General features: G+C 49.0%; 1 protein-coding gene across 2 annotated transcripts; it reads left to right on the top strand.

Annotated features, from left to right (window-relative positions):
* Positions 1–49,771: 49,771 nt before the first annotated feature.
* On the top strand, positions 49,772–114,169 carry LOC144819184 (avidin-related protein 1-like). 2 transcript variants are annotated; one of them, XM_078677158.1, is made up of 4 exons: positions 49,772–49,923; positions 69,039–69,222; positions 101,390–101,510; positions 113,901–114,169. In XM_078677158.1, the coding sequence occupies exons 1-4, from the start codon at positions 49,849–49,851 to the stop codon at positions 113,953–113,955; spliced, it is 435 nt and encodes a 144-aa protein (XP_078533284.1). In that variant the 5' UTR covers positions 49,772–49,848; the 3' UTR covers positions 113,956–114,169. The 2 variants fall into 2 exon arrangements, with proteins under 2 accessions (XP_078533284.1, XP_078533283.1); XM_078677157.1 differs by having other exon boundaries at positions 49,834–49,923; positions 69,009–69,222.
* The last annotated feature ends 30,010 nt before the right edge of the window (positions 114,170–144,179 follow it).

Genomic DNA, 144,179 nt, shown 5'->3' with positions numbered 1-144,179 from the left:
CTTCGGATTTTATGAATTTTCTACGTTTCTTCTAAATTGCCGAGATCTGCCAATACCGTTACCATAGCCACCATTTCGTCAACGACGTCACGCGCTTCTGGTTGCCATGACCGTTTTTCTTTCTTTTTCGGTACCGGAGCGGAGACACGAGCTGTGAGACGTTCCACGTCCGGACCCCCTCGATAACAATCCTCATCACTGGAACAGCCAAGCTGGAGCAAGCTACTCATCATTTGGACCCCGCAGCTCATGACAAGGAACGAGCAGTACCCTTGATCAAAAAGACTTATATTCCAATAAAACCTTCACTAACCCCGTTACTCAAGCCTCCCGTGTTTCTCTTTACCCCTCAACTACCAGTCAGTCCGAATCCAGTAGCTGGAACCCCGAGTACCCCGATCCCCTTAGGACAACTGGTGTCAGAAGTGGGATCCCCTCCACCATCCGTCTGCAACAAAAAGATGGAGGCCCTGATCGAGCACATAATCAAAGGCCAAGAGAAATTGGAATGGGCCGTGGAAAGTCAACTAACCTCCGCTCTGGCAGACCGAGAACTGTTCACTACGACCATTACGGCCCAGCTCGAGAGCCTTAGGAGTGTGCCGCCTCCCACCCAGGTCATCCCCGGAGAAGTGCGTCTGCATAATCCCCATCCCTTCGGTGCGGCCCTCCAAAAATATGTGCATGGTGAGGACCCGGACGCTTTCCTCCCAAACTTTGAAAGGGCCGCACGTGCAATGAGCTGGCCCGAAGTGGCCGTTCTTTCTGGCTCCGCTCCTCACAGGAGAAGCTCAATCAGCCTATCAGGTCGCTAACCCCCTAGGGACCACACCCTATGCGACCATTAAGGGGGTCATCCTAGATCATTTGGGTCTAGATCAGGAGGCCTACCGCGTGTGCTTTCGAAAGAAAAAAGGGGTGCAAGGGGAGAACCCGAAGAGTCTCTTCTTTAGACTAAAAATGGCCGCTGATAAATGGCTGTGACCGGACCTGTGTAGCTAAGAGGAGATACTAGCCTTGCCATATGCCACACAACGCTGGCTGCGTCAACACGCAGGGCTTACAGTAGAACAAGCCATAGAAATGGCGTCTCATTATGCTCGAGCCCAGCCAAAGACGAACCCGTGGGAACATGAGAAGGCCCTCAAGACTATACCTCCCCCGAAACTAGACAAGAGACCCAAAGCCGGGACCAAGGTTCCCAGACTACTTTGACCAACGGGAATGATGTTCCCTATGAATAAAGGACCTCAGTGCTTCGAATGCCGGGAATGGGTTCACATAGCGAGAATGTGCTCCAAACGAAAATCTCAAGAGGAGCCCATGGAGGTGGGATACCTCCCGAGGACGGTGATGTACTCGGCGGAAATGGGCAGCACGTTCTATGTGAGTATGAGGATGAATGGTTTTAGGGTAAAGGCCTTGTTAGATTCTGGGTGCAGACAGTCTGTGATCCAGACGCGCTTTGTCACTCCCGAACAGATGAACCCCCAGAGTCCAGTATATATCCGTTGTGTACACGGGGATGTGAAGCCGTACCCTGTGGCCTCCATTACCACAGCCCTACCAGATAGAAAACCCTGTATGGTCCGGGTAGGGGTGGTGGATTCCCTGCCAGAGGACATGATCCTGGGGACAGATAACCCCGAATTCCGTTCCCTCTTTAGGGAGTCCCTCTCCAGACCTGAACAGAGAGGAACCCTACCCACATACCTGTCCCCCGAACCCTGGGTAATTGATAGGAGTTTTCGCTTTGCTCAGGGAGAGGATAGGACCCTATTCCACGCCTGGGAAAACGCACACGCCTCGAATGGGCTCAACCCACAGACGTACCCCCGGTTCGTGATCAAGAATGAACTGCTATACCGTCCAGCCAGACAAGATGGAGAACTACAATTGTTGGTACCCCTCTCCTTTCGGGAACAGGTACTCTTCTTTGCTCACGCCCATTTGACGGCCGGCCATGCAGGCAAAGAAAAAACCACAGAAAGCATAGTCCGGCATTGTTTTTGGCCTGGTATATATCGGGATGTACAAGACTTCTGTGCCAAATGTGAAGTATGTCAAAGAAGAAACACTCATCGACCGACCGCGGCGCCTCTACAAAGGATGCCCATCATAGGAATCCATTTGAACGGGTCGGCATGGATATAATTGGTCCCCTGCCGAAGACGGGCCGCGGACATCTGTATGCCCTCGTGATCGTCGACTACGCGACAAGGTTTGTGGAAGCCTTTCCCTTACGAACCACCACAACCGCTGCAATCACCGAGAAGTTTGTAGAGCTGTTCTCTCACGTGGGGTTCCCCAAAGAGGTGCTTAAAGATCAGGGGACCCCCTTCACATCCAAGCTGATGAAAGAAGTGTGTACCTCTCTAGACATCAAGCATCTGAAGCGCTCGGTATACCACCCCCAAACAGATGGACTTGTTGAGAGGTACAACCAGACGCTCAAGGCAACCCTAAAAAAGATGCTGACCGCTGAAAGACCCACCTGGGACAGACTACTGCCTATCGCCCTGTATGTTATAAGGGCTCAGAAACAAAGCAGCCTGGAATGTTCATCCTTCGAGCTCTTATACGGACGAATGCCCCGGTCCCTCCTAGAAATGACAAGGGATATGTGGGAAAATGAAGAATCCCAAGAACAAAAGAGCATGTTGGAATATACCACACAGCTGAGAACCAAATTGGGAAAGTTACGAGAACTAGCCTACTCCAACCTGGAACACCAACGTGAGAGGTATAAAAAGACTTATGATAAGGGAAAGAAGCTGAGAAAAATCGACATCGGGAAGTGGGCTTTAGTGTTATTACCAACCATAAATAACAAAACCAAGAACAAGTGGCAAGGCCCGTTCCAGGTTATTGCAGCCATCGGTCAAACTACCTACAGGTTACGCCTGTCGTCTACCAAAACACAAACGTACCACATAAATATGTTAAAAGAATGGTTGGGACCCTTACCAAGAGCGGGTCATTTTGGCATTCCGACAATATTCCCCAACACCACAACATTGGATCAGCTGGTAGTCAACCCGGGGTTGACATCCCAGGAGACGACAGAGTTGGCACACGTCCTGGAGCCCTTCTCCGACGTATTCTCTGACATACCAGGAAGGACTAGCCTGGTCGAACACCGCATCAACACCCTTCCGGGGACAGTAGTAAAACAACGACCCTACAGGATACCCGCAACCAGAAGAGAAGCGGTCAGAAGGGAAGTCCAAGACATGCTGCAGTTAGGGGTAATTCGTCCCTCCCAAAGCCATTGGTCGTCCCCAATCGTGATGATATCCAAACCCGACGGCTCCAAACGCTTCTGTATGGACTTCCGGGCCTTGAACGCGGAGTCACACTTTGATACCTACCCTATCCCTCGGTTGGACGAATTGATAGAGAAAATAGGCGACGCCCGTTACATCACGACCATAGACCTCACGAAGGGGTATTGGCAGGTGCCTCTTCGTGAGGAGGACAGGAAGCAAACCGCCTTCGTGACGGACGATGGTGCCTATGAGTTCACGGTCCTCCCCTTTGGACTCCATGGGGCCCCGGCGACTTTTCAACGCCTCATGAACCGGGTGTTACAACCATACGTCTCGTTCAGCTCAGCATACCTGGGCGATATAGTCATTTACAGCCATGATTGGGATGAACATCTGAGACATCTGCAGATTATCCTCACAGCACTACGTAGAGCGGGACTACACATCAACGCCAAAAAGTCCAGAGGAGCATTTCACCGTGTGAACTACCTAGGATATGTACTGGGGGAGGGCACCATAGCTCCACAAAGCGAGAAAGTACGAGCGATAGCTAAAGTTCCTTTTCCCGCTACCAAAAGAGACCTACGGGCCTTCCTAGGTCTGGTAGGGTACTACCGCCAGTTTATACCATGCTTTGCCGAGGTGGCTGCACCCTTAACTAACCTTTTCAAAAAAGACACAAAACCTCGCGACTATTCTCACCCCTCCCACGACTCCCTGAGGGCTTTTCAACTCCTGAAAGATACAATGACCACAGCCCCAGTCCTGGTGTCACCTGACTATACCAAACCCTTTGTGTTAGCCACTGACGCCTCCAATGTGGGAATAGGATCAGTACTGTCCCAAGTCGACGAGGGAGGTGTTGAACACCCAGTGTTGTATGTGAGCAGGAAGCTTTTCCCCAGGGAGTCAAGATATTCCACCATTGAGAGAGAGGCCTTGGCCATAAAGTGAGCGATAGAGAAATTGAGATACTACCTGGAGGGTAAACCATTCATCCTTCATACTGACCATGCTCCACTGAAGTGGATACACCAGAACAGCAGCCATAACCCCCGAGTGTTACGGTGGTTTCTGTCTTTACAGCCGTACTCCTTTACAGTGCACCATCGGAAGGGGAAAGATAATGGTAATGCGGACTTCCTTTCCCGCGTGTTTCCTCTCCCCGATCGGGAGAAGCCAGGGGGGAGGAATGTGACGGGGCTTGCGGACAGCACGCGACTACCCCAACAGACTGGTGGTCCGCCACCCCCCTCTCACCTTGCCCCTTTTCTCCACAGCTACCAACATGGAACGAAGACTGGAACAGTAAATCCATATTGGAATCCATGAAATGTAAGTCACTTGGGCAGAAAAACATGGCACGTGCTGAGAAGTTACATTTTTGAATAGGCTGGGACAAAAAGAAAGACAGATGAAGTGGAGTACTAGTACGTGACTATGTGGGCACTTCAAACACATCTTGTTATCGGTTTGTATGCATTGCGGACTTCGTCATGCTGCGCTGTTAACTGAAGCAGACACAAATTTCACCGCCTACACTGCAGCGCTGAAGTAAACTGTGCTGCAGTTTTAGATCGCGAAAAGCCTTGGGCAGAGTGGTGATTATTGTCAATAAGAAAGCAAGATAACTTGCCACTTGTCCCTGCCACCGCTGGGACCGCACCCCCTGCCTCGACCATCGGGGCCTCCTCCGACGTCCCTGGCTGGCTATTACTTATGGTGGCACCTGTAATCCGTGCGCCCAGAGAAAAACACAAGGTACCCATTTTACATACCAGATTTCCCACCTAAGTCATTATTTATTTTGCACAAGGTACAACAGCAATACCATACTACAGTTTGGAAAGCCATCTTTCAGTATCTTCTAGCGAAAGTATCATTTTGGAAGGTTTGTTGGTTGACAACATTTTAAAAACCAGGAAGTCAAGTCAAGCAAAATCTTTTTTTTCCTAATGAAGAGATGAGGCTATGAAACTAAAAGAGTGAATCACAATGAAGGGGTGGGAGGGAATGAAGGATTTATGGCATTTGTTGGTAATTGTTGGAAAGTGGGTGATTAGTAGTGGTAATTATACATCTACCACTGAAAATAAGGCATATAACACAGTCTGAGGCTCAGAATAGGTCTCAGACAATTATTCCCATGTTCAACCCTTAATAGCTTGTCTGTGAGCAGGCAGGCTTAACTTCGGAGAAAGGTATGTAAAGCATTTAAAAACACCAATTCAGTGAATACTTAAGACAAAACACACAATAAAAATCCAGTATCAATTTATAAAAATAGAAATATTGTTATCTTTAAGAAAACACCAAAATGAAATAAATCCATTGTAGGGAATTGGAGATATGAATTTTCAACAATAAATAACAATATAGCACATAGAAACCTATAGCGCCTATTGGGACATCTGGTCATGCTACACCGGGACAAAGTCAAGTTTAAGGTCAAATACGATGAAGGCCTGTGTGGCTACACCACACCGTAGGCCTCGGTCAAAGTTGTTACCTTCTGACTAACTTTCCTGGAGCTTTTCTTACTGGGATACCTCGATGTTCCCCACCAGTACCAGTTCGGTGAGGGTTCGCAGCTTACCTTTCGACGAGCTCCCAGTTAAACTATGGAAGCTGGACCTCTGGAGCTTTCCAGTGGGATCCAGGCCAACTCACGGTTGAAGGTGTGTGGCTTTACTCAAGCGGTTGTGGCCGGTTAAGTCATTTTCCTTCTGACTTAGAAACTTTAATATAACTTTTTCCCCAGAGGTCCCTCGATGCTCTACATCAGGCCAGTTTTGGTGAGGGTTCCCCAGCTTGACTTTCGACGAGCTCCCAGTCAGACTCTGAAAATCCGACCTCTGTAGCTTTGCAGCAGGACAAACCTGGAGGGCAGGCCGGCTCGTGGTTGAGGGATGCCGGCTCGGCTGGCTTGGTCAAGGCAGTCCACTTATGGAGCTTTATCCCAAAGTTGCTCCAAACTTCGTCAAACTTTAGGAACTTCTTCCTGGAGGTCCTTTTGGGATCCCAAAGTGTCCAAAACACAATATAAAGGTCTGGAATCTCCAAGATGTCCTGGAAAGGTTGAGACTTCAGTTCCCACAATCCACTTGGAATAAACCCTCACAAACCCACTGGACTCACTCCAGGCTGGGGAGTCTTGGTGGTGATGTTCCAGGTGAGACTTGTTAACCTGTAGCTTGCAGAGAGTCCAATATTTATTTGTCTTGAAGCAAGTTCGGTCCACAGGGTGGTAATTCCAGATTGTGCAGCAGGTGCATTCAGTCAGAGTGCAGGGCCTGGCTGGTGCAAATCAAACTTCCAGCATGGACCCGTCTTCTTCTCTTGTTTTAAGCAGTAGAGATGAGAGGCTCTGCCCCTCTCAGATACTTATTCAGTGTTCTCTGGAGTCAAGCAGCAGGGAACTCCTGTCCAATGAGGTGCAGGACAACACCGGAGAGCATGACCATTTCCTCCAAAGTGTGGCATAATGGTCTAATAGAAAGCCCCATTCTTCCAAAATTCAATATAGCTGAAGTTTCATCAGAGGAGCAAACACTAGCTAAACCAACCCCCAGGATGGCTCATTTCCATAGCTCTCCTCCCTCTGACATCTACAAATTCCTTCCTTAAGTCTGCCATCTGGCTGGGTTCAGGTGAAAGAGAGGTAGATGGACCTGGCTGACTCTGTCTCTCCCCTTCTACCTTTATAGCTGATATTTTATGACCCCTCCCCCCTGCTCTGGCATTGCTGTGGAACAGGGTCCTCTTACAAGAGATAGCCTTTCTCCCGTGGTGCCACTTATCACTTCATCAAAGCAGACGAGCTAATCCACTTGACCCCTTCCACGCAGGGCTAATTCCCCCGCGGTGTGGGGCGGAGGGGCCGCGCACGGCGCCGCGGTGCTCGTGACCAGCCCAGCTCGTCATGATGCACAGTGGAGCTGTGCTCATGATGAGCTGGACTCGTCATGACTCCGCCCACTCCTTTAGAACGCACGCACAGGCGGGGAATTAGCCGCGTGTGGGAGGGCCGCGGCAGTTATGACGAGCTCAGCTCGTCATGAGCACAGCTCCCCTGTGCCTCATGACGAGTTGAGCTCGTCATAAGCAAGGAAGGGGTTAACTTTGACCAATCAGGGCAGACCACTGGAAGGCTGAGTTTTGGCTTACAGACAAGAAAGTCTTATAACTTATTTTCTGTACATTTTAAGATAAATTCAACAACAGCAAAGTGTTAGATGTATCAATACAATTCTCCTCAGTCCTGAATTCTATTTTGGGTTGTCCCTTGCTGTATTTATGAATTTGTAAACTAGTGCAATGTTAAACTATGTGGCTGGGGATCTACACGTGGGGAAAATGTAATGTGCAATTTCCCCAACACCAGGGTATATAAAACTGCTTTTATAAGGACCCAGCTTATATCTTTATATTACCCCCAACCAGGGACACTTAGTGTGGGATTTTAGGGGTCCTGAATATGCAAACATAATGTAGATCCTCACTCCTCAGTGCTTGTAGCACAAAATTCGATATTTGGGTGCACTTTACTACAATGTGGGGAAGTGAAATGTGCAATTTATTTATCCCCAGAGCATTTAACACATCTTTTATAAGGATCCTCCGTATCAGTACCTGAATTCTGGGATACCTAGGGGAAATTCTGGGGGTACCTAATATGCAAAACAAAATATTGTAGTTTATCAGTTTTTAAGTGCTCCTAACACCAAAGTCATGTTTGGGCACAATTTAAATATAAAAGCAGCTCTGCAACACATGGATGCTTTTAAACTGACCTAATGCTCTCAGCAGTGCACACATGCAAGTGCAGAAAGGGCGCTGGCCTCTAAACTGCCATGCCATATTATATACTAGGGACTTAAAGGTAGTTGTAGTCCCCCTGCCCTCTTATGTACCAGGGCCTTATAGGGTAGGTCATGCAAATGATACGGGTTCCCTAACCCATAGGGTACCCTAGTGTATGTAGGTGTTTTCACTGTATTATATGTCTGTCTTCAGCATAGCACTGGCCCTGGGCCTGGATAGGCAGAGCCCAGGGTCAGTCAGAGTCAGTTACCATCAGTACCAGTCAGCAAAAAAGGTGGGTGCCCAGGGAACAGGATGACTTTTCAACAGTAATGGTATCTCATCCTTGCCATACTGCTAGTATAAGAAAACATTGGGGGTCCATGACAATAACCGCTCTATCTCCTTCGCTGTACTTATTAACTGACCAGGACAGCCTTCTCAATAAACATGTTTTCTGAAAACTTAGGCCTGTAATGCTCTTTAAGATACAACAATTCTGTTCTCTTAAGAGTACTATAAAAGATATGTAAAACAGGGGCAAAGGACATTTTATTATAAAAAAGGAGCAAAACAGGAAACATAGAAAACACATAAAAAATATTCAATACGGTAGTTGTAAAATAAGTAAATAGTATAAATACACGAGGCATTAATTTTACTAGTGGGAATAGTAAGAAATAATATTGAACATGACTTACCAGGACCAGCAGAATGATCTGGGGTGGCGCTGATGGTGGTGGTGTTCGTCCCACCTGCAGCTGCGCTGGTGGTGGTGGTGTTCGTCCCACCTGCAGCGGCGCTGGTGGTGGTGGTGTTCGTCCCACCTGCAGCGGCGCTGGTGGTGGTGGTGTTCGTCCCACCTGCAGCAGTGCTGGTGGTGGTGGTGTTCGTCCCACCTGCAGCAGCGCTGGTGGTGGTGGTGTTTGTCCCACCTGCAGCGGTGCTGGTGGTGGTGGTGTTCATCCCACCTGCAGCGGTGCTGGTGGTGGTGGTGTTCATCCCACCTGCAGCGGCGCTGGTGGTGGTGGTGTTTGTGCCACCTGCAGCGGCACTGGTGGTGGTGGTGTTTGCCCCACCTGCAGCTGCGCTGGTGGTGTTAGTGTTCGTTCCACCTGCAGTGGTGCTGGTGGTGTTTGTCCCACCTGCAGCAGCGCTGGTGGTGGTGGTGTTTGTCCCACCTGCAGCAGCGCTGGTGGTGGTGGTATCCATCCTACCTGCAGCGGCACTGGTGGTGGTGGTGTTTGTCCCACATGCAGCGGCGCTGGTGGTGGTGTTTGTCCCACCTGCACCCGCACTGGTGGTGTCCGTCCCACCTGCAGCGGCGCTGGTGGTAGTGTTCGTCCCACCTGCAGTGGTGCTGGTGATGGTGTTCGTCCCACCTGCAGCGGCGCTGGTGATGGTGGTGTTTGTCTGACCTGCAACAGCACTGGTGGTGTTCGTCCTACCTGCAGCGGCGCTGGTGGTGGTGGTGTTTGTCCAACCTGCAGTGGCGCAGCTGGTGTTGGCCAATGCTGGCCTGGATGCCCTTCTGCCCTTAGGTGCTTGTGAAAGTAATAAAGAAGACAAAAAGAACAATGATTGGTAGTACCCTCTACAAAAACATTTTGACAGAAACAGCATTGTACTTTTTAAATCAAAATGCCTATTTCTAGTTTCATAACCTAAAATTACAATTTGAACTACCAACGAATGATCTTTGCTTCTCTCCCCTCTTTTGATGGTTCAAGCTTGTCTCCAGTTCCGTACCGCACATCGGGGAGATTGGGACAGTAATGAGCTACATAGACCCACACTGAAGAACTCCAACACCCCTGATATACTACTATTGTAATTTTGACATGAGTTGGCATCTCCTAAATTAGCCCAAGCGAGCACCTGACTAGCTCACACTAGACCAGAAGACTGGCAGTATCATTTACTTGACGTCCACGTCACTCCTACAGTACTACACTCTCCTTGCCAGGCTGGCACCGTGCACCACTACTCTGTATACCAGGACCCACATTTATGGAGGGCTTGTGGTGCCCTTGCCTCCAAGGATTGTTTCCTTTGCAGCTAGGTGTCTCTCCCAGCACAAAAACAATCTGGAGTGCTGTGTAACATGGCACTCTTGTGCCATGGTGCAAGGGTGCCTGCATTGGTGCAAGGCAGCAATCCTTGCACAAGCACATGGAGTGAGCAGGAATGTGATAGATCTGGATAAATAAATATGTTGCATTCCTGTCCTTTATCTTTGACACAGCTCAGTAAAGCAACTTGTCCTGCTGCCCTGCGATACAAGAAATGTTGATAATCCTGGGCCCGATGCACTCAGCAAAGTGTATAGATAAACCCAGGTGTATTACATCGTGTGCCCACTCCCTTTGGAACAAAGACGGTGGGTGCAACAGCAAGCACTCTCTGACACACAAAATGCATTTATTTAAATGAGTGACACACTTTAACATTAAAAAACATCTTGCCTGAACATGGCCCCACCCTCATATATATAATGCCATTTTTTGCACCAGAGGGCACATGTGACCACAATCCTTGTCGCAAAAATAGAAATCCATATATCTACAACACCACATGTTGTTGTTTGTGCGGATTTGTCAGTACACAACGCGCTACCGGCACTAAATTGCAGCATGAGCAGCATGATGTACATTTTCCACCCATTCGTGGGACACCTCAGAGCAGTGCTTAATTTGAGCCGGTAGTTTTCAGTGCTAGGCATCAGCACTTAGGGCCTCATTATGATGTCAGGCAGAGTTTCCTCCTCCCGACTCCAACTCTGAATCGGGACCGACCGACTCGCGGTCAGCGGATCCTCCCGACCAATTAAGATGCGACCGAACACTGTTCGGTCAGATTCCCAGTGACCCCTAAAGGAGCCCGTTTTCAGCCAAACAACACAGGCTCCAATGAGGAAATGGGGGGTATGCAGAAAACTCTTCACCCTGTTGCAGGCACCCCCCGGTGCCTGCCACACAGTGCAGGATTTTACAGGTGGATACCTTGGGTACCTCCTGGACACCCAACAGGACCCGCAGGATGAAGGTGACCCTGCTAGGGGCTCCATAAGTCACTTTCATGCAGCCTTTTCGTGTCTGACTGGCCAACTCAGAAAGGCTGTTGGAAACTGACATCGTAATTGCTCATACCAGAAGCTCAGTCTGTAGAGCTGTATTTTGTGGTTCCGACTGACACAAATTCTAAGAGAGTTGGTCAGAACTGATTCGGAAAGACCTTGCGGTTTACAAACCAATCGCAAATATCGTAGTCGGTTGGTTGGATTGTAAACTGACTGAGTCGGTCAGAAGGGTTCTGACACAGTCTAGGAGATTCCGACTGTCGGGAGGAGGCCTTTCCGCCCGACAGTCGGAATGAGGACCCTAATTGTCAACACCGGCGCTTGTGACAGTCTGCCTCAAGGTGGCGTTCCCTGGCTAATTTAGAGATGAGCACAACCACAGCTAAAAATTACTATTACCTGCCGCCCAAGCGATTTTTACTATATCTTTGAAGCCTGAAATGGTCATAATTGTCACACTTGTAGAAGTATGGTGGTTAGTAATTGTGTTGCTGCTATCATTCACAGGATGTCAGGGGCAACGTGTGGTGCAACCTGTAATGGGCTCCTAACGAGAGCCCTGACACTTATTTATTTTTCAAATTAAGCACTGCCGTAGAATTTCGCAGAGTTCTTATGCAACGCTGCAGAATTCCACGGAGTGAAAGTCTGAGAGTTCCACTCAGGCCTGCTTAGAAGTGACCCAGATGAGCTGCTCCAGAAAACCTGAATCGTGGGTTCCTAGGACATGATTGGACTTCCAAGATCTCCGGAGCAGTCAGGCAGGAGTACCTCATGGCAAATGTGACTGATTTTGATGTATGTTCATTGGATAAAGCTTCAGGCTTGCTCTTTTGGGTGATTTTGAGCTACATAAAACAAGTGGAAGTCAGAAGGTATAATCTTTGGGATTGGCCAGGTGTGTCTGACCAGCACTCCATCACAGTCAGACAGAAAAGGAACTTAGAGTCCAGCGGGCCGCTTCAATAGAGTCTCATTGGTACATTTTGCAATATTTGTACTAAAACGTTTAAAGTTCATATCTGCAGTTTCCCTTTTTGGATTGTTGTCTTTTTTTCTAATTTGGTTTGGGATTTTCTATTGTTTGGCGCTTTGACATTTTACTGTTTTGGTACTGCATAAATACTTTACACATTGCCCTAAGTTAAGCGTGCATGCTCTGTGTCTACTGTAGGGCCCGGATGTACTCTGTCTACCAAAGACAGGTGAGGGTTCTCTGTCGAGGGTCATAAACTTTGGAATTCATTACCTTTGGACATTACATGATTTTCTGCTAGAGCTCAAATCTTTTTGTTTGGTAGGGCAGGTGTTTGGCAGGCGCTTCATACACGCAGTCAATCAATCATTCAAAAGTTGCAGGTCTGGATGTGCTTCAACAACCACAACCAGTTTTAATACTCCCCACTGCTCTTCTCCAGGCTTTCACTGTGGTTAGAAAGAAGACAGAATCTGGCAACAAAAACAAAAAAACTGGAAGAAAAATCACGATTTTAACGTCTGGAGAGATAATCTTGTCCACCCTGCTTCTATAAAACAAGTTTGCCTTGTGCAAGGGTTTCACAGTGAGCGAGCGTTTATCTGCCATGCAGGCTGGCATCAGGTGGCATCCACGTGGGCCACGCCGAAAAAGAATGAGTCCAGGTTTCATTGCCCTTGTGTGAGGATACAGTGATGGGGCGGGTGGGGCGGCGATGATTCACTTATCTGTAGGTTTCCGGGTTCATGAAGCTTACATGTGTAAAAGTGGGAGAGTCCCGTTTTATCCCCTTTGGGATGTCATTAACACTCAAGATCTCTCAGGCCAGCCACCTGCCATACTGCAGGGGCTATTGCTACTCCACTGGTACCAATAGGGCTGTTATAAGTAACCCTGGATGGTGGAGTTAATAGTTGGGCTTAGTTTGCTGGCAGTCTATTTAGGTGGTGGTCTATCCACTACAGGGTCCCTGCCATCAGTACGCTTGGGAAGTTTGCCCTATTTTAGGTGGGTTTCCTGATGCAGACTCCTGTCATGATATGCAACATCGGGCCCACTCATCGTTTAGTTTTGCCAAAAAGTGCATCCACTGCTCCTTCTCTTTCACACCTCCTTTCTCCCTCTTGCTTTCTGTCTCTTCCTTTATACCTGTTGCATGCACTGCCCTGATCTCCGTGTGAGACCACGCTCGCATGGAAGTTTGCCCTCCACCCTCCCCATCCTGATGAAGACCCGTCTGTAGGGGATAACTTACCCTATGCACTTCTGAGTCGAAATGTAGGCAACCGTCTCTCGTGCCAACTTCTATCCCAAGCACGAATTATACTGCTTTTTCTCGAAGTCTGGTTATCAGAACTACATGATCATTTAATGGACCTGTGTTTGCCTCTCGCTCGAAGCCATTTCAGAAGAGTTATATTATTTTTCAATAAGTATGCTTGACTTGCTTCACGTTCCTTTCCTTGCACTACCTCCTACCACTTTCACTTCACTCCCCATTACACGTTGGGCACTACTATTTGTGAACTCATGCATTGTACTTTAATATGTGTGTTAGTACTTTGTGATTAAATAACAATGTACTCCTAAGTTGAATATGAGTATTTCAGTTTATTTTTAATAATTAGTCATTCCTGCTGCGCTTTCCCTCTGTGCTGGGACCCCTTCTTCTGTACTGCTGCATACCCAGGTCCCAGTGGCTTTCTTATGGGTTTACCCTTCTTTTTCTAACAATCATTTCCCTATAGCACCTTGTGATTTCTTTTCTTCATACTTTCTCGCTGGGTCCCTTGATTAGCGCTTCCAGTGCATTCTTATGCTCTTTATCAATCCTGTACAGACCTTATTGCCCTTCTTCCTCATACTCTCCCAGAACCCCTAGTGTAGGAAGGTGGAATCGACTATATGGTTACACCCATTTTTTTTCCTGGTGTTTTGCTGGTTTTCGACTTAGTTGGCCTGGACCGTGCTAATCAGCGCCCCAGACTATCTGCTTTCTCTATAAAATGGACTCCATGTACATTAGGTACATACCAGATTGGTTACTGGGACACCCATGTGAGCCCCTGTATAGTGTACCATAGGTACCCAGGGCATAGGTGCACCCTAGGCCTACCAGGGGCTTCAGCATGTATTGTGCCACCCCTGGTTTGCCTTCCAAACTGACACCACAGGCTGATCACACAGCCTGGGTAAGGTGGTGTAATCAGCCCTTACTTAGATATAGTACACCTATATCTACCTTTACATATAGACACATATACACCTATAAGCCACTCCTATGGTAGGCCTCGACAATCCTGGAGGCGGAGTGCTTGGTTTTATGTGAGATGAGGCTCTGGCATGAGCTGAGCCCCTCTGCAGCTTTCTGATATAGCCATACCATATACTCTTAAGTGCATTATAATCCTTGTGGTTAATGCTAACTTTGGTTTGGCTTCAGCAAAACATGTCGTGTAAGGTGCCAAACACTTTGGAATACTACCTCCCCACCAATTCTGGCAGAGGGGGTAGCATTCCACCATTCTAGAGGGAAAAGACATGTAGGTTACTGCTTTACCCAGTTAAAGTTAAACAGAGCCTCAGCATCACAAATTGGATGCTGCTGCCACAGACACAAGTCTGACCTCCTGTTGCTGGACGAAACTCTGGCAGGGGAGGCCTGGACAATTGGTTTCCTGTCCAGGGAGGTGCTGGCGCCTCCCCAGACAGGAGTTTTGTGTATTGGGGCAGGGAGGGCTGCATTCAGTGAATGCATCTAGACACTGCCTGGGGCACTCAAGGTGCTCCATGCATTTCTCAGTTCAAACCGGTTGCTGGGGCACTACAACCCCAGCTCTGGTGCGAAACTGGACAAAGGGAAAGGGATGTAACCACCCCCTTCTCAGGTCCACCCATAGGAGGGACCTAGTCAAATAATCCAGCCCCCTTTCCTATTATAAGTATAGGAGCTATGGCCCCAGGACTTTATATTATCCTGGACGAATGTTTGAAAGACATATCTTATACCTTTGACATTCCGTTCTGACTGAAAGATGGAAGACATCTCCCTTGTGGTCAAGTAGTGACCAACCTGTGCAAACAGGCACAACAGCAACTTTGCCAGTCTGCAGTTTCAAGGCTCCCGTCAGAATCCGAAGACTCTGCAACACAAGAACTGGACTTCCAGACTTCGCTGACCCTACCCACATCCACAGCAAAACTGAGACATGTGGCGGACACGAGAGACGTGAGACCGGACTTCTTGGACATCCTCAATTTTGCTACCTGCACTCCTTTCCTGAAGCCTCAGTAAGTTGTGCAGTGGGGTTTGAGAAGCCCCAGCCCCGTGCACCATTTGCTCTGAATCCAAGACCCCCACACTCTGCGAGTGTCCCGTAGGCCCCGCCTTTGCATTTCAACTTTACGCATCTTCCCGGTTTCTTGCCTGTTGGCTAGTGAGCCCTCTGAAGACTCTATTTTAAAACGTACTTGCTTTCCTGGTTGCTCCAGGCTTGTTCCAGGTTCCCTGAAAAGGATAAGCACCACAAACCTTGCTGTTTTGCAACAGAGCCAATCTTGAAATCTTGTGTGGGTTGCGATTGCCAAGGCTTGTTGGGATTGATCCGGATATTGACACTGTAGTCATCTAGATCCACCATGCTACATCTCAAATCCATATCCTGTTCATCGTTGATGCCTCCTGGACCCCGTGGCTTAAGAGACAAACTCACCTTCTTCACCTTTAAGCACCCGACATCGCCTGGTTCCTTCCTGGTACCTACCTGGTCACTGGCTGGTGACCCAGACTCTGTCCCCTCTGCTTTCAGGTTCTTCACATCTTCGATCCACCCTTGGATCCACCCAGACACTTTTCCTCTGGTCGCCTGCAGCACTTCTTTGCAGCTCTCCATTGAAAACGACGTTGAAACCCGACACGAAAAGACACCTATGCACCCGGCTTCTCTGAGTGAGGTAACACGAGTACTCCGGTGCTCCTGTGGGTCTTGACTCTCGAAGTGTCCTAGTTTAAAAGGGTTCCATCTTAGTCCATCCGAAAGTGTCCTTAAATTGTAACTTTGTAACTTTTACGATCTCCATAGAAAGTCAATGGGAACCCGCGCCTGTGTTTAGACACTGCACGCGTCTTCCGTAGGCTTCCTACTTCCTAACCTTTGGTTGTTTAGTGTAGCCCCTGCGATCATACAGGTGCTAGGCCTGCTTTCTAATTATATCATGGTACTTATATCACTTTCTTAGTATATGGTTTGTGAGGCCCCTTGGTCATAATGTATACTGTTCAACTTATCGTATATTAACTGTGTCACTTGTATTGTATTTTTACCTCTGATCCCATAAAGAGTGCAGAGAGGTTGTGTTTAGATTAAATACATATATATTTGATATATACCTTGTGTGGTGTCCTTTCATTTGGTATTCAAGGGATTATATATGGTAAAACAACTTGCTTAACTCGCCTACTGAAGTCTTAGCCTGAAGACTGCTGGTTCATGCTACCACTAGGATAGCTTTCTATAAGTTTGACTTTACAACCACCATCAATAAGGGTCGATTAGACTGTTGCAAGGTGCCCACTAGAACTAGTGGACATCATTTGCCAGGCTAACTTCTCACACCTAGAATCAAAGGCTGTATTTGTTTACTCCAGCGTCTTTACTGGTGTCACCGTAGAGGCCATATGGTGCCTATTCCCCAGTGCTATTTGTCCTGGCTCCCGTAGTGCCCTCCACCACAGCTGATAAATGTATTTGGTGACGACACAGAAAACACAGACACTGCACCTTGCCACACACATTAAATTGTCCAACTACCTTTTGTAGTAAATCAGTGCTGTTTGATTACATTGTTTCAATCTCTCTTTCTCTCTCGCTCTCTTTCTCTCTCTCTCCATCTATGTACACACACACAAACACACACCCACATACATACAAAAAGGCGACTGATAGAGGAGAGGATTTTGCTGGAGTGGGGAACACATTCCTACCTCTGACCCACCGCAAGCACTTTTTGTTTTGGACCATGTATAATAGCCTTGTTCAAACCCCTTCACTTCCCTTATCACTCATACAGCATTCTCGTTGTATTCTGTACAGTGACATACCAATGTTGTTGTGGACTCTTATGCAAACAAGAAAAGATCCCCCACCAGGTCAATACCTTATACCCAGAGACATCTACATTGTGAAGTACCAGGTTATTTAGAACCCAGCGGTGCCAGGGGACACACCCGAAGACTTCGGATTCTCCTGTCTCAGACTACAGAAACACAGAAACTTCTTGGTGACGTCAAAGATCAGATTTATTGGCTGCAGCCAGTAACAGGTATCCTAGAAGTACAACATGGTGTATGTTCTCAGGAGACTGCTCAACTTTACAAAACTAGTCATCCCTTTTTATACCAAATATTATGCTTCAGGCGAACATTCCTTATTTTACAGTTGGCCATTCACATGTTTTCACGACAGAACCGCAGAATCATGATCACAAGCCCATTTTTCAGTTTGTCCAGCCCACAATCAATTCTTAGTCAAACCCAACATTCTTCATCAGACAGGTCGATCGAACCCACCATAAAAACGGGCACATCCCCATCGTAAATGGACCATAAAGAAAGGAGCAGAGACAGGTGTGAGCAAGATAAGACATAGCTGTGCGTAATAAAAGGTTTGATGGTGTCTTGTGTCTTGATCAGCAATCTTGATCAGCTACTGGGAAAGGAACTGGCTTAACAAGTTTGGCTTCAGGCAAGAGGGTCGCTCGCTCAGGTCATTCTGAAGTCAGCTAAAGTGTACGTGTGCTTGGAGACTCGTTCGGCCACTGTCATCGGTCTATGTGAGGGCAACCACAAAATGGCTGCTGTACGCAAGATGGAACCCGAGGGTTCAAAACGGGAACTCTGATTTCACGGTGATCTCGTCACTAGAATATGACGAAAATACTTATACACCTTACACTCGCCATTTTCGGTCTGATACTACCAAAATCGTCATGGTACGATGACTTTTATGAAACGGATTCAGAATTTCAGTACCTCAGGCCCTCCTTTTGCCCTTACGTAGGCAATAACCTAAACCCATGTTAGTCTGAGTCTAGGTCTATACTCATCAGGTCATCAAGTTGTTGCTGTAGCATCATCCTATTACTTAGCACGTCTTTTGATACAGGTTTCCTCACACACGATGTAGCACAGAGGCCACATATAGCAGGAGCACACTGTACGCACAGAGAGAACAGGAAAAGAATGGCTAAGATCATCCCAATGACCATCAGAATCTTCCATCCCCACGTGGGCAACAGTCCCCAGAACCATCCCATCAACGACCAATCTCCTTTATCCACATGTATAGATTCGGAGATCTTATGCAGTCTTGAAATGGCATGGTATACTGTCGGAGCATTATCTGGAATGAAGACACAGCAACTTGATTGGATCACTTTACATACCCCACCTCGATCTGCAAGTATGACGTCTAACGCAACTCTGTTCTGGAGTGTCATAAGACGATCCGACTGGAGCTCAGCAGTCAAGTTACTAAGGGCACCGGCAGTTTCAACTACGGTGGACTCGACCACCCTCGTCAATTGTCGTATGTTCCTGCTGTTAACCATAGGTCCCCAAAATGGCAGAAAACCTTTCAAGAAGTCACTCGATTCTTGTCCTGCAGTATCTTCCTTACTGAAGACACCTCTAACTTATTATTATTATTATTATTATTATTATTATTGTTATTTCTAAAGCGCACTGTCACCTTGCAGGCATCCTGGCGCTAAACTAGCTCATGGGCAGAGGACAAGTGTCAGGCCGAGCAAAGACCACATGTCAAGTTACTCAGGGAACAACCAGGTTTTAATCTTTCTCCTGAATGGGAGAAGCTGCGCGGTTTGTCTGATATCGAGTGGGAGCAGATTCCATAATTTGGCAGCTGTCACCTCAAAGGATCTGCCTCCTGCTCTAACCTTTTTAAATCTGGGTACTTTCACCAGCCTGGCCGATGACGACCGCAGGTGCCTGGCTGGAGTGTACCAATTAAATTTAGATTGCATGGAGACGGGGCCATTCCGTCTTGTGGTAATCTGCCGCAGCTGTGTAGGTGGGAGGCAACAGGAACGAGACAAAGCATGTACCCGAGAAATCAGGGGGCAACCATGTGTATGCTCTGTCATAACAGATGAAAAAGGTACCCTTAGCTGCTAGGAACGATGGGGAGGTCTGAGACGCAAAAACATACGTCTCAGTGCAGATACTCTTCCCTAACTGAGCTCTTGGAATCTTGCCATTACCTTGCAGACATAGATGACCCTGATGGGGTACAATCCAAATCGGGGAGGATCTTTTTGCTTGCTGATTCTCACTCAGACTCGCTCCATATCCAGTCACGTTCCATCCAATATACGCCAGTGTCTCATCTTTCGGGGTAGCCTCATAGGAACTAGCTCCCTTTATCATGTCGACTATTCCTTTGACTAGAGCACTATTCTTTGGGTTGTCTTTCGCAGAACGTAGGGGGCGAGCATAGATGAACATCGTTCGGTATGCCCACAAAGAACCATTATAGCTGAATGGCAGGACTAGGTAAGGAATACCTTTTATCAGTAGTATGAGGCATAAGACCACACACCCAACAGTTAGTTGTGTTCACTACTAATTGGTGTTGGTGCAGAAGCTGAACGAAGGAGTTATTAATAAACTCTAATCTTCTAACGGACTCATGTTCAGGTAGAGGGTGAAAAGAATGTGAGGAAATAGTAGACGGAGGTATGGGCTGTGTAGTGGGTGCAAACGTCACTCGAAAAGAGAATAAAACATATCCCATTAAAAACATCATCACGCTAAGCAACATGAAAATGCATAATATCAGAAAACGTTTTCTAGTCATCACTGTACACAGTTTGGCTCTAAAATTAATTTCTTTGGCAGGTCTCTCCATCTCGAAAAACTCCATCCTCTAACCTTGCTGCTCGCTGAGGTAGGGTGTTCTGTGCTAAGGAATGCGTCTGTCAGTCCAGGGAACGCCCTAGGACCAACCAGAACCGTCGACCTTGTGCCTTCGGCTTGCACTCCAGAGACTTGACGCCGCGACCCTACAGCTGAACCCGGATGGCGGTTCGAAAAACAAAAATCGGTCAAAACTGTTTCTCGGATGGGAGAGCTGAACCTTTTTCTCTAAAAAATAAAAAGAATTTTATTTGTCCATGGCTCTTGGTCTCAAATTATAAAGTTTTTTTTCCAGATAACGTCTGGTCTTGGAATAGGAGTTCAGGCCTGGTAGTGTCCAATCGAACTGACGGTGGCACGGCTTCTTGCAAAAGATTGTTGCTTTCACGCTCAGAACTTGTCCCAATTAAACTGAATGGCAGAAAACGAGGCACAGTCTCAGTTTCAGAATCAGTAAAACCCTCCTGGACCCACCGGTCGTGCGGCAGAGGCAAAGGGACCCTCTTGCATTGTATGCCGTGGATCCAGTTCTTTTTTCCTTGCACTCGTACTGCAGTTCTTGTGGACAAAAGCACCAAGTAGGGGCCGATCCAGCGGGGCTGATCGTTCTTTGTCCGCTGGAAGTTCTTGATTAATATCCACGATCCAGGATCGACTGCATGCCCTGGATCTCCAGAAGCCTGAGGCAGTGTATCATGAACCTGTTGGTGTAAGACACGCAATTTAGCCGTCAGATCATACAAGTAATTAAGCAGTACAGGTTGTTCAATCTCGCTGAATTTCATCGGCCTCGGCATTCCCCTTATGTTGGCTGGGCGACCAAACACAATCTCATAAGGACTAAGTCCTACTCGGGAATGTACAGTCATCCTAGTTGACAAAAGTGCTAATGGCAAAACATCAGGCCATTTAAGGCCAGAGCTTGCTTGTATCTTGACCAGTTTTAGTTTAAGAGTGCCATTATAGCACTCTACAAGTCCAGCTGATTGGGGGTGATTTGCAGCATGGAACTTCTGGTGGATTCCTAGCCCTTCACACACTCTCTTCATCACTTGACCCACAAATTCACTCCCATTGTCACTCCAAACCATTCTCGGCAAACCAAACCTAGGGAAGTACTCTTTTAGAAGGGCTTTCGCTGTGCACAAGGCAGTATTATCTTTTAGGGGATATGCTTCTACCCATCTCGAAAAGGCACAAACAACAACGAGTACGTATTTCAAGTTGTTGTACCTCTCCATGTGGATAAAATCTAGCTGCAAAACCTCGAACGGATACGTTGGAGGCGCAAAATGACCAGCTGGAGTTGGAGTTCCCTTACCAGGATTGTATCTCAGACAAACCATACAATTTTTAACCACATGCTCTGCACACTTGGGAATTCCAGCATTTTGCCATACTGGAGCCAACAAGTTACAGATCCCTTTCACACTGATGTGAGCCATTCCATGCGCCATTGTAACCACTGCAAGCATGTACGCATCGGGTAACAACCATCGCTGATGCTCTGACAACTCAACCCAACAACCATTCGCATCCAATTTACCCGTACTCTCTCTCCACACACTCAATTCTTTCTCTGTAGCTTCATGTTGGATAGACTTCACACTCTCTATCGTATCTTCACACATTCCAACGTCACCAATCCTTCATGCAGGGCCCGCAACATACATTCGACTCATCACATCTCTTGCCGTTTCTTTCGCAACTTCATCAGCAAACGCATTACCGCGACCAACGTCGTTAGTAACTTTCTTATGTGCACTGCATTTCACAATCGCAACTTGCAACGGCAAAGTAAGTGACTCGAGGAGCTCATTTACCAACTGACCATGCTGAATCTTAGTTCCATGAGACGTGAGGAACCCACGTTCCTTCCACAATCGTCCAAAACTGTGAGCCACACCAAACGCATACTGGCTGTCAGTATATATGGTTACTTTCATTCCTTTTGATAATACACACGCTCTCGTAAGTGCAATCAACTCTGCTGCTTGAGCGAAGTTATGTGGGATACGTGCAGCTTCAACAATCGTATGCAAGGTCGTAACAGCATATGCCGCAGTCGTATCACCATTTGGAAGCTTGAAGCCCGAACCATCCACCCATAAGGTACCATCACATTTCACAAGAGGAGTGTCCCTAAGATCTACTCTCCCTTTCGTTTCTTCTTCTGCCCTAAGAAAACAATTGTGTTGCTCAGAAACCTCTGACTTTGCTACAATCGGTAACAACGTGGCTGGATTCAGCGTGTTGCATCTCTTTATGTGCACATGGCCCGCTAAAAGTGTCAGCTCATAACCTGACAAGCGAGCACTAGTTAAGTGCTGTGTCTTGGTTCTGTTTAGCAAAGTATCCACAGCATGTGGAACCATTACAATCAACGTATTATTCATCACCAAACCAGCAGATTGTCGAATAGAAACAGCTGCTGCCGCTGTAGCTCTCAGACAACTCGGCAATGCTCTAGCTACCGGATCCAAAGTCGACGAGAAAAACGCACATGGACGCTGCTTGTCCCCAAAAGATTGCATCAACACTGACAATGCACATCCTTCTCTCTCATGGACATACAGTGTAAAGGGCTTACTGTAGTCGGGGGTACCCAACACAGGAGCCGAACATAATGCATCGCGCAATTTCGAAAAACTTTTCTGACACTATTCGGACCACGGAAGGGGATTTGGTGTATCTTTACAAATCAATGCCACCAAAGGTTTGGCCAATAGGGAAAAATTCGGTATCCATTGCCTGCAATATGACGTGATACCCAAGAAGGCACGCACCTCTCTTTGCGTAACTGGCACACTCATTTTTGCAATTGCCTGAATTTGTTCTGGGGTCAATCTTCTTCCCTCCTTCGACAAGAAATGACCTAAGTAGGTCACTTCTTGTCGACAGTACTGTAATTTCGAAAGAGACACTTTATGATGCAAATTAGACAAATGACGTAACAACGACAAGGTGGCTTCTTTACAAATCTACTCAGTATCTGCAGCGATTAACAAATCGTTGACATACTGAATAAGAGCAGCACCATCAGGTAGAACAATCGTATCAAGTTGTGTTTTCAAAGCCTGACTATAGATTGACGGACTCTCACAATAGCCTTGAGGAGCGCGCTTGAACCGGAAGCTTTGACCTCCTAGAGAGAAACCAAAAATATCCCTACTCTCCTCGGCAATTGGGATGCTAAAGAAGGCATTCTTTAAATCAATCACTGAAAACCAAGTGGCGGAAGCTGGAATCATAGTTAATAAGGCAGTGATATCAGGAACAACAGGAAATTGTGGCACCACGATTTTATTCACCTCTCTAAGATCGATCACAAACCTATAAACGGGTGGCTGAGAAGAGTCAGTACGTTTCAGGACAGGTAAAACAGGGCTATTGCAAACATTACCTCTCGTTTCTTCAATTACATCTTTCTCAATCAAATCATAAATGATCGCTAGCAACGCCTTTTCACCTTCATTGGAGATCTTGTATTGGGGAATGCGTGGCATTTTAACATTCGCTTTCAACGTCACAACATATGGCGGTATTTCCAAAAGACCCACGTCATTAGGACCAGTAGCCCACAGAATATCAAGAAGAGATAACAATTCTGCCGGAAGTTTATCCTTTGACAAATACATCGGGGAGACCACTTTCTTACCAAATGTGAGTTGTACTCCCAAAGGAGAACAATACAATGTCGCATACAATCTTTTCAACAGATCCAATCCTAACAAGTTCTCACCACAACCTGTTGTCAGAATAAGGGGTGCTTCGAATTCACAAGGGCCAACAGAAAGATTCATAGGACTAGAAATCGGGTTCCTAACCGGGGCGCCAGAAAAACCTACTGAAACATTCGTCTCACCAGACAAAGGTGCGCCAGGGAGTTTAGAGTGCATAATAGAACTCTTCGTGGCACCAGTATCTACAGAAAAGGCTCTGACACACCTGATGTAATCACCTCAACATAAGGTCCACTCTGATCTACTAGAACTGAAACAACTCCCTCTCTTTGTCTATGGCTGTCCTAGCAATCATCACCTTCCATATTCTCACCTTCTGCATAGTAGTCATCGGCATAGTACTGAGTCGTCTTACCAGACGCGTTATGCTGCTGATCAAAACTATTGATTGAATTTTGAGGAGGAAATGGACGTGCGTTCTGGGAGAATCCTCCACGCCCTCTACCTCTAAGAGCTTGTGGAACACCCCGACCTCTTGCGCTAGAAATACCATTCATGCGTTGTAACAACACAGGGCAGCTACTTTTAAAATGACCCTCTTCTTTGCAATATGCACACTCACGCAGTATCGTCTCCTAGGAGACGATATTATGATTATCGTTACTCAAGACAAGTAGATATATACAGATCGTAAATTACTTATAATGCGTGAGGTGGGTTTTGAAAACAGAAAGCATCAATTGGCTTTCGCAAACTATATATTTATTTGTCAAAGACGGGACATAATGTTGAGTTATGTGTTTAAAACCAACTCTGAAGCCATTACAAGATGGCGCGGAGGTAGAACGGTGGATACAGTGTTAAAATACGTGGCTTGAAGTTATCTATAAAAAACCATTACAAGATGGCGCGGGTGCAGAACGCCACTCTACGCCAGCAGACAGATTCAGATCGGTAAGTGTGGGAACAAAATTAGCGTATTCTAGGTACTGGAAAGTAGTCATATAACTTATGAGTGTATACTTTTATTTTAGACACGTACTCGTGTGGAGGATATTTCTGATATAGACACTCACTCGCGACACTTCCAAAGACTATTTCTTCGTTATACAACGTTCGAGGTGAGGAAAGTGATAACGTGTATAATATGATTAACCTGAGAACGGTACAAATATCTGTAATATCTTCTCCTAGGAGACGATATTATGATTATCGTTACTCAAGACAAGTAGATATATACAGATCGTAAATTACTTATAATGCGTGAGGTGGGTTTTGAAAACAGAAAGCATCAATTGGCTTTCGCAAACTATATATTTATTTGTCAAAGACGGGACATAATGTTGAGTTACGTGTTTAAAACCAACTCTGAAGCCATTACAAGATGGCGCGGAGGTAGAACGGTGGATACAGTGTTAAAATACGTGGCTTGAAGTTATCTATAAAAAACCATTACAAGATGGCGCGGGTGCAGAACGCCACTCTACGCCAGCGGACAGATTCAGATCGGTAAGTGTGGGAACAAATTAGCGTATTCTAGGTACTGGAAAGTAGTCATATAACTTATGAGTGTATACTTTTATTTTAGACACGTACTCGTGTGGAGGATACTTCTGATATAGACACTCACTCGCGACACTTCCAAAGACTATTTCTTCGTTATACAACGTTCGAGGTGAGGAAAGTGATAACGTGTATAATATGATTAACCTGAGAACGGTACAAATATCTGTAACAAGTGACTTCTATGCTGCCATGCATTTTACATATGTTACTGACAGCAACATTGACTTATTTGTAGGAATATGTATGTACTATGCCCGCCTTTGGATATTAAGATACCCTGATCTGAGGATCAAATTGGAGTATAATTGCTGAATTTGGTCTTTTTACGTGGAGACATCAACTTTACCGTTGGTGAGTCACTAAATCTGTTGTGACCTGTCAAATCTTATGATTCGTGAATACAACGCACGAGGAGAGGAAAGTGACAATTTGTATAATAAGATTAACCTGAGAACGTTAGGAATATCTGTAATAAGTGATATTTTTTGTTGGTATGCAATTAATATATGTCACTGACAGCAACATTGACTTATTTGTAGGAATAGGTACGTACAATGCCCACCTTTGGTCATTGAGATACCTTGATCTGAGGATCATATTGGAATATAATTGCAGAATTTGGTCTTTATACTTGGAAAATCAACTTTACCGTTTGGTGAGTTATTATTTCTGTTATGACTTGTTAAATCTCATGATGCGTGAACCTGGCACTTTTGGAGTTATCGGTATCCACAACCATGAATTTTGACTTATATAGAACAACAGTTCTTTAACTTTTATTTATAAATGTTTACGTGTTACATGCAGATATGAGCACGAACTTGGTGTACATGTACCTTCTTTCGACATTCACTACGTGAGATATTTATACTAATGTACAGATTATGGTTTGAGGGTGTATTCCTCTTTCTTTGCTCCTTTACAAGTAGAATTTGTAGAGCATGCACTGGTTTTGAGAATATTATTCATTTGAACTATGACTTACTGTAAATATTTTGGGTTGCAGCCCTGAAGAAGTCATTTGTCTTACTGACTTGACGAAACACGTGTAGGCTGCGCATTATTATTTATGGGATCTCTATTTGAACTCGATTGAAGAATTGGACAATAAATGGAACAGTGAAAACTGCATAAAGACTTTGTTATATTGAATGAGTGCTCGGAGGAACATCTAATTGTTTGGACCATTGGTTTGCTTTGGAGGTTGTGGTAACCAACCCCCCATCTCTTCCTGAGCACCACATTTAGTTGTGTTGGATTACATGTACCTTGACTGTGCTGTGCGCTCCGATTAGCCGTTACCATTATTTGTTTTATTATTTGGTCAAGTGAGCTGCCGCTGAGGTTATAAAATGAACAGAGATAAGGAGGCTGAATTATTGTTTGGAAATTTAGCTGCAGGAGGCACCATAGGTAAAGCTGTTGGCCCTCCTGGGGGTACTAAGAAAGAAGGCCTTAGAGCTAAATTTGTGAAACTAAAATTATTAAAAAGTACTGAATTGAACAAATGGTGGGATGCTGCCACCCTTAAACAATACTTAGCTTTGAATAGGATACCACGTGGATTAAGATCTCAAATAATACCGACATATGAAGATTTGGAACCAGACTTGTATAATATATGGGAAAGTGAACTAAACAATAGTTCGCTTAATCTTATACAGATTCTAATTGATAATGCAGAAAGGAAAATAGCGAAATTACTCATTGAGATTAACAAAATAGAAGATGAGATTAAAGAAATGAACCTACCAGAACTTACGATCAAGAATTATAATATTCTTGATGATAAATTGAATGACTTACAAATGGAAATTAAGAGAAGAAAGGCTCACAAACTCAGACGAGATGAGAAAGATTACAGTACAGGACGAGTATATACATTTGCCAAAAGATTTGACTACCTTATAAAGAAAGGTTCCTCTAATGTAACCAGTGGCAGCACCCCGCAGGTGAGTGATACTGATGCATCTTCGGTGATTTTTAGCAGTGAAAATGAAGATGCACCTGAGTTGGTCCCGATTACTGAGAATAATTTTTGTAGAGGAGGTACAGAGATTGAGGAGGGGGGATCGGGACTCAGAGATGAGAAATCGGGATTTAAGTGCAAAAAGACAAGGAGAGGTAGCAGGGGCGGCAGGAGATCCAGGCGCAAGAATAAGGAGCCTCAGGTCATGGAAACAGTAATAACAAGTCGTGATTCCATTGCATGTGACATAGAGGTGATCAACTTATCTTCATGTGAATTGTCTAATAACATGATATCTGTACTGAAGAAAGGTTTAGGTTTTTGCCCTGCAACAAAACTAGATTGGTGTATGACTAAAATAGACCTTTTTAAATTTGTTAGAAACCTGAAGCTAAAAAAAAAATTCTTTGCTAATGTAACAGAGAAAGATAAACAATCCTCTAATAAAATACTAAGTGATTTGACAATACAAGAATTGAAAGATACTCAGCTTCTTTTATCATTAACGGAGAGAGAGGATGATCCTGTAACTATGTTGAAACTTATGGAGGATTTGGAAATCGCTAGATTTCAGAGGGAAGGAAGTGGACTCAAAGTTAAATCAAAGTGGACCCCACAACTTATACCTGGCAATACTATTGATGTGTTCTTTAAGATGGTTAGTACTGATATTGATAAAGAAATGGATATGTCTCATCTGAAGGGTACTAAGGGACTTCATGATAATCTTACCTTTGGTGAAAGAGAGGCCTTACATGAACTCATCAATATTAAATCATTCACGATACGCAGTGCGGATAACGGTGGGAATATTGTTGTACTAGATTCAATGGCTTCAATCCTTCCTATCAGAGAGGACGCAGCAAATTCAGTTGGGAGACTGTCTATCGGAGGTGGATAACCTGACGTGCGGAGTCCCGCAGGGTTCCGCACTATCCCCTGTATTATTCAACCTCTATATACAACCTCTGATCAACTCCCTGGTAAACATGGGTTGCCATGTCTTTAACTACGCTGACGACACCCAGCTGCTACTTAGCATAGACAATACTGTCTCTGCACAGAAGTATGCTCAGGATATTCTTAGATTTGTAGTCAGCTGGATGACGGCAAATCTATTGAAAATCAATCCCGAAAAGACCGAGGTGTTAGTAGTCTCGACCACAATTTCGCCATGGAGTGACCTATATTGGCCTCAAGAACTGGGTCCCACTCCAATACCTTGTGACAAGGTGAAAAGCCTGGGAATTAAAATTGATAGCGAACTGTCAATGACCAGCCAGATTTCTTCGGTGGTTGGAATCTGTACTGGCCTAATTAGACAATTGCGCAAACTAGTCCCTTTACTTTCTACATCCATGCTCCGCACCGTAGTCTCGGCCACTATCATCTCGAGGCTCGACTACGGGAATGCTCTCTATCTGGGTCTACCTAAAAATCTGACCAATAGATTGCAGACTGTTCTGAATGATGCTGCACGACTCATCTTCAGACTTCCAAGGAGATCCCATGCCTCTCCTCTGCTTAGGCATTTACATAGGCTCCCTATTAGACAAAGGGTTGAGTTTAAAAGCCTTTGTACGGCTCACAAGGCAATATATGGGCAAGCACCGGCCTATATTAAGGAACGCCTGCAGATCTATAAACCAGAACGAACTTTGAGGTCATCTGATGCTCAGCTGTTAGTCTGTCCAAGGTTTAGACTGACAACGAAGGGTGGGAGATCCTTCTCAGCCTTGGTTCCCCAAATCTGGAACAGATTGCCCGAGGCCCTTCGGAAAGAAGGTAATCTGTTGTGTTTCAGGAAATCATTAAAAACATTTTTATTTAGGGAAACTCTGGACTTATATTAAATTGCACACGGTGCTGCTTTTGAGATCTATATAAATGTTGTTTTGTTCTTTGGTCATGAGCGCCCTGAGACCTGCCGGTGAGTTGGCGCTATAGAAACCGAAAATAACAATAACAGCAATACAAGGGATTACAACAATGAGGTCTACTCCCAACTCAATGATACTTTGTACTATGAGAAACTTACCTACAATCCAATGACTGATTTAATTGTCAAAATTAACGGTGAAATTAAAGTATGGTATGAGCAAACACTTCTTGATCATGATGAATACCTCTACCTGACGTTAAGTACACCTAGATCACCATGCCTGTATACTCTCCCTAAGGTCCACAAATGCCGGGCCAAACCGCCAGGGCGGCCTATTGTCTCCGGCATAGGTGGACCTACGGAACGTTTATCAGAGTTTATTGACTGTTTTCTTAGACAATATGTATTTAATCTACCGTCTTTCATTGAAGATACTAAACATGTTTTAAATTTACTTGAAGACATAGTATGGGAAGACGGTATGATGTTAGTTACATTAGACGTAGTATCCTTATATACTATTATTGATCACAATCTGGGTATACGTGCTTTGGATCACTTTCTCAGCCGTAGACCGGCTGAAATGTATGATCACACTCAAATGATATTACGGATGACTCAGTTGGTACTAGAGAATAATGTTTTCCTATTTGATGGACAATGGTTCAGGCAGCGCCTTGGGACAGCTATGGGCTCACGATTTGCTCCGTCTTTCGCCAACCTGTTCATGGGTTGGTTCGAGGCGGAGCGAATCTGGGGTCCAGAAGGAAGAGAATGGACCCAATATATACATTATTGGGGTCGATTTATCGACGACTGCCTTTCAATATGGACTGGAACAGTAGAGAGACTGAAAGGCTTCTTTGACTATCTTAATGAAAATACATATAATTTGAGGTTTACCACTTCATATGATGTTGTTTGTTGAGGGAGACAAGATAAGGAGCAGGATGTATAGGAAACCTACGAGTTGCAATGCGATTCAGCATGCAGGGAGTTGTCACCCTGGCTGTCAGAAAAGGGCCATACCCTCTGGTGAGTTAATTAGGGCCCGACGTAACTGGCCAATAGACAATGATTTTGAGAGCAACCTTGTTGACATGTCAACTAGGTTTTTGAACCAAGGTTATAAAGAGGATGTAGTTACAGCAGCTGTATCAAGAGCCAAGAAAGTGAAAAGGGAATCTGCATTAATAAGACAGAGCAAAGTAGACAAAGTAACTGATCAGAAGGTCAGACTAATAACAAACTATGGCCTGGATAGTTCTAAACTATTTACGATTCTGAATAAACATTGGCATCTCCTCCTCATGGATCATGATTTGAGACCGTATCTCTATGACAGACCAAGCTTGACATTTAAGAGAGGAACAACTCTGAGGAATCTGTTGAGTCCCAGTTACCCTAGCAAATCAAATAAAACTGACTGGTTGAATAGCTTCAAAGGTTTTTACAAATGCGGAAGATGCATTTCGTGTAGATGAGCAAAAAAGAAGGTACTGTGTTTTGAGTATAATAATTCTGGAGAATATACTATTGGAATGTTCATCAATTGTGATACTACATTTGTAGTATATGTGATTGTTTGCTCCTGTGGAAAAATGTATGTGGGGAGCACGATCAGGAGGCTTAAGGACAGAATTGTGGAGCACTTCAGAGCATTGAAAAATGGTGACACACGTTATCCAATTGCATCTCATCTGGTACAAAACTTTGAGAATAAGGAGCAACACGTTTTCTCTTACCATGGAATTGACCATATAAAACCTGATCCCCGTGGGGGAAATAGACTCTTGACATTAAGAAGAAGTGAAGTACTTTGGCTGATTAAATTGAAAGCCGTAGAATGTGGTCTCAATGTTGATCATGAGTATGAGTTTTACTTGGGACATTGAAGAAAAAATGTACAGGTTACGAGTGTGATATTGACAATGAGAAAGGTTGGAATGCATTGTATCATATTGTAACCTTGTCCCCTCTTTAGTGAGTTAATGCATAATATAGTTTCTGTTATCTTTACAAAATAGACAGCTCTACTGGAAGGAAACTGCCTTGATATCCGATGTTTGTAAATATTTATTACTATTTGTGTGTATATATAACAATTTAGTTAACTTGTTGTAGAAATTATGTTTATCGTCCGACCCACTACCCCTCTCAATTGGACTTGGAATTGATAATATGACATTATGAATATTGGTGGTGGAATACTTGGGGGTTCCGCAGGTTTCCAGTTTCACGCATTGATGAATTTGAATAGATGTGTGGCCTATGAACTAACTTTATTTAAGAGGATACCATAGAATATTGTAGAAATAACGTTTAGATTACAACTAAGGTTAGTACAAAATGATGACACTTAGAGCATGTGTTTATTTACCGGACACGTCATTTGAGATGGATAACACGTTTTACTCCTTTACGAGAGAGAGTGATATAGTACTGACACTTTACAATACTCTTGAACCTCGCAAAGTCGTTATAGATATATATCAAGAGTCTAGGAGACGATATTATGATTATCGTTACTCAAGACAAGTAGATATATACAGATCGTAAATTACTTATAATGCGTGAGGTGGGTTTTGAAAACAGAAAGCATCAATTGGCTTTCGCAAACTATATATTTATTTGTCAAAGACGGGACATAATGTTGAGTTACGTGTTTAAAACCAACTCTGAAGCCATTACAAGATGGCGCGGAGGTAGAACGGTGGATACAGTGTTAAAATACGTGGCTTGAAGTTATCTATAAAAAACCATTACAAGATGGCGCGGGTGCAGAACGCCACTCTACGCCAGCGGACAGATTCAGATCGGTAAGTGTGGGAACAAAATTAGCGTATTCTAGGTACTGGAAAGTAGTCATATAACTTATGAGTGTATACTTTTATTTTAGACACGTACTCGTGTGGAGGATACTTCTGATATAGACACTCACTCGCGACACTTCCAAAGACTATTTCTTCGTTATACAGCGTTCGAGGTGAGGAAAGTGATAACGTGAATAATATGATTGACCTGAGAACGGTACAAATATCTGTAACAAGTGACTTCTCTGCTGCCATGCATTTTACATATGTTACTGACAGCAACATTGACTTATTTGTAGGAATATGTACGTACTATGCCCGCCTTTGGATATTAAGATACCCTGATCTGAGGATCAAATTGGAGTATAATTCCTGAACTTGGTCTTTTTACGTGGAGACATCAACTTTACCGTTGGTGAGTCACTAAATCTGTTATGACCTGTCAAATCTTATGATTCGTGAATACAACGCACGAGGAGAGGAAAGTGACAATTTGTATAATAAGATTAACCTGAGAACGTTAGGAATATCTGTAATAAGTGATATTTTTTGTTGGTATGCAATTAATATATGTCACTGACAGCAACATTGACTTATTTGTAGGAATAGATACGTACAATGCCCACCTTTGGTCATTGAGATACCTTGATCTGAGGATCATATTGGAATATAATTGCAGAATTTGGTCTTTATACTTGGAAAATCAACTTTACCGTTTGGTGAGTTATTATTTCTGTTATGACGTGAGATATATATACTAATGTACAGATTATGGTTTGAGGGTGTATTCCTCTTTCTTTGCTCCTTTATTATTATTATTATTATTATTTTATTTTGTAGAGCGCATAGTCACCCAGAGGTATCCCAGCGCTAGGAACCCTAACTCTGCATTTCAGCGGGCCATGGAAGAGACAGAAAGTGAAAAGGGGGGGAGGGGTGGGGGGGGTGGGGAAAGAAACTCGGAAAAGTGGGGGGGCAAGAGTGCTAGGGAAAGAGATGCGTCTTTAGCTGCTTCCTGAAGCGCAGATTTTGTGATTCACGTCGTAGGTCGCGGGGAAGCGAGTTCCACAGGCGTGCAGCTTGGACCGAGAAACGTCTTCCTCCTGATCCTTTACAAGTAGAATTTGTAGAGCATGCACTGGTTTTGCGAATATTATTCATTTGAACTATGACTTACTGTAAATATTTTGGGTTGCAGCCCTGAAGAAGTCATTTGTCTTACTGACTTGACGAAACACGTGTTGGCTGCGCATTATTATTTATGGGATCTCTATTTGAACTCGATTGAAGAATTGGACAATAAATGGAACAGTGAAAACTGCATAAAGACTTTGTTATATTGAATGAGTGCTCGAAGGAACATCTAATTGTTTGGACCACTTATGACAGATGCTCTTCCGCGCAGGGTTCACGCGCAGTGGACGCGCCCCATGCGTGCCGAAGTTGCGCCAAAGGTAATCCCGTCTACGCCCGTCCGCGCCTGGACCACGCCCAGCGCCAAACCCCCTGGCCCCCGCAAAAACCACTCCACCCGCATAACATACGACACCGCTACCCTCTCTGCCCTTAACCCTGGCCGACCACCAAACTGCTACCAAGCCGCCCCAGGACACATCCATGGACCCTTCACCTGCCACTCCTGCAAGTTCAACTGCATCAGGACCCGCACCAAATCCACAAACTACAAACAGAGCTCCGACACCAACCACCTGAAATGCATCCTGCTCAACACCCGCTCGGTCCACAGACACGCCATTGAACTCTGGAACCTACTCGACACTACATCGCCGGACGTCGCCTTCCTTACAGAAACCTGGATGAATGCCTCATCAGCTCCCGACATCACCATAGCCATCCCGGACGGCTACAAGATCATCCGAAAGGACCGCACCAACCAAACAGGAGGAGGCATCGCCATCGTCCATAAGAACACCATCCGCATCACGACCAGCTCCGACGATAACCTCGCTACCGCCGAACACCTTCACTTCCAGATCCACACCGACCCCAAGACCACACTCAGAGGCACCCTCATCTACAGACCACCAGGACCCCGCACACAATTCAGCGAAGACATCACTGACTTCATCAGCCCACACGCCCTCCCCTCCGAGGACTACATTCTACTGGGAGACCTCAACTTCCACCTGGAAAAGAAAAACGACAGCAACACCACCACCCTTCTGGACAACCTGGCCAACCTCGGACTCGAACAACTTGTCAATACCCCCACCCACTATGCCGGACACACGCTCGACCCAATCTTCACCTCCAGCAAACACATTTCCTTCAATCACACCACAGCTCTCCACTGGACGGACCACAGCTGCGTTCACTTCAACTACAAAAAGACCACGACCCACAACCCCCCACAACCTATTCCCCGAAGAAACTGGAACAAAATTACTAGCGACCAGCTCTTCACATCTCTTCACCAAAACCCTCCTGCCAAATCATCGGACCCAAACCAAGCAGCCACCAACCTCACACAATGGATCACCTACAGCGCTGACGAACTAGCACCCTTGAAAAACCATCAAATCGAGCAAGGTAGCAAAAAAGCCCCCTGGTTCAAAGATGACCTTAAGAAATCCAAGAAGCTCTGTCGTACCCTCGAGAAAGCCTGGAGAAAAAACCCAACCACTGACAACCTGGCCACCTTCAAGAACGCCACCCGCAAACACCACCAACTGATCCGATCCACCAAGAAATCAGCATTCAAGAATCGCCTTGACAACAACGCCCAAAATAGCAAGGAACTATTTAACATCGTCAAAGAATTTACCAACCCCACCGCCGACACCAACGACATCACTCCCTCACAAGACCTCTGCGACTCCCTAGCCTCATTCTTCCACAACAAAATCCCCGACATACATAACAGCTTTGGAATCCAGTCCGAAGACCAGTCCACTCCACCCACCTCCGAACCAAAACCGCCCTCTAACAACCTTTGCGCCTGGAACCCAATCACCACTGAAGACACCATCCGACTGATGAACTCCATCCCCTCGGGATCGCCAACCGACCCATGTCCCCACCACATTTTCAACAAAGCAGACTCCATTATCGCACCGCATCTCCGTGACTTCATCAACTGCTCCCTCAACTCCGCTACCTTCCCGGAAAGATGGAAACATGCCGAACTCAGCGCCCTTCTGAAGAAACCCACAGCAGACCCCACTGAACTTAAGAACTACCGCCCCATCTCGCTCCTCCCATTCCCTGCCAAAGTCATTGAGAAAGCCGTCAACAGTCAGCTCACCGCCTTCCTCGAATCCAACAAATCCCTCGACCCCTCACAGTCCGGCTTCCGAGCCAAACACAGCACCGAAACCGCCCTCATCGCAGCAACAGACGACATTCGAACACTACTGGACAACGGAGAAACAGTTGCCCTCATCCTACTTGACCTCTCCGCAGCCTTCGACACAGTCTGTCATAGCACCCTCATACAACGCCTCAGCAACGTCGGAATCCAAGGAAAAGCATTGGACTGGATCACCTCATTCCTCGTCGGAAGAACCCAGAGAGTCCGCCTCCCCCCTTTTAGATCAGAGGCCACCGAATTCATCTGCGGCGTCCCGCAAGGATCATCACTCAGTCCCACCCTCTTCAATGTGTACATGAGTGCCCTCGCATCCATCGCACGCCAACACAACCTCAACATCATCTCCTACACAGACGACACTCAGCTGATCCTCTCCCTCACCAAAGACCCAAACTCCGCCAAAACCAACTTACACGAAGGAATGAAAGAAGTAGCCGAGTGGATGAAGAACAGTCATTTAAAACTGAACTCGGACAAAACGGAAGTCCTCATCTTAGGTTCATCCCCCGCTGCCTGGGATGACTCATGGTGGCCACTGGCCCTGGGAACCGCACCCATACCTACGGACCACGCACGTAACCTGGGCTTCATCCTGGACTCCTCCCTCTCGATGACCAGACAAGTCAACTCCGTCTCATCATCATGCTTCAACATCCTACGCATGCTCAAAAAAATCTTCCGCTGGATCCCCACCGAAACAAGAAAGACGGTCACCCACACACTGGTCACAAGCCGACTGGATTACGGAAACACCCTTTACGCCGGAACCACAGCCAAACTACAGAAAAAACTCCAACGCATCCAAAACGCCTCAGCCAGACTCATACTTGATATCCCCCGTCAAGCTCACATTTCCGGTCACCTGAAAGATCTCTACTGGCTCCCCGTTAACAAGAGAATAACGTTCCGTCTCCTCACCCACGCACACAAAGCCCTCTACGACCTAGGACCCGAATGCCTCAACACACGACTGTTCTTTTACACCCCCACCCGCCAACTGCGATCGTCCAATCAAGCCCTCGCCGCAATTCCGCCCATCCATAGATCCACCATGGGGGGAAGATCTTTCTCCTACTTAGCGGCCAAAACCTGGAATTCTCTCCCCACCCACCTCCGCCTTACACAGAACCACCTCTCCTTCAGAAAGCAACTAAAAACTTGGATATTCGATAAGTAAAGTACCCCCCCTCCCCAAGCGCCTTGAGACCCTCTGGGTGAGTAGTGTGCTATACAAATTTTTTGAACTTGAACTTGAACTTGATTAGGGCCTACAGGAAAACGTGGTTGAGAAGACTCGAACCTTTGCGAGTTTCTCTGAAATTGCTGAGGTTGCTGATAGTCACGCTGATTACTACGGGGCGGATACGCTTGCTGTAAAAGAACCTTCGTTTTTAACTCTTTAGTTTTCTTGTCTGCTCTGTCCTTCTCATCCTTATCTCTATTTTCGTAGTATAGTGCAGTACCCAATATCTGTGCTGAAGAGGAAACGGCCCAAGAACTTTCTGAGTCTTTCAATTTCTTACACAACTCGGGAAGCAAATTGTGCACAAACTTGTCAACGAACAACCGTTGACCGCCTTCTGTACTTATGTCTTGACCACTGTGGTCGATAAACGTTTCTTCAAACCTAGTGAAGAAATCAGACACAGTTTCCTCTTTCTTCTGCTTGCATGCAGACAATTTATCCCAACTTACACGCATCGCAGGCATTAAAGTCTTCATGTAAGTAACGATCTTACCAGGGAGTTCTGCTACTAAAGGCTCTGGTTTAGCACCGCCTACTTGTCTGTCATTTGCCGTACTAATATTAGCCCATGTGGCCCCTAACTCCTGCGCATGATCCGTGTGACGAATCAAACACCACAAAGGCTGTGGGACCACATTTCCAAACAACATGTCTATATCAGCTAAATTCATAATACAGGAGTCTGCAGTCTGTGATAATTCCTTATAATAGCATGCAGGAATTTTACGGGGGTCAGGTAAGGTCTGTTTAAGGGCCAAGACTTCAGCTCGCTTCCATCGAACATGTACCCAAAAACGCGCTGAAAATGAGGCTGAACAGGTGGATTAGCGGTTAGGTCCCCTTCTTTCCAAACTGGGAGCACTTCTCTCATGGGATACTGTGTCACTTTCCTCCTAACAGAGGGATCAGGCTCAAACAACGATCGAGAAATAGTCTCATTCCTGAATGACAACAATGTCGCAACTGCTCTCTCAACGTCGGAACCCACAATCGTGCCTTTCGCAAACTCGAACCGTACACGACACAAGTCAGGTGGATTGGGTTCCAAATCACGATCCTTCAATTCTTCGAGAAGAAAAACACACATTTTATCAAAAACATATCTCTGCTTCGGTGCTTCCCATTGGCGGAAGACATCCATAACAGACTCTAGCTCATATCTTGTAGGGTCGGTAACCCATCTATGCGCCAAGTGGTCCAATACTCCCTTCTCTCTAGAATCAGGCAGTTGGCTACGCAACTGTGTATGCTCTGAAGCGGGGGTCGTGTTTAATGACCCAAAGAAAGGAGACAAAAGACTAGTAACAGTGTCCGTCATTCTCTGTCGGACGGAAGGAGAAGATGACAGAACAGGAGATAAAGCGGACTGAGAAGAAGCTAATGTAGGAGCAGTAGCAGAAGAAACAGCAAGAACAGGTGAAAAAGTCATAGGTATTATTAAAGACGGAGCAGGTAGCAAAGTCGGCAGCCCTTGAGAAGACTGCATCAGAGGAGTAGGAGCCAGCTGAAGAGGAGCTGGCGGCTGTGCAACAGTAAGAGGCAAAGCAACCAGAGGTTGCGCAACTAAAGGTTGCGGAGGTGCTGTAGCACTCTGCGCATAAGGGGGTGGCGAATTCAACAAATGTGACAATAAAGGATCTTTCTCAAGTTCCTTTGTTGCATCTTGCTGAAGAGGTGGCAAAACTGGGTAGCATTTATCAATCACCAGTTTATGTTGCCTGTGCAACTGCTCACTCGCTTGTTCCTCCTCATCATCTTTATACTGCATAGCAGCTTGCATTATCGAGATACCCCTTTCTATTTTATTTCTCTTAGCTAATTTAATTTCTTTCTGTTTGGCTTCCTTTCGCCATAGGCAGAAAGAATCAAACATCCTCGGCCGGGCTTTCTTCTTAAAAAGTCTAACCTCTAGGTTATCTAAAACTTCAGTGTCGAAACTACCATATCGGGGCCATTGTAGGACACCGTCCTTTTTTGTGTAACAAATCCATACTTCATTATATGTGATGGGGCCCACGCCATGCTTCACATAGAGCTCATAGGTTGGAGTTCTAATTGGAGGAACCGGACAAGAGTCCTCCAATCGGAATCCCTATTATAACCACAACAAAACAAATTTCCAAGTCTGCTAAGACCAGGCATCTTCGCTCACTAGCCTAGCTTCAAACTTCAAGGGAATATCGAAAACGATAGTCTCGTGAATACACGAGTCCCTCGGCTTTGGTACTTGCAAGTTCCAAATCAAAGATCCCAAGGGGATACCCAAAAACTAAGGACTGGGAGACGCGCCACTCATACTTAACTGAGGTATCGATGACGTCACCAGAAGACTCGTCTATCGTCTCGCTCTACAAATCATCAAAGGGTCCAAGACAGGGCGATAGTCAGGGCAGCAGTCCTTCGTAGCCGTCGGAAAGCGGGGAACCTCGCAGCAAAGACTTTCGGACCAAGACGACATACAGGGGTTGATGAAGTGGTTGGCCTTCCTCCAGAATTTCCACACGAAGCTCCTCACAAAACCTCTGGCTTGGACCGGTACCGCTGAAATCGCCCCACGCTGGGCGCCAAATGAAGTACCATTTTATTTAGTACCAAGCAGTACCAGGGGACACACCCGAAGACTTCAGATTCTCCTGTCTCAGACTACAGAAACACAGAAACTTCTTGGTGACGTCAAAGATCAGATTTATTGGCTGCAGCCAGTAACAGGTATCCTAGAAGTACAACACGGTGTATGTTCTCAGGAGACTGCTCAACTTTACAAAACTAGTCATCCCTTTTTATACCAAATATTATGCTTCAGGCGAACATTCCTTATTTTACAGTTGGCCATTCAGATGTTTTCAAGACAGAACCGCAGAATCATGATGACAAGCCCATTTTTCAGTTTGTCCAGCCCACAATCAATTCTTAGTCAAACCCAACATTCTTCATCAGACAGGTCATCGAACCCACCATAAAAACGGTACACATCCCCATCGTAAATGGACCATAAAGAAAGGAGCAGAGACTGGTGTGAGCAAGATAAGACATAGCTGTACGTAATAAAAGGTTTGATGGTGTCTTGTGTCTTGATCAGCAATCTTGATCAGCTACTGGGAAAGGAACTGGCCTAACAAGTTTGGCTTCAGGCAAGAGGGTCGCTCGCTCAGGTCATTCTGAAGTCAGCTAAAGTGTACGTGTGCTTGGAGACTCGTTCGGCCACTGTCATCGGCCTATGTGAGGGCAACCACAAAATGGCTGCCGTATGCAAGATGGAACCCGAGGGTTCAAAACGGGAACTCTGATTTCACGGTGATCTCGTCACTTGAATATGACGAAAATACTTGTACACCGTACACTCGCCATTTTCGGTCTTATGCTACCAAAATCTTCATGGTACGATGACTTTTATTAAACAGGTTCAGAATTTCAGTACCTCAATTGATACAGCTCCCAAAACCCCCCAGGCATATTCCAACATAGGAAAAAGTAAAAAACGGATATATTGCATGAAGTGCATCTATTAGGTCAGCACATTGGCTTAAATGGAATGTACACTTTTCTTCTGGTCAGAGTTCGTTCATCAACATTTTCCATCACCTTTGACATTAGTAAACCTGATATTGGAATCTCTCCCTGCTGCCTTTTAATTTTGCTAATTCATTGGTGTTTACACTCTGATAATAAATTGTAAAGACCAGGCAGGGCTAAGGTTTTTAACACATGCAACTGTCTGTTACCATTCTTGGACAGACGTATTTAAACAGTACATTGTTGTATTTCCTGAATGCTAACTACTCGCTCTTCCCGCTTTTTCAACCTCCACGCCACTACCTCACAAAGCCATTTACTGATATGCACCACTATCGATCAAGGACAAAATCCCCCCACAAAATAATCTATATTCCAACCCCACACCACCTTTCCAATAACTCACTTTAAAATACTCCGCAGAGGTCCGATCCATTTAATGTTTGACAACAGCCCTTGAAACAGACTTCCTGTAGAACATCACAACCAATCCAACCTGCCGCTGCTCAGAGAACAACTCAAGGATCTCCTACCAACACCCAACCTACCAACTCAAGACTCATAGGTTTCCCCAGCTCCTGCCTTGTCGATCATCGGCCCAAAAGTAAGACCTCTTTCTTAAACCTACTGTCCTGCAGAAACAATCCAAGGCGTCTTCACGAAATTTCTCTAAATCGATAAAGACAAAGACAACCAGTCACAAACATTACCTTTCACACTGTGCAGCTTTCTCTTCCAGGGTGTCAGAGAGACTGACAGACAGACAGACGTTCACTGTAAAGTTCGTCCCAGCACTTTTCTTGTTAATTGACCAAGACCATGCATTTGATCGAGCGCACTGGCCTTTTTCTGTGGAAAATGCTGGATAAGGCAGGTCTGGGTTTACAATTCAAAACATGGGAATTGTGCAACTATTCTTACCCTGCAGCTCGGAAGCTGAGCTGGACTTTCACTTCATCATAAAGAAGTGGACTGACATCCTCCACAAAGTGCACACCTCCTCATTCTGTGCCTCAGGAAAAGAAGCAATGCTTAAGGTGTCACACTATTGGTACTATCAATCAATCAATCAAACATATTTGTAGAGCGCGCTACTCACCCGCTAGGGTCCCAAGGCGCTGAGAGGGGGGGAGCCGCTACTGCTTGTACAGCCAGTTCTTGAGTTGTTTCCTGAAGGAGAGGGTCCTGGGTCAGCCGTAGGTGGGTGGGGAGGGAGTTCCATGTCTTGTCTGCCAGGTAGGAGAATGATCTTCCTCCGGCGGTTGCTCTGCGAATTCGTGGGACGGTGGCGAGGGCGAGGCTGGTGGAACAGAGCTGGTGGGTGGGTGTGTAGAATGTGAGGTGGTTGTTGAGGTATTTGGGCCCATTTCATAGAGAGCCTTGTATGCGTGGGTGAGGAGTCTGAACGGGATCCTCTTGCTGACGGGGAGCCAGTGCAGGTCTCTCAGATGGGTGGAGATGTGGCCGTAACGGGGAATGTCCAGGATGAGTCGTGCAGAAGCATTCTGTATGCGCTGGAGTCTTTTCTGTAGTTTGGCTGTGGTTCCAGCGTAGAGGGTGTTCCCATAGTCAAGTCGGCTGGTCACGAGGGCCTGGGTGACCGTCTTTCTGGTTTTGGGGGGGATCCACCGGAAGATCTTTCGGAGCATGCGCAGGGTGTTGAAACAAGACGACGAGACGGCGTTGACTTGTTTGGTCATCGTGAGGGAGTAGTCCAGGATGAAGCCCAAGTTGCGTGCATGGTCCGTGGGCTTGGGGGCGGTGGCAAGTGCAGGGGGCCACCAGAAGGGGGATGGTCCCCGGATGAGGACTTCTGTCTTGTCTGAGTTCAGTTTCAGACGGCTGAGCTTCATCCATTCCGCGACGTCTTTCATTCCTTCCTGGAGGCTGGCTCTGGCGGTGGCGGGGTCGTTGGTGAGGGAGAGGATCAGCTGGGTGTCGTCAGCATAGTAAATAATGTTTAGGTTGTGTTGGCGTGCAATGGCTGCGAGGGGGCTCATGTAGACATTGAAAACGGTGGGGCTGAGCGAGGATCCTTGAGGAACGCCGCAGATGACTTCGGTGGCTGCGGATCGGAATGGGGGTAGGCGGACTCTCTGGGTTCTGCCGGAGAGGAACGAGATGATCCACTCCAGGGATTCCAGTGTTGCTGAGGCACTGTATTAGTGTGCGGTGGCATAAAGGTGTCGAAAGCTGCTGAGAGGTCCAGGAGGATAAGGGCAGCTGTTTCCCCGTTGTCGAGCAAGGACCTGATGCCGTCGGTAGCTGCAATGAGGGCGGTTTTGGTGCTGTGGTTTGCTCAGGAACCAGACTGCGAGGGGTCAAGGGATCCGTTTGTATCAAGGAAGGCGGAGAGTTGTTTGTTGACGGTCTTCTCGATGACTTTGGCAGGAAAAGGGAGGAGCGAGATGGGGCGGAAGTTCTTGAGGTCCGTGGGGACTGCGATGGGTTTCTTCAGGAGGGCTCTGAGCTCGGCATGTTTCCAGCTCTCTGGGAAGGTGGTGGATGTGAAGGAGCTGTTGATGATGTCCCGGAGTTGGGGTGCGATGATGGAGTCGGCTTTGTTGAAGATATGGTGTGTATAGGAGTCAGTTGGGGAGCCGGAGTGGATGTTGATTATCATGCGGGTGGTGTCTTCGGTGCTGACCGGGGTCCAGGTGCAGAGGGTGGTGGTGGGGAGCGCTGGTTCGGTGGTTGGGTGCGTGGTCTGTACATCGAAGCTGTTGTGTATGTCGGCAATCTTGCGGTGGAAGAACGAGGCGAGTGAGTCGCAGAGGTCTTGCGAGGGTTTGATGTCGTTGTTGCAGGCGCTGGGGTTGGAAAGCTCTTTAACGATGCTGAAGAGTTCCTTGCTGTTGTGGGTGTTGTTGTCTAGTCATTAACTGAATGTTGTCCTTTTGGTGGTTCGGATCAGCCGGTGGTGTTTGCGGATGGTGTTCTTGAGGGCTGTCATGTTTTCTGTTGACTGGTCGTGGCGCCAGGCTTTCTCGAGGGTACGGCAGGATTGCTTGGAGTTTTTGAGGTCGTTGGTGAACCATGAGGCTTTCTTGCTGCCGGGTCTGCTAGGAGGATTCTTCAGCGGTGCAAGGTCATTGGCGCAGTTGGTGAGCCACTGTGTGAGGTTGCAGGCTGCTTCGTTGGGGTCCGTCGTGTTGGTGGGAGGGTTCTGGCTAAGGGAGGTGATGAGCTGGTCACCGGTTATCTTGCTCCAGCTTCTTCGGGGAGCCTGTTGCGGGTGGTGGTGGGTCGTGGTTCTCCTGAAGTTGAAATAGACGCAGCTGTGATCCGTCCAGTGTAGTCCGGTGGAGTGGCTGAAGGAGATGTGCTTGCTGGAGGAGAAGACAGGCTCAAGGTGTGGCCGAGGTAGTGGGTAGGGGTGTTCACCAGTTGCTTGAGTCCGAGATTGGCGAGGTTGTCAAGCAGGGTGGTGGTATTGGTGTCGTTGTTGTTTTCCAGGTGGAAGTTGAGGTCCCCTAGGAGGATGTAGTCTGAGGAGGTGAGAGCGTGCGGGCTGATGAAGTCTGCGATGGCTTCGCTGAATTGTGTGCATGGTCCCAGGGGTCTGTAGATGAGAGTGCCTCTGAGGGTGGTCTTGGGGTCGGTGTGTATCTGGAAGTGAAGGTGTTCGGTGGCGGTAAGGGTGTCTTCGGAGTTGGTTGTGATGCAGATGGTGTTTCTGTGGACGATGACGATGCCTCCTCCGGTTTGGTTGATGCGGTCCCTCCGGGTGATCTTGTAGCCATCCAGGATGGCTATGGCGATGTCGGGGGCTGAGGAGGCATTCATCCATGTTTCTGTGAGGAAGGCGACGTCTGGTGATGTTGTGTCGAGGAAGTTCCAGAGTTCGACGGGGTGCCTGTGGACGGAGCGGGTGTTGAGCAGGATGCACTTGAGGTGATTGTTGCTGGTGCCTGGCCTGGCGGGTGCGGGGCAGGTTCGGAGGCAGGTGAATTTGCAGGCTTGGCAGGTGAAGGGTCCGTGGGTGCGTTTTGGGGTGGCTCGGTGGCAGGCGGGATTCCGGCAGGTGTTCAGTGCGTGGAGGGTGGTGGCGTTGTAAGTCAGTCGGGTGGGCTGGTATCGTTGAGGGCCAGGGGTCCTGGCACTGGGCGCAGCCCAGGCATGGACGGACGTAGACGGGCTTGCCTTTGGCACACCTTCAGCGCGCAATCGGCACACTCGCTGCACGCGGATGCTGCGCGTACGCGTGGACTCCGCCATAAATGGCGAAGTGGGGAGGAGGAACAGCTGGGAGGCGGGAGCGGGCGGCAAATGGGAATGGGGTACAGAAGAAAAAGTGGTGAGGCCACAGGGGAGCAGCGGCGGGGAGCGGAGAGCGGGGGGAGAACAGAGTGGGAAACAGAGGTGATTGGGCAAGTCATGAATACAGAATATCCAGCGACAAATACAGGCACAGAGAAACCAAAAACACGAGGGGGCAAGTCACGAATACAGTAAATGCAGCAACAAATACAGGCACAGAGAAACCAAAAACAAAGCCCAGACTACTCAGCTGCAGGGCAGCGGCAAACTCGCGGCAGTAGGGGGAAGCCTGGGCACACTCACAGGGAGTCGCGCAGTGCGAGGAGCGACCGGCCCTGAAGCAGGGTCAAGGGTCACAGCTCAGCACTGCGTGGACTCCACCATCAATGGCCAAGTGGGAGGGAGGAGCAGCTGGGAGGCGGGAGCGGGGCGGCGAATGGGAAGGGGGTACAGAAGAAAAAGGGGCGGGCCGCAGGGGAGCAGCGGCAGGGAGGAGAACAGAGCGGGAAACAGAGGCAAGGGGGCAAGTCACGAATACAGAATATACAGCGACAAATACAGGCACGAAGAAACCAAAAACAAAGCCCAGAATACTCAGCTGCAGGGCAGCGGCGAACTCGCGGCAGAAGGGGGAAGCCTGGGCACACTCACGGGCAGTCGCGCAGTGCAAGGAGCGACCGGCCCTGAAGCAGCGTCAAGGGTCACCCCAGCCAGAAGGCGAAATGGAAACTCAACAGTCCTAATGGCTGTTGACACACTTCGGCCACCCAGACACACCGACTCGTGTTCTCTGGTTCTGTCCCAAACTCAAACGCTACTGGTAGGCTATCTGAAATATATCAATGAAATGTTTTCAACAGATATACCCTGTCTTTCTACCTACATCCTACTGAGCCTCACAATGCCCAAATACACCCTCAACACTCTAACAAAGTGAAAGCAATAATAATGGGTTTTGGATTTGTGTGGGCTAAACATGTCATCAAAACCAAATGGGGCACAGATACATTGTCGCCTGACTTTGACTGGCTGCATAAACTGTGGGACCTCACAGGGATGGACTACCTTACTGCTTCCCTGCAGAACAAGTTGCTACACTTTGACAAAATGAGGGGCCCATGCATCCAATATCTGGGACAGGACTTTTGGGAACTTACTAGTTCTCTTTACTTATGAGTACACCAGCTTACAGGGGGCACGCCTGATCAGCAAGACAAAGACTGACCGCAGTGGGTATGACGCAATAAAAGACCCAGCCTGCTGACACTGAATACGTTGCAAAAGAGCTAATTCTGGCGAGAGCGACTATGCTCCGTGGGTGAAAGCCCCTGATATTTTATTGCTTCCCTCTCGCCTTTCCCTATCCCGCCTGGCATCCTTCCTTCCTCGCCTTATATCTCCTAATTCTGTTCTCCCACTGTTGTACCTCATCGGGCTTTGGACTTAGGTAAGAGTATCTGTTCCTGGATAAATTAATAAAAAGATCTGAACCATAAAAGATCAATGGGTCGGCAAAATATTTACATTTTAACATTATTAATATAACATTCCATCAACACAAGTAAAATTCAAAGTGTTGCACTAACTTGCAGCTGCTGTTACCTCCGTCTTTCACAACTTTGGGCCTGCTGTTTTTGAGAACTACACCACAAGCTTTGAGATTAGGTAGCAGTGGATAGAGCTGAACATGTGGGACACCTCAGTTAAGAGAGCGTTAGCATCCTGTCAAGTCGGCAGCCCCACAATGTCATGGATAGCTTGTGCTTCAGCCAAGGCGACAATAACTTCTGGCGTCTGCGAGTTCCCAGAGGGACCCGAAGGGGATGCCTGTCTGAACCAGTACTCCAGTTTTTATTCCATTATGACTGCCTGGGAGACACCCCCTTTTAAAAAAAACTATTTTGTTTCCTTCCATTCCTCTCCAACCGTACACCACTAGGATAGAAGGGGTTAAACAGAGTCTCTGATGTCAACATATCAATGCATTGAATATAACAGGAGGCTCCTGGTTTCACACAGAGTAGAAAGAAGCCTTCAAGCTGCCTATGTGCACATGGATGTGACTGGGAGCCAGGAGGATGAACACGGACACTGGAATGTAGGAAAACATCTGCCGTCATCCCTAGTTTACACAGGTTCATCTGTGGCCCTGGGAGTTGTACCCAAAAGACATGTGTACACGTGTACACAGGCTCTGAGACTTGTACACATAGAACTCTTGCCTGCATGTTTAACACAAAGCCGGTAAGGGGAAAGGGGCAACTATCCCTCGTGTGTACACATGCTTGTGGATGTACAGAGGTCAGCAGGAAAAGGACCTTTGGGGCCTATCTCAGCCTTCTCCCACTCTCCTCCTCACATTTACTTGCATTAACAGGGCGTGTTTTTGAGTGTGACATAAGGTGTTGTATCTCTTGTTCCCTGAAGAGATAGTAGGAAGCTATGGCCATAGCAGCTATAAAGTGACCCCATTACAAAAGACCCCTTCAGGCATCCCTTTGGGTGTTGGGACTTTAGGTTGCACTCAGCTGAAAGCCTGTCCTGGGGTCTGTGTCAAGCTTTACTGGTCCATCTTGGCATCTCCAACACCTCATGTTTGACACCCAGCATCCACTGTGTACTCTGGGGGGCAGAGGTTGTGCCCTCTCACCCCCCTCCTCCCTAGGCCCTGCTATACTAGGTGCTCAGCTGGCAGCATGTCACTGACTTTCAGCCTGCCCTGATTTTTCCAACAGGGCCATGCATGCTGGACGAAAAGTCTGATTCTGAAATTTTAACCTGGGTTCCTAGACCCAATGTAGCAGCATAGCTCTGCTTTTTAGGTCAAGCTTAGAGTCAGAGCGCTTTCCACTCGCTCTCTGCTGTGCCAGTCAGAAATGCTGGCCCCCCTTTGGTGGACTGCTTTTCAAAGTCCCCACCCCCAGGCAGCTTGGTTGATGCCCAGGCAATTTCACTAAGAGAATAATATTGTTGGCCATGAAAGTACTTTCATGGTTCCTCCTGTTACAGCGTGTAATAGTCCCTCCTCTTATCTGCATTGTGTCTTGCTAAAGCCCCGCTCCCCTGCTCCTACCGCTGCTCGTGCAATGGAATTCCAGACCATAGTTTTGGAAAGGTTAATACGTTGCGCTATGTTTATGGCAGATTAATCACAGATAAATACCAAAACTATCTCTTTAAAAACAAAAAGTGCTAGATACCATGAGGACCAGGGCCAGCGCTAGGCATGGGCAGTGTGGGCAGCTGCCCAGGGCCTCACACTCTGCCTACCAGGATGGGGCCCCGCACAATGGCAACACGAAACACGAATCCTTCTGGTACCCCTGCCAATCAAAGTGAAATAAATGTGTCTCTTTACAATATGGCTCATGGGAGGAGGCCCCCCTCCTGGGGCCTATAAGGAATGGTGTGTGAAGGCCTAGGGGAGGGGGGACACCTCTCCGGCTGTCCATTCAGAGACTCCGCAGGACGCCCATTGTCAGCACTTTAGCTCACACAGGTTTAACTCTCAGCCCCCCAAACAAATCTCACACCTTCAGTTCGAAATGGGCTGTAAAAGAGGTGCTTGAGGGGGGCTGAGAGGAGGAGCTGCGGCCCAGGTGGAGTGTGTACAAAGCAGCCCCCCGTCCCCCAGCCCAGAAGGTGTCATCTATGTAACTTTCAGGGGCCTAGCACATTCCCTGTTGCCCAGGGCCCCGAAAATCCTAGAACTGGCCCTGATGAGGACCGTTTAAGTTTTTGTATTTAGCTTCATACAATCCCAACCTAATTAATTCAAGGACATTAAATACAACATATTTACTATCCACATAATTCCACAGCACCCCTGCCACATAATTCCAATACACAAAATCCCTCCACACCACACATTTCCAAGCCACACAATTACACAACTAACTAATTCCATCCAACCCACATGATTACACAACAAACCACATGCATACACTCTGTAACAAATACGTAAAAAACATTGCCATTTACAATGCCAATAGCTCCAATACAAACAAATGCGAGGACTATTGCATTTCCAATGCTTGCTTACCATCCAATGCGTCCCAGCAGAGTCCTATTCCTGGAGCTGCAAACCTTCCTGGCCCTGTCAGCTCTGTGCTGCCTCTTCTCAGAGGAGCAGTGCTCTATGGGGAAGGCTTTCTCTAGGTCACCACTTCCATCCTTTCCCCTGTCAGCTCTCCTTTGTGCTGCCTCCGGCTCTCTCTAGGGCCCCCACCCCATCCCTTTTCCGTCCTGGCCGGTGTCTCTGACTGAAGAGAAACAATGTAAGTTATTTCTTTGTTTCTCTTCAGTCAGCACGAGGAGCTCAGAGCAGGCTGCAGACTGCACCTGCTTTAGAGGGAGAGAGGCTTGCTTTAGTGCAAGCCTCTCTCTCACAGCGCTCACCAAAGAGCTGAGGGGGCCCCCTTAATTTACTGAAGAATGGCCCCCCCTGCACCGCGGAGCTGTGGGGGTGTTTGTTACGCCCCTGTTTTGGCAACATTTGTACTTAAAACATTTAAAGTTCCTATCTGTAGTTTCCCTTTTTGGATTGTTGTCTTTTTTTCTAATTTAATTTGGGATTTTCTATTGTTCGGCGCTTTGACATTATTACTGTTTTGGTACTGCATAAATACTTTACACATTGCCCTAAGTTAAGCGTGCGTGCTCTGTGTCTGCTGTAGGGCCCGGGTGTACTCTGTCTACCAAAGACAGGTGTTGGTTCTCTGTCGAGGGTCATAAACCTTGGAATTCATTACCTTTGGACATTACATGATTTTCTGCTCGAGCTCAAATCTTTTTGTTTGGTAGGGCAGGTTTTTGGCAGGCGCTTCATACACGCAGTCAATCAATCATTCAAAAGTTGCAGGTCTGGATGCGCTTCAACAACCACAACCAGTTTTAATACTCCCCACTGCTCTTCTCCAGGACAGAATCTGGCAACAAGACAAAAAAACAAAAAAACTGGAAGAAAAATCACAATTTTAGGGTCTGGAGAGATAATCTTGTCCACCCTGCTTCTAAAAAACAAGTTTGCCTTGTGCAAGGGTTTCACAGGGAGTGAGTGATTATCTGCCATGCAGGCTGGCATCAGGTGGCATCCACGTGGGCAACGCCGGAAAAGAATGAGTCCAGGTTTCATTGCCCTTGTGTGAGGATAGAGTGATGGGGCGGGTGGGGCGGCGATGATTCACTTATCTGTGTTCATGGAGCTTGCTTGTGTAAGAGTGGGAGAGTCCCGTTTTATCACCTTTGGGATGTCATTAACAAGATAAGAGCGCATTATTTGGAATACATTTCACGGTGCATTGAATGATGATTCCAAAGACAAACATCATGTTGAGGACGCCTCCTCCGCCCTGGTATGTTGAAATACTCCTTCGTCTGGATCATCTGCTTTTAAGAGCCTTTCATAACAGAGTATGGCTCATCTTTTTATTGGGAGACGACATGTTTCGGCAGCACATGTCGCATGGAGAGGTATATAAGGAGGTGGCTCGGTGGATGGGAGTATTCCTCATTCCAGCACAATGGCTCTCCACCGCCTCTCCGGGGTCATCGCACTGGTACTCCTAGGAGTCCTCACCGACTCTGTCCATGGAAAGGTAAGATGCAGTCTTTGACGTGATAGGACCTTTTTACTCCTTCCTAGCAGCCTGTTGGGGGAGACAGCTCAGTGTAAATGCTCATCTCTGATTATTGTGGGGAATCTCTTGCAAGCTGTGCAGAGTCTAGCTAGGGAAGGGACTGTGGTCATGAGAGGAGGGTTGTGAAATGCAGCCATGGATAGAGGCTCAGCCCTGGAACACACACAGACTCTTGGCCATCGTTACCAAAGGCTCCAGGATACCTCCTCCCAATGCACCTTGGAGCACTCGCTGCGCATGCGCCGTACAGGCTCTCTGCTTGCTCCTGATGCTGTGGCTCAATATCTCCAGCCTTCCTCTGGTTCTCCTTCTACTCTCCAACTGCAGACACTGTACAGGCAAGTAGAGCACCTGCCACTCCCTGCAGGCTCCTGGCTGACTGCTCCTCTATGAAAGAAATGCTGCCTCAAACAAAGGTGTGTCCAGAGGAGACAGAGCGTAACAAAGGTGTTTCCAGCTGAGACCGAGCATAACAAATGTGTTTCCAGCTGAGACAGACCATTACAAAGGTGTGTCGAGCTGAGACAGACCATAACAAAGGTGATTCCAGCTGAGACACACCATAACAAAGGTGAGTCCAGCTAAGGCAGACCATAACAAAGTTGAGTCCAGCTGAGACAGACCATAACAAAGGTGAGTCCAGCTAAGGCAGACCATAACAAAGTTGAGTCCAGCTGAGACAGACCATAACAAAGGTGAGTCCAGCTGAGACAGACCATAACAAAGGTGATTCCAGCTGAGACAGACCGTAACAAAGGTGAGTCCAGCTGAGGCAGACCATAACAAAGTTGAGACCAGCTGAGACAGACCATAACAAAGGTGAGTCCAGCTGAGACAGACCGTAACAAAGGTGATTCCAGCTGAGACAGACCGTAACAAAGGTGATTCCAGCTGAGACAGACCGTAACAAAGGTGATTCCAGCTGAGACAGACCGTAACAAAGGTGATTCCAGCTGAGGCAGACCATAACAAAGGTGAGTCCAGCTGAGACAGACCATAACAAAGGTGAGTCCAGCTGAGGCAGACCATAACAAAGGTGAGTCCAGCTGAGGCAGACCGTAACAAAGGTGAGTCCAGCTGAGGCAGACCGTAACAAAGGTGAGTCCAGCTGAGACAGACCATAACAAAGGTGAGTCCAGCTGAGACAGACCATAACAAAGGTGATTCCAGCTGAGACAGACCGTAACAAAGGTGATTCCAGCTGAGACAGACCGTAACAAAGGTGATTCCAGCTGAGACAGACTGTAACAAAGGTGATTCCAGCTGAGACAGACCGTAACAAAGGTGATTCCAGCTGAGACAGACCGTAACAAAGGAGATTCCAGCTGAGGAAGACCATAACAAAGGTGATTCCAGCTGAGACAGACCATAACAAAGGTGAGTCCAGCTGGGACAGACCATAACAAAGGTGAGTCCAGCTGAGACAGACCATAACAAAGGTGCATCCAGCTGAGACAGACCATAACAAAGGTGAGTCCAGCTGAGACAGACCATAACAAAGGTGATTCCAGCTGAGACAGACCGTAACAAAGGTGATTCCAGCTGAGACAGACCGTAACAAAGGTGATTCCAGCTGAGACAGACCGTAACAAAGGTGATTCCAGCTGAGGCAGACCATAACAAAGGTGAGTCCAGCTGAGGCAGACCATAACAAAGGTGAGTCCAGCTGAGGCAGACCGTAACAAAGGTGAGTCCAGCTGAGACAGACCATAACAAAGGTGAGTCCAGCTGAGACAGACCATAACAAAGGTGATTCCAGCTGAGACAGACCGTAACAAAGGTGATTCCAGCTGAGACAGACCGTAACAAAGGTGATTCCAGCTGAGACAGACTGTAACAAAGGTGATTCCAGCTGAGACAGACCATAACAAAGGTGTGTCATGCTGAGACAGACCATAACAACGGTGCATCCAGCTGAGACAGACCATAACAAAGGTGTGTCATGCTGAGACAGACCATAACAAAGGTGTGTCATGCTGAGACAGACCATAACAAAGGTGAGTCCAGCTGAGACAGACCATAACAAAGGTGCATCCAGCTGAGACAGACCATTCGGCTAGTCCTGCTGTTTGAGGGAAGTGTCTGCTGATATGATCATAACGTCATGCATGTCCTAGAGTTTCACAAGTTATGATGGTAACAGTTATTACGAAGCGCACAGCATGTATAAGCAAGTAAATACAAAATGAAAGTCCAATTGGTGCTCAAAGTGGAGCGAGTAGGTTACCACTACTCGGTAATCGTCAAAAATGACTGAACGTAAGCAAATATCCACCAAGCACTCGTTCTCAAATATAGTCTTTTTTAGTGTTCAAAGTTCATTTATTCCAAAAGGTCTTCATCAAATTTCTTCATCCAATAAACGACAAATACCAGCCAACACGTGTTTCGTCTAATCAGTATATGATTTACAGACTTCTTCAGGGCTGTAATTAATACAGTAACCAAAAATTACACAAAATACTAAATACTGAACTCAGTATTTACAATACAATTCTTCAAAAATTCACCGAATCCGTGCAAAAGAAAAAGTCAATCTAGGAAGTACCCGTCACCAAAAGTAAAGCTTGAAAACCCAAAGTGTGTCTATCTTACTCTAGTACCCAAGTATGAGTACATTTACTTAAAATCTTATATTTATCAATCACCTACAATACCAATTAGGACCCAGTCACCAACCACACCAGCAGATTGGTCATCGTGTAAATGATAATAGTAAAACATCTGCGACTCACCATTATACTTAATAGTAATGGTTGTGATTCGTAATCCTCGCAGCAAAAAAACTCAATCCTCAATCCAAACCAATCGTTATAATAATCTGAAAACAATACTAATATCTCTTAGTATACATTCTATTCGTATTGTCACACACATGTATCAAACTAAGGTTTAAATACACTTCACTTTCTTCCTGCTCAGTCATTCTATCCTCCAAATTGGCCAGTATAAAGTATACCTACTGGCTAGAGATGTATCAATCACCACTAAGTACATCATCTGATTCGTCTCACAGTTAAATATTCAGCATGGTCTAAATCCGACCTTCATAAATACTAAGAATTTGCATCAATCAACACTAAGTACCTCGATATTTCAGTTGTATCGTCTTCCAATAATTTGATTCGTCTCGCAGTTATATATTCGTCATGGTCTAAATCCGACCCTCGTAAATATTCCACACTCTCTCGTTGTCCACGTATCTGTAGACCGAGATCAATATATTACGTATATTCGTATACACTCATGTATCAACAGCATCGTACATGCTAAATCTACCAACCTTAAATATCTATATTAATCTCAGTAAACAATAGATACCTCAGTAGTTAAGCTGCTTCTCAGTCCAATGATTCCTAATATACTCCGTTCCTAGTCAGCGGTGCGATACTCTCTAAGTAATCCAAAGTTATCGCTGTCCTCATAGCGGTGGGCTGCAGACAGAAAATGTGGTACATTAGTAAGCGCCCTTTTGGCAGCTAAACATCTAGCGCCCAATATCCTAATTATTATCTCACTCACCGCATATCTGCTCCACACTCCTCTGTCGATGGTCGCGTTTGACTTGCGCGCCATCTTGGAGAGGCAGTAAATAGACTAATTCGCGGGCGCCATCTTAGAGTGGTGTGTCTATGAGTATGCACACAATCTTGCACAGTATTCCCAGTCCTGACTACAATAGAATTCATTACCTTAATATTAAATCTAAAAATATATCCGCCGCGTAATTAATTATGAGGCAACCTGAGGCCAACGTGTTATGTTCACGTACCAACTTTGTGTAATAGTTTCGAACTGCTTACGCAGGCGCCATCTTGAAATTATTACTTACTAGTATATCATCATAGTACTTAGAAGTGTTACCAATTCTAGGATTGGGTAACTGCTAGTTCACCTTTCCAGATAGTCCCATAGACTCAAAACTAATAATAATCAATTATTACAACGTTTCGTAAAGAGAAAGAAAAAATACAAAAATAAATAGAAAGTAAGTACTAATATTTTTTTGCGCAACACCGTGCGCTATTTACATTCATTACTGCCGACAGCCCGTCGCTATGACTATCCCAAGTCATATGTTCAAATCGGGTCCATCGACCCACATCTGGCAGCGTGTATCGGTTAAAAGGGTCCCAATGGTATTGGCATTCTGCTCTCATTTAGCAGATTACATGTAAACCCAGGAGTCAGGAAGAGTATGAAAGGAAGACAGGGTAAGGGTAATAGTAACATACATAATACAATCTATTCTTCTATACATCCTTTAGACTCTACATAGCACAAGGTACAGTCAATTCATATGTACATCTGCAAAGCTCTATCAGAGCAAAGTCATAGATTCTGCTCAAACTCAGTGGTTCATCTTTGCCCCAGATAGTATTCAAATTCATGGTCAATGTTCAAACCGCGTTCAACTGCTTTAAGCTTCAATAGCCACATAACTTCTCTACGTCTCAGCTGTAACTGCCTATTCCCACCTCTAGCATCTGATTTAATGTGATCTATTCCATGATATTTAAAAACATGTTTCTCTTTTTCGTGAAAATTCCTAACAATATGAGATGCTATTGGATAACGGGTGTCCCCTGTTTTTAGTGCTCGAAAATGTTCAACCATCCTATCTTTTAATCTCCTGATGGTGCTACCAACATAAATCTGATTACAAGAACAAACTATAACATAAACAACATAAGTAGTATCACAGTTGATAAACATGTTAATCTGATGATCACCCGTATTGTTATAGTTAAAAGTTCTGATTTTATTTACCGCCCATCTACAGGAACTACATCTTCCACATTTGTGGAAGCCTGTAGATCTCTCCGTATTCAGAACTTTTCAGATTTATGTTGGTAGCACCATCAGGAGATTAAAAGATAGGATGGTTGAACATTTTCGAGCACTAAAAACAGGGGACACCCGTTATCCAATAGCATCTCATATTGTTAGGAATTTTCACGAAAAAGAGAAACATGTTTTTAAATATCATGGAATAGATCACATTAAATCAGATGCTAGAGGTGGGAATAGGCAGTTACAGCTGAGACGTAGAGAAGTTATGTGGCTATTGAAGCTTAAAGCAGTTGAACGCGGTTTGAACATTGACCATGAATTTGAATACTATCTGGGGCAAAGATGAACCACTGAGTTTGAGCAGAATCTATGACTTTGCTCTGATAGAGCTTTGCAGATGTACATATGAATTGACTGTACCTTGTGCTATGTAGAGTCTAAAGGATGTATAGAAGAATAGATTGTATTATGTATGTTACTATTACCCTTACCCTGTCTTCCTTTCATACTCTTCCTGACTCCTGGGTTTACATGTAATCTGCTAAATGAGAGCAGAATGCCAATACCATTGGGACCCTTTTAACCGATACACGCTGCCAGATGTGGGTCGATGGACCCGATTTGAACATATGACTTGGGATAGTCATAGCGACGGGCTGTCGGCAGTAATGAATGTAAATAGCGCACGGTGTTGCGCAAAAAAATATTAGTACTTACTTTCTATTTATTTTTGTATTTTTTCTTTCTCTTTACGAAACGTTGTAATAATTGATTATTATTAGTTTTGAGTCTATGGGACTATCTGGAAAGGTGAACTAGCAGTTACCCAATCCTAGAATTGGTAACACTTCTAAGTACTATGATGATATACTAGTAAGTAATAATTTCAAGATGGCGCCTGCGTAAGCAGTTCGAAACTATTACACAAAGTTGGTACGTGAACATAACACGTTGGCCTCAGGTTGCCTCATAATTAATTACGCGGCGGATATATTTTTAGATTTAATATTAAGGTAATGAATTCTATTGTAGTCAGGACTGGGAATACTGTGCAAGATTGTGTGCATACTCATAGACACACCACTCTAAGATGGCGCCCGCGAATTAGTCTATTTACTGCCTCTCCAAGATGGCGCGCAAGTCAAACGCGACCATCGACAGAGGAGTGTGGAGCAGATATGCGGTGAGTGAGATAATAATTAGGATATTGGGCGCTAGATGTTTAGCTGCCAAAAGGGCGCTTACTAATGTACCACATTTTCTGTCTGCAGCCCACCGCTATGAGGACAGCGATAACTTTGGATTACTTAGAGAGTATCGCACCGCTGACTAGGAACGGAGTATATTAGGAATCATTGGACTGAGAAGCAGCTTAACTACTGAGGTATCTATTGTTTACTGAGATTAATATAGATATTTAAGGTTGGTAGATTTAGCATGTACGATGCTGTTGATACATGAGTGTATACGAATATACGTAATATATTGATCTCGGTCTACAGATACGTGGACAACGAGAGAGTGTGGAATATTTACGAGGGTCGGATTTAGACCATGACGAATATATAACTGCGAGACGAATCAAATTATTGGAAGACGATACAACTGAAATATCGAGGTACTTAGTGTTGATTGATGCAAATTCTTAGTATTTATGAAGGTCGGATTTAGACCATGCTGAATATTTAACTGTGAGACGAATCAGATGATGTACTTAGTGGTGATTGATACATCTCTAGCCAGTAGGTATACTTTATACTGGCCAATTTGGAGGATAGAATGACTGAGCAGGAAGAAAGTGAAGTGTATTTAAACCTTAGTTTGATACATGTGTGTGACAATACGAATAGAATGTATACTAAGAGATATTAGTATTGTTTTCAGATTATTATAACGATTGGTTTGGATTGAGGATTGAGTTTTTTTGCTGCGAGGATTACGAATCACAACCATTACTATTAAGTATAATGGTGAGTCGCAGATGTTTTACTATTATCATTTACACGATGACCAATCTGCTGGTGTGGTTGGTGACTGGGTCCTAATTGGTATTGTAGGTGATTGATAAATATAAGATTTTAAGTAAATGTACTCATACTTGGGTACTAGAGTAAGATAGACACACTTTGGGTTTTCAAGCTTTACTTTTGGTGACGGGTACTTCCTAGATTGACTTTTTCTTTTGCACGGATTCGGTGAATTTTTGAAGAATTGTATTGTAAATACTGAGTTCAGTATTTAGTATTTTGTGTAATTTTTGGTTACTGTATTAATTACAGCCCTGAAGAAGTCTGTAAATCATATACTGATTAGACGAAACACGTGTTGGCTGGTATTTGTCGTTTATTGGATGAAGAAATTTGATGAAGACCTTTTGGAATAAATGAACTTTGAACACTAAAAAAGACTATATTTGAGAACGAGTGCTTGGTGGATATTTGCTTATGTCCTAGAGTTTGCTGCATATGCCTGTTGGTATGACTACAATGTCACACATGTCCTGCAGTTTGCACCACGTGGCTGTTGCTATGATCATAACGTTACGCATGTCCTCCTGTTTGGAGGGCATGCCTGATGATAGAGTCTACCTCATTTGTAGAGATATGACATAAAGGTAGGACTATAGCATCCTCAGGTTCTCTTGTGTCCACTCCTCTCCCTGATATGGCCACTGATGGAGTAATCGAAGTGGGCGGGATCTGTAGGGTATTGCGTGCCCCAATAATCACAAACAGATGGGTGGAGGGTCCTAGGGAATATTTTACGAGCACACAGTTACTATCCCCTGCATGAAATACGAAATACAAAAAGAGTAACTAAAGGCCTACAAAAGAGTCTATGTGTAATACGGATGACTAAATGTCTACTAAAGAATGTGTTAGTAGAGCACACAGCAGGATATCACACTGTTTGGGAAGATATCCATCAGTTACTCCTCCTTTACCGCCCTGTTCATCATCTGAACCGCTTCCCAAAGTGGAGGATCTGTGTTGTCGCCACCTCAGTTGTTATTAGTGGAAGAGGGTTTATGCTATGAATTATGGGACAATAAGGAATGATGTTAATAACTGGAAGCAGTGCAAGAAAGATCTGAAAAAAGAAAAAGTGCTCTTTTAAAATTTGGAGAGTGGACGCAAAAAGCTTTATTCTGGTGCCGCACACTTCCAATGTTAAAAACAATCAGTGCAAAAAAGTCAGTAGGTTTAGCAAATAGCTACTGACCAGATGTTACGGTTATGCGTGCCCCAACCTTTTCAATATAATAGACTCTGGCCTAGATGTATCAAGCCTTTTGCGATTCGTTAAGGCCAAAATTCGCAGAATTTCGGCCTTAACGAATCGCAAACGGACATTTTGCATCTTTTGGGATGTATTAGAAATTAGCAAAATAAGGAATCGCAAAAAATTGCGATTCCTTATTTTGCTTAAGCATTTAAGGAATCGCAATTTTGCGATTCCTTAAATGCCATGTATGAAATTTTTTTACATTGCGAATTCAGGTTAAGGAATCGCAAATTAACACCAATTTGAGGTTTGTGTTAATTTGCGATATCCTTTCAAAAACTAAAATATGACAATTTTGAAGGTGGCATATGACACACATACATGCCCATAGGGCATGTATGTGTGTCATATGCACACACATGTAGGTTTCAGGGGTGCAGCAGGGTGTCCATGAGACACCCCTGCACCCTTGAAATAATTCTCAAATTGCGATTAGCAAATTGCGAATTCGCAATTTGAGAATTACTTCACAATCATTCCTAAGGGCCTCCTGGCCCATAGGAATGCATGGGAAATTATTCCTTATTTACGAATTCGCAAAATGCGAATTCGCAAATAAAGATTAATAAGGAATCGCTAAAAAAAAGCGATTTTTTTACATACATTCCGTTTTACGAATCTTATATAGCGATTCGCTAAAAATCGCTATTTAAGATTCGCAAAATGGAATCTTGATACATCTAGGCCTCTGTTTCCCTACTTTTTTATTGAAAAAATGCCTCCAAGGATGGCAGAAATAGCCCGGGCCTGTAAATAAGACTCGGCCGTTTAAATCTAAAGTTGGCCGTGCCGCGTTTCGACATTGTACGTACAAAAATACGGCACACCTCTGTGTTTCCCCTAGTGCTGGTGAAAAAAAAGCTCCCTACTGCCACGCAGGCTCCCTGCCTCCGCGTTGCAAGGAGGCCTGCGCTGCAGCTTCGATTGTTTATGTGCAGGAACAGGCCCCTTCCTGCACATAAACAATCATTAATGGTGATTTGCTCCTTCTACGTGTGAAGCATCGCACATGGAAAGGACAAAAAATTAAGAGAAATGAATAATTTTACCTTGCATCGCCATTCTAAGACCACGTATTCCCTGGCTTTCGTTTTTGGCGCTGCCTCAGCCTTGTAAATCCGGGACGGCATCAAAAAGCAATGGGAGATGAAGTGGAATCCCCACAGCAGCACCCACTGCACACCCCTTTGCCGCAGAGGACTGCTGCGGAAAGGGTCATATTTACAAGGTGGCGTTAAGCCACGTTAAGTGGCTGAGCGCCACTATGAAAATATGTGAATGGCATAATGACACCAGAGCGTCCAAAAAAGTGCCGCTCTGGTGGCAAAAGGGTCTTGTAAATATGCCCCTGCGTCTCTACCTTCTTGCCCAGAGAAGACAAGGACAGTGTCCACTTCACCTGCCCTGCTCACAGGTGGACCCAGCAGTGGCCGTGTGGGTTAACCTTGAAGCCTGTCCACCACAAACCATACAGAAGCTGGCCTCCAGCCTTGCAGTCAGGCCTATGGAGCAGCACACTCTAGAGTGACAGTGACTCTGTCACTGAGGTCACAGGACTCTTGAGGTCGGCCCGCCTCACCCATTGGTGCCTCCATTGGCCTTCTTTCAGCAGTAGTAGCTGCAACTCGCCAGGGATCAGCAATGCAGTAGTATCTGCATGTACACTGACCTAAGTTTGCAAACTCCACGGTCTCTCTGGTTTATTCACAAGCCCTTTTAACATGTGCTGCCTGCTTTCGGGCCATTGGAATTACGCAGCAATGGAGCGAAATTATGTGGAGGTGTTAGCTAAATTATGCAGCAGAAAAGGCTGCAGCGTATTGCGGTATATTTTCTGATACATTATCATTTTGACATTTTTACACATACCTACAGTCTATGCAAAGATGTTGCTTTATTAGTGTCAGTGTGACATAGAAATGCAGCAGTGGGAAAGGTGACCAGTCAACCTTTGCAAAAGAGCTGTCCACTTCGCAGCAACACAAGGCACATTTTTTGTAACTTTTCATCTGTTTGAGCTACAAAATGTTTTATATTAAAATCGTCTGATTATGCAGCAGATGATGTATGGTGTCGCAAATATGGCAGAGCCATAATTATGTGGAAAACATTGGCAAACTGGGATATTTAATATTTTGCCATTAATGTTTGAACTGCTCATGCGGAAAAAGGGAGGAGAAGAGCTGATGACTCCACGGCTCAGACACAAATGTCTTGTGCTTGCACTTTTAAGAGTATTTGGGGCCTTCTGTGATTTGAACCATATCCCACTTTGTGAGTGTATTTTAGTGTCAATAACTCAAATTAAACCTTAAATAAACCTGTGTGTCCATTGGTTGAAATAAATAATGTTATAAGCTGTAGCTGGTCAGTGAAATGCCAAACAAATAGTAAAGATTAGGATGTTTTGCTTCTTCGGGCCACACCTCTGACTCCGCCCCCTGACCCCATCCTCGGGTATCCCCCCTTTGATTCTCCGCCCCCTGACCCCTTCCTCGGGTATCCCCCCTCTGATTCTCCACCCACTGACCCCATCCTCGGGTATCCCCCCTCTGATTCTCCGCCCCCCTGACCCCATCCTCGGGTATCCCCCCTCTGATTCTCCACCCACTGACCCCATCCTCGGGTATCCTCCCTCTGATTCTCCGCCCACTGACCCCATCCTCGGGTATCCTCCCTCTGATTCTCCGCCCACTGACCCCATCCTCGGGTATCCTCCCTCTGATTCTCCGCCCCCCTGACCCCATCCTCGGGTATCCTCCCTCTGATTCTCCACCCACTGACCCCATCCTCGGGTATCCTCCCTCTGATTCTCCGCCCACTGACCCCATCCTCGGGTATCCTCCCTCTGATTCTCCGCCCACTGACCCCATCCTCGGGTATCCCCCCTCTGATTCTCCACCCACTGACCCCATCCTCGGGTATCCTCCCTCTGATTCTCCACCCACTGACCCCATCCTCGGGTATCCTCCCTCTGATTCTCCGCCCCCCTGACCCCATCCTCGGGTATCCCCCCTCTGATTCTCCGCCCCCTGACCCCATCCTCGGGTATCCTCCCTCTGATTCTCCACCCACTGACCCCATCCTCTGGTATCCTCCCTCTGATTCTCCGCCCCCCTGACCCCATCCTCGGGTATCCCCCCTCTGATTCTCCACCCACTGACCCCATCCTCGGGTATCCCCCCTCTGATTCTCCGCCCCCCTGACCCCATCCTCGGGTATCCCCCCTCTGATTCTCCACCCACTGACCCCATCCTCGGGTATCCTCCCTCTGATTCTCCACCCACTGACCCCATCCTCGGGTATCCTCCCTCTGATTCTCCGCCCCCCTGACCCCATCCTCGGGTATCCCCCCTCTGATTCTCCACCCACTGACCCCATCCTTGGGTATCCCCCCTCTGATTCTCCGCCCACTGACCCCATCCTCGGGTATCCTCCCTCTGATTCTCCGCCCCCCTGACCCCATCCTCGGGTATCCCCCCTCTGATTCTCCGCCCCTGACCCCATCCTCGGGTATCCCCCCTCTGATTCTCCGCCCCCTGACCCCATCCTCGGGTATCCCCTCTCTGATTCTCCACCCACTGACCCCATCCTCGGGTATCCTCCCTCTGATTCTCCGCCCCCCTGACCCCATCCTCGGGTATCCCCCCTCTGATTCTCCACCCACTGACTCCATCCTCGGGTATCCTCCCTCTGATTCTCCACCCACTGACTCCATCCTCGGGTATCCCCTCTCTGATTCTCCACCCACTGACCCCATCCTCGGGTATCCTCCCTCTGATTCTCCGCCCCCCTGACCCCATCCTCGGGTATCCCCCCTCTGATTCTCCACCCACTGACCCCATCCTCGGGTATCCTCCCTCTGATTCTCCGCCCCCCTGACCCCATCCTCGGGTATCCTCCCTCTGATTCTCCACCCACTGACCCCATCCTCGGGTATCCTCCCTCTGATTCTCCACCCCCTGACCCCATCCTCGGGTATCCTCCCTCTGATTCTCCGCCCCCCTGACCCCATCCTCGGGTATCCCCCCTCTGATTCTCCACCCACTGACCCCATCCTCGGGTATCCTCCCTCTGATTCTCCGCCCACTGACCCCATCCTCGGGTATCCTCCCTCTGATTCTCCACCCACTGACCCCATCCTCGGGTATCCTCCCTCTGATTCTCCGCCCACTGACCCCATCCTCGGGTATCCCCCCTCTGATTCTCCGCCCACTGACCCCATCCTCGGGTATCCTCCCTCTGATTCTCCGCCCACTGACCCCATCCTCGGGTATCCTCCCTCTGATTCTCCGCCCACTGACCCCATCCTCAGGTATCCCCCCTCTGATTCTCCGCCCACTGACCCCATCCTCGGGTATCCTCCCTCTGATTCTCCATCCACTGACCCCATCCTCGGGTATCCTCCCTCTGATTCTCCACCCACTGACCCCATCCTCGGGTATCCTCCCTCTGATTCTCCGCCCCCCTGACCCCATCCTCGGGTATCCCCCCTCTGATTCTCCACCCACTGACCCCATCCTCAGGTATCCCCCCTCTGATTCTCCGCCCCCCTGACCCCATCCTCGGGTATCCTCCCTCTGATTCTCCACCCACTGACCCCATCCTCGGGTATCCTCCCTCTGATTCTCCGCCCCCTGACCCCTTCCTCGGGTATCCCCCCTCTGATTCGCCGCCCCCTGACCCCATCCTCCCCCCCTCTGATTCCCTGCCCACAGTCCCCACTTTTCTCCCTCCTTTCCCCGCTGCACTGACTATCTCATCTCTAAGGGGACTGCACTGCTTCTGCTCACTAGTGAACTCACCCGGCCCAACTCTTCCAGTGTGAACTCACCAGCACCCCTCTCTTCCAGTGTGAACTCACCTGGCCCCTCTCTTCCAGTGTGAACTCACCAGCACCCCTCTCTTCCAGTGTGAACTCACCCGGCCCCTCTCTTCCAGTGTGAACTCACCCGGCCCCTCTCTTCCAGTGTGAACTCACCAGCACCCCTCTCTTCCAGTGTGAACTCACCAGCACCCCTCTCTTCCAGTGTGAACTCACCAGCACCCCTCTCTTCCAGTGTGAACTCACCCGGCCCCTCTCTTCCAGTGTGAACTCACCCGGCCCCTCTCTTCCAGTGTGAACTCACCAGCACCCCTCTCTTCCAGTGTGAACTCACCAGCACCCCTCTCTTCCAGTGTGAACTCACCAGCACCCCTCTCTTCCAGTGTGAACTCACCAGCACCCCTCTCTTTCAGTGTCAACTCACCTGCGCCCCTTTCTTCCAGTGTGAACTCACCCACGCCCCTCTCTTCAAGTGTGAACTCACCTGTGCCCCTCTCTTTCAGTGTGAACTTACTCGCCCCCTCTCTTTCCATGTGAACTCACCCACACCCCTCTCTTCCAGTGTGAATTCAGCTGGCCCCTCTCATTCTGTGTGATCTTGTGGAAAAGTAAATTTTGCCATGTTCTGTGTCCCTACGTGTCCTCCATCTTATGTTATGTGTGCATGATTAATATGCATATGTATCCCCCATGTTTGATTAAAGACGCAATTACAGTTGTGTCCACTGTTCCCTCCAAGCTGCGCGGATGAGCGGGCGCGCACATCTATCACCTGGAGCGCGCATTATAAATTACAACGCGCGCACTGGCAACTGAGGACCTTCGCGCCGCCGCTTTTAAAATGCGTGCGGCGCGAAAACGGTAAGATGATGTCCCTTTTTGTAAGTAATCATGTTAATCGCGCGCCCGTTAAGCGCAGCGATTAACATGATTAGTTTAACAACGGCTCCCAATCAGCCCCCCAGTTGTGCTTTATTAACAAATGAAAGGCAGCATGTCTACAACTACGTCGTGATTGTAGACTTGCTGCCTTTCATTTGTGAAAGGCAGACAAAGCAAGCAGGGGACAGAGAACCGGAACGGGTGTATCGAAGCCGAGGGTTGTTAGGGTGAAAGCGTGAACAAGTGCAGAGGGTTGTTAGGGTGATAGCAAGAAAAAGTGAAAGAGGACATGCTCTATCCCCACAGCATTAACAAGTGAAAATGAATGGCTGGCTGATTAGGTGAGTGGAGAGATGAAGAAGGTTTGGAATGGAAGTGGCCGAGAAAGGGAAGAGGCAGCGTTTAGGTGGGAGTGAGCAGAGGACAGAGATCATGAAAAGGAAGAGAAGAGAGTCTGGGAGAAGTAATGGCAGAACAGATGCTGAGAATGGAGCATATAATATAGTACAACGTATTATTTTTTCGTATACGTGGATGTAGCATATTCAGCTCATCTATCACTGTGAATATTTGGTTACTTATTTTGCTCATGCTATAATTCTAGATCCGGACACAAATGAGATGCGTGTGGTGTTTGGTAAAAATCCAGGCATACCTTTAATGCATACTGCTTCTGACTTATATATTGTAAGCTCTTACCGTGTATGTGGTCTGACATAATGACAACAGATACTGTGCATGTAGATGTACATAGCTGTGCCGCACACTGTGCAAGCTGACTCATACAACGGACAGCCACTGTACCTTATGACTGGTAAAACAGTGCCACACGCTTACTGTTTAAGGTCCTCCAGTCTAAAGTCACTGTGATGCACTGTACATGTGGTTGACCTATCACATACCGTTCATGCTACCAAATGCCGCTGTAAAAGATGTTCGTGAGGACCAGGGCTATGACAGTGTTGCCTTCTCTGCCTAACGCAAGAAATACACGAGCTCCGAGGTCTTGTGGTGTTGCATTTTTTCACCCCATTGATTGTGCGATAGTGCTTTTCATCAGAGATGTGTGATTATCTCGTTCCTCTCTCGGTTGGGGATGGGGATTTTGATGGACCCTTGCCAGAGGCGCAACTAGAGTGAAATAATCGGGGGGTGGGGGGGGCTAAGAACAAATTTCGGGGGGGGCTGAATCTTTAGGCAATCGGCAGAGTCGAGCTGCAGGGGCTCTTAGAAGCGGTGAAACAACAACAAAGCCCCATTAATATGCACACGGTCATTAAAGACCTGTGAACTGCTCGGGTGCGGCTGTGAGCGGCCTGGGAAGTGTCTCTTCCCGGGCTGCCACACACAAGATGGGGGGTGGTGCTGAAGCCCTTTGAGGCCAATGGGTGTTGCGCGCCTGTCCCTTGCTCACTTTGCCACTGGATTCAAGATAGCCTGGCTGATGAAGGTTTTGAACCCGAAACCGGTTCCAGGATGCTTGTTTCAGGTCCAAGGAAGACATGGCTTGGCAGTTGGGCTGGACTGTTCCCATAAGGCACAGGGTCAGACTGATTTGCATATGGCCATGTCTGAACTGGGGTAGTGGAGAGAGCTAAAACTTTGGCATATGTATTTGCCATCTTTCAGACATGGGAACATCTGTTGCCTTTGTGAAAGGACTATGTTATAGAAGTGTGCAGTGATGTGGGTAGATCCATCCTCGGGCATAAAACTACAATTTCCAAGGAGAAAGTATAGCCAAGTTAATATTGGCGTATTCAAACCCCACATATTGTCCCAGTGGAAGAGAAACCATGGACAGGAACAGAGAGAGGGATCAGATTCCCAGAGAGCTCTTCACTTTACGTTACGACATTTGTTTCCTAGTCGTCTCGCTGTTCACAGGCAGTTCTCCTCAGGAGTTTCTCACTCTGGCTCCCAGCAGTTCTTGCTTCTTACAGGGCCCCTTGCATAAGTGTAGCTCAGTTCCTACTGTGGATTACGTTATTCAGTAATTCTGTCAAAGGCGGATGTATTCGGCGAAACATTAACATTTGGTGCTAGAATACACACCAGGTAATTCACCAACTCGTGTTCCAAAGTTTACATCGCCGATAATAAGTTGGGCGTGCTACCATACCCTGTGTATGGCTTACGGCTTTGCTTAAGATGTTCCTCAATAGGTGGTTGGGAACTTCCAAAGAAAGAATATCACGCTCTTTCCCAAAATTAACTCAATTTGATTGTGACTGTTAATACAGTGGCTGACAGTGGCTGGTGGTTATACTTACTGTGTTCGCTCTGTAGTTCTTTTTTTTCCCCTCGGCACCTTGACTCTCTACTGGTGATGACTGGCCCTCTCACTGCTGTCTCCTGACTGCATGATGCAGCAGTGCACTCTCCCATGCCCAGTGGACTGGAGTCGGCCGCCCTGGGCTGCTTGGAAATAATTCTCCAGCATGGCCAATAATTTAGCTCCTGTGCCCCCTGAACAGAGGCGGATGCCTGGACAGGTCTGAGCACCATCATGCTTTACAGGTCGTGCTTTTGGACTTGCTGGCTTTACTTTTAGGTAACACATAAGTTTGAAATCTTTGCTTAGCTTGTGTGCCGCCCAGCTGGTGTTTTGCTGCTTCTTTCTGTCTCTGCATCCAGATATATAATACAACAAGTAACATTATACCTACAGCAGTAAAATCTTATGATGGTACCACTATTGGAGTCTTGTGCTTTTCTAAACACGAAGTGTACTTGCCTGTGTAACCAATTCATGTCATGGTGTGTGTATCCAACTTGCAAACCTGCCTTAAGACCCTTAACATGGCGCTGTATGTGTGGAAATGCAGTTTTTTCCCTTTTTTAAGCAAAGGTTTAGAGTGATATTTGGCGCCGCTCCCCCACGCGCGGTCTGGTTCCTGGCGCACATAGTCTTCCTTGCAGCGCACATAGACCCTACACTGCCGCCCACAGAGGGAAAAAATTAGAGGGAACATTGGTTGTGTCCATCACTAGTATGCCAGTTTCCAGTTCTCGTGAAAGCTACGAGTATCAGGCCTATGTAAAGTTACGTTGCCACGTTTCTCAGTGTGCACGTTATTTCATTATAAAGTCCCTTTTTCTAGGCCTCAAAAGGGCCCGGACACCAGATTCAGCTCCTGTCTCCTGAGCTCTCGCTGAGGAGCGACACAGCCCCCACCTGTATCCTCGACCCTTCACTTACTTCCTGCCTCGCAGTGCCCGGCTCAGCCTGGCTCTGCCTACGAGTCTGCCAAGAGTATGTTATGATTCTAGTTATCAGTCCAGCCCTCCTTCTCTGCATTCCTAAGCTACTGAATCGCATCAATAGTTTCCGTCATTGTCTAGTCTTTACGTCTCCATGTAGGAGAAATACTGTATTAATGGTCATTTAATATTCTCCAACACGCACTACATGTAGAATAATGCATGCTCCAGTCTTAGAGTCTGTTAGCCTTTCCCCTCCTGACTTCTAGTTTATATCAACATGTCCTCTAAACATTAGATACTAGATAGGGTTTAGGTACATGTCGCCCTGACTCTCCAGACTTCAGTCTCTACTCCTAGCGCAGAGTTCATAGCCCCCAGCTTCTCCTAGTAATACGTCATTGCCAGTTTGCGCGCACCACTAGGTTAGAGGTCCCGGCTCCTTAGGTAGCCCCCTCCATGTTTCCGCCCCATTTATGACATATTCTGTTACGTTTACATCACATGTCTATGTATACGCCCTGTTACACCCACTTTCACCCTTATCTTTCGCGACTGCTATTGACCACACCCACTGCTCCGCCTATCATATGTATTGTAATGCAACTGTTTTAGTATATATATGTTGTACATTGTTATTAAAGTTACGCCTGCCTGCTCATTCCAGATCCTGCCCCCGGCAGCGCTGCCATCCTATTCCTGTGCAGCTTGTCCTGTTCCTGTCCTTTATGCTGTATTAAACCTGCAAACTCCTACTACCTCGAATCTTGACTCTTATTTATTGAGCTATCTGTTATTGCTATGTCCAGTCAAACCTAGATCCGGTATTATTTATTTATATACCACAATCTCACCCGGCCCCTGTCTTCAAGTGTAAACTCACCCGGTCCCTCTCATTCTGTCGGAACTCACCCACGCCCCTCTCTTTCAGAGTGAACTCACCTGTGATCACTCATCCAATGTGAGCTCACCTGTGCCCCTCTCATTTAGTGTGAACTCACCCACGCCCCTCTCTTCCAGTGTGAACTCACCCATGCCCCTGTCTTCCAGTGTGAACTCACCCGGCTCCTTCCCTCCCATGTGAACTCATCCAGCCCCTTCCCTCCCGTGTGAACTCACATGTGCCTCTCTCATTTAGTGTGAACTCACCCGCCCCTCTCTTTCAGTGTGAACTCACCACGCCCTCTCTTTCAGTGTGAACTCACCCGCCCCTCTCTTCCAGTGTGAACTCACCCGCCCCTCTCTTTCAGAGTGAACTCACCTGTGATCACTCATCCAATGTGAGCTCACCTGTGCCCCTCTCATTTAGTGTGAACTCACCCACGCCCCTCTCTTTCAGTGTGAACTCATCCAGCCCCTTCCCTCCCGTGTGAACTCACCCGCCCCTCTCTTTCAGTGTGAACTCACCCGCCCCTGTCTCCCTGCCTTTCAGTGTGAACTCACCCGCCCCTCTCTTTCAGTGTGAACTCACCCGCCCCTCTCTTTCAGTGTGAACTCACCCGCCCCTCTCTTTCAGTGTGAACTCACCCGCCCCTCTCTTTCAGTGTGAACTCACCCGCCCCTCTCTTTCAGTGTGAACTCACCCGTACCCTCTCTTTCAGTGTGAACTCACCCGCCCCTGTCTTTCAGTGTGAACTCACCCGCCCCTGTCTTTCAGTGTGAACTCACCCGCCCCTCTCTTTCAGTGTGAACTCACCCGCCCCTCTCTTTCAGTGTGAACTCACCCGCCCCTCTCTTTCAGTGTGAACTCACCCGTACCCTCTCTTTCAGTGTGAACTCACCCGCCCCTCTCTTTCAGTGTGAACTCACCCGTACCCTCTCTTTCAGTGTGAACTCACCCGTACCCTCTCTTTCAGTGTGAACTCACCCGCCCCTGTCTTTCAGTGTGAACTCACCCGCCCCTGTCTTTTAGTGTGAACTCACCCGCCCCTCTCTTTCAGTGTGAACTCACCCGCCCCTCTCTTTCAGTGTGAACTCACCCGCCCCTCTCTTTCAGTGTGAACTCACCCGCCCCTCTCTTTCAGTGTGAACTCACCCGTACCCTTTCTTTCAGTATGAACTCACCCGCACCCCTCTCTTCCAGTGTGACGTGGGCGGGATCTGGCAGAGTGAGCATGGCACCCTGCTGACCATGGAGCTGGGTGTCAACAGATCGATCGATGGCACCTATCAATCATCCGAGGGCGCTCCGAAGTCTCACCTGCTTGGATACCAGCAGGCTGGCGACAGCCCCACCTTCGGAGTGGCGGTGAAGAACGTGGCTGACCGTGAGTACTGCGCAATGCGATAGCTTCTGGCCGTTGTATGATTGACACCTCCAGGGGGCCACGCCCCTTCCCTCTCCCACTTACCACCACTGGCACTTGTCTGCTCCCCCACCTGCTGCTCCTACTTTCCTTCCCACCTTCCTTTCTCCACCCTTTTCACCTTCTTGGCATTTGAGCTGTGCACTGACCCAGGGTCACTCCTGCCTGCAGCTCGTGGATCAAGGGCGGAATGGGGCCAGTGAGCTGTGCACTGAGAGCTGTGTACTGACCCAGGGTCACTCCTGCCCGCAGCTCAGAGAACAAGGGTGGGATGGGGGTGAGTGAGCTGTGCACTGAGAGCTGTGCACTGACCCAGGGTCACTCCTGCCTGCAGCTCGGGGATCACGGGCGGGATGGGGCCAGTGAGCTGTGCACAGTGAGCTGTGCACAGACCCAGGGTCACTCCTGCCTGCAGCTCGGGGATCAAGGGTGGGATGGGGGGAGTGAGCTGTGCACAGACCCAGGGTCACTCCTGCCTGCAGCTCGTGGATCAAGGGCGGAATGGGGCCAGTGAGCTGTGCACTGAGAGCTGTGTACTGACCCAGGGTCACTCCTGCCTGCAGCTCAGAGAACAAGGGTGGGATGGGGTGAGTGAGCTGTGCATAGTGAGCTGTGCACAGACCCAGGGTCACTCCTGCCTGCAGCTCAGGGATCACGGGCGGGATGGTGCCAGTGAGCTGTGCACAGTGAGCTGTGCACAGATCCAGAATCACTCCTGCCTGCAGCTCGGGCAGCAAGGGTGGGATGGGGCCAGTGAGCTGTGCACAGTGAGCTGTGCACAGACCCAGGGTCACTCCTGCCTGCAGCTCGGGGATCACGGGCGGGATGGTGCCAGTGAGCTGTGCACAGAGAGCTGTGCACTGACCCAGAGTCCCTCCTGCCTGCAGCTCGGGCATCAAGGGTGGGATGGGGGTGAGTGAGCTGTGCATAGTGAGCTGTGCACAGACCCAGGGTCACTCCTGCCTGCAGCTCGGGCAGCAAGGGTGGGATAGGGGTGAGTGAGCTGTGCATAGTAAGCTGTGCACAGACCCAGGGTCACTCCTGCCTGCAGCTCGGGGATCAAGGGTGGGATGGGGGTGAGTGAGCTGTGCATAGTGAGCTGTGCACTGACCCAGGGTCACTCCTGCCTGCAGCTCGGGCAACAAGGGTGGGATGGGGGGAGTGAGCTGTGTACAGTGAACTGTGCACAGACCCAGAGTCCCTCCTGCCTGCAGCTCGGGCATCAAGGGTGGGATGGGGGTGAGTGAGCTGTGCATAGTGAGCTGTGCTCAGACACAGGGTCACTCCTACCTGCAGCTCGGGGATCAAGGGCGGGATGGGGCCAGTGAGCTGTGCATAGTGAGCTGTGCTCAGACCCAGGGTCACTTCTGCCTGCAGCTCGGGCATCAAGGGTGGGATGGGGGTGAGTGAGCTGTGCATAGTGACCTGTGCTCAGACACAGGGTCACTCCTACCTGCAGCTCGGGCATCAAGGGTGGGATGGGGGTGAGTGAGCTGTGCATAGTGAGCTGTGCACAGACCCAGGGTCACTCCTGCCTGCAGCTCGGGCATCAAGGGTGGGATGGGGGTGAGTGAGCTGTGCATAGTGAGCTGTGCACAGATCCAGAGTCCCTCCTGCCTGTAGCTCGGGGATCAAGGGTGGGATGGGGGTGAGTGAGCTGTGCACTGAGAGCTGTGCACAGACCCAGGGTCACTCCTGCCTGCAGCTCGGGGATCAAGGGCGGGATGGGGGCCAGTGAGCTGTGCACAGTGAGCTGTGCACAGACCCAGAGTCACTCCTGCCTGCAGCTCGGGGATCAAGGGCGGGATGGCGCCAGTGAGCTGTGCATAGTGAGCTGTGCTCAGACCCAGGGTCACTCCTGCCTGCAGCTCGAGGATCAAGGGAGGGATGGCGCCAGTGAGCTGTGCATAGTGAGCTGTGCTCAGACCCAGGGTCACTCCTGCCTGCAGCTCGGGCATCAAGGGTGGGATGGGGGTGAGTGAGCTGTGCACAGTGAGCTGTGCACAGATCCAGAGTCCCTCCTGCCTGCAGCTCGGGCAACAAGGGTGGGATGGGGGTGAGTGAGCTGTGCACAGTGAGCTGTGCACAGACCCAGAGTCACTCCTGCCTGCAGCTCGGGGATCACGGACGGGATGTGGTGAGTGAGCTGTGCATAGTGAGCTGTGCACAGACCCAGGGTCACTCCTGCCTGCAGCTCGGGGATCAAGGGCGGGATGGGGCCAGTGAGCTGTGCACAGTGAGCTGTGCACAGACCCAGAGTCACTCCTGCCTGCAGCTCGGGGAACAAGGGCGTGATGGGGGTGAGTGAGCTGTGCACTGAGAGCTGTGCACAGACCCAGGGTCACTCCTGCCTGCAGCTCGGGGATCAAGGGAGGGATGGTGCCAGTGAGCTGTGCATAGTGACCTGTGCTCAGACACAGGGTCACTCCTACCTGCAGCTCGGGGATCAAGGGCGGGATGGGGCCAGTGAGCTGTGCACAGTGAGCTGTGCACAGACCCAGAGTCACTCCTGCCTGCAGCTCGGGGATCAAGGGCGGGATGGGGGTGAGTGAGCTGTGCATAGTGAGCTGTGCAGAGACCCAGGGTCACTCCTACCTGCAGCTCGGGGATCAAGGGCGGGATGGGGGTGAGTGAGCTGTGCATAGTGAGCTGTGCACAGACCCAGGGTCACTCCTGCCTGCAGCTCGGGCAACAAGCGTGGGATGGGGGTGAGTGAGCTGTGCACTGAGAGCTGTGCACTGACCCAGGGTCACTCCTGCCTGCAGCTCGGGGATCACGGGCGGGATGGTGCCAGTGAGCTGTGCACAGAGAGCTGTGCACTGACCCAGAGTCCCTCCTGCCTGCAGCTCGGGCATCAAGGGTGGGATGGGGGTGAGTGAGCTGTGCATAGTGAGCTGTGCACAGACCCAGGGTCACTCCTGCCTGCAGCTCGGGCATCAAGGGTGGGATGGGGGTGAGTGAGCTGTGCATAGTGAGCTGTGCACAGACCCAGGGTCACTCCTGCCTGCAGCTCGGGCAGCAAGGGTGGGATAGGGGTGAGTGAGCTGTGCATAGTGAGCTGTGCACAGACCCAGGGTCACTCCTGCCTGCAGCTCGGGCATCAAGGGTGGGATGGGGGCCAGTGAGCTGTGCATAGTGAGCTGTGCACAGACCCAGGGTCACTCCTGCCTGCAGCTCGGGCATCAAGGGTGGGATGGGGGTGAGTGAGCTGTGCATAGTGAGCTGTGCACAGATCCAGAATCACTCCTGCCTGCAGCTCGGGCAACAAGGGTGGGATGGGGGTGAGTGAGCTGTGCATAGTGAGCTGTGCACAGACCCAGGGTCACTCCTGCCTGCAGCTCGGGGATCAAGGGTGGGATGGGGGGAGTGAGCTGTGTACAGTGAACTGTGCACAGATCCAGAGTCACTCCTGCCTGCAGCTCGGGGATCAAGGGTGGGATGGGGGTGAGTGAGCTGTGCTCAGACCCAGGGTCACTCCTGCCTGCAGCTCGGGCATCAAGGGTGGGATGGGGGTGAGTGAGCTGTGCACAGTGAGCTGTGCACAGACCCAGGGTCACTCCTGCCTGCAGCTCGGGGATCAAGGGCGGGATGGGGCCAGTGAGCTGTGCATAGTGAGCTGTGCACAGATCCAGAATCACTCCTGCCTGCAGCTCGAGGATCAAGGGAGGGATGGCGCCAGTGAGCTGTGCATAGTGAGCTGTGCTCAGACCCAGGGTCACTCCTGCCTGCAGCTCGGGCATCAAGGGTGGGATGGGGGTGAGTGAGCTGTGCACAGTGAGCTGTGCAGAGACCCAGGGTCACTCCTACCTGCAGCTCGGGGATCAAGGGCGGGATGGGGGTGAGTGAGCTGTGCATAGTGAGCTGTGCACAGACCCAGGGTCACTCCTGCCTGCAGCTCGGGCAACAAGCGTGGGATGGGGGTGAGTGAGCTGTGCATAGTGAGCTGTGCACAGATCCAGAGTCCCTCCTGCCTGCAGCTCGGGCAACAAGGGTGGGATGGGGGTGAGTGAGCTGTGCACAGACCCAGAGTCACTCCTGCCTGCAGCTCGGGGATCAAGGGAGGGATGGTGCCAGTGAGCTGTGCACAGTGAGCTGTGCACTGACCCAGAGTCCCTCCTGCCTGCAGCTCGGGCATCAAGGGTGGGATGGGGGTGAGTGAGCTGTGCACTGACCCAGGGTCACTCTTGCCTGCAGCTCAGGGATCACGGGCGGGATGGGGCCAGTGAGCTGTGCATAGTGAGCTGTGCTCAGACACAGGGTCACTCCTGCCTGCAGCTCGGGGATCACGGACGGGATGTGGTGAGTGAGCTGTGCATAGTGAGCTGTGCACAGACCCAGGGTCACTCCTGCCTGCAGCTCGGGGATCAAGGGCGTGATGGGGGCCAGTGAGCTGTGCACAGTGAGCTGTGCACAGACCCAGGGTCACTCCTGCCTGCAGCTCAGGGATCACGGGCGGGATGGGGCCAGTGAGCTGTGCACAGTGAGCTGTGCACTGACCCAGGGTCACTCCTGCCTGCAGCTCGTGGATCAAGGGCGGGATGGGGCCAGTGAGCTGTGCACAGTGAGCTGTGCACAGACCCAGGGTCACTCCTGCCTGCAGCTCGGGCAACAAGGGTTGGATGGGGGTGAGTGAGCTGTGCATAGTGAGCTGTGCACAGACCCAGGGTCACTCCTGCCTGAAGCTCGGGGATCACGGACGGGATGTGGTGAGTGAGCTGTGCATAGTGAGCTGTGCACAGACCCAGGGTCACTCCTGCCTGCAGCTCGGGGATCAAGGGCGTGATGGGGGCCAGTGAGCTGTGCACAGTGAGCTGTGCACAGACCCAGGGTCACTCCTGCCTGCAGCTCGGGGATCAAGGGCGTGATGGGGGCCAGTGAGCTGTGCACAGTGAGCTGTGCACAGACCCAGGTTCACTCCTTCCTGCAGCTCGGGCAACAAGGGTGGGATGGGGGTGAGTGAGCTGTGCATAGTGAGCTGTGCACAGACCCAAGGTCACTCCTGCCTGCAGCTCAGGGATCACGGGCGGGATGGGGCCAGTGAGCTGTGTACAGTGAGCTGTGCACAGACCCAGGGTCACTCCTGCCTGCAGCTCAGGGATCACGGGCGGGATGGGGCCAGTGAGCTGTGCACAGTGAGCTGTGCACAGACCCAGAGTCACTCCTGCCTGCAGCTCGGGGATCAAGGGCGTGATGGGGGTGAGTGAGCTGTGCACTGAGAGCTGTGCACAGACCCAGAATCACTCCTGCCTGCAGCTCGGGGATCAAGGGAGGGATGGTGCCAGTGAGCTGTGCACAGTGAGCTGTGCACAGATCCAGAATCACTCCTGCCTGCAGCTCGGGCAACAAGGGTGGGATGGGGGTGAGTGAGCTGTGCATAGTGAGCTGTGCACAGACCCAAGGTCACTCCTGCCTGCAGCTCGGGCAACAAGGGTTGGATGGGGGTGAGTGAGCTGTGCATAGTGAGCTGTGCACAGACCCAGGGTCACTCCTGCCTGCAGCTCGGGGATCAAGGGCGGGATGGGGGTGAGTGAGCTGTGCACAGATCCAGAATCACTCCTGCCTGCAGCTCGGGCAACAAGGGTGGGATGGGGGTGAGTGAGCTGTGCATAGTGAGCTGTGCACAGACCCAAGGTCACTCCTGCCTGCAGCTCGGGCAACAAGGGTTGGATGGGGGTGAGTGAGCTGTGCATAGTGAGCTGTGCTCAGACACAGGGTCACTCCTGCCTGCAGCTCGGGGATCAAGGGCGGGATGGGGGTGAGTGAGCTGTGCATAGTGAGCTGTGCACAGACCCAGGGTCACTCCTGCCTGCAGCTCGGGGATCAAGGGCGGGATGGGGGTGAGTGAGCTGTGCTCAGACCCAGGGTCACTCCTGCCTGCAGCTCGGGCAACAAGGGTGGGATGGGGGTGAGTGAGCTGTGCATAGTGAGCTGTGCACAGACCCAGGGTCACTCCTGCCTGCAGCTCGGGGATCAAGGGCGGGATGGGAGTGAGTGAGCTGTGCATAGTGAGCTGTGCACAGACCCAGGGTCACTCCTGCCTGCAGCTCGGGGATCAAGGGCGGGATGGGAGTGAGTGAGCTGTGCATAGTGAGCTGTGCACAGACCCAGGGTCACTCCTGCCTGTAGCTCGGGGATCAAGGGAGGGATGGTGCCAGTGAGCTGTGCACAGTGAGCTGTGCACAGATCCAGAATCACTCCTGCCTGCAGCTCGGGCAACAAGGGTTGGATGGGGGTGAGTGAGCTGTGCACAGTGAGCTGTGCACAGACCCAGGGTCACTCCTGCCTGCAGCTCGGGCAACAAGCGTGGGATGGGGGTGAGTGAGCTGTGCATAGTGAGCTGTGCACAGACCCAGGGTCACTCCTGCCTGCAGCTCGGGGATTGGAGTTCTGGACTTTTTGGTTCTGTCCAGAGGTGTCAGGGATAACACCCGAAGACCCCGGAGTTCAACCTGTCTCGGTGCACAAACAAACAGAAACACGGGCTTCTCGATGGTGGCGTCAAAGACCAAAGGTTTATTACTGCAGGGACACAGAAGTCACAGAAACTACACATGGGCAGTATCTAGGAGCCTGTTCAATTTGTACAAAGAGGGTTGTTCCTTATATACTAAATATTCTGCTCGGGGCAAATTCTTTACATGTTACCACAGTTCTAAACATTCGTGTCTTAAACAATAAATATTTGGCGTTGCACAGGAATCGTCAACAGTATCTGATGTCAAAACATTACGAATGAGGGGTTCCCACTATTCCATCATAATCCCATGTCAATTTCTCATTCAAGACCCGAACCGCCTCATCGTAAATTTCGTTACCTCCCCCTAATAAAGGCCCAGAAGGAAAGGAGCAGAGCCAGGTGCAGAAGATAGAAAGACAGGATAAGAGATGTTTGTGGGTCGTAAATGGGCACGGTTACCAGCTTCGGCCGCCTAATCATGATCAGGCCAACGAACACAAGAACCAGTATAGCAGGACTGGCCTCAGGCTGGGGAGGCAGTTCTTGCCGAGTCATGCTGCCACAGCGTTGCTGGCCTAAGGTGCACGTGTCCCTCGCAAGGTGAATCGCCGGTTAAAGCCTACGTGTCCTTAGATGAAAAGAGGTCATTGCGTGTCCATTGACTATGTGAGGGCAAGGAATACAAAATGGCTTCCGTGTTCTAAGATGGATGCCACGGGTAGATCAGAAATGTGTTCATAACAGGAGTGCTCTTGCTCGTAGCATAGCGAAAACACCAGGATATACTAAATGGATCATTTGCGGTTCACTGATACCAAAATTATGTATTTACGACAATGTTACAAACACGAGTAAAATCGTCACGGAACCTCAGACCCTCCTTTTGCCCTTACATAGGCAATTACTCAGTCTATGTCAGAGTCAGAGTCTAATTCTATGCTCATTAGGTCAGTGACATGTTGTTGCACCATCATCTTGTCTCGTACCTTTTCTCCAAATGCAGGTGGTTTTCTGAAACAGGTTGCAGCACAGAGACTACACAAAGCGGGACCACATTGGATAATAAGGCAGCACGAGAACAGAAATACTAGGATGGCACCAATGACCATCAGAACCTTCCATCCCCACGCTGATACCAGAGTCCAAAACCACTCCATGAAGGACCAGTTTCCCTTATCTACGTGTATAGAGTCGGAAATCTTGTGTAGCTTAGAGATCGCTTCATAGACTGTTGGAGCATTATTTGGAATAAAGACACAGCAGCTCGATTGGATCATTCTGCATACCCCACCTCGATCTGCAAGTATTACGTCTAGAACCATTCGGTTCTGCAACGTCATGAGACGATCCGCCTGAAGCTCAGCTGTTAAGTTACTAAGGGCACCAGCCGTTTCTGTGATAGTAGATTCAACTACCCGTGTTAGTTGACGTAGATTTCTACTATTGGCCATAGGCCCCCAAAACGGAAGGAAACCTTTGAAGAAGTCTCCAGCTTCCTGACCAGCGGTATCTTCCTTGCTGAAGACACCTCTTGCTACTCTGGTCTTGTGATAATCTGAAGAAGCAGTGTATGTCGGAGGTAACAATCGAGCAATATAACATGAACCTGAAAAGTCAGCAGGCAGCCATGTATATGCTCTGTCCTGACAGATGAAGTAGGTACCCCTAGCAGTCAGGAAGGCAGGGGAGGAGTTAGACGGAAATACGTAAGTCTCAACGCACTCACTCCTCCCTAGCTGAGCTCTCAGATTTCTCCCATTTCCTTGTAAACAGACCTGACCTCGGTGAGGCACGACCCAAACTGAAGTGGAGCTTTTACGCTTGCTTTCTCCCAAACTAAGGCGATACTCGGTAGAGTTCCAACTCAAATACACCCGTAATTCATCTCTAGGGTAAGATGGAGTATTATTGACGTCTTTAATCATGTCAATAATTCCCTGGACTAAAGCTTTGTTGGCTGAGTTGTATTTAGTGGACCGTGGTGGACGCGGAGGATAGGTCTCAAGGGCATATGAAAAAATGGTCTGAAAGGCCTGAAATGATCCATTGTAGCTAAAAGGCAAGACTAGATAGGGAATGCCTTTATCCATAGTGTGAGGTATCAAGCCGCACACCCAGCAGTCTGTAGTATTAACTACCAGTTGGTGTTGATGCAAGAGCTGTACAAATGTATTGTTAATAAATTCTGAGCGTCGAGCTTGTTCGTGTTCAGGAAATGAGTGAAAAGAATGCATAGAAGAAACCGTAGAAGTAGTAGGATCAAGGGGAGGTACTGTAGTTACCGGCATGAAAATCAAATGCACACCAAAGATGATTCCACCCACCAACGTTATCAAAACGATTAAAAACGTAACTGCACATTGCATTAGAAAACATTTGCTGTGAAGTATTCTGTTCAGTCTATTTCTGCGCCCATAAATTACATTTTCTCGTTGCAGCTCAGGAAGCTCCATCTTCTACAATCCGCTCGTGACCACTGATGATGTGTACGTAGATGAAAATGCCTCTATCAGCCCTGGGAGTTCCCAGAACTAACAGAAAGATCGACCTTGTGTCTGACCCCCGCAGATTCAACTAGGCACACAGCCACGACCCTACGGCTACCCAGACGGCAAGGCAATTTTAAAACAAAAAGAAACAATACAAAGTATTAGCAAACTTCCTGGCTGGAGGCAATGTATAGAAAATTCAAATCTGAAAATAGGCAGTTTCCTGCTTTATTTGTCCATATTGCGAGGTCGCAAGTTGTATCTCAGTTTTGCAGGAGCTGTCTGATCTGGAAACAGTGTATTTTCAGCCGACGTTGTAATGTTTACATTTGCAGATGGCAAATGTTCAGGGTTCAAAAGAGCAGTTTCAGGAGGAGAGTCAGAATTTGGTGAATCCGTGATCAGTTCTGCATCGCTGAAAGGTATGAACCTGGGGACTTGTTCCGTTTCAGAGGCACCGATTCCTTTCTTTACCCAGTTGTCGTAAGGAAGTGGCAGAGGCACACGTTTGACATGTGTCGTATAGATCCAGTTCTTCCTTCCGGCCACACGAATAGCAGTTCTCGTTGCTAGTAAGACTTGAAAAGGGCCAATGAATCTGGGCTGAAGATTTTTCGTTCTTGCAAAATTTCTAATGACCACCTGGTCACCTGGTTTCAGCTGATGGCCTGGACTCTCCGGTGGCTTTGGCAATGCATCGAAAACCTGTTGGTGAATAAGACTCAATTTAGCAGTCAAGTCGAAAAGGTAATCAATTAACATTGGGTATTCCAGCTGCTTGAATTCTTTTGGTCTAGGTACCCCCCAAACATTTGCAGGACGACCAAAAACTATTTCATATGGACTAAGCCCTACTCTAGAATGTACAGTTGCTCTTGTTGATAGCAAAGCCAAAGGCAATGCGTCTGGCCAGGACAAACCCGTGGATGCTTGTATCTTAGCAAGTTTCAGTTTAAGGGTGCCATTGTAACCCTCGACTAAACCCGCGGACTGGGGATGATTCGCACTATGAAACTTCTGTCTAATCCCTAGGCCGGCACACACACTCTGCATAACTTTCCCTACGAACTCACTTCCGTTATCTGACCATACAATCCGTGGCATTCCGAATCTGGGGAAGTACTCTTTAAGAAGGATTTTGGCAGTGGACAAAGCAGTATTGTCCTTCAGTGGGTATGCTTCGATCCATCTGGAGAACGCACAAACTACCACTAGGACGTATTTCAGATTATTACAACGATCCATGTGAATGAAGTCTAGCTGGATCACTTCAAAGGGGCAGGAAGGAGGAGCGAAGTGACCTGCAGGTGTGGGGATTCCCTTGCCAGGATTATGCATCAAGCATACCATACAATTTCTCACCACTCTCTCTGCACACTTACTAATCCCATCATTCTTCCAGACCGGAGCCAACATCTTACAAATCCCTTTTGAACTGATGTGCGCTGTTCCATGTGCCATCGTCACTACTGCAAGCACATACGCATCAGGCAACATCCAACGCTGTTGTTCCGACAAGTCAATCCAACACCCACTCGAGTCCAATTTACCCGTGCTCTCTCTCCATGCAAGTTTTTCCTCCTCAGTCGCCTCTTTCTGAATTTCTTTTACGCTTTCCACTGTGTCTTCACACATTCCAGACTCAGAAATCCATCTTGCAGACGTTGCAACATACATTCTACTCATCATGTTTCTAGCTGTCTGTTTTGCAGTCTCATCGGCAAAAGCATTCCCACGACCAACATCATCCGTGATTGCTTTATGAGCACTGCATTTCACAATCGCAACTTCAGTCGGCAAGGTTAGAGATTCCAACAAGTCATTAACTAGCTGGCCATGTTGAATCTTAGTCCCATGGGACGTAATGAAACCTCTCTCTTTCCACAAGCGGCCAAAACTATGGGCCACGCCGAACGCGTACTGACTATCTGTGAACACATTCACTCTCTTTCCCTTAGCTAAAACGCACGCTCTTGTTAGCGCGATCAATTCTGCAGCCTGGGCAGAATTCTGACTCACTCTTGCAGTCTCCACAATCGTACTCAAAGTCGTTACTGCATAAGCAGCAGTCACATCACCATTCTCTAATTTGAAGCAAGACCCATCAACATACAACGTTCCATCTGGATCTGATAACGGAGTGTCTTTTAGATCAATTCGTCCTTTTGTTTCTTCCTCAGTTTTGAAACAACAGTCGTGTGGTTCGGAATCACTCGACTCTTGGCTAGTCGGCAACAATGTTGCTGGATTCAATACATTGCATCTTTTGATCTGAATATGACTCGCTAACAGTGTCAGTTCGTAACCTGATAATCTAGCACTGGTAAGGTGTTGCGTCTTGGTTCGATTCATGAGTGTATCCACAGCATGAGGAACCATAACTACTAGCATGTTGTTCATTACTAAACCAGCAGATTGTCGAATGGAGGCTGCAGCTGCGGCTGTAGCTCTCAAGCAACTAGGCAACGCTCTAGCTACTGGATCTAATGTTGATGAAAAATACGCACAAGGGCGTTGTTTATCACCAAATTTCTGTGTCAACACACTCAACGCGCAACCTTCTCTCTCATGGACATAGAGCGTGAAAGGCTTACTGTAATCGGGTGTACCCAATACAGGTGCTGAACACAGTGCATTTCGCAATTCAGAAAAACTCTGCTGACATTCAGCAGACCATGGTACCGGACTCGGAACACCTTTCCCAGTCAAGGCTACCAATGGTTTTGCCAAAAGAGAAAAATTTGGGATCCATTGCCTACAATATGAGGTAATACCTAAAAAGGCACGTACTTCTCTCTGCGTGCTAGGAACATTCATCTGTGTAATTGCCTTTATTCTCTCTGGGGTCAACTTCCTTCCCTCCTTTGACAAGAGATGACCTAGGTAGGTCACTTCTTGGCAGCAGTATTGCATTTTTGAAGGTGACACCTTGTGATTCAAATTTGACAAATGATGCAATAAAGAAATCGTAGCTGTTTTGCAAGTTTCCTTGTCATCAGCAGCCACTAGAAGATCATCAACATATTGTATTAAAGCAGAACCAGGAGGAAGTACGAAGGAATCTAACTGGCTTTTTAATGCTTGACTGTAAATGGATGGGCTTTCACAATAGCCTTGTGGAGCGCGTTTAAACCTGAAGCTTCGTCCTCCTAGAGAGAAACCGAAGATATCTCTGCTTTCTTCGGCTATCGGAATGCTGAAAAAGGCATTTTTCAAGTCGACAACCGAAAACCATGCTGCTGTAGCAGGAATCAACGTTAACAATGCAGTAATGTCTGGAACCACAGGAAACTGTGGAATCACAATTTTATTAACCTCTCTAAGATCAATTACAAACCTATATACTGGAGGTTTTGTAGGGTCAGTTCGTTTCAAAATAGGCAGTACAGGACTATTACAGACATTACCTCTAGTTTCTTCTATAACGTCTTTCTCAATCAGATCATGCACTATCAGTAGGAGCGCACGCTCACCTTCACTAGAGATTCTGTATTGTGGAATTCGTGGAAGTTTGACATTTGCTTTCAAAGTTACTATATAGGGTGGAATTTCCAATAGACCTACATCATTAGGTCCAGTCGCCCAAAGAGTATCAGGGAGTGAACGCAGCTCTGGTGGGAGCGCATCCATCGACAAGTACATCGGAGAGATTATTCTTTTACCCAACGTAAGCTGTACTCCTTCTGGAGAACAGTATAATGTCGCATATAGGCGTTTTAACAAGTCTAAACCAAGCAGATTTTCGTTACAACCTGTCGTCAAAATCAGGGGTGCTTTCAATTGACAGGATCCAACAGAAATAGACAAAGGACCAGAAACAGGGTTATGAACAGGGGCGCCCGAAAAACCTACTGAAACATTTGTTGAGCCAGACAAAGGTGCGCCAGGGAGTTTCGCATGTATGATAGAACTTTTTGCTGCACCAGTATCCAACAGAAACGGTTCGACTATACCTGATGTTGCTACTGCGACATAAGGCCCACTCTGATCTACTGGAACTGATACTACTCCCTCTCTTTGTCCATGGCTGTCCTAGTACTCACTTTGCTGACCTTCCTCACTAGCTTCATAATAGTCTTCAACATGATACTGTGGAGACCTATTCTGTTGGGCAGATTGTCCATTTCGCTGGTCGAAATAATTAGAAGGGCGATCACTCGTCTGCGGAGGCATAGCGCCTCTTCCTCGACCTCTAGAATTTTGCATATAACCACCACGACCTCTCTGAGCAGTCGCAGTATTATTTTGCGTTCGAACAGGACACTCATTTTTGTAATGACCTTCCATTTTGCAATAAGCACATTGATTCCATTGGTATTGTGGCCTTTGAAAATTATAATCCGTTCTTTGATATGGCCCTTGCTGTATATTAGTCTGATTCGTGCGAGGCGGATAAGCTTGCTGTAAAAGTACTTTAGTTTTCAAATCTTTCGTCTTTTTATCTGTTTTTTCCTTCTCTTCTTTATCCCTATTTTCATAGTACTGGGCAGTCGCAAGTATTTGCGCAGTCGTAGAGACAGCCCACGCACTTTCAGAATTCTTTAATTTACCACTAAGTTCTGGCAACAGATTGTGCACAAATTTATCAACAAATAATCTCTGGCCTCCTTCTGTGCTCATATCCTGACCACTATGATCCACGAAAGTCTCCTCGAATCTTGTGAAAAAGTCGGAGACGCTTTCGTCTTTCTTTTGTTTGCACGCGGACAATTTGTCCCAGTTAACGCGCAATGCTGGCATCAAGGTTTTCATTAAATCGATTATTCTACCGGGCAAATTAGCAATTAAGGGTTCAGGTTTAGAACCACCGACTTGTTGACCATCCGCTGCAATTATAGCCGCCCAATCACCACCTAGGGCAACTGGATGATTCTCTTTACGAATTTTAGCCCAAATTGGTTGTGGTACTACATTACCAAATAGCAGATCTATGTCAGCAAGATTCAATACACAAGCGTCAACTGTTTGAGCCAACTCTTTGTAGTACCCTGCAGGATTTTTACGCGGATCTGGCAAGGCCTGTTTCACTGCTAATACTTCAGCTCGCTTCCATGGAATATGTATCCATACTCTCTGGAATTGGGCCGGAGCGGCTGCGATACCAAGCGGTGCATTAGCTTGCACAGCTTCACGCCAAATTGGTGGAACCTCTCTCATTGGATATTGACGATTTTGTTTCGTACTACGTTTCCCTAACTCTCTTGGTGAACGAAGGGATGAGTCGGTCCTATAACTTAGAACCAGTTCCATCGCTTCTTTTATATTTTGACCGACTATCATACCTGCAGCAAACTCTTTCTGAACATTAATTAATTCTCCTAGATTTGATTCAGGGTCATCCTCTTCCAATTCCTCACGTAGAAGGAAACACATTTCATCGAACACATATCGTTGTGTCGGTTCATTCCATTGCATAAATGTATCTAATACATCTTGTACATTATATCTTCCAACTTTTGAAACCCATCTAAGAGCAGTGGAATCTAATATTCCTCTTTCTTCAGTACTGGGAAGCTGGCTACGCCTCTGCACAGAGTCAGAGGTAGGAGTCTTAATCAGAGTTTTATAGAAGGGAGATAGAATATTAGAGACAGAATCAGTGATTCTCCGACGAACAGAAAGTGGAGTCATAATATTAGCAGAGGCAGTAAATAGAGTAGCAGTTGGAACAGATAGATTAGGAACAGTAGGAGTAGCAGGCAAAATAGCTTGTGAACTAGCAGGTGTGAGCGACACAGGCATAGGTAAAGAAGCCGGCAACCCTGGAAGAGGGGCTGTCAAAGGAACATTAATATTGACCACAGGAGGTACAGGAACTTGATTCAGAGGAGCGGGAACACCAGGTTGTCCAGCAACCGGTAATTGAACATTCGGTATAGGTGGAGCCGTAGCACCCTGTGCATACGGTGGGGGTGATCGTAACAAGTAAGACAACAGGGGATCCTTTTCAGGGTCCTCTACTGTCTTAGCTGTACTCGATGGCAAAGCAGGATAGCACTTGTCTATCGCTAGATTACGCTCTCTATTGGCCACCTCCATCGCTTTTTCAGACTCGTTGAGTTGCAGCCGCTTAGCAGACTGTTCTAAAGTCAACTCTTGCTCTTTCTGTTCTTTCTTCAACTTTTTAATTTCTCTCTGTTTAGATTCTTTTCGCCAATAACGGAAAGAATCAAACATTGCCGGCCGGGCTTTCTTCTTAAACAACCTTCTTTCTAGATTATCGAGAACTTCAGGTTCAAAACTACTGTTGGACCTGGGCCTCTTGGCAGGGTCATCCCTAAACTTTTTGCCTTCCTCCAATACTCTCTCTGACCTGTTTTTGTTGGTTTAATGACTCTGGGCACTTTTACCACTGCTGACCAGTGCTAAAGTGCATATGCTCTCCCTGTGAAAAGTGTACATGTGATTGATATACCGGATTGGTTCATTGGATTTACTGTCAGTCCCCAGTAAAGTGCACCAGGAGTGCCAGGGCTTGTGAATGCCAATACTGCTAGTGGGCCTGCAGCGCTGGTTGCGCCACCCACAGAAGCAGCCTTAAAATGTGTCTAGGGTCTGCCATTGCAGAACCTGCGTGCAGTCTGGTACTGTCATGCTGGCTGGGCAAGTGCACACACTTGCCAGCCCCTAAACCTTCCCTTAACTTCATATTAGTCACCCCTATGGTAGGCCTAAGGGCAGGGTGCATTGTAAGTGTAAGGTAGAACATGCCCTGATGTGTGTGGCATGTTCTAATAGTGAATTACTGCCAAATTCGTTTTTCACTATTGTAAGGCTACCAGTTCCCTTCTAGGCCAGATGGGCTGCTGGAATTATTACACTCTATAATCCCAGCAGGCTCAGGGAACATGGTAGAAATTAATGTTTAGTATGCCTGAACTCAGAATAATAAAATACTTCTTTTAGTAAAGTTTATTTTAATATCCTGTGTTTGCAAATGCTACTTTTAGAAAGTTAGCATTTGCTTGCCTAACCATTTCAGCCCGCCTCTGCTTGGATGTGGATCTGACTGTCTGGTGTGTGTGAGTGACAGGGCTGGGAGTTGACAGGTAGTGAATAGCCAGATGACACCTTAGTGGGTGGTGGGAGTTTCCCCTGAATGATGCATCAGGCTGTGCTCTGCCACCACAATGCTGGCTCCGCCCTCCTGGGGAGCGACTGATGACTCAGCCTGCACCTGGCCCAGGAAGGACCGAAGCTTGTCAACAGAGTGCTCAGGCTGCCCCTGTCTTCACAATGCCGGCTCCGCCCCCCTGGGGAGCGGCTGATGTGCCTGCCCTCACACTGAATGCAGAAGCAGAAGTACCCACCACAAGTGCTCAGGAGCTGAGAGCAGTTATGCAGAGGCCCCCCTGGCCAGTGAGAACAAAAGAAACTGTGTATAAAAGTAGGAGCCCTGCTCCTTGTAAATTAGAATCCTGTTTCACCACGAAGGACCTCTGCCCGACTAGAAGGAGAAGAGACGCTGGGAGAACTGGCCTGCTGCTTGCCTTGCTGAGAAAGGAGAGGAAAAGACTTGATAGGAAAAGACTTTGCTGCTTTGTGCTTAAACATTCTCCAAGGGCTTGACTGAGCTTGCCCCCTGACCTGAGCCACAGGACCATCTGGCTCAACCTGCCTCTGCTCGTCTGCCGGTAATTAACCGGGATATCTACTACTGCCGGAGCTGTGACTTTGGTGCCCCCCAGCCCCTCCCTGAGGCCGTGACCGACTGTGTCTCCTCGTCCCCGCCGAGGAAGAGCTCCGCTCCGTTGAGCCGCTCTTCCCCCGCTGAGGAGATCGCTGAGTTGACCGCCTGGAAGGCTCGCTGCTGTGGTGCCCCCCAGCCCTTTCCTCAGGCCGTGACCGACTGTGTCCTCTCGTCCCCGCCGAGGAAGAGCTCCGCTCCGTTGAGCCGCTCTTCCCCCGCTGAGGGGATCGCTGTGTCGACCGCCTAAGAAGGCCCGCTGCGGTGCCTCACCCTCCCGCCAGAAATCCCTACCGGACGCAAACAGACCCAGGGGACAGACCTCCGCTGGACGGACGCCTCGGGTGCCAGCCTCGCTCTGCTTGAGCCGCTGGGCACCTCGCCTTTGTCCCCGGAGGAAAGCCGCCACCGAGACCGTCAACGGGCTCGGGGCCCGCAACGTTTGTTTTTGCCCTTTTTGTTGAGCCAGCCGCCCTGCCTACGAGTGCCCCCGGCCTCCAGATCAGCTGTGGTGCGAGCCGCCCTTTCGCAGCTGACTCGCACCGCTCTCTGTCCCTGCTCGCGGCGCCGCTCCGCTCTGTGCGAGCGCTTCAGCCCCTCCCGCTGGAATCCGATCCAGGCGGGCAGGAGAAGTCTCCGGCTGCATCCCGCGCCCCGGCCGCAGTGACAGAAGCGGCCCCGGGTCCTTTGGCCCTTGCCTCCCGTGGGCCGCCCCGAGGCCAACACTCACCCCTGCCTGAGCCCCCCAGACCCGTGGGGGCCGCCCGCATCAACAGCCCCGGCAGGGCCGAACGCGTCCCACGCGGGAAGCGTGAGCTTTGGGCGGTCGGGCCCCGATCTCGGCCCGGAACAGGCCAAGAGTATCCCGGAGCCCCTGGGCAGGCTGCAACAAGTTGGAAAGGAGCAGTGTGACCCCCAATATTCCCCAGGACTCAAGAGAACCCTCCTGGAAGGTACACTGCAAGGAAACATCCGTTTTAAGGACTAAAAAGTACATTTTGAATTACAACGAAGAAAGCTTGCCTATTTACAACCTGTGGGCACCCCAAAAACGTTATTTGATCTTGTGATAAGTCTGACCTAAGAGATATATATATTTTACATAAAGAAGCGTATTTTTATATACTCACAGCCTGGTGTCCATTTGTGGGGGGATTGGTATATTTTACTGTGTGTGTGTCTACAAATGCTTAACTGACTAACGCCTGGAGAATCGCCTTGGCTGCTCACGCCACGCACCTAGAGGGTGAGCAAGGGTAATTCTGAAGGGTCATCCTTTGCCCTGACTTAGAGGAGAGGGTCCCTGCTTGTCACAAGTACTTACTTGCGCCAACCAGAGACCCCCAATTCTAACATTGGTGGCAGCGGTGGGATTTGCGAATTTGCATTTGTAGTTTACATACAGTGAATTACTGATCACCACATAGGGAGAGCAGATCTATAACGCAGCCACAGGTTTCCATTTTTTATTTTTGCTGGGAGATCTCCATGTGCTTGTGAAACGTCATGCCTGGTTCAGTGAGGATGGAAAAGGCAGCAACCAGATGCTTGTCGCCAGAGGAGTTGGCAGACAAGGCAGCAACCAGGGCACATGAAATAGAGATGGCGAAATTAAAAGGACAAATGGAAATGGACAAGCATAAATTGGCAATGGAAAGCCAAAAATTAGCCATGGAGGCGCTAAAACGCCAAAGAGATCACTACTTTAGGATGAAAGAACTTGATTTGGAGCTTGAAGCCAGGAGGGCTTCCGCCCAACATCCAGAGATTTGTGTAGCTCGCAGATTGAGCTTTGCTGAGTTGGAGGTGGAGTCCAGCTCAGATGGTGGCAGCAACATTCAGGTATCTAGTGCTGACAGCATAGCGCGTGCACCTAGGGATATGGCACCTGACTTGGAGGGGGTTAACATACACCAGGAGGTTCAAGGGCATGAGGTAGCTCCAGTAGTGCGCAGCGTCCCTGAAGGGAATAGGGTGGCTGGCGTAGGAGTTCATGGTCCTAGTGGTGGGAGGGATTCCCCCATGGTTGAGGTCCTGGTGGGTGAGTGTAAGGACCGCCCAGAAGAGTGTGGATTGCGTGACAGAGACAGTCCGCTACTGTCTGGCCAGTCTCAGAAGAATGGTGTGGAGTATGTGTGTGAGGCGCTGGATGGTGAGGTGAAGGATAGTTTGGTTAACCCTGCTAGGGGGCTGTGTAATCCAATTGTGGGAGAGCATACTTTAAGTCCCAGTTTTCCAGAGCTATGCCAACACCTGTTTGAGAGTGAGTTCTCTGACCCCAGGGAGCTCACATTGGAGGCAGACCTTGTGGTGGATTCCAGAGGGTCTGGAGAGGCATTGGGGTGTGATCCTGTGGGGAGTGGCTCAGGTATCTTCCAGCCCAGAGTGGTGGAAGTGGCGCAGAGTAGCCCAGCTAGGTCCTGTAGCAGTGAGAGGGGTGTAGGGCCTCACGTCCTGTCCTTAAGGGGAAGGAGTGAGAATGGGTGTTGTCCCGGTAGTGCCCAACCTCAGTCTCAGAGCCTGGATGGTTCTTTAAGGGAACACCAGGTGGGGAGCCTAGGCTGTCCGGATGAGTCACCCTTTAAGGGGGATCCCCCAGTGGCTAGAGAACGTGGAGGCTCTGTAAACAGGGCTCCAGTAGTTCTGGTGACTGGCAGTACCACTCCAGTTGGGAGGGTGCAGAAGTCCAGAAAGAGGGGCGAGAGGGGAAAAGAGTCCCCAGTGGAAGAACCATTGGGTCAGGGGCCAGCCAGCAGGGCTGCGTCCCCAGTGAATGACCAGGGGGACACCACTTCTGTCCTGGGGGATCTTCCCACACTGTCAGAGGGACAGGGGCAGGGAGATCTGCGCCAGGCAGACTGTTGCACGGCACAGGAGCTATGTGCCACCCTCAGGGGGGGCATGCGTGCTCCCCGGGAAGTCCTGGTGCGCCAGGCAAGTGTTCAACTGCAGGGTTGGGTCCCTGAGTTGGAGAGTCAGGTTCAGGTGTTGTCTGACCTGGAGGGTGGGACCACTGTAATCAGTGTCCTGGCCCATGTCCCGTCTAGGGGTACCACTCCAGTTGGGAGTGGGCAGTACTCTGGAAGGGGGTGCAGAGGGAGGGAGTCCTCGCCTCTGACCCCGGTGCGACTTGAGGGTTTAGACCCTAGGTTTAAGGGCCAGGTGCAGGGTGTCCCCCCTGACCTGGTGCCCCAGTTGCAGGATAGCACCCCTGAACTGGTGGGAGAATTGTGCAGATCACCTGCCACAGGTGCCCTGACAATTCTGGAAGGGGGTACCACTCCAGGTGGGAGGGTGCAGAGCCCCAAGGAGGAGGACCGGGTGTGGGAGAGGCCACCCCAGTGTTTGGTCCAGCCACCAGGTACAGGCCTGGGGCTGGTGAGTCAGTGCCAGGATGGCATACCTGACCTGACAGGAGGGAGAGTGGACAAATGGTGCCAAGCACCTGGGGCTACTGCCCCCCGCTCTCTGAGGCCACAGAGGTTTGAGAGCCCTGAGAGGCATGAGGCCTGGGTCTCAGCCCTGACTACCGTCAGTGGCCACTGTGATTTGATGACTGCCTGTTGCGACACACCTGTGAGCCAGTTAAGGTTAGAGGCTGCACAGGTGGTGTCCACAGAGGAAGAAAAGGGTGCCCCAGGGATTGGCTTGGTGGACCCTGAGAGTATGGACAGAGGATTTGAAATAGGTTCAGATTGGCGTAGAACTGGAATGTGCCCCTGCTGTTGCGGGCCAGGTCCAGGTTCTATCGCCCAAAGCAGGGAAGCCCATCACGGTGGTGATTGGTCTACCCTGCGTTTTGGCTGGAAGGGGGTTGTGTTGGACCTGGGCCTCTTGGCAGGGTCATCCCTAAACTTTTTGCCTTCCTCCAATACTCTCTCTGACCTGTTTTTGTTGGTTTAATGACTCTGGGCACTTTTACCACTGCTGACCAGTGCTAAAGTGCATATGCTCTCCCTGTGAAAAGTGTACATGTGATTGATATACCGGATTGGTTCATTGGATTTACTGTCAGTCCCCAGTAAAGTGCACCAGGAGTGCCAGGGCTTGTGAATGCCAATACTGCTAGTGGGCCTGCAGCGCTGGTTGCGCCACCCACAGAAGCAGCCTTAAAATGTGTCTAGGGTCTGCCATTGCAGAACCTGCGTGCAGTCTGGTACTGTCATGCTGGCTGGGCAAGTGCACACACTTGCCAGCCCCTAAACCTTCCCTTAACTTCATATTAGTCACCCCTATGGTAGGCCTAAGGGCAGGGTGCATTGTAAGTGTAAGGTAGAACATGCCCTGATGTGTGTGGCATGTTCTAATAGTGAATTACTGCCAAATTCGTTTTTCACTATTGTAAGGCTACCAGTTCCCTTCTAGGCCAGATGGGCTGCTGGAATTATTACACTCTATAATCCCAGCAGGCTCAGGGAACATGGTAGAAATTAATGTTTAGTATGCCTGAACTCAGAATAATAAAATACTTCTTTTAGTAAAGTTTATTTTAATATCCTGTGTTTGCAAATGCTACTTTTAGAAAGTTAGCATTTGCTTGCCTAACCATTTCAGCCCGCCTCTGCTTGGATGTGGATCTGACTGTCTGGTGTGTGTGAGTGACAGGGCTGGGAGTTGACAGGTAGTGAATAGCCAGATGACACCTTAGTGGGTGGTGGGAGTTTCCCCTGAATGATGCATCAGGCTGTGCTCTGCCACCACAATGCTGGCTCCGCCCTCCTGGGGAGCGACTGATGACTCAGCCTGCACCTGGCCCAGGAAGGACCGAAGCTTGTCAACAGAGTGCTCAGGCTGCCCCTGTCTTCACAATGCCGGCTCCGCCCCCCTGGGGAGCGGCTGATGTGCCTGCCCTCACACTGAATGCAGAAGCAGAAGTACCCACCACAAGTGCTCAGGAGCTGAGAGCAGTTATGCAGAGGCCCCCCTGGCCAGTGAGAACAAAAGAAACTGTGTATAAAAGTAGGAGCCCTGCTCCTTGTAAATTAGAATCCTGTTTCACCACGAAGGACCTCTGCCCGACTAGAAGGAGAAGAGACGCTGGGAGAACTGGCCTGCTGCTTGCCTTGCTGAGAAAGGAGAGGAAAAGACTTGATAGGAAAAGACTTTGCTGCTTTGTGCTTAAACATTCTCCAAGGGCTTGACTGAGCTTGCCCCCTGACCTGAGCCACAGGACCATCTGGCTCAACCTGCCTCTGCTCGTCTGCCGGTAATTAACCGGGATATCTACTACTGCCGGAGCTGTGACTTTGGTGCCCCCCAGCCCCTCCCTGAGGCCGTGACCGACTGTGTCTCCTCGTCCCCGCCGAGGAAGAGCTCCGCTCCGTTGAGCCGCTCTTCCCCCGCTGAGGAGATCGCTGAGTTGACCGCCTGGAAGGCTCGCTGCTGTGGTGCCCCCCAGCCCTTTCCTCAGGCCGTGACCGACTGTGTCCTCTCGTCCCCGCCGAGGAAGAGCTCCGCTCCGTTGAGCCGCTCTTCCCCCGCTGAGGGGATCGCTGTGTCGACCGCCTAAGAAGGCCCGCTGCGGTGCCTCACCCTCCCGCCAGAAATCCCTACCGGACGCAAACAGACCCAGGGGACAGACCTCCGCTGGACGGACGCCTCGGGTGCCAGCCTCGCTCTGCTTGAGCCGCTGGGCACCTCGCCTTTGTCCCCGGAGGAAAGCCGCCACCGAGACCGTCAACGGGCTCGGGGCCCGCAACGTTTGTTTTTGCCCTTTTTGTTGAGCCAGCCGCCCTGCCTACGAGTGCCCCCGGCCTCCAGATCAGCTGTGGTGCGAGCCGCCCTTTCGCAGCTGACTCGCACCGCTCTCTGTCCCTGCTCGCGGCGCCGCTCCGCTCTGTGCGAGCGCTTCAGCCCCTCCCGCTGGAATCCGATCCAGGCGGGCAGGAGAAGTCTCCGGCTGCATCCCGCGCCCCGGCCGCAGTGACAGAAGCGGCCCCGGGTCCTTTGGCCCTTGCCTCCCGTGGGCCGCCCCGAGGCCAACACTCACCCCTGCCTGAGCCCCCCAGACCCGTGGGGGCCGCCCGCATCAACAGCCCCGGCAGGGCCGAACGCGTCCCACGCGGGAAGCGTGAGCTTTGGGCGGTCGGGCCCCGATCTCGGCCCGGAACAGGCCAAGAGTATCCCGGAGCCCCTGGGCAGGCTGCAACAAGTTGGAAAGGAGCAGTGTGACCCCCAATATTCCCCAGGACTCAAGAGAACCCTCCTGGAAGGTACACTGCAAGGAAACATCCGTTTTAAGGACTAAAAAGTACATTTTGAATTACAACGAAGAAAGCTTGCCTATTTACAACCTGTGGGCACCCCAAAAACGTTATTTGATCTTGTGATAAGTCTGACCTAAGAGATATATATATTTTACATAAAGAAGCGTATTTTTATATACTCACAGCCTGGTGTCCATTTGTGGGGGGATTGGTATATTTTACTGTGTGTGTGTCTACAAATGCTTAACTGACTAACGCCTGGAGAATCGCCTTGGCTGCTCACGCCACGCACCTAGAGGGTGAGCAAGGGTAATTCTGAAGGGTCATCCTTTGCCCTGACTTAGAGGAGAGGGTCCCTGCTTGTCACAAGTACTTACTTGCGCCAACCAGAGACCCCCAATTCTAACAACTACCATGTAGTGGCCAACTAAGGACACCATCTTTCTCTGTATAGTGGATCCATACCTCGTTATAAGAGATAGGGCCCACACCAAATTTGCAATATAGATCATAAAGAGGAGTTCCAATCGGAGGAACCAAACACGAGTCCTCTAACTGGGAATCACTGTTGCAACTAAAACAAGACAACATACAATTTTTCCGACTTACCATTTTATAATCCGGAACACAGAACAGACAAAATACAAACAAAAGGGTGCGCACTTGAACCAAGAACTTAGGCCTACCAGAACTGATAAATGTATCGATACCTGAACTGAACCGAATGATTATCGTAACCAGAATAACCAGTGATAATCTTACAGAACTGAACTGAACTGAGAACTAAAAGGATTATCCAAACAGGAGCAACCCTTACAAAATACTTAACTGAGGCACTGAAGACGTCACCAAGGAGAAACCCGTCACGTCTCGCCGTACTGAGGACTGCACCTCGGGTCCAAGACAGGGCGACGGTCAAGGCAACGGACCACTGCAGCCGTCTGAACGGGAACCCTCGTGGAAGAGAACGTCGGGCCACTTTTGCGATATGCCGGGATCGATGAAGTGGGGCGCCTCCCTCTGAAATCTTCACACGAAGCTCCTCGAACTCTTCAGGCTTTTGGACCGGTACCGAATGACGTCGCCCCACGTTGGGCGCCAATTGGAGTTCTGGACTTTTTGGTTCTGTCCAGAGGTGTCAGGGATAACACCCGAAGACCCCGGAGTTCAACCTGTCTCGGTGCACAAACAAACAGAAACACGGGCTTCTCGATGGTGGCGTCAAAGACCAAAGGTTTATTACTGCAGGGACACAGAAGTCACAGAAACTACACATGGGCAGTATCTAGGAGCCTGTTCAATTTGTACAAAGAGGGTTGTTCCTTATATACTAAATATTCTGCTCGGGGCAAATTCTTTACATGTTACCACAGTTCTAAACATTCGTGTCTTAAACAATAAATATTTGGCGTTGCACAGGAATCGTCAACAGTATCTGATGTCAAAACATTACGAATGAGGGGTTCCCACTATTCCATCATAATCCCATGTCAATTTCTCATTCAAGACCCGGACCGCCTCATCGTAAATTTCGTTACCTCCCCCTAATAAAGGCCCAGAAGGAAAGGAGCAGAGCCAGGTGCAGAAGATAGAAAGACAGGATAAGAGATGTTTGTGGGTCGTAAATGGGCACGGTTACCAGCTTCGGCCGCCTAATCATGATCAGGCCAACGAACACAAGAACCAGTATAGCAGGACTGGCCTCAGGCTGGGGAGGCAGTTCTTGCCGAGTCATGCTGCCACAGCGTTGCTGGCCTAAGGTGCACGTGTCCCTCGCAAGGTGAATCGCCGGTTAAAGCCTACGTGTCCTTAGATGAAAAGAGGTCATTGTGTGTCCATTGACTATGTGAGGGCAAGGAATACAAAATGGCTTCCGTGTTCTAAGATGGATGCCACGGGTAGATCAGAAATGTGTTCATAACAGGAGTGCTCTTGCTCGTAGCATAGCGAAAACACCAGGATATACTAAATGGATCATTTGCGGTTCACTGATACCAAAATTATGTATTTACGACAATGTTACAAACACGAGTAAAATCGTCACGGAACCTCAGGATCAAGGGAGGGATGGTGCCAGTGAGCTGTGCACAGAGAGCTGTGCACAGACCCAGGGTCACTCCTGCCTGCAGCTCGGGGATCAAGGGAGGGATGGTGCCAGTGAGCTGTGCATAGTGAGCTGTGCACTGACCCAGAGTCACTCCTGCCTGCAGCTCGGGGATCAAGGGAGGGATGGTGCCAGTGAGCTGTGCACAGTGAGCTGTGCACAGACCCAGGGTCACTCCTGCCTGCAGCTCAGGGATCACGGGCGGGATGGGGCCAGTGAGCTGTGCACAGTGAGCTGTGCTCAGACCCAGGGTCACTCCTGCCTGCAGCTCGGGCAACAAGGGTGGGATGGGGGTGAGTGAGCTGTGCACAGTGAGCTGTGCACAGACCCAGTGCCGCCTGCTCGGTGTCACTGCCTTCCCACTGCTGCTGCGGTCTGCACAGCCAGCCTGGTCAATAACAGACGCAGACAGACCTCTTTCATTTCCCCTCCCCCTGCAGCGTGCAGCCTTGCTTCCCTTCTCAGGGTGAAAGAAGCACAGCGCAGCACCGCGCAGCACTGAAGGGAGACAGAGGCTGCGCTGAGCAAGGTGGATGAGTGGGTGGGTGCACGTCAGACTGGGGATAAATGCATGATTGGTACTCGTTGAAAATGCTGGTACCGCTTTTGGCCGCCATAAGTGTGGCAGGGTATGCTCAGACGTGAGTCCCTTGCTCACTGCACCATCAGGATTCAAGCAAGCCGGGCTGAAAACGGCTGGAATACCAGAAACCGGTCCTCAGAAGCTTGATTCCGGTCCAGGGACGGCATGGCTTGGCAGTTCGGGCTGGACTGTTCCCATGAGGCACAGGGTCAGACTGATTTGCATATAGCCATGTCTGAACTGGGGTGGCAGAGTGGGCTAAAGAACGGTGATGGATTAAACCCAGATCTGTTGACTGGGGGTGAGTGCTTGATGGGTTCAGATGCTCCGTCCATCACCACCCCCTTTTGTACCATCTTTATGATATACAGCGCATTTCTGTCCTTTCCCGCTGCGTTGGAGACATTTTGGCCGCCTTGTAGCATCGCAGGCACCCTTGCACCAGGGAGGCATTTTTCTCTTTCTATGAGTGCTGCAGAGTGCAGCACACAAAGCAAAGCAAGAGGGAGAAACTAGGAGGAATAATGATCTTTCTCTAGTTAGGCCTGTCCTGGGAGGTGAACAGTTCTGATTCAACCCCAGGTTTTCAGATCTGTCTAAATCTGTGAATTCGTCAAACCCATGGGTGTCGTGTGGGAACACCCACCGCAGCGCCCAGGGACCACCGCCCGGCACAGAGTAAGGCAACGCAGCGACTTGCGCTGCATCATCCTACGCCACAGCTACCAGCCCATGAAAAGCCACTCATGGTGGCGTTGCGTGGCCTCGTAGAAATGGGTCTGTGCTCTGAGCCACCAGAGGGTGAAAAGGGTGAAGAGGGTGCCAGGAGATTGAAGCAGCCCCCAAATCTTTAGTACCACTGAAAAGGAAATGAAAAGGGGCAAAGAGAGATAGGGGAGGGGAGGGTATGAGGGGGGTCAGGCTATGACGTCGCTTCAAGGACTCACACTGTTGAGTGAAGAAGGTCAGTGTCCATCCCCGTCCACGCCTTGCCCTCAGTGGAACGAGCATGCGTGGGTAAGCGTGCACTGCCCCCTGCAGGCGCAGCCCATCAATGACACCTCTTCAAGAACTCACTCTGCTGAGTGAAGGAGATTGTCAGTCTCTATGTCTGTCTCTCTGTGGAATGATCATGCGTGGGTAAGCGTGCACTGCCCCCTGCAGGCGCAGCCCATCAATGACACCTCTTCAAGAACTCACTCTGCTGAGTGAAGGAGATTGTCAGTCTCTATGTCTGTCTCTCTGTGGAATGATCATGCGTGGGTAAGCGTGCACTGCCCCCTGCAGGCGCAGCCCATCAATGACACCTCTTCAAGAACTCACTCTGCGGAGTGAAGAAGCTCAGTCTCTATGTCTGTCTCTCTGCGGAATGATCATGTTTGGGCAGCAGTGCACTGCCCCCTGCAGGCGCAGCCCATCAATGACTCCCTTGGGGGGGGGGTGTACACAGGCAGCACAGAGATGTAGTGCCTGCCTCTCTAGAGAACCAACAAGTGTCACACTTCCTGCTGCCACAAATGTCCTTTTCTGCTGATCACCATTCATAAAGTCTTTCAATTTACTTTTGAGGTCATTGTTTTGAGGTGTTCGCCTTGACAGTCTGGGGCTCCCAGCTCAGTGTTTGGAAGAACAAGCGTGTCCGGGATCTGGTGCCAGGGCCGCAATAGGTGACCGACACAGGCGGTTGACCTTGATGAATGTGTGACTACAGGCACCGCCCTGCCGGGTTCCATGTTTCCTAAATGTATTTATATTCACTGCCCTAGGTGAAAACCGTGAGTGACTGGTTCACCCTCCAATAGTTGGTGCAGCTTAGCATATGTACTTTCGCTACACTGAGGCAGTTTTTCCTTCACCTTTTCCCTTCTGGTCCTGAAGAAAGCCTGGTAATCTGTTCGATATTGGCTGAAACATATAGACCAACCGAAGGACGTTTAGGATCATTTCTATCTCCTAACATCGCTATCAGTTTTTCACCTCGTCCCAGGACCCCACTGTCAGAATTCTTCCTGGTTTGGAGGGTGATCCTAGAGATCATTTGAAAATTCCCTCTTCTTACTGCCTTTCGCAGCAATCAGGCGTCGAAGCACAGCGGGACGCACTCGGCCTCTCTGGTGGGAACCCGATGATGAAGCTAGCCACCAGCCAGGTTGGCGGCCGGGCGTTCTTCTGAAATTCAAAAGGATTTTTCCCCAGCATGATTGCTTTTGGATGCAGTTGACCCTGTAAGGGCCCATCCCTAGTGTGAAAACATTTATGATTCAGGGCACATCCTTATCTTTTCAAATTGTGATTTTCTACACAAAGATACAGCCCGTGTTCATCGCTGCAACAGTTGCACTTAAAATCATTTTCCTGCTTGTAATCAATTTGAATATTTTTCCTAATGAGATTTTGCAGCAATAATATTAAAATTGAAAAACTGGTGCCCACAATTCTTTAGGGATGATTCACAGAACAATCTTAAGACAAAATCCTAAACTTACTACTTTTGGTATTCACAGAAGGCATTTAGTAGTAGTAAAGGTAGGATTCTGTCTTAAGTTTGAATTAAGACAAACTTAAGACAGACTGAAGACTGACTTAAGACAAACTTAAGACAGACTTAAGACAGACTTAACACAGATTTAAGTCAAACTTAAGACAAAATCCTAACTTAAGTCTGTCTTAAGTCTGTCTTAAGTTTGTCTTAAGTCAAACTTAAGACAAAATCCTAACTTTACTACTACTAAATGCCTTCTCTGAATACCAAAAATAGTACGTTTAGGATTTTGTCTTAAGTTAGTTCTGAGAAAGCCCTTTGTTTTGCTCTTACACTTTTCATTGACCTGTGTTTACATTTCCCTACAGACAGGGAAGCTCTGCTCAGGGTATGAGACCACGAAGGCCTGTTGGGCAGGGGGACAGGCCATCACCGCAATATAGTTTGTGCGAGTTCCTTGCGTCTTTTTAGCAACACCAACAATAAAACCCACAGATGTCCATTCAGCCAATTTGTTACTTCACATTCGATGCTTACAGCACCACAAACAATGAGGGGCAGAATGATGACGACTGGCGCATCCCTACAAATCAGCAGGGATGCACCAGGTAAGACGCGTCACATAAGTTTACCCTTGCGCCACCACAGATGCGCCGCATTTACTATGCGGCGCATCGTGGTGCAAGGACTAAACAGATGCATCTGCACTAACACAAATTGTATGATATGATAATACTGTGTAGTAACATACAGTAGTCAAGCATAATCCAAACACATAGTGAATATTCAAAAATCAGTGATCAAGAGCACAAGTGGAGGCTGTAATAAGATCTATAGTCCGTTCTTATAGTGTTCATTTTCTATTTAATGTTCCAAACTCATAAGCCAACACGTGTTTCATCGCAGGGAACAACTGCGAATCTTCAGGGCTGGAAAAGATGGCTTGTGTGGTAAGTGTTTCTAGTCGAAAACACTTGTGTTATAGAAGCGAAAAAAATGGCCGGTCAGTGTGTAGACTCAGGTTCTTGTCGGGAAAGAGAGGTTGTAGATAATAGTTAATCTACCGAGCTGTGGCCTGGTCTGGGCAAGCTCTGGATTCTCAGGTCTTCGGACTTCCGGTAGCGGGGCGATATTTAGCGTATTTAATAGGAATGATCTCGATTTTTCACAGATGGAGTGAAAACCGGGAGGAGACAGGTCTTCGTGACAGGGCGGGTGTGCCTCTGTTCACGGAGTATTTCGTCTTCGTGAAGAACATCCCCCTCTTGAGTTTCCCGGCGCCGTGTTCCTGGCTTATGAGTTTGGAACATTAAATAGAAAATGAACACTATAAGAACGGACTATAGATCTTATTACAGCCTCCACTTGTGCTCTTGATCACTGATTTTTGAATATTCACTATGTGTTTGGATTATGCTTGACTACTGTATGTTACTACACAGTATTATCATATCATACAATTTGTGTTAGTGCAGGGGCACTGCAGTTTAAATTGACACAGACCAGTTTTCTGGCCTAAATTGAGTGGTTGGGAGGTGTTACCACTCGCCCCATTGCCTACACTGTTCACCTTGCCATCTATACCCATCAGCGGTTACCCAGGTGTGCGCCATATTACTCTGTAGCACGAAAAGACCTCTACAGTTGTGTTTGAAACTAAACAGATGCATGACACGTCTCCCATCGGAAAGGTGGCACATTGCTGGAGTCATGTCGCAAGCACATCACAACCTCAGCAATGCTCGCGGCCTGCCATACATAATGTGGTGCCTCACGCCTTACGCCTGCTTCAAACAGGCGCAAGGTTTTGCCGCAGCTGCGTCGGAAAAGTGGCTGAATGGAATCTTGTAGATTTCACTCAGGCACTTTACTGAGGCTCTACTGTGCCAGAACGCAACCCCCCTCTGCGCCGGAACGCCCACATGAAACCTGACACTAGTTTCATGTGCCGCAGGGCTTTACAATGTGACGCATCTCCATAGATGCGTCACGTTGTAAATAGGGCACAACATGGCGCATGGTTTAAGCCGCCGCTGCGTCACAAATGTGATGCAACGGCGGCGCAAGGGGACGGTAAATCTGCCCCTGAGTCTGGCGGAGGCTTGCAGAGTGTGAGCATGCGTGGGTGGCGGAGACTTGCAGAGTGTGAGCATGCATGGATGGCGGAGGCTTGCAGAGTGTGAGCATGCGTGGGTGGCGGAGGCTTGCAGGTTTTGAGCATGCATGGATGGCGGAGGCTTGCAGGTTGTGAGCATGCGTGGATGGCGGAGGCTTGCAGAGTGTGAGCATGCGTGGGTGGCGGAGGCTTGCAGGTTGTGAGCATGCATGGATGGCGAAAGGTTGCAGAGCGTGAGCATGCGTGGGTGGCGGAGGCTTGCAGAGTGTGAGCATGCGTGGGTGGTGGACGCTTGCAGAGTGTGAGCATGAGTGGGTGGCAGAGGCTTGCAGAGTGTGAGCATGCATGGGTGTCGGAGGCTTGCAGAGTGTGAGCATGCGTGGGTGGTGGACGCTTGCAGAGCGTGAGCATGCATGGGTGGCGGAGGCTTGCAGAGTGTGAGCTTGCGTGGGTGGCGGAGGCTTGCAGAGTGTGAGCATGCGTGGGTGGCGGAGGCTTGCAGAGTGTGAGCATGCATGGGTGGCGGAGGCTTGCAGAGTGTGAGCATGCCTGGGTGGCGGAGGCTTGCAGAGTGTGAGCATGCGTAGGTGGCGGAGGCTTGCAGAGTGTGAGCATGCGTGGGTGGTGGACGCTTGCAGAGTGTGAGCATGAGTGGGTGGCGGAGGCTTGCAGGTTGTGAGCATGCATGGATGGCGGAGGCTTGCAGAGTGTGAGCATGCGTGGGTGGCGGAGGCTTGCAGAGTGTGAGCATGCGTGGGTGGTGGAGGCTTGCAGAGTGTGAGCATGCGTGGGTGGCGGAAGCTTGCAGAGTGTGAGCATGCGTAGGTGGCGGAGGCTTGCAGAGTGTGAGCATGCGTGGGTGGTGGACGCTTGTAGAGTGTGAGCATGCGTGGGTGGAGGAGGCTTGCAGAGTGTGAGCTTGTGTGTGTGGCGGAGGCTTGCAGAGTGTGAGCATGCATGGGTGGCGGAGGATTGCAGAGTGTGAGCATGCGTGGGTGGTGGACGCTTGCAGAGTGTGAGCATGAGTGGGTGGCAGAGGCTTGCAGAGTGTGAGCATGCATGGATGGCGGAGGCTTGCAGGTTGTGAGCATGCGTGGATGGCGGAGGCTTGCAGAGTGTGAGCATGCGTGGGTGGCGGAGGCTTGCAGGTTGTGAGCATGCATGGATGGCGAAAGGTTGCAGAGCGTGAGCATGCGTGGGTGGCGGAGGCTTGCAGAGTGTGAGCATGCGTGGGTGGTGGACGCTTGCAGAGTGTGAGCATGAGTGGGTGGCAGAGGCTTGCAGAGTGTGAGCATGCATGGGTGTCGGAGGCTTGCAGAGTGTGAGCATGCGTGGGTGGTGGACGCTTGCAGAGCGTGAGCATGCATGGGTGGCGGAGGCTTGCAGAGTGTGAGCTTGCGTGGGTGGCGGAGGTTTGCAGAGTGTGAGCATGCGTGGGTGGCGGAGGTTTGCAGAGTGTGAGCATGCGTGGGTGGCGGAGGCTTGCAGAGTGTGAGCATGCCTGGGTGGCGGAGGCTTGCAGAGTGTGAGCATGCGTAGGTGGCGGAGGCTTGCAGAGTGTGAGCATGCGTGGGTGGTGGACGCTTGCAGAGTGTGAGCATGCATGGGTGGCGGAGGCTTGCAGGTTGTGAGCATGCATGGATGGCGGAGGCTTGCAGAGTGTGAGCATGCGTGGGTGGCGGAGGCTTGCAGAGTGTGAGCATGCGTGGGTGGTGGAGGCTTGCAGAGTGTGAGCATGCGTGGGTGGCGGAAGCTTGCAGAGTGTGAGCATGCGTGGGTGGCAGAGGCTTGCAGGTTGTGAGCATGCATGGATGGCGGAGGCTTGCAGAGCGTGAGCATGCGTAGGTGGCGGAGGCTTGCAGAGTGTGAGCATGCGTGGGTGGTGGACGCTTGTAGAGTGTGAGCATGCGTGGGTGGAGGAGGCTTGCAGAGTGTGAGCTTGTTGCCTGAATGACCCAGTAGAATAAAGCCTTTCCTCATGTGACCTGCTCATGTCTCTTTCAGCCTCCATCACAGTGATCACAGGACAGTGCTTCACAGACTCCTATGGTGAGACCAAGCTGTGGACCACGTGGATCCGGAGAGGGACAGTGCCAACCTCCAAGGACGAGTGGAAGGCCTCACTGTGAGTGATGGGGGGAGATTCTCAATCAAGGGATCTGAGCAGGGTTTCTGAGGAGGGTCCATTGATGTGTGGGGAGGGATTATCAAGCTAGGGTTCTCAGCAGGGTTTGTGAGAGGGGCCACTGATGTGTGGGGGAGAGCTGCTAGGGATCTCAGCAGGGTTTGTGAGAGGGGCCACTGATGTGTGGGGGAGAGCTGCTAGGGATCTCAGCAGGGTTTGTGAGAGGGGCCACTGATGTGTGGGGGAGAGCTGCTAGGGATCTCAGCAGGGTTTGTGAGAGGGGCCACTGATGTGTGGGGGAGAGCTGCTAGGGATCTCAGCAGGGTTTGTGAGGAGGGGCCACTGATGTGTGGGGGAGAGCTGCTAGGGATCTCAGCAGGGTTTGTGAGAGGGGCCACTGATGTGTGGGGGAGAGCTGCTAGGGATCTCAGCAGGGTTTGAGAGTGGGGCCACTGATGTGTGGGCCAGAGCTGCTAGGGATCTCAGCAGGGTTTGTGAGAGGGGCCACTGATGTGTGGGGAGGGATTATCAAGCTAGGGTTCTCAGCAGGGTTTGTGAGAGGGGCCACTGATGTGTGGGGGAGAGCTGCTAGGGATCTCAGCAGGGTTTGTGAGAGGGGCCACTGATGTGTGGGGGAGAGCTGCTAGGGATCTCAGCAGGGTTTGTGAGAGGGGCCACTGATGTGTGGGGGAGAGCTGCTAGGGATCTCAGCAGGGTTTGTGAGAGGGGCCACTGATGTGTGGGGGAGAGCTGCTAGGGATCTCAGCAGGGTTTGTGAGGAGGGGCCACTGATGTGTGGGGGAGAGCTGCTAGGGATCTCAGCAGGGTTTGTGAGAGGGGCCACTGATGTGTGGGGGAGAGCTGCTAGGGATCTCAGCAGGGTTTGAGAGTGGGGCCACTGATGTGTGGGCCAGAGCTGCTAGGGATCTCAGCAGGGTTTGTGAGAAGGGCCACTGATGTGGGGGGGAGAGCTGCTAGGGTTCTCAGCGGGGTTTTTGAGAGAGGGGCCAGTGATGTGTGGGGGAGAGCTGCTAGGGTTCTCAGCAGGGTTTGAGAGTGGGGCCACTGATGTGTGGGGGAGAGCTGCTAGGGATCTCAGCAGGGTTTGTGAGGAGGGGCCACTGATGTGTGGGGGAGAGCTGCTAGGGATCTCAGCAGGGTTTGTGAGAGGGGCCACTGATGTGTTGGGGAGAGCTGCTAGGGATCTCAGCAGGGTTTGTGAGAGGGGCCACTGATGTGTGGGGGAGAGCTGCTAGGGATCTCAGCAGGGTTTGTGAGAGGGGCCACTGATGTGTGGGCCAGAGCTGCTAGGGTTCTCAGCGGGGTTTGTGAGAGGGGCCACTGATGTGTGGGGGAGAGCTGCTAGGGATCTCAGCAGGGTTTGTGAGAGGGGCCACTGATGTGTGGGCCAGAGCTGCTAGGGTTCTCAGCAGGGTTTGTGAGAGGGGCCACTGATGTGTGGGGGAGAGCTGCTAGGGTTCTCAGCAGGGTTTGTGAGAGGGGCCACTGATGTGTGGGGGAGAGCTGCTAGGGATCTCAGCAGGGTTTGTGAGAGGGGCCACTGATGTGTGGGGGAGAGCTGCTAGGGATCTCAGCAGGGTTTGTGAGAGGGGCCACTGATGTGTGGGGGAGAGCTGCTAGGGATCTCAGCAGGGTTTGTGAGAGGGGCCACTGATGTGTGGGGGAGAGCTGCTAGGGATCTCAGCAGGGTTTGTGAGGAGGGGCCAGTGATGTGTGGGGGAGAGCTGCTAGGGATCTCAGCAGGGTTTGTGAGAGAGGCCACTGATGTGTGGGGGAGAGCTGCTAGGGATCTCAGCAGGGTTTGTGAGAGGGGCCACTGATGTGTGGCGGAGAGCTGCTAGGGATCTCAGCAGGGTTTGTGAGAGGAGCCATTGATGTGTGGGGAGAGCTGCTAGGGATCTCAGCAGGGTTTGTGAGAGGAACCATTGATGTGTGGGGGAGAGCTGCTAGGGATCTCAGCAGGGTTTGTGAGAGGGGCCACTGATGTGTGGGCCAGAGCTGCTAGGGATCTCAGCAGGGTTTGTGAGAGGGGCCACTGATGTGTGGGGGAGAGCTGCTAGGGATCTCAGCAGGGTTTGTGAGAGGGGCCACTGATGTGTGGGGGAGAGCTGCTAGGGATCTCAGCGGGGTTTGTGAGAGGGGCCACTGATGTGTGGGGGAGAGCTGCTAGGGTTCTCAGCAGGGTTTGTGAGAGGGGCCACTGATGTGTGGGGGAGAGCTGCTAGGGATCTCAGCAGGGTTTGAGAGAGGGGCACTGATGTGTGGGGGAGAGCTGCTAGGGATCTCAGCAGTGTTTGTGAGGAGGGGCCACTGATGTGTGGGGGAGAGCTGCTAGGGATCTCAGCAGGGTTTGTGAGAGGGGCCACTGATGTGTGGGGGAGAGCTGCTAGGGATCTCAGCAGGGTTTGTGAGAGGGGCCACTGATGTGTGGGGGAGAGCTGCTAGGGATCTCAGCAGGGTTTCTGAGGAGGGTCCATTGATGTGTGGGGAGGGATTATCAAGCTAGGGATCTCAGCAGGGTTTGTGAGAGGGGCCACTGATGTGTGGGGGAGAGCTGCTAGGGATCTCAGCAGGGTTTGTGAGAGGGGCCACTGATGTGTGGGGGAGAGCTGCTAGGGATCTCAGCAGGGTTTGTGAGATGGGCCACTGATGTGTGGGGGAGAGCTGCTAGGGATCTCAGCAGGTTTTGTGAGAGGGGCCACTGATGTGTGGGGGAGAGCTGCTAGGGTTCTCAGCGGGGTTTGTGAGAGGGGCCACTGATGTGTGGGGGAGAGCTGCTAGGGATCTCAGCAGGGTTTGAGAGAGGGGCCACTGATGTGTGGGGGAGAGCTGCTAGGGATCTCAGCAGGGTTTGTGAGAGGGGCCACTGATGTGTGGGGGAGAGCTGCTAGGGATCTCTCCAGGGTTTGTGAGAGGGGCCACTGATGTGTGGGGGAGAGCTGCTAGGGATCTCAGCAGGGTTCGTGAGAGGGGCCACTGATGTGTGGGGGAGAGCTGCTAGGGATCTCAGCAGGGTTTGTGAGAGGGGCCACTGATGTGTGGGGGAGAGCTGCTAGGGATCTCAGCAGGGTTTGAGAGAGGGGGCACTGATGTGTGGGGGAGAGCTGCTAGGGTTCTCAGCAGGGTTTGTGAGAGGGGCCACTGATGTGTGGGGGAGAGCTGCTAGGGATCTCAGCAGGGTTTGAGAGAGGGGGCACTGATGTGTGGGGGAGAGCTGCTAGGGATCTCAGCAGTGTTTTTGAGAGGGGCCACTGATGTGTGGGGGAGAGCTGCTAGGGATCTCAGCAGGGTTTGTGAGAGGGGCCACTGATGTGTGGGGGAGAGCTGCTAGGGATCTCAGCAGGGTTTCTGAGGAGGGTCCATTGATGTGTGGGGAGGGATTATCAAGCTAGGGATCTCAGCAGGGTTTGTGAGAGGGGCCACTGATGTGTGGGGGAGAGCTGCTAGGGATCTCAGCAGGGTTTGTGAGAGGGGCCACTGATGTGTGGGGGAGAGCTGCTAGGGATCTCAGCAGGTTTTGTGAGAGGGGCCACTGATGTGTGGGGGAGAGCTGCTAGGGTTCTCAGCGGGGTTTGTGAGAGGGTCCACTGATGTGTGGGGGAGAGCTGCTAGGGATCTCAGCAGGGTTTGAGAGAGGGGCCACTGATGTGTGGGGGAGAGCTGCTAGGGATCTCAGCAGGGTTTCTGAGGAGGGTCCATTGATGTGTGGGGAGGGATTATCAAGCTAGGGATCTCAGCAGGGTTTGTGAGAGGGGCCACTGATGTGTGGGGGAGAGCTGCTAGGGATCTCAGCAGGGTTTGTGGGAGGGGCCACTGATGTGTGGGGGAGAGCTGCTAGGGATCTCAGCAGGGTTTGTGAGATGGGCCACTGATGTGTGGGGGAGAGCTGCTAGGGATCTCAGCAGGTTTTGTGAGAGGGGCCACTGATGTGTGGGGGAGAGCTGCTAGGGTTCTCAGCGGGGTTTGTGAGAGGGGCCACTGATGTGTGGGGGAGAGCTGCTAGGGATCTCAGCAGGGTTTGAGAGAGGGGCCACTGATGTGTGGGGGAGAGCTGCTAGGGATCTCAGCAGGGTTTGTGAGAGGGGCCACTGATGTGTGGGGGAGAGCTGCTAGGGATCTCTCCAGGGTTTGTGAGAGGGGCCACTGATGTGTGGGGGAGAGCTGCTAGGGATCTCAGCAGGGTTTGTGAGAGGGGCCACTGATGTGTGGGGGAGAGCTGCTAGGGATCTCAGCAGGGTTTGTGAGAGGGGCCACTGATGTGTGGGGGAGAGCTGCTAGGGATCTCAGCAGGGTTTGAGAGAGGGGGCACTGATGTGTGGGGGAGAGCTGCTAGGGTTCTCAGCAGGGTTTGTGAGAGGGGCCACTGATGTGTGGGGGAGAGCTGCTAGGGATCTCAGCAGGGTTTGAGAGAGGGGGCACTGATGTGTGGGGGAGAGCTGCTAGGGATCTCAGCAGTGTTTGTGAGGAGGGGCCACTGATGTGTGGGGGAGAGCTGCTAGGGATCTCAGCAGGGTTTGTGAGAGGGGCCACTGATGTGTGGGGGAGAGCTGCTAGGGATCTCAGCAGGGTTTGTGAGAGGGGCCACTGATGTGTGGGGGAGAGCTGCTAGGGATCTCAGCAGGGTTTCTGAGGAGGGTCCATTGATGTGTGGGGAGGGATTATCAAGCTAGGGATCTCAGCAGGGTTTGAGAGAGGGGCCACTGATGTGTGGGGAGAGCTGCTAGGGTTCTCAGCAGGGTTTGTGAGAGGGGCCACTGATGTGTGGGGGAGAGCTGCTAGGGATCTCAGCAGGGTTTGTGAGAGGGGCCACTGATGTGTGGGGGAGAGCTGCTAGGGATCTCAGCAGGGTTTGTGAGATGGGCCACAGATGTGTGGGGGAGAGCTGCTAGGGATCTCAGCAGGTTTTGTGAGAGGGGCCACTGATGTGTGGGGGAGAGCTGCTAGGGTTCTCAGCGGGGTTTGTGAGAGGGGCCACTGATGTGTGGGGGAGAGCTGCTAGGGATCTCAGCAGGGTTTGAGAGAGGGGCCACTGATGTGTGGGGGAGAGCTGCTAGGGATCTCAGCAGGGTTTGTGAGAGGGGCCACTGATGTGTGGGGGAGAGCTGCTAGGGATCTCTCCAGGGTTTGTGAGAGGGGCCACTGATGTGTGGGGGAGAGCTGCTAGGGATCTCAGCAGGGTTTGTGAGAGGGGCCACTGATGTGTGGGGGAGAGCTGCTAGGGTTCTCAGCAGGGTTTGTGAGAGGGGCCACTGATGTGTGGCGGAGAGCTGCTAGGGATCTCAGCAGGGTTTGTGAGAGGGGCCACTGATGTGTGGGGGAGAGCTGCTAGGGATCTCAGCAGGGTTTGAGAGAGGGGCCACTGATGTGTGGGGGAGAGCTGCTAGGGATCTCAGCAGGGTTTGTGAGAGGGGCCACTGATGTGTGGGGGAGAGCTGCTAGGGTTCTCAGCAGGGTTTGTGAGAGGGGCCACTGATGTGTGGGGGAGAGCTGCTAGGGATCTCAGCAGGGTTTGAGAGAGGGGCCACTGATGTGTGGGGGAGAGCTGCTAGGGATCTCAGCAGTGTTTGTGAGGAGGGGCCACTGATGTGTGGGGGAGAGCTTCTAGGGATCTCAGCAGGGTTTGTGAGAGGAGCCACTGATGTGTGGGGGAGAGCTGCTAGGGATCTCAGCAGGGTTTGAGAGAGGGGCCACTGATGTGTGGGGGAGAGCTGCTAGGGATCTCAGCAGTGTTTGTGAGGAGGGGCCACTGATGTGTGGGGGAGAGCTGCTAGGGATCTCAGCAGGGTTTGTGAGAGGGGCCACTGATGTGTGGGGGAGAGCTGCTAGGGATCTCAGCAGGGTTTCTGAGGAGGGTCCATTGATGTGTGGGGAGGGATTATCAAGCTAGGGATCTCAGCAGGGTTTGTGAGAGGGGCCACTGATGTGTGGGGGAGAGCTGCTAGGGATCTCAGCAGGGTTTGTGAGAGGGGCCACTGATGTGTGGGGGAGAGCTGCTAGGGATCTCAGCAGGGTTTGTGAGAGGGGCCACTGATGTGTGGGGGAGAGCTGCTAGGGATCTCAGCAGGGTTTGTGAGAGGGGCCACTGATGTGTGGGGGAGAGCTGCTAGGGATCTCAGCAGGGTTTGTGAGAGGGGCCACTGATGTGTGGGGGAGAGCTGCTAGGGATCTCAGCAGGGTTTGTGAGAGGGGCCACTGATGTGTGGGGGAGAGCTGCTAGGGATCTCAGCAGGGTTTGAGAGAGGGGCCACTGATGTGTGTGGGAGAGCTGCTAGGGATCTCAGCAGGGTTTGTGAGGAGGGGCCACTGATGTGTGGGGGAGAGCTGCTAGGGATCTCAGCAGGGTTTGTGAGAGGGGCCACTGATGTGTGGGGGAGAGCTGCTACGGATCTCAGCAGGGTTTGTGAGGAGGGGCCACTGATGTGTGGGGGAGAGCTGCTAGGGATCTCAGCAGGGTTTGTGAGAGGGGCCACTGATGTGTGGGGGAGAGCTGCTAGGGATCTCAGCAGGGTTTGAGAGAGGGGCCACTGATGTGTGGGGGAGAGCTGCTAGGGATCTCAGCAGGGTTTGTGAGAGGGGCCACTGATGTGAGGGCCAGAGCTGCTAGGGTTCTCAGCAGGGTTTGTGAGAGGGGCCACTGATGTGTGGGGGAGAGCTGCTAGGGTTCTCAGCAGGGTTTGTGAGAGGGGCCACTGATGTGTGGGGGAGAGCTGCTAGGGATCTCAGCAGGGTTTGTGAGGAGGGGCCACTGATGTGTGGGGGAGAGCTGCTAGGGATCTCAGCAGGGTTTGTGAGAGGGGCCACTGATGTGTGGGGGAGAGCTGCTAGGGATCTCAGCGGGGTTTGTGAGAGGGGCCACTGATGTGTGGGGGAGAGCTGCTAGGGTTCTCAGCAGGGTTTGTGAGAGGGGCCACTGATGTGTGGGGGAGAGCTGCTAGGGATCTCAGCAGGGTTTGAGAGAGGGGCCACTGATGTGTGGGGGAGAGCTGCTAGGGATCTCAGCAGGGTTTGTGAGGAGGGGCCACTGATGTGTGGGGGAGAGATTCTAGGGATCTCAGCAGGGTTTGTGAGAGGGGCCACTGATGTGTGGGGGAGAGCTGCTAGGGATCTCAGCAGGGTTTGTGAGAGGGGCCACTGATGTGTGGGGGAGAGCTGCTAGGGATCTCAGCAGGGTTTGTGAGAGGGGCCACTGATGTGTGGGGGAGAGCTGCTAGGGATCTCAGCAGGGTTTGTGAGAGGAGCCATTGATGTGTGGGGGAGAGCTGCTAGGGATCTCAGCAGGGTTTATGAGAGGAACCATTGATGTGTGGGGGAGAGCTGCTAGGGATCTCAGCAGGGTTTGTGAGAGGGGCCACTGATGTGTGGGCCAGAGCTGCTAGGGATCTCAGCAGGGTTTGTGAGAGGGGCCACTGATGTGTGGGGGAGAGCTGCTAGGGATCTCAGCAGGGTTTGTGAGGAGGGGCCACTGATGTGTGGGGGAGAGCTGCTAGGGATCTCAGCAGGGTTTGTGAGAGGGGCCACTGATGTGTGGGGGAGAGCTGCTAGGGTTCTCAGCAGGGTTTGTGAGAGGGGCCACTGATGTGTGGGGGAGAGCTGCTAGGGATCTCAGCAGGGTTTGAGAGAGGGGCCACTGATGTGTGGGGGAGAGCTGCTAGGGATCTCAGCAGGGTTTGTGAGGAGGGGCCACTGATGTGTGGGGGAGAGATTCTAGGGATCTCAGCAGGGTTTGTGAGAGGGGCCACTGATGTGTGGGGGAGAGCTGCTAGGGATCTCAGCAGGGTTTGAGAGAGGGGCCACTGATGTGTGGGGGAGAGCTGCTAGGGATCTCAGCAGTGTTTGTGAGGAGGGGCCACTGATGTGTGGGGGAGAGCTGCTAGGGATCTCAGCAGGGTTTGTGAGAGGGGCCACTGATGTGTGGGGGAGAGCTGCTAGGGATCTCAGCAGGGTTTCTGAGGAGGGTCCATTGATGTGTGGGGAGGGATTATCAAGCTAGGGATCTCAGCAGGGTTTGTGAGAGGGGCCACTGATGTGTGGGGGAGAGCTGCTAGGGATCTCAGCAGGGTTTGTGAGAGGAACCATTGATGTGTGGGGGAGAGCTGCTAGGGATCTCAGCAGGGTTTGTGAGAGGGGCCACTGATGTGTGGGGGAGAGCTGCTAGGGTTCTCAGCAGGGTTTGTGAGAGGGGCCACTGATGTGTGGGGGAGAGCTGCTAGGGATCTCAGCAGGGTTTGTGAGAGGGGCCACTGATGTGTGGGGGAGAGCTGCTAGGGATCTCAGCAGGGTTTGTGAGAGGGGCCACTGATGTGTGGGGGAGAGCTGCTAGGGATCTCAGCAGGGTTTGTGAGAGGGGCCACTGATGTGTGGGGGAGAGCTGCTAGGGATCTCAGCAGGGATTGTGAGAGGGGCCACTGATGTGTGGGGGAGAGCTGCTAGGGATCTCAGCAGGGTTTGTGAGGAGGGGCCACTGATGTGTTGAGGAGAGCTGCTAGGGATCTCAGCGGGGTTTGTGAGAGGGGCCACTGATGTGTGGGGGAGAGCTTCTAGGGATCTCAGCAGTGTTTGTGAGGAGGGGCCAGTGATGTGTGGGGGAGAGCTGCTAGGGATCTCAGCAGGGTTTGTGAGAGGGGCCACTGATGTGTGGGGGAGAGCTGCTAGGGTTCTCAGCAGGGTTTGTGAGGAGGGGCCACTGATGTGTGGGGGAGAGCTGCTAGGGATCTCAGCAGGGTTTGTGAGGAGGGGCTATGACAACACTGTCGTGATTGGCCTGAGAGGCCTGTTTGGCCACTCAGGCAGTGCCTGGGAGCCTGGGACTGATCTTCATCCAGATGTGCACCACAGCCAGATGGAGAAATGCTGTATTCACATAATGATGTGAGCGGCCCAGGACGGCCGGCCAAACCATCATGCTCACTTAGAGAGTGCCACGACTCCTCCTACCCCCTCTGATGAGACCCCAGCCCACTCCGCCCTAACCTGGCTCCAAACCACAAGTAATAAGATAACACCTTGTGTTTTTATCATTGGATTGTTCCTTTGCTCTGCTCTGGGGGCAGTGGGGCGATGCTCCTTCGCCTTAGCCAAGGAGCTGCTGCTGCTTTTAAACACAATGCGCCCTGCCCTGCGGGCGTTGAGGGCCGGTCCAAGGTATGACATATGTATTAGAAAGGAAGGCTGAGGCTGGGCTAAAGGTTTCTTTTGTCAGGTAGATATGGCCCTTTAAAACTCCGCACACAGGCTGCGATCACAGGCCCGGGGCACGTCTTCATAGGCTACTCAAGTGGGTGCTACAATAAGCGTTGCAGATCTACTAGTAGCATTTAAGTTACAGGTCCTGGCTACCTGCGGTACCACTAACTAGGGACTTATGGATAAATTAATTGTACCAATTGGGTGTTAGCCAGTTTTACCATTTCTAAAGGAGAGAGCACACGCGCGTTAGCACTGCTTAGCAGAGGTAAAGCAGGGGCGGCTCTAGGCTCATGGCGGCCCTGGGCACGGAGCGTAGGTAGGGGGCCCGGAAGAGGGGGTCCGGGCGGGGCAGAGCGCGGAGGCCAGTGAAGGTGGGGTGTGGGGGGGTCCGGGCGGGGCAGAGCGCGGAGGCCAGTGAAGGGGGGGGGCCAGGGTGTTTGGAAGTGGAACAGAGCCGGAGGCCCCCAAATCCCTGCCAGGGGCCTCCCCGCAAATATGTAAACATCCTCAGAGGATTATTATATTGAGAATATATGTTGGCGTGGCGGCCCCTGGGGTTTGGCGGCCCTGTGCAGGTGCACAGCTTGCACATGCCTAAGGCCCAACCTGGGTAAAGTGCCAAGAGCCTTAAAGCCAACAAAATCAAATTCAGAAAAACAGGAGGGGTGACTGCAAAAAGTGAAGGGGTGACCCTGCAGAGAGGGCCATGTCCAGCAGGAAGTAAAGGGGAATCATGGGGCTTCATTGAGTTTCTGTTCTGTTGCCCCCCCCCCTTCGAGGCCCCAGGTCTCAGGGAGTCATGATGTTTCCGTAGCAACGACATTCATATTTATGTAACTGAATTTTCTGAATAAATCACAGTTCATCAATTGTGCTGTTTGCTATGGCATCTTGCAGCGAATGATTGGGCTCTGTCGTGTCGCGGCACTCTGGCGCTGCCCATGCACATGGTGTGCTCTCTTCATGTCTGGTACTAACTGGCATATTTATGAGAGGTTTGCACCACGCTAAGTGGTACATGCGTGACACAAGCCTCTAAGTCAGATTTATGAAGCCACGCGAAGCCAATTTGCACGTCATTGAATGGCTTCGAAAATCTGTAGTAAGGCAGCGCAGCAGAATTAGCTGCGTTGCCTCGCTCCGCGCAAGGGAGGCGTTCCATAGGCGCTGCGGTGGGTGTTTCCACGCAACTCCCAGACTTTTTGACATATTCCTGCATTTACAAGGACTTGTTTATTTTTGACTCTTTCAATGTGTGCTGATCTCTTCAGGCCACAGAGATAGAGGTTTGTGCCTCTGGGGATAGTTTCTGTGCAGGAAAGGGCCTCTTCCTGTACAAAAAACAATCCTGCCTGCAACGGAGGTGGTGCAAGGGTGCCTGCGTTGGCGCGAGGCTGCCGGAACAGCGCCAGCACACGGAGAAGAGACAGGAGTGCGCAGCATTGGATACATGCGGTGCATTTCTGCCCTTTCCCAGAGACGCGGGGCTGCACCTGCTGTGCTACATTGCGCCACTGTTTTCATAAATACGCCCCCATAGCTTGTGTCAGAGACGCAAGGCGAGCAAGGGTCTCCGCGGGGAGCTAGAAACGGCTTGCAATGTAGAGTCATTCTGACATGAGGCATTAGTACAGATTGAGGGTGTCTTCAGTGATGCCAAGCCTAAATGGGATTAATTTATTGTTTTTATATTTTAATATATATTTATTTTATAATAATAAAAATATATATATATTAAAATAATAAAAAATATAATAAAATAAATTATATTATAATAAAAAATATTAATTTATTAATTAATACAACTAAATGATTCCAATGGTACTATATATACTATCAGCCAGTTCGAAAAGGAAATCCATCCCAATGTGCCCCATGCACCTACCGGTCATTGCCTTATCTGGATGGACTTCAATCAATTAACAATATTGCAAATTGGATTATTGCATTAAAATAATTATGACCTTCTCAAATTAAAAATTCTAGACATTTGCCAGGAAAGGATTGCTGAATAATAATACACCGCAGCCTTGGATCTGCAGTCCTGTGGGAGCAGACATGATGACTCTGTATTGTGTGCAGTTACATGGATACTTTAAAGATATCAGTCTATTCAGGGCTGATTTTATACAGATCTTTAAACTGTCTACTCTCTGGTATTGTTTCGGCTAATGTTTCAGCATCATATTGGAGAGGCTTCATCAGGACAGAGGAAAGTCTCTTTGTGTGTAATCTGTCACCTGAGGTCTTAAAAATGAGAGGCGAGGAGGTTTAAAGACTGTCAATGAGATGCTTTTCACCAGGGTTCACAGCTGGTGCAGGCGACCCAGGGGCAGAGTCTGCGGGTCAGCAGAGGTCCGTGCTTTCATATTCTGTTAAGGGGAAACCGTTGGCATGGTCACATCTGGCAAATGCATCTCCCAGGGAACAACTGCGTGTGCACAAGATGTGAGGCACCCTGAAGTGTGCCAGTAACACCCCCTCTGCTGCAGCTCATGTGGTCTCTGGCCTAAGGGTGGGCGTAGTTCACGAAGTAGCGCTACGCGAAGCTACGCGAAGTGCACTTCGCACTACGCGAACTTCACGTAGCACTACGCGAGCTGCGTAGTAGCATGTTCGCACTGTGCAAGATGCGTTTTCAATGATTGCACAGTGCGGACAAGCATCTGGTACTGTGCAAGCATTGAAAACGGCATCTTGCACAGTGCGAGATGTAGTTTTCTGCTGCTCGAGTAGATTATTACTCGAGCGGCAGCTTTCTCAACGCGAACAGGTAGTTTCTCATTGAGAGCGGTCGCGAGCATGCGCAACCACTCACAATGAGAGACCTGACCTCCTCGCGTTGAGAATCTCGCCGGAATGTAATTTTGCTTGCTCGCGGTCGCGAACATGACGTTCAGGACCACGAACAAGCAAAAAGTGAGCGCTGCACTACGCTACGCTGCACTACGCATGTTCGCACTGTGCTACGTGCAGCTCGCATAGTGCGAAGTTGCGAAAACTTCGCAAACTGAGCGAGTGTAGCGTAGTGCTTCGCCCAGGGTTAGTCTCCGCGCGGGGGCTTGGTTTGAGTGTTTTGCACCAGGAGTTTTATGCCCTCTGTTGCAATACTAAGAAGAACCTTTCTTTGTTATGTAGCTCTCGTGACATATTTCTAACATATTTGTTATTCCCATAACACAGGTTTGGGTCAGTCTCCTTCTCAAAGTATGTTGCGAAAAAAGGCACAGCGGCCTGACCATGGACTGGACCCCAGAGTGAGACACCCAGCACCCAGACACAAGTTTACGGCAAAGTGAAGAACCAGTGTTGAGAGGAAAGCCTGCTCCTTGAAGCCTGAGAGCCTCCCACCCCGAGGCGCTATCCTCGCCGCCCTCTCTTTCAACCTTAATGGCGTCTGCAAGTGTAATGTTCATTTTAGATACCATTAATAAAAGAGATGAAAAGGTGTGGATTTGGCTTTGTGAATGCTTGTTTAGAGGTGAACACCTCCACCATAAGGTCATTAATATTCTCTTTCTAAGGTGCATTAATCAATCATGCCATTTGTATAGCACACTACTCACCCGGGAGGGTCTCAAGGCGCTTGGGGGGAGGGGTATGCTACTGCTCAAACAGCCAGGTCTTGAGTTGTTTCCTGAAGGCGAGATGGTCCTTAATGCAGCCTACACGACACGTGCAGTGCCCTGGTTAAGAGCCTGATATGTGACTTTGATTTCACATATCAGGGGTGTGCTCAGTCACACCCCTTCCTTCTTCCCTCACCTGCTGCCTCTGTTTCTTCTCCTTATCTTAGCTTCCACTGTTCTCTCCACTGCTCTCCACATCTTCTCTACTGCTCTCCACATCTTCTTCTACTGCTCTCCACATCTTCTTCTACTGCCTTACTCTGTTTGGGTCACTTTATCGCCTTCTTCCAACGCCTATTCTCAGTGATGTACCCCATCCGCCCTGCGCCCAGCTTACACTTGTGAGACCAACGTCCTTTGGAGCTCTCCCTGCACCTGAGAGGTGAGCAAAGACAGGTGTCCTGGCACTAGGGCTGGGCGGAATGTGCGTAGTCGCGCTACGGAAAGCTCTGTGAAACGGTAAAAAAAGTCCCCACGAGCACGCAGAGTTCCGCGAACACGCGAAATTGCTTGTTCAGCCCATTCGCAATGGTTTTTCCTGTTCGCGAACGCTGTTTGCGTGCTCGGGGGGAAATATGTCGCAAACACATATTTTGAAAGCGCAAACAAGCAAAAAATTCTGCACAGTCGCAGATCGCAGAATTTTTCGAAATTCCGCATTCTCCACGGAACGCGAAATTACCCAAATTCCACGTGCAAAATGTAATTTACCTCCCAGACACCCAAACATGAAATACAGACTGTGAACATAAATTCAGGCCAGCCATGGACACTCCCTGGCACATGGGTGATTCCTGAAGGATGGGAACCAAAGAGTTTGTCTCTAGTGTCGGTAAATCAAACGGACCCACACCAGGATGGCTCAGCGCATGTGTAACTCAAGATGAAACTCAACGAGGGCTAAATGGTAGGGACAAGGTTCTGGAAGGTGCATATGAGGCGATTCTTTGAGGCAGAAGATGATCTAACCCTCCTCTCTCTGGGTTTCTTCGATCGCCTCATCCTCCATCGAGGTGGGGTGGAGCTGCTGAACCTCTTGCCACGCCCCGATGGCTTCATGGAAATTCTCCTCCTTGGATGACCTGCTTAACCTCCACGCTCTCAGCCCTCTGCTCTACCAGGCTCCGGCTCTCCATGGTAGACCCATCCACCTCCATAGCCACAAACAAAACACTAAAGGTGCCAAAGTTGAAAGAAAAAAGAATTTAGAAAAATCAAAATTATGCAATTAAAGACATGGAGCGGTAGATGCATCATTGTTGCCGTTTGCGATTCCTAAATTGCGAAAATTAAGGAATCGCAATTTAGAAATCGCAAACGGCAATGCATGAACAATTCGCATTTATTTTTGCGATTCGGTATTTTTCCTTAATTTGCGAATCGCAATTAAGGAAAACCCTTCCCATTGATTCCTATGGGCCAAAAGGCCCATAGGAATCAATGGGAAGGCAATCACATTTTGTGAATTTCAAATTGCGATTCGCAAAATCTGAATGCAATTTCAAGGGTGCAGGGGGGGGTCCAAAGAACCCCTCCCTGCACCCCTGAAATGTAACTTTAAATGCAATTTACACACACACATGCCCCAAGGGCATGTGTGTGTGTAAATTTAAACTTCCAAAAATGCAATTTGTGCATATTTGATAGTTTTCTGTAAAATAGCATGAAGTTCAATTTCATGCTATTTTACCCCCTTTCCAAATTGCGAATTCGCAATTTAAAAATAATCATGCATTGCATTTAAGAAATCTCAAATTGCGATTTCTTAAATGCAATCGCAATTTTAGAAATCGCAACATGGTTGTGATTCCTAAAATTGCGAAATGCATGATGCATTCCAAATTAGTCAATTGCATTCGCAAACGGCCGAAAATTGCGATTCGCACAGTTTGCGAATGCAATTCTGTTTGATGCATCTAGGCATATGCCACTTAAAGACCAAAAATAATGTTTTTGCTGTCAATTAAATGTTGTTTTTTAAAACAATTTTAAACTTTCAAAACGTGTAGGTCCCCTGCCTCCACCCCTCCGCGCCACTGCTGTCTTTTCGCGGTGGGTGTTCCTATCTGGGGTGTATCTCTCTTTCTGCCCCTTCTCTTCCTGTTTGCCATTCATTCCTGGGCCCCGTCTGGCCTACTTCCAGTTGTCCTGCCTGCATACCCCCCTCCCGCTGCTGTCTTTTGTAATCCCTGTCTGCTTCCTGATGCTACTGCCCACAGTGACTGGAATGCATCCAGGGGGGTGTTTGCCCACCTAGGGCAAATTTACAACTTCTGGCGCATCTCTGCTAATCAGCAAGGATGCGCCAGAACAGTTGTGACACACCAAACCACCCGTGCACGACCACTGAAGCGCCGCATTTACAATGCGGTGCACCGTGGCGCACGGAGGGTCAGATGTGTGTCGCATGCCCCGGCGGAAAGGCGGCGCATTGCTGGAGTTGCATCGCATGCAAGAGGCAGCTCCAGCAAGGCTCGGGGGTGCCCCTATGCCTAACATGCTGCCTCAATTCTTATGCCTGTTTCAAGCAGGCGCAGGGTTTTGACGCAGCATGGCCCTAAAAGCGACTGAGTAAAATGTTGTAGATTCCACTCAGCCGCTTCTCCAAGGCGTTCCTGCCCCAGAACGCCCCCCCCGCCCCCGTGCCGGAACACCCACATGTGGCGCAGGGCTTTATAACGTGATGCATCTCCCTAGATGTGTCGCGTAGTAAATATCCCGCAGCATGACTTTGCGCTTTGATTGTTGTCCCTTCCTCTTTTCTTCGGCAGTGTGTATGGCGCTGGACCTGCATTTCCTGTCTTGCAACTCAATAAAGATATTTAAACACCCTGGGCCTGACTTAGGTCTCAGCGGACGGGGAAACATGCGGTGTTGCTAAACACAAGTTCTGGATAAAACAACTGGTCACTAATCGATGAAATTTAATTATTAATTTGGGTTGGTTGGAAAACCACCACAAGTAATAAAGTCACTAACTTGTTAGGCCCAGTCAAAGGTTCCGATAGTTGAATCTTGAGCTCAACCTCTGCTAGGCAAGGCACAGGCTTACATTAAAAAAAATTATAAATAATTTAGATGTACCAAAACAGTTAACCGCATCCGCGCTAGCGGTTTTACCGCTGTGCGCTGAAGTTTTGTAAATACCGCGTTACATGAGCGTACGAGAGGCGTACCTCATGACGAGCTGAGCTCGTCATCAGCGTGGAAGGGGTTAAATAGTCAAATACTGAAAAGAATAAAAATCCCACTCGAGTTTACAAAATATAGAGAAAAATGTAATAACCAAATTAAAGAAAATGAAAACAAATCTAATTAGGGGGACTGGAGATATGTTTTTAAAAGATTTAACTGCAAAACCACAATGAAAACATAGAACACCAATGTAAGTCCATGATTGCTGCATATTTAGATCAACGTGCAATTTCAGGCTGACTAGGCTGCAGGCTGGGTCAGATATATCAAGTGGATTGGTCCACGTGAAAGTCTGAAACTCAAAAAGTTCAAAAAAGGTTTCTTAGACACATTTCAGAAAGAGAATTTGTCAATTTCTTCAAAGAAAAATATTAAAATTTGTTCTAAGACCCTACGATGAATGGGATTTTGGCATTTGAAGAAGAAAAATTCTATTCATGATGCTTGCTGCTGAAACTTTAGCCATCGCCCTGGAACTGTAGGCCATTTACCTAAAGCATGTTGGTCCATTGGATGTTCTGGAGCTTCCACTATTTACTTGCAGAAAATTATTTATGTCTGAATGCAGAAAGGGAATTATTCATTTTCCCAGAGGTGCAGAGGACTCTGCATGGAACAAAGCTGAAATCCAGCCCGACACAGGCGAACTGACGGTCGGATACTTTTTCTGGCGGGTACTGCTGAAGCTTTCAAGGAAAAGTTTTCAAAAGTTTTCATACTTTCTTCTGGTGCTTACACATCCACAAGAGTACGTTTCTGAGGCTCCCAAGACTCAGGAAAAGACATGTATAGACTCTGAGAGTGTCAGGAAAAGGCCAACAGCGGAATCCAATCTAGTTCCAGTTGCTACTGGTCAGATGGGTACTTGTGTGCCTGTAGACACACAGGAAGTCAGCCAACTGATCCTTGAGTCCACTTCTTTGTCCTAAGTACAAGGCAGGAGGACCAGCCCTTCAGATGCTCTCAAAAGTTCCAAACAGCAGGTGTAGTCCTTCTTTGGTTCTTCTACAGGCCCAAATAGTGTTCTGAGGAGGTTGTGTGAGGGTGCCACATTTAGGGCTGGCCCAGTTAGTGGTTGGGGTTGACTCCTGGCTCTTCTCTGACCAATGGGGTAAATGTTCCCAGGGGCAACCGTACCTACTTTCACTGTTGTTCCTGTTTGCCCTGCGGCAACTAATCCTACAGTGCACCGTATTCCCAAAAACCAAGATTCGGAATCCATTCTCTCCTGTGCAGACCCTGTGTGCCCACTCACAGATGTGGCTGGGGTACGAGCAGTCCTGTACTCAGTGGTCATTCAATCCCATAACTCTCATCCCATCGGACTTGGTTACAGCATGACTAGGATGAAAAAAGCTGGGGCTTTACTTGGTGTCACCTGATATATATATTTTTTTCACTTTCTGAATTAATATTTGGTTTTATAAATGTCCAACAATGTCAGTTCAACTTTGAATGCTTACATTGTCATTGCAATTATGGACATATGTTGTATACATTCAATGATATCACCTGAATTCTTTATCGTTCCCACGTTATACAATGAGGAAGAATCCCGCCAGGCCAAAGCCGGGCACTAATGTAACCCCCTGTGGAAGTCTATACACGCAACAGGTAATAAAGTGAGTTTGGGTTCACCCCACAGCCCCCGCCCTCCATGCCTCACCCAGGTAACGGGTACGCGTGTGTCATCGGCGACTGATCTCTAACTCTCCCGTGTGAACCCACATTATGCCCCAGGAGATTCCTGACATTTACTTGTGGCATGGCAGGCCCCTTTGAAGTAAATGAAGTTCCTGGGTCCACACCAACTGATCCTTCTGCCAAGGGAAGGAACATGCCCCCTGGCACCAGCAGAGACAGTGTGCACCATGTGTATCACCAGCCCAGATGTTCCTCATTTTCAAGGTCAGTCCCAGTTTATGGATGTTTCTCTAAACCCATCACAGATGGAATATGAGCAGGCAGGAGTCTGTCCTCTGTTGTGATAAAATGGGAAGGGATGCACCCTGGTGGAAGGGAAACAGCCGAGCCTGGCACGTGCAATGACTCCCACCTCTCTTGCAGAGAGAGTGTGGAACCATCACAAGGGCTGGAGGGTGGTTGCCTTCCTTGTTGAGAGATGTCTGTATGTGAGGAACAGCAGAGTAGTGATTGAGGTGTCTGCATCCCTAAACATAGGTTGTTCTGACCAGTTATGTACATTTTGCCTTAGATTTTTCAGGCTCATATTCAGTAGCACACGCAGGAGCAGCTGGTCACTTTTCTTGTGGTTATACAAAATGGCGCGGAGCACAGCAGTTTATCAATGGGTGGTATACCTTGGCACGTGCCACAGGGCACCCAGCAGGCTTCCAGTTCTACTGCAATCTGAAGCAGGTCTCGAGGAGCCCTCTTGTCACCAATGAGGTGTGACCTGCTAAGTCCTACCCAGAAGACCCCTGGCTCTCAAGCCCGTCGCTCCCACCTGTCTCTGGCTGACATCTCTGCCGGACGATGCTTGGCCGGGTTTACATTACCAACAAAAGAGTGCTACTTAATGGAAAACAAAAAGGTAGCTGAGCACAGGGAGTCAAACGCACCCATTAGGTGTGTTTAGAAAGCCCTCACTCACCGACCTAGTCGGTGACATGCTTCATCATCGGGCCCCACTGGGTGTGACCGAATGTCACCCCAGTGTGCTTCAACGCCAGATTTACTGCGGAGCGGGTAATGTGAAGATGTGAGGGCTATGTGAAGGATTTAGGTGAGTGGTGTGAGGTGGTGACTCGTCGAGACGCGGTCACGAGGGTTGGTCAGGTTCACTAACGGGTGCCTGGCGTCGAGGGCGATGTGCCAAATACGCCGTCACCCCCCTCCCGCAGTCTATGGGGTGTAATTTTCTCTCCTTGCAAGTGCATCTATTTTTTGAGTCTCCTATTCTGAGACTAGAAGGGCTGTGCCTCCCGTTTTTTTACCGGTGACGCCACCTTCCCAGTGCACTTCGACAGATTCCTTTTTTACTTTCACGTCCCTTGGTAGGGTGGGCCTTAGCGTGCCCATACCGCCGGGGTTTAGTCACAATAGGTCCTGACGAATGCCAGGTTAATCATACCAACATTGGCTGAAACATGTTGACCGCTCACGTAATGTTATTGGAAACAGGCCATGCAATTTAGTTGACCTTGTTTTCCAACACATATTTTAACTATGCCCTTGGTGATCAACCATTAAATGAATTTTTGATACACCCAAGCCATTTTTAAGTCACCACCTCACACCACTCACCTAAATCCTTCACATAGCCCTCACATCTTCACATTACCCGCTCAGCAGTAAATCTGGCGTTGAAGCACACTGGGGTGACATTCGGTCACACCCAGTGGGGCCCGATGATGAAGCATGTCACCGACTAGGTCGGTGAGTGAGGGCTTTCTAAACACACCTAATGGGTGCGTTTGACTCCCTGTGCTCAGCTACCTTTTTGTTTTCCATTAAGTAGCACTCTTTTGTTGGTATTTTTCTAATTAAGTGGGGAGTAAGAGTGTCCGTTCTACCCTACCTCTCTTCTTGTTGATTCGGGTTTACATTACAACATTACTGTGATATCTTGCCAGTAAGCAAGGACGAACTCCTTTTGGCTCCTGATGGACTCCGTAGAGCAGTGTTAGAGCGGAGTGTGATTTAGAATGTTGGGTTTGCAGTAACACGCAGGAGAATAAAGACGTGCAATGCTAAGCTCCATGTGTGGCGTCGTCACTGGAGGGTACCCAGGCTGGGGAAGACGCTACGATTCCCACAGACGTACCTCGGCAATCTAGTTCTCTTTACCAGTTTTTAGCCAATTCTGGCGGGACTGGGAACAGGAGTCACAGAATTTACCATCAAACCGGGATTCGGGAACATCGACACCAGCAATCAATCAATCAAACAATCAAACAGTATTTGCTTGTTTTTTAAACTTGTTTTATTGATAACATTGCATCATAATTACACCATAAACATTTACCATATACATGTTACATTATGTCAATCATTGTTTTGTGTTCCTTTTTCTCATGACAACGGAGAGCAAGCTCCAGTCGCCTAGTGGATTACCATATCCTGCATTGCACTTCAAATTTCTATAATGATTTTAGAACATAAACAGAAAGAATTGAACCCCCCTAACTCAGCCCCCCCGGAAACAACCAGCAGTATTATCACTCCATATGTGAGCATTTCAGGCAGATTGGAATAACTAGTTTAATGTTTGTGTGAGAAGCCTGTCCGCATTTTCTGCGTTAGGTACCGGCAAAGTGTGGGTGGGTGATTATGTAGACACAATTTCATCATCACTTTGGGCTGTCATCAAGGACACTACTGTTAGTGTTTGTCCCATCCTACCAAATCTGTCTCAGCACTCTCATGCACTCTTACTGCCCTTGAAGCAACTCCCCTCCCTAGGTCACTGGTTACTGTTTTGAGCGCCAAGAAACCTATGGTGATAGCGCGTGGTACAAATAATTTTAATAGAATAGAATAATAGAATTGAAGCAACATTCATCTGCCATCCCCACTCATGCACATCTCTCCATTTATCCTAGGAGGATCCAGTTATCGCAATCTTCCTTTTTGCCAGCACCAGGCCTAACATTGCAAATTAATGGTGTACCCGTGTCCCGTTCTTCGGTGTTGTAAGTACCCCCTGAGAAGACTGTTTTATGAAGACTTCTCTACGCACCGCTGTTGTGGTGCGAAGAGTCTGCACAACCTGATTCCAGTACATCTGAGTCGTATGCAACTCCAGGTCAAATGTAGGAATGTAGTTGGGTCTGTGCCACAGCGTGGACAGGATGGCATTAGCCCCGGGGTGAACCGCGCCTGATGCTGTGGGGTCAGATATGTGCGATGCAAATAATGGAATTGGATGAGCTTAAACCGAGCATTGCTTGTTGCTTCAGCTACCTGTGCTAGAGCTCTATTCCACTCCCCATCTGTTAATGGGAGAGGTCCTTCCTCAGGCCATTTCCCCCTGACTGCCGATAAGTCGGCTGTGCCCTCCTCTTCAGCGCTTTATATATGTGTTATCACTGTGCCCGACTCCCGGCTCATCCGGGAATGTGCTCCATATCTCACCAATCATACACAAGATCTTAGCATACAGTAGGAAGTGCCCTACTGGTACCCGGAACCAGTCTTGTGCCTCATCAAAGATCAGAAAGGATCCATTCTGGTACAGATGTCCTGCTGATTCGCATCCTCCCTCCCTATTTAAGCAGCAGCAGCCCGCTCTCCCAGCTGATATTAAGAGTAAGGAGACGCGCTCAGCACCTGATTGAATACTTGTGCATATTTGAGATATTTCTGGGTCGCATTTGTGATTTGAAAACTTATGTTGCACTCGCCGTATTTTTAAAACCAAACTCACTCTCTCACCGTCACTTCCCCGGTCCACCGCTGACTCGGTCAGTTTGTTGTGGAGGGAAGCTGTACACAGGAGCACACCGGAAGTGATTAGACTTCCGCTGTGCATCCTGCTCCAGTTAGACGGGCCCTGGGTCATTTAACCCGATGTCCACCGAGACGCGCAGCGGATGCGCGCAGCGGGCGCATGAAGGGCGCACCGAAGACGCACCAAAGACAAGCCCGTCCGCGCCAGTATGTCGCCTCTCGCCAAGGACCCTGGTAGATTAATGGGGAATGGGCTTACCTACTCTAGGGAACATCTTCTAGACCTTAATAGCTCGAACACCCCATGCGCCAGGACTGCACCTCAACAGCTGCAAGGTACATTAAAATGCATGTGTGGATATATTCTTCCGAAACCCACTATCCTCCCGTCTCACGTGTCGGCCCACCCCCAACAACATATTCTGGTAGCACAGCTGAATGTAAGATCGCTAGCTAGACACTACACAGAAATACATGACCTGGTCACAGATTACTCTCTCGACATCCTGTTCCTCACAGAGACGTGGATGCAAGAGGATATGAATTCTATAGCCAACCTGGCTACCCCTGCGGGCTACTCTATCCACTTATTAAATAGACATACTAGGGGAGGAGGCCTTGTGGTAATGACCAAATCTCATTACATTTGCCTGTTCACTAGACTCAATATTGAGGGAAGTGAATGTGCTCGCTACACTATTAAGATAAACCCCCATTTCTCACTATCTGGAATTCTGATCTATAGAGCTCCAGGGCCCGACAGTAGCTTTGTTAGAGCTCTCTTGGAGACAGTTTGCTCCTTGGTAGTAGGGACCGCCAATTTTAACATCCTCGGGGATCTCAATATTCACTTTGACTTGATTACTGACAGTAAGATCAGCGGCCTGCTCCCCAACCTAGCCGCTTTCCAACTCTGCCAGCTAGTACAAGGCCTGATGCATAAAGGGGGACACCTTCTAGACCCCATCTTTACCAACTTAGAGGAAGCAACGGCAAAAGTGCCAATACCTATCACCTGGACTGACCATATGCTGGTGATCATGTCCCTGCCCATCCAGGACACACGTAACCCGAGTCTAGCACAAAGGGTGCATAAATGTCCCTGGAGGAAGTTACAACTTGAAGATTTCTACACCCTACTCAAAATCAACCCCCCCACGGACAGCGAAAACACACACTAGGGCTATGAAAACTTCTGCAACTGGCTAAACCAAGCTCTGGACACGCTGATCCCAGCGGACTGGATTAGAGCACGCTCCCAGGAGTCCAGCCCGTGGTTTAATGAGGAGCTATCTGCTCTTAAAAAAGAATGTAAAATCGAGAGCATAAATGGAGGAAGGACTATGCCCCAGAGTTGAAAACCCAATATGTCCACATTCAAAAAAACTACCAGAGACAGATTTGTAGAACCTGTGCAGCATATTACGCCAGCGAGATTAACAATAGTCAGAATCCCGCTAAGGTCATCTTTAAAGTTCTCAAGGAGTTGAGTGCGAAAAAAGTGATGGTGAATACAACTACCTCCCACACACTTTGCGAGAATCTGGCCTCCTTTTTTATAGACAAAGTTAGTAAGATCTACAACTCATTCCCGGCTATACCCACTCTCACCCCTTCCAACAATAAGATTACTCATAAACCTATGTCCATACCCGAAGTGGACCAAGAGGAATGTCTTAGACTCTGCCGAAAAATTGAATCTGGCTTCCCAGCAGACCCCCTAAAACCTGCACAATTCAGAGAAGCAGACACCTTGGTTCTTAACCCACTAAGAAATATATTTAACTCTTTATTTGTTACAGCTATAATACCCACTAGATGGAAGCAGGCATGGGTGTCCCCCATCATCAAAAAGCCTACTCTGGATCCCACCAAGCCGGAGAGCTTTAGACCAATCTCCCTACTACCCTGGCCAGTGAAGGTGCCAGAGTCTCACGCCAATATCATTCTGAATAAGCATCTCTGCTTTAACAATATCCTAGATGCCTCCCAGCACGGATTTTGTGATGGCCATAGCACTGAAACCGCACTCCTTAGTGTGACTGAACATCTCCGGGCCATCCTGGACTCTGGGCAGACGGCAGCACTGATTCTGTTAGATCTCAGTGCTGCCTTCGATACGGTCTCACATGAGGTCTTGTTACACCGACTGGAGATGGCAGGGGTTGTAGGACAAACCCTGGCGTGGTTTAAAGCATTTCTGACCGGCAGATCCTTCCGGGTCTCCACCCCTCCGTTCCTGTCCAAAGAGCGAGTGATAGAGCGGGGTGTGCCCCAGGGCTCCGCGCTCAGCCCTACGCTTTTCAATCTATACGTTCAACCAGTAGCTGAGGTCGGCAAAGGATGGGACCTGTCTATAGTCTCATACGCGGACGACACTCAGCTAGTGGTGTTGCTGAGTGACGAAACCGGGGCGAATGCGCACAACTTCAAACAAGGCCTCACTGCAGTAACTACATGGATGACAGCTAATTACCTCCAGCTTAATGCTGATAACACGGAGGTGCTGTTAGTAGGCAAGGAAGCCTTGGCTTGGGGGGACGAATGGTGGCCGGATTCTCTCGGCAATCCCCCGGAACCTAAAAGCGAAGTTAAAAACCTTGGAGTCTGGTTTGATTCTTCGCTGAGCTTTGTTGCGCATACGAAGAAAGTTGCCGCCACGTGCTTCGGAATTTTGCGGAATCTTAAGCCAGTACTGAAATTCTTTGACCCCCCTAGGCGCCAGCTCGTGGTACAGTTCGCCATTCTTTCACGGCTAAACTACGTGAGCTCTCTGTTCCTAGGGGCCAACCAGACGGAGAAGGGGCGTCTGCAACGTGTTCAGAATGCAGCTGCGCGGGCCCTGACCGGGCTTCCCCGGTTCAAATCAGTGACCAGCACCCTTTTAAAGCTCCATTGGCTCCCTGTGGAGAAGAGAATTCATTTCAAGACTTTGTGTCTTGCTTTTAAGATTTTGAAAAATGCCTCACCGCCCATGCTATGCCCCCCAATGACTATGTACACTCCCCGGAGATCCCTTAGATCAGAAGGTCAGAATCTAGCTACGGTTACTCGAATAAAGCGCGCCCGGATGGGAGGACGCTCCTTCCGGTATTTGGCCGCAAAACTCTGGAATGCATTACCATCGCAGATATGTGGCTTAAATGATCTCCTGGTCTTCAGAAAGGCAATCAAGACTCATCTCTTCTGCTAAGGCTGATCATGTCATTCACTCTTGTTCATCGGCTGCGCCTGCCCCTTTTCTTCTCTTGTTAAGAGCCGGGACGCCCCTTTGCTGGGGCAGCCGCGCGCTATATAAAAACCTATAACATAGCATAACATACCGTTTCAAGATGTCCATGGTTGCCTGAATATTTTGCAATCCCTGTAGCCACTGAAGTGGTAGTGCACCGGCCTAGGGTGCCTTGCAGAGAACTAATGTGACTGCCTGTTCCCAGGCTTCTGCCACTTGCTGTACTATTTGTGGGCAGTCCTTGGGGACCCTCGAGCCCATCATAAGGAACCTCTGCAGCCGCGCCCCTTCATGCCAATCCCCCTGCCCATTTTTTACCACTGTGCGTACTTCTATGCACCACTGTGCTGTGTACTGTAACAATCCTGGAATGTAGCATAGTCAAAAATCAGGTAAACCAAGGCCCCCTGCATCCATGTCCAAGTTGAGCGTTTCTAGCTTGACTCTACTCCATCCCCCCGCCCACACTAGTGAGATCAGGCGGCCGTTCAGTGCGTCAAACGTGGGTTTCGGAAATCTGCAGGAGTTCTGCGGGACACACCGGCAGCGGGACAGCACCACCATTTTAGATACAGCCACTCTCCCCATAACCGATAGTAGAAGCTTATTCCCAAATTGTAGCTACGATTTTAGGGGCATATTATCAAGGGGGTTTATCTCCGCTTTTTTGGCTTTAAAAGCCAAGAAAGCGGAGATAAAATTATCTCCCTATTACCTAGCTGTCGCTAACACCAGTTAGCGACAGCTAGTAGGAGATAGCGACCATCTTGGGCCCCGCTTTGCATGTGAGTGATATTTATCACTAATGACATGCAAAGTGGGCGTGCCAAGATGTTAGCGACTGGAAACAGTCACTAACATCGCTATCTCCTAGTACCAACTTTTGGAGATATTCGCGCTAAACGCGAATATCTCCAAAAACTAACACCTGCCCTGAGCAGTTCTTAGCCATGTTATCCAATGGGAGGTGGATAACATGGCTAAGAGCATTAGCTCGGTAATGCATGAATATCGCTGACTTTTCAGCGATATTCATGCATTGCGGCCGATTTTTATTGCATTTGCGATAAACCTTGGTAATACCAAGGTTTATCTGCGATAAAAATCGCCGCAGCTCAGCGGTAAATTTTTGTCTCTAACCAAGCAATAGCGATAATTATCGCGATTGCTTGGTAATATGCCCCCTAGTCCTGCGAGAACTTCACCTACATTTATCTCCTAGTGTGCATCTGGCTGGTGGGCTACCTGAATGCCCAGGTATTTACAATGGTCACATTCTCAATCTGAGCCCACCTCAGGAAGATCTCGGGGTGTCTTCTGTGCAAGGTCCACCCGCGGGAATAGTATTGTTTTCTGACGGTTAATATGGAGGCCTGAGGCCGCACCACAGGATGTCTCCAGGAGCACCGAAATCACCTCTCCCGGCTGTCTAATGTATAGGAGTGCATCATCTGCATACATTGAGACCACGTGTGTACGGCCATCGACTGTTATACCCCATGGTGCCGTGTCCGCAATCGCACGGCTAGGGGTTCCATTGCCAGTGCGAAAAGTAGTGGGGAACGGTGCTCACCCCTGCCACGTGCCCCTTTCAATATTTATAGTATCTGATACCTGACCCCCGTTCCGCAATCGGGCCTTTGGTTGATAATAGAGTAGTTTGAGTCACGCAACATATTCACTGTCAAAACCAATTCTTCTCAGTACCTCCCATAGGTATTCCCACCGCAACGCATTGAAGGTTTTTTCGATATCCAGGGTGACAAGCAACCGTTGCCCGGAGTTCACTATCGGCCACTATATGGAGGACATGGGACAACCGGCGTAAGTTCCGCTGGAAGGTAATAACCCGCACTGATACTCGTGCACCAGAGAGGTCACAACTCTACTCAGTCTCATGGCCAAGACTTTATCAAGTCATTTAGCATCTACTCTTAACATGAACAAAGGTCTATATGTGTTTGGGTCTTCTATATTTCTACCAGGCTTGGGGGGTGTGATTACCTGTGCCTCCCTCAAGGACCGTGGCAGACATCCAGCCCTTTTTGTGTCCAGTAGGCATGGGAGCACAACATCTGCATATGTCTGCCATACCTTGTAACGCTTCCTGTAGTTCCACTAGTTGAACTGCTGCCTCCAATTCCTCTCTTTGTTCTTCTGCGAGGCGTGGGAGGGGGACATCTGGAAGATAACCCCCTCTACAGACGATTGCGCCCCACGACCTCATGGTATATTTCGGTTAGGTGTTGACACCAGTCTGCTTCGTCGCCATGATTCAATCAGGACGACGCAATGTGTAAATATCAGTGGGGGTGGGCGTTCCCTCTTTAGCAATCATGCCAAATCATCCTCCCTGTGTAGTAGTTAGTGATGTGCCAGACGGACTAGGCAATCCAATGCATCCCAGACCTCCCCAACTTGGCGCTGCGCCTGCAGGAGTGAGTCATGGTCCCGCCCTGACGGCCGCAGCTCATGTTGAACCTTGGTCAACCTATCCTCTGCAACTGCCAATTCCAGCTCCAGTCACATTCTGGTTCCCCCGCCCTGGACACACAGTCCAGGGTGGACAAATGCATCCCATTCCACGCTCCTGGTCCTAGTAGTTGACCAGTTCGTGGTGAAGTAACACACAAGGACCTCATTGAGTTCCTCTCTAAATATCAAACCGCGTAGCATGGCTGGCTGCAAACGCCATAGCAGGACCCTCGGCCTGCGTCTCTCAGGTCCCCACTCTAGCAATACTGGAGCATGGTCCGACAAAAACCTGCCTCGCAACTCAGGCCGCATTACCGCACCACACGCCTCCCGAGAGAGCAGTAAACGGTCAAGTCTACTTTACACCTCGCTGGTCAGAGTATAACAAGTATAACCTTGTTCGCCAACATGTGTTTTGTACCAGATATCTACACAATGTAGCCTGCTCATCACCTCACCCAGGAAAGTCATATGTGTGGTTCAGTGTGTTGTTTCGGCGGGTGCCTGTCCAAGAAGTTGTCTAGCATGCAGTTAAAATCGCCTGCCTTTATTAATTGCATCCCAAAGTATGGGAGGAGTAGGATGTCTATGACACTAAAGAACTCACCATCATCTGTATTTGGGGTATAGACATTCACCAGGCATACTTCTATGCCATCAAGCTCACCATACACTACCACATATCTGCCCTCCACATCCGCCTCATATTCTTCTAATTTAAACAGGACCTGTGGGGCCACCCATATAGCCAACGCCCTAGCATAGGTAGAGTAGGTAGATGCCCATAACTGTCTGCTCCACTTATTATGGAGTTTCTGTGTCTCGGTGTCTAACAAGTTGGGTTCCTGTACCATAGCAACATGAGTTCCCTGTCGCCGTAGGTATGTTTTACCTCAATAGCTTTTCACAAATGAATTTAGCCACCTCACATTCCATGTTATAATTTTGTATTGTCCCATATCCTCCAGCTCGTGCCTAACCTGTTTACCATGTGTACTGTCTGTGTGTTGCCACCACTGGTGCCAGAGAGGATTGCTTAGGGCATTTGGGGTGTGTGCCAATAATACCGCATCATCATCGCATAGAGAAGGGCCGGGAGCATGTTACCATTAATATTAGGAACATCAGGGGTAAGTGATACCAATGATATGCTCAAATCATTGATATAAAGGATAAAAAGCAGGGGGGGCAGGACACAGCCCTACCTGACCCCTCTGCCAACTCTGATAGCCTTCGATACCTCTCCGCCCTTCCCGATTCGCACCTTGGCTTGCAGGCCCTTATGTAAGTAAGCTAAAAATGCACTAAAATCTCATCCAGGCCATATTTTAGAAGGATAGACCAAAGCCGAGACCTATTAACAAAATCGTAGGCAGAGGTAAGATCCATAAATGCCAGGTAAATAGAAGATTTTTTAGCTGTTGTATATTTACCTATAATCAGATTTAGGTTGAGGCACTGCTCAACAGTGCCAATTTTGCTCCTAAACCCCAACTGACAAGGATGGAGAATGTGACCCTCCTCGGCCAATACCCTGATCTTGTTAAACAGATGTATCAATGTATTGTCAATCAGGGAGATCACCATATAACAACTTGGATTAGAATGGTCGCCCTTTTTAAAAATTGGCATAATGATGCTGGTCGACCATGTTTTAGGGATTGATGAAACCGATAAATTGTTAAAAACATTCAATAAGAGAGGCACCCAAAATTCAGGCTGATGTTTAATAAGATCAATTGTCAAGCCCTCTGGGCCTGGAGCCTTGCTGCCCAGACTCTGATGGATTGCTTCCTCTACTTGGAAAGGGTCGTCTGGACCCTAATAGCTGCCAAATTCTCAAAAACCATGTCTTGGGCTGGAGCTAAATAGGTCTTAGAGAAATGATTCGCTACTGATATTAAAACTAATTGGAGTCAACGGGTGTCCTCTAGACCTCATGGCTTTGACTGCTGCCAAAAACCTTTCCCATCCATTAATGTAGCGGCATATGCTCGTTTTTTCCAGTATTCTTTAACTAAGTCATCTTTCTTAGTTTAATAGCAGCCCTGTATCGTTGTCTACACAATTTAATCGCAACCTGGTCTCTGGGAATTTTTGCAATTGCCCTTCTAAGGTCTCTGTTAGCTGCAGAGCAATCGTTATTGAACCGTCTGGGGCCTAAGGGTGTTTCCTTTACGGGCTGGGAAAGCATGTGTTTAATGCCCTCACATAATTGCGCGAAGGTGCCAACTACATCCAAGTTGTATTCTTTAAAAGTTAAACAAATGTCTACAAGATCCGAATGCACTTTTACCAACTTGCCGAATAAAACTGTGTTATCAACGCCAAACCAATCTAAGATTATCAGTAGAGGGGGGCAAATCTCTTGCACCACAATCTTTAGTAAATATTGGTCTGGGAGCGTGTCTCAAGGTTACATTTACAGGATTGTGATCCCCATAAATGATATCGATCACCACAACTTTGTATAGACAGTCTTCTAATAAGGGAGATATAAAAACATAGTCAATAATAGAGGCGCGGACCCTGCCTCTGTCTGTGGTATGATGTAATTCTCACATTCAGGATCTGCGACAATCTCCATTACGTCCACAAAATCTTGTATACACAATTCGTTAATTCAATCCCCCTGTTACAAATAGGTGTATTGCTAAGTTGATGGGTGGCAGTATAGCTACCGTTAAGGTTCTTGGCATTAAAATCTCCCCTTAGGCTGATCCCTGCCAAATTGGGAAAACCATTTGAGTTCTGTATAGTGCTTATAAATTTGAATAAATAAGCAACATTTACATTTGGTTGATTCTGAAAGTCATTATTATAAAAATTGATAAAACATATGGAAACCCCTCTTTTATAAATAATTGCTTGGAATGTATTGTTATTGGTATCCAAGGGCTTAACACTTTCACCTGCAGCGATGTTTATCCAAATTGACAGGCCTCCTGACGGGCGACCCAGATTTGGAATAAAAGCAAGAGAATTGAGACACTCAAACCCCTCCAGAAATAAATCACTGGTTGCCCATGTCTCCTGAAACATTAGGATGCCATATCTTTGGACAAATTCTATCCTGTCTGGTAAATTAATTTTGGAAGCCAGGCCGGCGATGTTCCAATTTAGTATTTTTATGTCAAAATCAGGGTCAGGGATGGGCGCGATTGGAAAACAGGGGCCCGAACTAAGGGCTTAAGCAGAAGGACCAAAGCAGCAGACCAGGTCATGCACAACAATTCATTAGTTCCACAATTAATGGTGGTGCAACCACTTCTAACACCCGCTGCCGTAGGATGCGTAATTTACAGGAATATTGAAACAGAAAAAGAAGGTGCACTCTAAAAAAAGTCAATATCCGAAGTCGCTCTTTTTTGTATTGATTCTTCTTTATTTTAAATTTTGTTCAAAACATCAAAGGCACAGCCAACGCGTTTCGTTCCACTCTTTGCTCTTTTGGCCCGAACTAAGGGGCCTATTAGGATGACGGAGGACTTTGTCCGCCCGTCATCCTACCGGGGATTGGGCCTGCCCGCCATAAGGGCGGGGGTCCCGTGGGGGGTATTAGGATGTGCCCACCACAGTGGCGGGCGCATCCTGCATTTTTAGCATTGTGGCGGGCGGTGCTCTCAGCATCGCCCGCCACAATGCTAACAATGCATTAATGCATTTGCATAGGCAAAGCAGCAGGCACCGCGCGGTGCCTGCCACTTTGTCTATGCAAATGCAGGGGGTACCACAGGTACCCCCCTGTGCATCCCCCACCTCTCCTTCACTCGGGGGCCCGCAGGAGGCCCCCAGAGTGAAGACCGAATGCCTTTCGATGCTGCGATGCTGCCACGGAAAGGCATCTAAAGCAGCCCATCATAATATGGCTGGCGGTGTCTATTAGACACCGCCACCATATTAAACCTTTTCCGCCCCGGTCGCAAGGCGACCGGGGCGGAAAAGCGGCGGACGGTCTTTCCGTCCACTGCGGTGCCAGGTGCGGATGGCGGGCGGATTGCCACCGCCAGGCTAGCGGCAGCTACCGCCAGCCTGGAGGGGGCAATCCGCCCACCATCCTAATGGGCCCCTAAAAGTTCGGGATCGGGGTCAGATGTGGGCGCAATGTGAATACAGGGACCCCTAGCTAGAGGGTCAGAGGATAAAGGAGTTACATTGGAAGACACTGTGAGAAGTTGGGCTGGTATATGATGCTCACTAGTTCTAGTGATCACCTTGAACCATGCCAAGCAACCCTTATGATGATTGTAGGAAGGTAGATCCCTGACTATGGTTGCCCCCAACTTTTTGCCTGGTGTTTTGCTGGTTTTCTGACTTAGTTGACCTGGGACCCTGCTATTCAGGGCCCCAGGCCTACTGCTCTCTCTGTAAAATGGATTCCATGTACCTTAGGTACATATCTAAATTGGATACTGAGTCACCTTATCAGTCCCTGTACAGTGTACCTTAGGTACCCAGGGCATAGGTGTACCCAGGGCCTACCAGGGGCTGCAGCATGTATTATGCCACCCCTGGCTGGCCATCCAAATCTGACACAACTGGCTGCTTGACAGCTGGGGCAAGGTGGTGTAATCACCCTTTGCTTTAGATATAGTATACCTATATCTAACCCTAAAATGGACACACAGATCTCCTATCAGTCACTCCTATGGCAGGCCTTAACAATCCTGAAGGCAGAGTGCTTGGAATCGTGTGAGATGGTGCTCTGGCATGAGCTGAGCCTGTCTGCGGCTTTCGGGATCTACCCCTTAGCCGTTTCCATGATATCGCATACCATATACTCTTAAGTGCATTATAATCCTCGCGGTTAAATGCCAACTCTGGTATCGCTTTATCAAAACATGTCGAGTAAGGTGTCATACGAATTGGAATACTAACCCCTCGCCAATTCTGGCGACGGGGTTAGCATTCCACCCTTCTAGAGGGACACGACATGCATGTAACCTATAACCCGGTTAAAAGTCAGACAGAGCCTTAGCATCCACAAAATGGATGCTGCCACCGAGACACAAGTCTGCCCTCCTGCTGCTGGGAGTCCTCCCAGAGCAGGAGATAAGGACAAAGGGTTTCCTGCCAGGGGCGGTGCCAGCACCGTCCCAGACAGGGTTTTGTGTATTGTAGGTAGGCAGGGCTTCAGAGGAAGGGGACTGCAAGTGGCACCCCGGTGCTCACTGTGCATAGGCTGGCTGGAACCAGTTCCAGGGTCACTCCAGACCCTGTGCTGGGGAAAAGCCCGCCAAGGAAGTGGGTGTAACCACCCCCCTCCTAGTCCCACCCATAGGGCAGGACTTAGTCGCGTGCCAGCCCCCTTTTCCCAGATAAAGGTAGAGACTGGCCCCCTTCCAAATCAGATCATCTTTGAATCCTGAAACTACTTTCCACGAAAGGAACTCAAGACTTCTTCCTAAGATTTCTCCCTTGTGACTAAGGAGTAGTCACCCTGCATCCGCAGGCACCATCTTAAGAACACTGCGGTCTGCTGCAAGTCTCTCCTCCGGATCAAGACTGCCCAGCTCGACGAGAACCGGCTTCCCTGGCACCTCTGACCTCTACCTACATCATCAGTCACGCTGAGATTCGTGGGTGTGACGAGACCTCGAGGGACCGGCCATCTTCAAGACTGCACGACTTCTTTCCAGCAAGCCCGCCGAGTAATTTCCTGGTGAGTGCTTTGGGGTCCGAGAAGCCCCGACCCTGAGCAGCTCCAGCACCGAAGTGCAGCCTCCCAGCATTTCCACGATCTGCGTGGGGCCCTTCTGCTTTTTGCTGCTCACCGCGTTGTTTGGCTACTAGCCCGCTGGCTTGTGGCCTTCTGAACGACGCCCGACGACATTTCTGCTGCTGGTCTGGTTGCTCCAGGCTGGCCCTTGCTCCCTTCCAAAAGAGGAGCACCCCGGACCCTCCTGGTCCACTCAAGACCCCATTTTGAGTCCACCGCGTGGGCTTGAATTAGCCAAGGCTTGTTGCCCAATCCTGGGTAACTTCGACGCCGACAGCTTCATCCATCGTGGGACAGCTCGCCTCTCCATCCTGGTCGCCGACAACGCCTCCTGGTCCGTGAGATCTGCAGAGCCAGCGTCGCCCACTCACCTAGTCGAGGTGACTTCGCCCGGTGCCATCCTGGTGCCCACTTAATCACTGGCTAGTGATTCAAGTACTTGGTCCCCTCTGCTTTCAGGTTTCTTCTTCCTCGATCCAGGCTTGGATCCAACGAACTTTCCTTCACTGGTCGCCTGCCAGCAACTTCCTTCTTCCAGGCTCCTGGTCCGGCAACGAGATCCCCGACGTCTTTTCAGACCTATGCAGCTGCAGCCCCTGGGCTAGGTAACTTCGGCACTTCGGTGTCCCAGCATAGCCTCACTATCCTAGGGTCAGGATCAACTGTCGTTTTCTTCCTACCAGGTCGGGTTCGCCCGTGAACACTAACTTTGCCTTTACTAGCTCCCATAGACTTTGTCCCGCATCCCGCGTGAGAGTGCACACTCTGCACCCGAGTCCCCTAGGCCTCCTAGAAGTAATCTAACGATTCTATAGTCAAGTCCTAGCGAGTCCAAAGCCTATTAGTACTGTACTTACCTGCTAGTAATTTCGCATTCCACTTTTAAAGTATATGGTTTTTCGTGCCCCTTGGGCATTTGTGTATAACGTGCTAACTTAAGTATTTTCGTAAGAGTTTTGTTGTGTGCCTAGCACCCTGTCCTCATAAAGAGTACAGGGTTGTTGTGATTCTAATAAATACACTGTTTATTTTCATAACACTTGTGTGGTGTCCTTTCACTGGGTGTTCAAGGGGTAATGTGATGGTAAAACAGCTGGCTTAACACGCCCTCTAGAGTCTTAGCCTTAGACTGCTCGTATCCATGCTACTAGGATAGCTGGTCTATAAGGTTGACTTACAACCAATCATCAATAAGGGTTGTTTGGACTGATATATAGTGATCACTAGAATAGTGAACACTGCACATCAGGCCAACTTCTCACAATGATTGGTTGTAAGTCAACCTTATAGACCAGCTATCCTAGTAGCGTGGACAAAGCAGTCTTAGGCTAAACTCTGTAAAGGCATGTGAAGCAAGCTGTTTTACCATACACAATACCCTTGAATACCAAATGAAAGGACACCACACAGATATATATAGAAAATATATATATTTATTTACTACAAATATCCCCTATACTCTTTATGAGCACAGAAGCAAATGCGTTAAAACAAAACACAGTTTAAATACGGTGCACAGATATAATATCGACTCCAAAATATCGTCTGGACAGAATATCGAGTTTTAAATATCGTTTGGAGAAAATATCGACTAGACAGAATATCGACAGCCAAAATATCGTTTTTAAGGTAAGTGAAGTAATATCGACTGTAAATAATATAGACAGTGAAAATATCCAAGTATATAATCTAGATAGTAAAAAATATAGTTTTTTAAATAATATTTAATTATTTATAGTGTGTTTATGTTATAATATGTGTGAAAAGTGTCAATTTTTTTTTTTTTTTTTTTAATTAATTATTTTTTTAATTATTGTGTAATTTAATTCTGTAGCGGGTTGTGGGTTTATAGGGGAATAGGGTGGGAAGTAATTTAATTATAATTAATTAAATATGTAAATTTATTAATTGGTAGTAATAATTAATTAATTGGTAATTAAATAATATATGTTAATTATTTAAAATTTAATTGGTAATTAATTTTAGTTAATTGATTAATTGCTAATTATGTCAATTAAAATAATGTATTTTCTCTAGCGGGTTGTGGGTTTATAGGGGAATAGGGTGGGAAGTAATTTAATTATAATTAATTAAATATGTTAATTTAATAATTGGTAGTAATTAATTAATTGTTAATTAAAAAATGTTTGTTAATTAATTAAAATGTAATTGGTAATTAATTTTATTTAATTGATTAATTGCTAATTATGTTAAATGAAAGGGGTATTTTTAGGGTTCAGGGTCAGTTTTTAGTTTTTGGGTAAAGGGGTATTTTTAGGGTTCAGGGTCAGTTTTCAGTTTTTGGGTAAAGGGGTATTTTTAGGGTTCAGGGTCAGTTTTCAGTTTTTGGGTAAAGGGGTATTTTTAGGGTTCAGGGTCAGTTTTTAGTTTTTGGGTAAAGGGGTATTTTTAGGGTTCAGGGTCAGTTTTCAGTTTTTGGGTAAAGGGGTATTTTTAGGGTTCAGGGTCAGTTTTCAGTTTTTGGGTAAAGGGGTATTTTTTGGGTTCAGGGTCAGTTTTTAGTTTTTGGGTAAAGGGGTATTTTTAGGGTTCAGGGTCAGTTTTCAGTTTTTGGGTCAAGGGGTATTTTTAGGGTTCAGGGTCAGTTTTCAGTTTTTGGGTAAAGGGGTATTTTTAGGGTTCAGGGTCAGTTTTCAGTTTTTGGGTCAAGGGGTATTTTTAGGGTTCAGGGTCAGTTTTCAGTTTTTGGGTCAAGGGGTATTTTTAGGGTTCAGGGTCAGTTTTCAGTTTTTGGGTAAAGGGGTATTTTTAGGGTTCAGGGTCAGTTTTCAGTTTTTGGGTAAAGGGGTATTTTTAGGGTTCAGGGTCAGTTTTCAGTTTTTGGGTAAAGGGTTATTTTTAGGGTTCAGGGTCAGTTTTTAGTTTTTGGGTAAAGGGGTATTTTTAGGGTTCAGGGTCAGTTTTGGGTTTTTGGGGTACATATACAATATTGCCTATTATTTAATTAAATGTTGTTACTATATATATATGTTTTAAGAAATATGATTAAAAATATATATTTTTTTTTACTTTCATTAAATATTTAATTATTAAAAGTTATTTTAAGTATTGTTAATTATATTTTAGTAATTAATATTTTATATTAATGTAATTAAACATTGTTTTTAGTAAAGTCGATATTTTTTACAACGATATTTTTGTAAACGATATTTTGTAGTCGATATTTTTGTACTTACCTGTTTGTACATACAAACTCGATATTTTTGTAGTAGATATTTTCACCTCGATATTTTGGGTACTCGATATTGTGGTAGTCGATATTCTTTCAGTGATCCTTTAAATACACAAAAGTTGCACAATATGGATGAGCCCTAGGGGCCACTTAAACCATATACTAAAATAGTGGTATAAGAACCACCAATCTGAAAGGAAATAGGCCTAGGGCCTGGGTAATCGCTGGAGCTGTTCGGGACTAACAGTGAAGAAGGCGGGAAAGGCCCGCGGGACTCGGGTGCAGTGCTGAAAGTGCACGCATGCACCAATGCAAACTCAATGGTGCGTAAAAGTTACAAAGTTACTGCAAAAGGAGTCTTCCGACTGGACTAGGACTACCAAACTTTAGAGTTAGGCACTAGAGGTGTGTACCAGTGTAAGAACACCAGTGTTAGTAAGTTACCTCACCCACAGGAAGCGGGTGCACAGGTGCCAAAGTGTGTCGGGTTTCGTCACGCAGTCTGATGGTGCCTGAGGATGAAGATGCTGCAGGCGTCCAGGCGAGAAGTGTCCGGTGTGATCCAAGGGTGGATCGAAGATGTGAAGACCTGAAAGCAGAGGAGACAATGTTCAGAAGTCACTAGCCAGTGACTGGCGAGGAACCAGGATGGAACCAGGCAATGTCGGGTGCAAACAGGCGATGAGGTGCAGCTTGTCTCCACAGCCACGTGGACATGAAGAGGTTAACACGTCGAGGAGTCGATCAAGAGCTATCCCACGAAGGCTCTAGCTGATGGCGGTGTCGGCAACTTGATTGGAGCAAACAGGCCTTGGCTAATGCAGGCCACGCAGGAAGTGAAGAAAGCTTAATTCTCGGACCAGCAAGGTCAGAGGTGCTGCTCCTTTTACAGGAGCAAGGGCCAGTCTGGAGCAACCAGACCAGCGGTTTAGATTGTAGATTTTGTCACCAAGATGGCCACTAGCCGCGTGGCAAGTGACCGGAATGACGCGTTGAGTGGCAAAGTGCAACAGGGCCCCACGCAGATCGTGGAGATGCTGGAGGGCTGATCTTCGGTGCAAATGCTGCTCGGTGGTGGGGCTTCTCAAACTCCAAAGCACAGCATCGAGGGTGCCTCGGGTGCTGCGCAGTCAGCTTCTCGGGGGTCTTTCAAGATGGCCGGTCCCACGTCTCTCGATGCCTCCACGGGTCTCTTCTTTTCAGGGACTGTGGATCGGGCTGTGAGATGTCTGGGAATCTAGGTCTTGTCAGGCTCTGGGCTCGGGCTCTGGCGGGAAGCAGCGGCAAAGCAGACGTCGAGTTGCTGGTTGGTGCCTGTATTCACAGGGTGGTCACTCCTTGGCCACAAGGGAGATTCTCTTCAGTCTTCTGTGCAGCAGAATGTCGAAGTCCAGTTTTCTTCTTAGTTTCAAGTCGAGTTCAGTATGATCTGAAGTCTTGGGACACAGCTCCTACTGTTATTCCAAATCTAGGGGCCAGATTACCTGCTAGGTCCCTCCTCTGGGTGGGACCAGGAAGGTGGGTGGTTACACCCCCTTTCCTTTGTCCAGCTTCGCGCCAAGACTGGGGCTGGAGAGCCCCAGCACCGGTTTGAACTGACATATGCACAGGGACACCTTGTGTGCCCCAGGCATGTCTCATTCTATTCAGCCGTGTCCTACCCAATACACAAAATCCTGTCCGGGGTGGTGCTAGCACCTCCCAAGGCAGGAAAACCTTTGTCCAAGCCTCCCTCGCTGGAAGGACTCCCAGCAGCAGGAGGTCAGACTTGTGTCTGTGGTGGCAGCATCCATTTTGTGATGCTGAGGCTCTAGTTTAATTTTACATGTCGTGTCCCTCTAGAAGGGTGGAATGCTACCCCCGTAGCCAGAACTGGCGAGGGGGTAGTATTCCAATTCGTATGACACCTTACTCGACATGTTTTGATAAAGCCAAACCAAAGTTAGAAAATAACCGCGAAGATTATAATGCACTTAAGAGTATATGGTATGGCAGTATCATGGAACAGCTACAGGAAGTGTTTACGAAAGCTGCAGACAGGCTCAGCTCATGCTAGAGCACCATCTCACATATTTCCAAGCACTCTGCCTCCAGGATTGATGAGGCCTTCCATAGGAGTGGCTGATAGGAACATATGTGTCCATTTTAGGTTAGGTATAGGCATACTATACCTAAGTAAGGGGTGATTGCACCGACTTACCCCAGCTGAGTGATCAGCCAGTTGTGTCAAATATGGAGGCCAGGCCAGGGGTGGCACAATACATGCTGCAGCCCCTGGTAGGCCTTGGAAGCACCTATGCCCTGAGTACCTAGGGTACACTGTTACAGGAGCCAATAAGGTGAACCAGTTCCAATTGTGGATGTACCTAAGGTACATGGAGTCCATTTTAAGGAGAGAGCAATAAGCCTGGGACCCTGAATAGCAGGATCCCAGGCCAACTAAGTCAAAAACCAGCTAAACACTAGGCAAAAAGTTTGGGGGTAACCATAGTCAGATATCCACCTTCCTACAGACACCGCAATGGGAAGCAGTCAATCCTGATTATCCATGTCAGACAGGGCCAGATATCTATTGTATGTGGAGACTGGAGCTACGTTGTTTGAGGTTCCCAGATTTGGCTTATAAAAATAACCCACAGGCAAAGCCCAAATCTGTGTTGAAAATTTGCGGTGGGTCTCCTGAGCCATTACTATTGATTTCACCAAGGATGGGTTTCGGAAGTTAAAAATTACACAGTCCCCCTCAATGTTTTTTTGGGGACTGACCCACCCTTCCCAACCTTTGCGTCAGAATGATGTTATCAGTACATGATGCTTTAAATCCTCTGGGGCAGATTTACAAAAAGTGAAGCAGATTTAGAAGAAGTGATGTGTCACTTTCCTTGCGCCACCCTAGAAAATGCTTGCGCCACCATGGATGCGCCGTATTTACAATAAGGCGCACCATGGCTGAAGGATTGACAGATGCGTCAGAAATTCCGACGGATCTGTTGGGGCAAAAGTCACGCTTTGCTGGAGTTGTGTTGCAAGCACGACGATACTCCAGCAATGCGTTTTGTGGCCTATTCCCACTACACTGCGTCACTCCTTACGGCGTAAGGTTTTGATGCAGTGCCGTCCTAAAAGTGACGCAGTGCAATCTAGGAGATTGCACTGCGTCACTGCGTAGGAATGCCCCCCTGCATACATTATACCTGACGCAGGTATAATGTGTTGCAGGGCTTTACAACGTGTGCATCTCCCTAGATGCGTCACGTTGTACATAGAGTGCATTGTTTGCGTCACCGTTGCATCACAAAAAGTGACACAATTGCGGCGCAAAGAGGCGCAAGAGGCTTGTAAATCTGCCCCTTTATGTTTTGACAGCCAGTCAACAGTTTTGTTACGTAATTGGTCCCATGTTCTGGCCTGATTTTCTTTAAGGGGTGGTACTACTGCCAGGACCACTACAGAGGGACAGGCTCCTGGTGGTAGGTCCAGTGACTCCTGGCACTTTGGGTTTGGAATGATCCCTGGGTCTAAACCACCCTCACCTGGTCTCGTGCCTTTGGGAAAATCAAAGGCTGGTGCACCAGTAGAGTTAGTAGGGGTATCACAGGTCAGTTGCTAACTTATCACTGACTGATTATGGCCACGGCTGTCAATGCGACCAGTATCAGCCATGTTATCTATTACCCGGCCACGCCCTGGTACAAAGCAATCTTTTTCTTGATCGCAGGTTACACCGGCACCGATAGTTGGAGCAGTGGTTGGAGCGTTGATCAAGATATCAGAGTTAGGATTAGATACATTGGTCAATTGCACCAACCTGTTATTGGCCGGCTCAATAGGATTACACTGTGTATTTAAATTAACACTAAACATGTTCAAATGTTCACATCCTTCCCACAAGACCTCAAATTTACTGTCCAGTAGGTCTCTGATGCGTCCAAACACAGTAGTAAATGGGTCCCCTTGATCATTATGACCCTCTTTAAATGTAGAGCCTGCATCAGTCTGTGCTCCAATGGGTTTGCCAGGCTCTTTGGTTACAGTGTGGATGGGCGCTTCAGGGGTGTTAGCAGAGGTTGGGGTCTGTATCCAAGAGCTCAAGGTAGCACGGGATGAGCTTACGCAAGTTGGTTGTTTTCTCTTTGCAGTAACCATTTTCCCTGGTTTTCTCTTTCGCTTTGCCCCAGAAACTGCCTCAGTCCCCTCCGATGCTGAACTAGGAGCCGGCTTTGCGGGATGGGCTACAGTGTCTACACCGTCAGTAACCTCAATGTCAATAGTAGAGTCGTTAATGCAGCCATTGTGCAAACGAGCGCTGGTGCTGCAAAGAAGTGAGGTGGTAGCATGACCCCCCCTGGAGTGGGGCCTATCATCGGAGGAACCCCAACGCCAAGCGAAAGGCGCCTCTCAGTTAATTCGATCTTGTTAGCTACAATACGTACAGCCCTTTCCAGCATGCTATCTAAGCTGGAGGTAACAGGTCTTTGAGGGGGTGCTCCCACTCGCTTCCCCATAATGTCCGGTGAGCGGCAAAGAGTAAATGCACACTAATCTTTAGGGGGAATGATCAGTTGACGGAAGATACAAGATGACAGAGGGGTGGCCCAGCCCAGTTTCTTCCGGTCACTGACGGGCACAGACGGACCCGCCCTTGATCCGGGCTTCGTCCAGGCTGCGTCCCGCTCTGCGGTGGGAGAAGCTGCGTGTTGGCCACGCCTCCCCCTCACTCGCGGCAGCTGGTAAAAGTAGCGGTGCACTCGGGGTTTGTAATCCCCCCCAGAGTGTGCAAAGCGGTGCGTGGTGTGCGGCACTGCCCCTGGGACCCTCGTCCCACCAGGCGTTCCTCTGGCTGTGCGGGTGCTGGCTTGGTTGGGCGGCAGGTAGGCAAAAAACAAACAGCAGAATAATGACTTGCATATTCACTGTGCTTTCTGTCACAGGCTGGGACCTCGTGGCAGTAAACATACACCAGTCACTATCCGCCACTGCCCCAACCAAGATTTAACTCTGTGGCTCTTTGGCTACACACAGACCCTTGCAGTGCATTAACTAATAGTGGATTCATAATGTACAATACTGCATTTACCACTGATTAACTTGATTTTTTACATTGTATTTTTCATTTGAGCTAGGCCTTAGTGCAAATGTAGCCATCTGAAGGTGAAAGACCACAAAAACCTATAAAATATTTAGTTTTTATGCTTGTTTAAGAAGACCCAGTGGTCGCATGGATCACTTCCTTCTCTTAACCAAACCTTTCCTACATTCAGAAATGGAAAGGGGTCCTAATGTGACCCCCTCCCTCTTGGAATGCATTACCACTACACATTATTGATGTTCGGTGAAGGGAACTTGCTTGCAAAACATTAATACATACCATTCAAATTCTGAATTTGGAATTGACGCCCCTGCCAAATACTGATTCAGTATTTGGTCGCAAACCAAAATTGCGATTCCGTAACTTGCCACCATATCACAGTTTTGGTTGGATAAATACCTAAATGTTTTTTTGAGTTTGCAAATGGGCTGATTCTGTGAATTGCAACAGCATACAATGATTGTTACAGGTACCCTAAAGGAATAAGGAGATTGTGAGGTCTACTGTACTATTTTATTTAGCTTCAATGACCAAGATACTTCCTTCGCACACGTAACTCGGTAAAGGTAGCATTAGCAAGAATAGAAGGCTTCCCTGAGGGTGTGGTAGAGGGACAGCGTCTCAGATACAGCGTAGCACAGTATTGTCAATGCTGTGTCTCTTCGAGAGACTAGGGGCAGAGTTAAAAGGCTGAATGGAATGAAACCCTCAAAAAACTGCACAACTCGGGGGGCCTGATTCACAGAACTAACTTAAGACAAAGTCCTAAACTTACTACTTTTGGTATTCACAGAAGTTAGGATTTTGTCTTAAGTTTGTCTTAAGACAAACTTAAGACAGACTTAAGACAGACTTAAGTTAGGATTTTGTCTTAAGTCTGTCTTAAGACAAACTTAAGACAAAATCCTAACTTCTGTGAATACAAAAAGTGGTAAGTTTAGGATTTTGTCTTAAGTTAGTTCTGTGAATCGGGCCCATAGTCCACACCATGTTCATCCCTCACTCTGCCTACACCATCCTTACATCCACCCGTCCGTTGACCTCCAACCTGCTGGCATCAATGCAGCCCCAAAGACCACACTTTTTGGCTCCCGGAAAATGTTTTGCTGGGACCATTGCTGCACAGCAAGCATTGACATAGCCAATTGGTCCCAAAGGTGAGACCTACTGGCTTTGCCAATGCTTGTTGATTGTAGTAACATTACACTGGTAAATTTGGCTCCACTCCCTATTGCAAGGGGTGAAGATGCATAAGTCTAGACTTTTGAGTAACTTACACTCTGATTTTTTGATGAGCCCAAAGTAGTAAAGTCACTCCGACGTGTAAGAGTGAATTGACTTGTAGTCAATTGACAACTGTCGATGACGTCCCATGAATGGTCAGCAATGTCTCTAGCCTCAGCCCTGATTGGATAGAGAGGCAGGAGGCGCAGCACCAGGAGCAAATCAGACACTCGTATCGCGCCTCGAGGCGTGTCCAGGTACCCTGTAAAGAGCACCAAGTGCCTGTCCTGTAGG

The sequence above is a fragment of the Lissotriton helveticus genome, chromosome 2_1 (assembly GCF_964261635.1).
Source record: "Lissotriton helveticus chromosome 2_1, aLisHel1.1, whole genome shotgun sequence".
Classification (NCBI taxonomy): domain Eukaryota; kingdom Metazoa; phylum Chordata; class Amphibia; order Caudata; family Salamandridae; genus Lissotriton; species Lissotriton helveticus.
Note: the sequence above shows the minus strand (reverse complement) of the source record. Positions and strands in the feature narration are given on the sequence as shown.

What these genes read in the sequence shown, in the direction of transcription:
- LOC144819184 (XM_078677157.1), top strand. Translation starts at nt 49,849, where the DNA reads ATGGCTCTCCACCGCCTCTCCGGGGTCATCGCACTGGTACTCCTAGGA. An exon ending in GGTGAAGAACGTGGCTGACC is followed by an intron (nt 69,223 to 101,389) that starts GTGAGTACTGCG and finishes TGTCTCTTTCAG; the next exon opens with CCTCCATCACAGTGATCACA. An exon ending in GACGAGTGGAAGGCCTCACT is followed by an intron (nt 101,511 to 113,900) that starts GTGAGTGATGGG and finishes CCCATAACACAG; the next exon opens with GTTTGGGTCAGTCTCCTTCT.